The sequence below is a fragment of the Pristis pectinata genome, chromosome 22 (genome assembly GCF_009764475.1).
Source record: "Pristis pectinata isolate sPriPec2 chromosome 22, sPriPec2.1.pri, whole genome shotgun sequence".
NCBI lineage: Eukaryota > Metazoa > Chordata > Chondrichthyes > Rhinopristiformes > Pristidae > Pristis > Pristis pectinata.
In genome coordinates, this window is record NC_067426.1 from 2,117,498 (window position 1) to 2,261,676 (window position 144,179).

A 144,179-nucleotide genomic window follows, 5' to 3' on the forward strand; every position below is an offset into this window, starting at 1 on the left:
GTTGGAAGCAGAGCCTTTGGATATTTTTAAGGCACAGGCAGATAACTTCTTGATAAACAAGGGGGTGAAAGTTTATTCAAGTAGATGGGAATATAGAGTTACAGTCAGATCACCATGATGTTATTAAGTAGCAGAACTGAAGGGCGGAGTGCTCTACCCCTGTCTTAATTTGTATATTCATATGTTCATCTGATCACAGAAGGAAATATCTTTCAACATTTTCTTCTTCAACCTTCACGATCTTTCTTTTATTGATGTCATGAAGGGCATTGTTTCTCAGAGGCTCCACTGTGCCCCCTAAGCTTGAAAGCCAACTAAATTAATTCCTATTTCCTGCATTCTCACAAAGGAAATATTCCTCCACTGTTATTTTTTGCTTTTAATTATCTTTTTAAACAGAATTACAAGATACCATAACTGAGAGGTTAGAATTATTGGGAGGATTGGACAATCAGTGCAGATAAAGGCAGGTGGAGATGTGGAAGATCCTGAATGGGTAGTTATTGAGCAGATGGGTCTTACGTATATAGTAAGGATTCAAATCAGCAATTCAGGAGAAAATTCTTTCAGGGAGAACCCTTTACCACAGTTAATGCTTGAGATGGTATATGGTAAATTATTTCAATGAAGAAGGAAGGAATAAACTGCTTTGGAGCTTAAGTGGTGACATTGACCACTGTTTCTTTGCAGTTTGTTTCATGTAATTGAGAAATCTTAGCAAAATGCTACTGCAGGTCTGCTTGTTAAAAACCTGAGTATTGGAGAAAGGAATAGTTGAGGAATGCAAAGAATTCCACCATTTCGCAATCTTGTAAAAGCATGAGTTGGCACAGGAGTGAAATGAATCCTTTGTGAGAGTACAGGAAATAGTAATTAATGTGGCTTTAGAGCTTAGGGGGAACAGTGGCGCCTTCTGAGAAACAATGTCCGCAGTGATATGAGGAAAAGAAAGATTGTGAAGATTGTGGAAGAAGATGTTGAAAGGTAACTAGCTGCAGACAATGGCATTTAGGAAAGGATGAAGGAAAATTAGTAGCAAAGCATTTACAGTTAAACTCCAATAACCCAGCAGGCTTGGAGTTTGGTGGTGCTGGACTAGCAGATGTTATGGACTATTGGATGTACGGGCCCCGGTGAGTCCAAAGGGAGTGCAGGAACGGGACCCCAGTGAGAAGGAAGGGAGTGTGGGAAATGGGGCCCCAGTGAGTGGGAAGGGACCACTGGAACAAGGGCTCCGACTAGTTTCAAGGGAGTCTGGAACCAAAATCCTGGTGAGTGGGAAGGGAAGCACTGGAAGCAGGGCCTTGGTGAGTGGGAAGGGCCCCAGTGAGCCTGGTACCACACCACTGGGATTTCTGAATCATCTGATAGTGGATTACTGGCTTTTTACTGTCCCCAACAAGAAGTTTGAGGATAGTGCAGGAAATGGCACTGAGGTGGGTCAGCCAGATCTTACTGGATACAGAGCAGGTTAGAAAAGTCAGATGCCTTCCTGTTGCTCCTATTCCTTATGTTCTCCTCTAATACAAGATTGAAGGGTATTTATATATTTGCTTTATTTAACTGGTAGTTATCTGCCTTTGATATCTTTTTTTTGCTTTCAGGTATAAAACGACTGGTAGTTTCTCTTTTACTGATTTTCCCAAAATACAGGTACAAATGTTGGAATAAAAATTAGTAATATTGACCATTAAATGATCAATTTATTGGTAATTTCAAGGCAGGACATCTGCTGTCCTCAACTGGTCAAGTTTATAAGTCCAGACCCATAGCATCAGCCTCTGAAATGGCCAGAAAGTCACTCACTTCAAGGACAGTTCCGATGGACTTAAGCTGGTGGCCTTGCTGAAGATGAATAGGAAAAAAATTGGTGAACTGCAATTGTTGCATTAAGAAGCTTTACTGGAGGGTTGAGCTGTAATTTCTTCCAAAAGTGGAATTCTATGGACTCCCAGGGCAACTGATGTCATCTTTAATACTTTATAAATAACTAATTTGTGTGCAGACACAGGGTTAAGCCCCTTGATGTTGATGTTGCTTTATCACCGTGAGGTCACTCTTTAAATTAGGAAGCATCAGACTGAATGGTGCAAGGTCTAACATTTAAACAAGTGTCTTTTAACTTAGACATAAAGGTGGAATCCCACAGAAGAGTAGGTATCTTGCACTGTGTCTGTTTGCACAAAGCAGTTGAGTAACCTGCACACATACATACACGTACGATGTAGGCCCACACAGGGAAATGATCATTTGGCTAAGAATCTGGGATTTCCTGCAAAATACATCACTTTCAGGAGCACATAAGGTTGCAAAGAACAATATATTTCATATTTTTTAAATATAAGAAACTAAGACCATCACAGTTTCCTGAAAAGACAGATGTTAATGTGAAATACAGTTTGGCAGGTACATGACAGAGGTCAGGAATACATTAAGATTTGCTTGTAGCCTAACTAGCAAATTATCACAATATTTATTTATAGGCACCTTCCAGGGATTCACAGAGAACATCATCCTGTATTTACTTTCACATTGTTTGATGCATGCGCAGTGTTTCACCAGAGAAGTAAGGAGTAGCTTGCTCACAGCTCTCCCTGTGCCAGTATACAAACCGGATTGTGCAACTGGAGGGGAGCAAACATACTGGAAGGTGGGGTTCTCCTCCCACTGCAGCTTGTCTCTCCTCAATGTACAGAACTAATTCCTGAAGCAACATAACAAACTCCCGAGAATTTTAATCCAGAGGTTAGAGGTTTACAACATGGAAATTTTTGATCATTAGCTGGTCTTCATACAGTCCATGAGTAATCTATGATTCAACAAGACTACTTGCAGTGGTTAAGAATCATAAAAAGCTACTCCTTAGTGTCAGCCACCAGTCAGTCTGCAACAGTATTGTTATAACTGTTCAGCCAGGAATTCTAAATGCTTGATTGTTGGGTTCGTGGTTAATATTAACATGGAAGTAGAGATAAAAGCCATCACTGTAAGGTGAATGGGAAAAGCATGCACCTTCAAGAATTTCATGATGATGTGTAAAGACATTTCTGGATTTCATGCCATAGTGAAGTAACTGATGCTGTTTAATCCTAGAGTGATCAACAATGGGATGGTATTTCCTCCATTCTCTGCTAAATGGGGTCAACAAGTATTCCACATCGTTGGGGAAAGTGTGGCTCTCGGTCATTTTCATCTTCCGTGTCCTGGTCTTGGTGGTAGCCGCTGAGACTGTGTGGGGAGATGAGCAGAGTGACTTTGTCTGCAACACACAGCAGCCTGGTTGCAGGAACGTGTGCTACGACCGTTTCTTCCCCATCTCCCACATCAGGCTGTGGGTTTTCCAGCTCCTCCTTGTGTCCGTCCCATCGTTTCTCATTGGGATGCATGTTTCTCAAAGGAAAAAGAGCAAGAAGAACATCAAAATCTTTAATCAGAATGCCGATCGGCGGAAGATGAAAATTGATGCTCCTCTTCTTCGGACTTACGTGGTCAGCCTTGTCTTCAAAATGTTATTTGAAGCCAGCTTTATGTATTTATTCTACTGGATCTATGAAGGATACCAGATGGTCAGGCTTGTGAAGTGCAGCGAATATCCCTGCCCCAATACCGTTGATTGCTTTATTTCCAGGCCAACTGAGAAAACTATTTTTACCGTGTTTATGTTGGTGATTTCAGCGTTGTGCATCTTGTTGAATGTGGCAGAACTCTGCTATCTGATTGTAAGATATTGCATTATTCACTTTAGAACATTTTGTTTGCCTGTAACAGAGAACAATATAAAGGCCTAGAGGTCGAAGAACAGCCATTCCTTCCTGAGGCAACAACTGTTGGTGATTCACTAAGGTAGAACTACCATTTTTCCATAAAATTGAGAATTATCTTCAATAAAGTAGTTACATGAAGCATCCAACTTATTCCTCAAGTTAAGATCCAAAGTCAGGACTTCTATTGCACATTATTTAAGCACAATGTCTTCTCCCTGGGGACAAAATGGTGTCTACACTGCGCAGTCCTCTTCTAAATCCCAGATATCCCAAAGTTGAGTCAAACAACAGCCTGACATTGCTGCACTTGGAGAACCCTACCTTTCAATCTACATTACAGACCCCTTCATCATAATCTCTGGATTATCCTGTCTCATTGGCAGGACACACCCGATGGAGGTGGAGGCACGGGAGGGATGGACTGACCTCGGTAGCCCCATGATGTGATGTTGGGTCAACAACAAGCAAAGAGACTTCCTGCTGATTAACACCTTCTTCAGTTGATGAATCAGTTCTCCTCCATGTTGGAAGAAGCACTGAGAGTAGCAAGGACACTAAGGGTCCTCTGGGTGGGGAACTTCTTATCAGTAAGAGTGGCTTGGTGGCACCGTCACTGACTGAGCTGGCCAAGATCTGAAACTGCTGCATCAAGAAACTGTAGTAGCATCAATAAGGTGTTGTAGGCCAACAGCAGGAGCAGAATAACTCCACCACAGTTGGTAACCTCATGAGTCATGTCCCCCACTGTAACATTACCATCAAATCTGGGGACCTCCCCTGGTTCAGTGAGGAGTGTAGAAGGATATGGTGGGACCAACATCAGACCTGCCTAGAAATGAATTCCTCGCTTGGCTAAGCTTCAATACAGGGCCACAAGCATGATGAACAACATGCAACAAACATGGGTCAAATCATGTTCTGAAGCCTTGTTACAGCCATTGATGAACGTGATTGGAGAATTAATCAATTGACAGGAACAGGAGGCACCAAGATCATCTCCAGTCTCAACGATGGTGTGGCAGAGCATGTGAGTGTCAAAGGCAAAGCATTTGCCACCTCGTTCTGCCAATAGTAGATGATCTGATCCATCTTAACTTCATCCTGAGGTCCTCACCACCTTAGGAATCCAGTCTGCAGCCAATTCAACTCAAACAGTGGATTAGAGCACTGGATACAAAGTGTACTGCTGAAGGTGAAAGCATCCTATCTGGATGCATCACGGCTTGGTACGGCAACTGCTATGCCCGGGACTGCAAGAAACTGCAGAGAGTTGTGGACACAACCCAGTGCGTCACGGAAACCAGCCTCCCCTCCTTGGACTCTGTCTTTACCCTCTCGCTGCATTGGTGAAGCAGCCAGCATAATCAAAGACCCCACCCACCCAGGTCATTCTCTCTCCTCTTCCATCGGGTAGAAGATACAGGAGCCTGAGGGCATGTACCACCAGACTTAAGGGCAGCTTCTACCCACTGTGATAAGACTATTGAACAATTCCCTTATACAATGAGATGGACTATGACCTCACAATCTACCTTGTTATGACCTTGCACCTTATTGCACTGCACTTTCTCTGTAGCTGTGACACTTTACTCTGTACTGTTATTGTTTTTACCTGTACTACATCAATCCACTCTCTACTAGCTCAATGTAACTGCACTGTGTAATGAATTGAACCTGTATGATCGGTATGCAAGACAAGTTTTTCATTGTACCTCGGTCCAAGTGACAATAATAAACCAATACCAATACCAATACAGCAAGCAATGAAGCAGATCCAGCAACATTTGAGGGACGATGATAAACTAAAGGGTAGTCACTGGGCAATGAGGCACTGTCACCATATCCAAGGACTCCTGTATGGACATCAACTTTCATCACTAGAAATGTCAGCATTTATTGTCCTCCTGTACTGGTCCCTGATCTGAAGAGGGGGTTAAGATTCAACCACATAGATAAGTCTGGAGTCATGTATCGGCCTGACAGGATAAGAATAGTAGATTTTCTTCCCTGAAGGATATTAACAAGCCAGATGGATTACTAACAACCATCTGGTAACCTCATAGTTGCCATTACTGATGCAAGCACTTGAATTCCAGATTTATTTATTTTCTTGAACTTCCCTAGATGCCAAAGTAGGACCTTGAACTTAAGCATCTGGATCTAAGGTCTGGACTCTGGCTACCAAATGTCTTTTGAAAACTTGTGACCGGAGCTTTGCCAAGTTGAAGTCCATTTTACAGGACTTTGAAGAAAAACAAAATACTCTTATCCAGGAGAATGCCAAACAAAGGCAACTAATTGCTGAACTCGACCAAGTTGGTAAAGAGAGAGATGCCAAACTTCATTCACTTGAAAAAGCTTTAATTACGACCAAGCAAAACCTGGAGAAGCAACAACAGAGGATCATCGACCTGGAAGGACGCAGCAGGAGGAAAAATTTAAGAATCATCAACTTTCCAGAAGACACCGAGACTGGTACCCCCACGGAATTCTTTTCTAAACTTTTGATCAATGTGTTCGGCTCCGATATGTTCCTTGCTGACCCCATTCTGGACAGAGCTCATAGAGCATTAAGATTCAAACCTGCTCCGGATCAAAAACCTCGGCCAGTAATTTTGAGATTTCATTTTGTCAGCGTCAAAGAACTCTTGATTCGTACTGCTCGTCAACGTGGAATGATTCAATTTAAACAATGGAAGTTTCGAATGGTTGAAAACTTGTAAACTACATTGTCTATTTTCCCCCAACTTCCTTGTTAGTTACATCCTCAAAAAATACCTGTTTTGATTTCCTAACTGCCCAGTTCCCACTTCCTTATGATGTAACTCAGCAGTTTTCTGATGCTGGGTTAACAGGTCCATGGTTCAAAGGACAAGTATCCAGAACTCATCTTCTTCCATTCCCAAGGCCTTTCATCCATCTAGAAGGGACAAGTCAGGAGCATGATGGTATACTCTCCACTAGCCTGAATGAGACTAGCACCAACCAGGACCATCCTGGTTGGAGCAACCTGGTTGGACCATCCTGATGGACCATCCAGGACCAGGCAGCCCACTTGAATGAAGACCAACTACCAATGCAACTGATGTATAGAGAGACCTTTGGATCCAAGTCCATACCTCCCCGAAAATGGCAACACAAATGGATGGAGTGGTACAGAAGGTGTATGGCATGCTTGCCCTCATTGCTAGGGTTATAGAGTGTAAGCATCAGGAAGTCATGATGCAGTTATATACAACTTTGGTTAGGCTGCACTTGGAGTATTGTTCTGGTCGCTCCATTACAGGAAGGATGTGGAGGCTTTGGAGAGGGTGCAGAAGAGGTTTACCAGGATGTTGCCTGGATTAGAGGGCATGTACTATAAGGAGAGGTTGGACAAACTTGGATTGCTTTCTCTGGAGCATCAGAGGCTGAAGGGAGACCCAATAGAATTATAAGAGGCATAGATAGGGTAGACGGTCAGAATCTTTTCCCCAGTGTAGAAATGTCGAATACCAGAGGGCATAGCTTTAAGGTGAGAGGGGGAAAGTTTAAAAGGGATGTGTGGGGTATGTTTTTTACACAGAGAGTGGTGGGTGCCTGGAATGCGCTGCCTGGGGTGGTGGTGGAGGCAGATACGATAAGGGGTGTTTAGGAAGCTTTTATATAGGCACGTGAATGTGCAGGGAATGGAGGGATATGGATCGTGTGCAGGCAGAAGGGATTAGTTTAATTTGGCATCATACTTGGCACAGAAGAGCCTGTTCCTTAGCTGTACTCTTCTATGTTCTATGTATCTGAGACCTTTCCTCTTGTTCTAAGGTTCAGTTATTGTCTGGCTTGTTATCCAGATATGGTTGCCTTATCTCTCCCATTACTGATGTTTTGGGAACTGAAGTATAAGCATGCACACCAAACAGCAGGACTGGTATTCCTTTTATTTCAATACATCACAAGCAACTGCTTCTGTGGTGGTTAAATTCGGTGACTTTTCCTGATCATGGTGGTGGTTCCTGCAGTAAGTTTCTGTAAGAAATGTAGGAGCTTAGTGAGTGGAAGCAATGGAACATGTCATCAATCAAATAGGACAAGGCCTGTGGGTGACAGTGGGAGATGGGTTGGACCATGATGTCATCCGATAATGTAACATGGTGAGGAATGTAGTCTCATTATTACTGCCCTGAGCACCAAAGGACCCACTACCTGAGAGTTTTTGGTATCTTGAGTTCTTACTGCTGTTGACCACTGGGTCCATTTAAAATTCTGACCCCATTGGTGGAGGGAATGGACGCTCAGGGTGGTGGCTGGGTTGTCCATCATGTGAGCTGCTTTATCCTAGATGGTGCTGAGCTTTTTGAATGTTGGAGTGGCCCTTATCCAGGCAAGTGGAAGGTGTTCCATCAACTCCCTGACTTGTGTCTTGTGTCAGGAGGTGAGGATAACCATTCTTTCACCTGCCCTATATATGGCTGTCCAATTAAATTTCTTGTCAGTAGGGACCCCCAGGATGTGGGTGGTGGGGGGACACAACAATAGTGGTGCTATTGAATGTCAAGTGGAAGTGGCGAGTTTCTCTTCTGTTAGAGGTGGCCATTGCCTGGAATGTGTGGTGCAAATGTCACTCACTACATCGTCCCATGCCTGAACGTTGTTTAGTTCCTGAAGCTGAATTGGGAAGTGGGAGGTGGTGGTGACAGGCTCAGACCTGTTATTGGAGTTAGGAGGACTCACATTGCCACAAATAACGTAAAATACCAAGCGTGTTCCAAAGTGCCTCTGCAGACCAGCTGCTGATTCACATCCGGACTCAATCCTGACTTCTGCTGCTACCTCTGTGGAGTCTGCACATTCTCCCTGTGACTGTGTGGATTTCCTCTGGGTGTTCCAGCTTCCTCCCACATCCCAAAGGTGTGCGGTTTGTTGGGTTAACTGGCTGCTGTAAGTTGCCCCCAGTGTGTGAGTGAGTGGTGGAATCTGGAGGGAGTTGATGGAACATGGGAGAATAAAATGGGAATCATACAGGATTAGTGTAGATGGGTGGTTGATGGTCAGCACAGACTTGATGGGCTGAAGGGCCTCTTTCTGTGCTGTATGATTCAATGACAATATCTCATTCCATTGGTCTATATTTGTGAAAAGCGGCACAGTGTACAGAGCACTAAGAGAAACCTTACGATCTGCCGTGGACAGGACGGACTAAATGATCTCCTTCTGTTCCGTGAACTTCTCTGGTTCTACAACTCAGTGAATCTTGAACTCACCTCAATCATTTCAGATCCCTGCACCTCCTGTACATGCAGAAAGTTTTGCAACTTGCATACCAGCTTCCCGTCTTCCATCAGAACTGTGCACTGTGCAAGATAAATCATTGTAAATCTGTGCAACACATCTGGTAACCCTGCCTTCCAATCAGGAACAAGCTGGGAAGTAAATGTGTACTTTGTATTTATAGGGTGATATAAGTCTATGTTCATGGGTGAACATAAAATCGTAAACGACATGGGAAGTAAGTGGAGGAGACAACTGGCCTCTCAAGTCTGTCCCATTGTTGTTCAATTAATTCTGTTTTCCTGCATTATCCCCATATCCTCTGGTACTCTTCAGAGTCCAAATATCTATTCATCCCAGCCGTGAATATACTTAATAATGGAACATTCTGGGCTAGAGAATTCTCAAAGTTCACAACCCTCTCAGCAAAGAAATTTGCCCTCGCTGCCTTAAATAGCTGACCCCTTGTCCTGAACCTGGGACCCTTCATCATGAGACTGGGACCCCTTATTCTAGACCCCCCAGAGTGAGGAAACCATCTCTCAGCATCAACTCCTCTCAGAATATGTTTCATCCACTGAAACACACAAAATCCTTGAGGGTTTTAACCAGGTGGATATGGAATGTCTCCTCTTGTGGGGGATTCTCAGTCTATAGGTCACTGTATAAAAATAAGGGGTTGCATGTTTAAGATGGAAATGAGGCAAAACTCTTCCCTCAGAGGGGCCTGAATCTTTGGAATTTCTTCATCAAAGTGCAACGGGAGCAAACTGTTTGAAGAAGAACCCTTGACTATTTCAAAGTACAGCTTCGATATATATTTAATAACTTTGGGATCTGGGCATCAATTGCAAAGCCATCGTTTATTGCCTGTCCCTAACTACTCCTGAGAAGGTGGTGGTGAGCTGCTTACAATGAACTGGCCACTGTGCCACTGAAGAGACAACCACAGGAGGTGGGTCTGGAGTCACAGAAAGGCCAGCCTGGGTACGATTGACCGATTTCTTCCTCTGAGGAATGGTGGTGAACCAGATGGGTTTACGCCACAGTCCAGTAGTTTTTGTGGCCATCATTGCTAAGACTAGCTGTTGTTTTCAGAATCATTAACTGAATTTAAATTTCACAACTGCCATGTTGGGATTTGAGCTCAGGCCTTTATTAGATTGTTAATCCAGCCTTCTGGATTACTCTTCTGGCAATGCAACCACTCCGGTACCACCGAAACCCAGGGGAGGCTGTGAATGGGGATTTGTGTTTACAATCAGATCATTCATGATCTTATTAAATGGTGGAAGAGGTCTGAGGGCCAAGTGGTCTACTCCTGCTCCCATTTTGTACGTGAGATCACAACTCATTCTTCGAAACTCCGGAGATGAGAAGTGCATTGAATGTGCATTTAGGTACATCCTACTGAACCTCACTGGGCAAGCTCCATTGTTCCAGGAATCAATCCGAATGGAAAGAGCTGTGTTGGTGGGACTGAAGGTGGTCAACTAAATGTTTGCAAAAAATGCAAAAAGAGAGCACCCCAGAAAGTGGAAATCTGAAATAAAAGTAGAATCTACAGGTCAGGCAGCATCTGTGGAGAGATAAAGATCAATGAACTTTCATCAGAATCAGTAACAGTCAGAAGTAAACAGGTTTTGTGATGCGCTGAAGGACGCAGGGAGGAGAGAAAGGGATGTGGAGGGTGGAGGCAGGAGAATTAAATAATGCAAAGTGAAAGGGATGGGAATTGAACTCTCTGGCTTTGAGAGTGGTGCAAGCAAGGGAACCAATGGCTTCAAAAAGAAATTGGATGTGGGGATAGCATGGGAGAATGGACTGACTGGGTTTTGAACAGAGAGATAGCAGAGCCTCAATGGACAGGAAGGCCTCCTTCTGTGCTGTAATGCTGTATGACTTTACAAAGGAAAAAATAGATAGGTCTAGATCAACTAGAGGCGCAGAATCATTGCTTGAAACTGTTGGACTCAGTATTGATTCCAGAAGGCTGCAACATGCCTACTTGGAAGATGAAGAGTTGTTCCCTGAGGTTACATTTGGCTTCATTGGAATGATTGCAGCCATATAAAAGTTTGTCTAGACCACACTTGGAGTATTGTGTGCAATTCTGGTCACCCCGTTACAGGAAGGATGTGGAGGCTTTGGAGAAGGTGCAGAAGAGGTTCACCATGATACTGCCTGGATTTGAGGGTATGAGCTATAAAGAGAGGTTGGATAAACTTGGGTTGTTTTCTCAGGAGGGGAGACCTGATCGGAGTCTATAAGATTATGGGAGGCATAGATAGGGTAGACAGTCAGAATCTTTCTCCAAGGGTAGAAATGTCAAACATCAGAGGACATGCATTTAAGGTGAGAGGGGGAAAGTTTAAAGGAGATGTGTGGGCTAAGTGTTTAACGCAGAAAGCGGTGGGTTTCCGGGGGGCAGTGGTGGAAGTAGATGCGATAGTGGGGTTTAAGAGGCTGTTAGACAGACACATGAATGTGCAGGGAGTGGAGGGATGTGGACCACGTGCAGGCAGAAGAGATTTAGTTTAATTCAGCATTTTGTTCAGCACAGGTATTGTGGGCCGAAGGGCCTGTTCCTATGCTATACTGTTCCATGTTCTATGTTCTAACGTAAATGAGGATGCAGAGGTCAGGGGAAGCAGAGTGAAAGTTACTGGTGACTGGAAGCTTAGGGTCAGCATTGCAGAGGGAAGAAATGTTCCCAAAAGCAGTCGCACAACTTGCTTTTAAACGCGTTCTTGATTACGGGTACCTTGCTTTGTGTCTGACAGCAATAGAACAACTTGGCAATATATGAAAATACCTTCAGCTTTTTGCCATCCATGCTGGTAATATCAGCTTCTTTGCCAATGGTAAACTGATTGGTGACTGACTGGCGGGGACTTTTGGTTGTGATGACAAAGTTGTCTTCAGTTTGTTTGATTTCAATGACAGGCTTGATGTCTTTTCCAAGCTTTATTACGTCTTCTGGAATAGCTGAACAAACGTACAAGTCAAACTACTGTAAGTGGAGTGAAATATCACCCTTACACTTGTAGGTTTAATGTTGATCACAGGTTGGAGGAGGTTGGTAGGGTGGTGCTGAGGGGAGGGACTTTAAATCATTTGAGATCAGGTAAAGCTCATCTATCAGGTGATGCCTGATCTTTGCCCCAACACATCACTTTCTGTTGGGCACCTGCGGGAGGAGTGACAGCTCCCGTGCAATAATTGACCATTAAGACAAGGCACAAAGCAGTGATGACGACAGCACCAGCACACCATCATGGCAGCAATTCTCCACGCCTTCCTCAACAGCACCTCTCATCAAAGGACAAGGGCAGTAGGTGCATAGGAGTACCGCCAGCTGCAGGTTCCCCTCCAAATCACACATCACCTTGACTTAGAAGTATATTACCAGTTCTTCATGGGTTCAAATCTTGGAACTCCCTCCCCAACAGCACTGTGAGAGCACCTTCACCAGAAGGACTGCAGTGGTTCAAGAGGTGGCTGGATACCACCTATCAAGGGCAATTAAGGATGGGTAATAAATGCTGGTCTTCCTCTGTTCAAACTGGGTATCCAACCTGCAGCTGATTCGCGTAATGTCTCAGTGAGCAGTCGATCAGTTTCAGGTACAATTTCTACTTAGTGCTGAGTGAACTAATCTTTGCTTCAATGGGATTGGAGCTGCCAAAGCTCACTCCAGCATTCCTGCATTAGGAAGGAGCAGGATCCAAACCCCTTCCTCTCTCTAGCAAGCAGATTTGCAAGTGTGGATGAGGATCTACCAGGTGGTTGTCAACAGCCCAGCTTAAATGCATGTCCTCTAGTATTTGATATTTCTACCCTGGGAAAAAGATTCTGCCTGTCGACCCTATCTATGCCTCTCATAATTTTATAAACTTCTATCAGGTCTCCCCTCAGCCTCTGGAGAAAACAACCCAAGTTTGTCCAATCTGTCCTTATAGTCCATACCCTCGAATCCAGGCCACATCCTGGTAAAACAAACAAGATGCTGGAGGAACTCAGCAGGTCAGGCAGCGTCTGTGGAGGGAAATGGCTAGTTCAGATGAAGGGTCTCGACCTGAAACATCAACTGTCCATTCCCCTCCATAGATGCTGCCTGACCTGCCGAGTTCCTCCAGCATTTTGTTTGTTGCTCCAGATTCCAGCATCTGTAGTCCATTGTGTCTCTGAAAATGATCTACAATTGTTTACTCAGCCTCGTGTGCCGGGAGCTGATTTTCACCCCAGTCCTTGTGACCATTTGTGTGTCAGGTCATTGACAATATTATCACAATTATAGTGGTGGCCTTGCTGCCGTACTCTTACACTCCACCTGCCTGACAGGGATTGGTTGATGTCCACTGCATTCTGCCACCTCCCTGCCATTGGGCCAGAAAACCAACTTGCAAAATTCAAAAGAATTACGGCCATTAAGATTGAACAGTTCTCGTTAAATCAGTAGGATGCTATCGGAAACAAAGGCTATCCAGAAATTTGGTGATTAGTGGGTCTCTAGTTCTGTGGCCAGGGTCAGTGAGCCAAACACAAGCTTGTGAGGGGGAGCAAGATCTCCAGTGACTGATCTTTGCCAAGACCTCTGAGACCTCAGATGCTCCTTCCACACCTGTCACTGGTAACAACAACACCCAGGTAACTATTTCAGCTTCTGACAACATAAACCATCTTCAGAGTGACAACGTAATCCTGATGCCTGCCAACAATGACCCAAATTCCTTAAAATCAGTGTTTGGAATTCCCTTCCATTTGTGCTGGTAATTTGTTCAGTTACATTGGAGCAGGTCTGCTGTGCGGGGGTTAAAGCACTGTGCTGAACATTGAGCCTGTGTCAGGTCTAACCACAGTGCCAGACCAATGGCTCCAATGTAGTTCAAATTACACCTGCAGCCCTTTCCTTTCGCTGCTGGAACATCAAGAGGAACCTCTTGAAAAGTTGTAGGTATAAATTATTTTATTCACTGAGAAACTTATTAGTGAATAATAAGATAAACCAATGAATAGTTCTGTACATTCTGTCATGAAATTTTCATTAGTTTCACATCAGATTTTGACAAGACACTGACAAGATCTGTGAATTGCTTGGGATAAACCCACGCTGTATTTGTCAAATTTGACCAAGTTTAATATTAAAATTAAATTATGTTGTAAAGTTCCACTTGATTGCAGGAGTTAGTGGAAGAATTTGTTTGATGATATGTAAATGAGTTAGGACAGAAATGAGTGAAAAGGAGCACTCCTGACCGGTCGGAATCTCTGTTCTGCAGAGAGTGACTCACCTCCTGACCCACAAAACCCGTTCCACCATCGATAAAGCAAAAGACAGGAGCGTGATTTTCCACTTGAGTGTGATTCCAACAACATGAAATAGCTCAATAGTGTACAGACAGCCCATTCACCACTCTAAATGTTCATTTCCTCCACCTCCCAGCGCATCATAGTACAGTGTGTGCTGTCTAAAAACTGTACTGCAAGTACTCAGCCAGCTTACTCCCAAACTCCCAGCCCGCACGTTCTCTCTTCTCCCCACTCCCATCGGGCAGAAGATACAAAATCCTGAAAGCACGTACCACCAGGCTCAAGGACAGCTTCTACCCCGCTGTTATCAGACTATTGAACAAACCTCTTGTACGCTAAAAGGTGAACTCTTGAATTCCCAATCTACCTCATCATGGTCCTTGCACCTTATTGTCTACCTGTACTGCACATTCTCTGTAACTGTAACACTGTATTCTGCATTCTGTTATTACCTTTCCCTTGTACAACCTCGACGTACTGATGTGGTGAAATGATCTGTATGGATGGCATGCAGAACAAAGTTTTTCACTGGGCCTCGGTGCATGTGACAATAATAAACCAATTTACTAATTTACCTGTGAGCTCTACTGCCAAGTAGAACAGGATAGCAGGTGACTATCACACACTGTCCTGAAGTGGAAATATTATTATTCCTTCAAGGACACTATCTAGATGCTATTTAACACCACTGTAGAAGTACCACTGACTCAAAGGCCATTAGAGTCATGAACCAATGGCCTTGACCATCCCACACACTGTGAGCAAACAGAAGAAACTGACCAAAAATTACATCCAGCTTGCTGATTGTACCCAGGGAGGGAATCCTTGCTCCATTGAGTGGATACTCATGGTGGTTACTGTCACTTACAGAGAGCTCGCATGAAGTTCTCAACGTTCTCCTGTGAGTAGACCTCCCATGTCCCAGAGAACGCCATCCTCCCTGCTCCAGCTCACTTTGCTGCAGGCTAGTCAGGAAAGTGTTTCACAACGTAGAGCCAGGCATTCAGTGACCAGCATTTATACCTGGCAGTCAGTATAGTATATTCAGATTTGTTAATAATTTGATTACAGAACTGGTTTGAAGGTTCAAGTCTAATCATTAACTGAAAAGTAATCAACATAGGTCTTCTGAACAAACACCAAGTAGTTCTGGATGTAATTCACCTTGCATTCAGTCTCATTGAATTAGAATCAGATTCGGAATCAGGTTTATTATCACTGATATATATCATGAAATTTGTTGCTTTGTGGCAGCATTACAGTGCAAGACATAAAAATTACTATAAGTTACAAAAATAAATAAATTATGCAAAAGAGGAATAATGAGTTGGTGTTCATGGGTTCATGGACTGTTCAGAAATCTGATGGCGGAGGGGAAGAAGCTGTTCCTAAATTGTTCAGTGTGGGTCTTCAGGCTCCTGTACCTCCTCCCCGATGGTAGTAATGAGAAGAGGACATGTCCCGGGTGGTGAGGGTCCTTAATGGTGGCCAGCTAAATTGTTCACTATTCCTTCAAGGTCAATGTCCTAATCCTAGTTGTTGGAGTTATTGGTCACTGCTTAAATGATTTATACTTTACGGTTTAAACCGAAATATAACATTCCTAAAATTCACAAACTCCTTAACAGCTTCTATCCCACTGTTATCAGAATCTTGAATGGACCTCTCAAATGCTAAAAGCTGAACCGTTGAGCTTCCAATCTACCTTGTTGTGGCCCTTGCACTTTATTTGTCTACCTGCACTGCGTTCTCTCTGTGGCTGCAACACCATATTCTGCACTCTGTTTTCCTTTTTGCTACCTCGATGTACTTATGAATGGAATGATCTGACTAGATGGCGTGCAAACAAAGCTGTTCACTGTATCTTGGTACATGTGACAATAATAAACCAATACTAATAATGAACCAATACCAAATCTATATATAAATTTATAACAGAGAGCATTGTACGATTTGGTGTTTGTAGGACTGTGCTGTGAGGTGAGATTACACTGTACCAGGTAAGTGCATGAAAGACCTGCATTTTGTAACAAAAATGACAATAATGCAACAAGTCTGTATCATCCCATATCATTTCCTAGCTTGCTATGTTTTAGAAAGAGTCCATTTGGCTCATGGAATCAGAACTGTCCCATCAGTGCCACCGCCCCACTTATTTTCCACGATCCCATTCTCTCTCTCATGCCCGTCAGCTCCACATCCAGTCATTGACCTACATAGTGGGTAGCTTATAGAAACTAAGTAAACTACCAAAAAACTGATGGTACCCAAGACCAGGATCAAATCAGGTGACTGGAGCTGAGAGGCAGCAGCACTACCTGCAGTGCTACTGTTCCTGCCGTACATTGAGAAAGCAAGAGCAACGCCAGGACTTCGTGGGTGAATAATTTAACCTGAAGATGCCGTCTCCTGCAATGAACTCAAGGCGAAATGCTTGAACTGGCAGGAATTTCAGGTATTTATGAACTAGTCTAAAATAATCTCAGACTTTCCATTCTGTATTCTATGTTGGATATTCATCATTATGCAAGGTGATGATCCCCTCAGTACCAATCAACAAGCTTCAAAACCTGCTTCCCTCGGCAACTGGTTCCTCAACTTCCTTATCGGGAGACCAGTCAGTGCAGATCGATAGAAACATCTCCTCCTCACTGACAATCAACACAGGCGCACCTCAAGGATTCGTGCTTAGCCCACTGCTCTACTCTTTCTACACTCATGACTGTGTGGCTAGACACATCTCAAACGCCATCTATAAATTCGCTGATGACACCACTGTTGTTGGCAGAATCTCAGAGGGCGATAAGGAGGCGTACAGGAGTGAGGTAGATCGGCTGGTTGAGTGGTGTCGCAACAACAACCTCACACTCAACATCCGCAAGACCAAGGAACTGATTGTGGACTTCAGGAAGGGGAAGTTGGGAGAACACACACCAGTCCTCAATGAGGGGTCAGTGGTGGAAAGGGTGAGCAGCTTCAAGTTCCTTGGCGTCAACATTTCAGAGGATCTATCCTGGGCCCAACACATTGATGCAATCATGAAGAAGACACACCAGCAGCTCTACTTCATTAGGAGTTTGCGGAGATTTGGTATGTCTTATCTTATCTTAAGTCACCAAAGACTCTTGCAAATTTCTATAGATGTATGGTGGAGAGCATCAGTGCCTGGTGTGGAGGTTCCAATGTGCAGGATTGAAAGAGGCTGCAGAGGGTTGTAGACTCAGCCAGCTCCATCATGGGTACAACCCTTTCCACCATCGAGGAAACCTTCAGGAGGTGGTGCCTCAAGAAGGCGGCATCAATCACTGAGGACGCTCACCATCCGGGACATGCCCTCTTCTCATTACTACCATCGGGGAGGAGGTACAGGAGCCTGAAGACCCACATTCAACCTTTCAAGAACAGTTTCTTCCCCTCCACCATCAGTTTTCTGAACAGTCCTTGAACCCATGAACACTACCTCGTTATTCCTTTTTTTTGCACTATTTATTTATTTTTGGTTAACTTATAGTAATTTTTATGTCTTGCACTGTGCTGCTGCTGCAAACAACAAATTTCATGACATATGTCAGTGATAATAAACCTGATTCTGATTCTGATCAGCTGAGCAAAGTGTTGGAACCAAATGATTTAATTGGGACAATTGGATTAGCAGGCAGGGGAGGGTCAGGAGCAATGATCCAGTCCAAGATGATGGTGAATACCCAACATCTTTAACAAAATGTCTGCCTGGATCCCACTTCTGGCTGGAGTTGGGCTTTGGACACGTGGTGCATCTCCATCAGAAGCCAAATGTTGGGTTGTCTCTGCAGTTAAAACTGGTGCAGATCCACTGATACTGGATAGCAGGCTGGGGGCTGAGTCATTGGACACATTCAGAGCCACGGCAGAGAGATTTATTCAGCTGTTGAGGAGAGGAGGGCTATGGGGAACAGGCAGGAGAGTGGAGCTGAACTCAGGAACAAATCAGCCAGGAACTTAACATATGTTGATGTGGGTTTAATGGTTACTCCTCCTCCAATTTCTTTGGTATTTTGTTTTATTTTTTGAGTACCTAATACAGAACAAAGTAGCACCTCAACAATTTAAACCATAATTAAATATTTGGAATATACTATGTGAGCAAACTATTGATGGAATATGGGTGCTCTTTTGTAGTTGTAGTATTTGCTGTGCATGTTAGGGATTCTTCCAGGGTATTTTTTCTTGTTAAATAATTATCTTATTAATGGATCGGAGAGAAAGGAAGGTTAAAGAATTAGGTGATAATCTTGTGTTTCCTTGTTAAAGCTAGAGGCTGAGGTGAGAGGTGATTTACCTGGTGCTAGGGCCAGGTTCACTGCCTGCTGCCAGTGTCTGTGCTTGCTTAATCCTATCTGCACTCTAGGTGAATAACTTTAGGAGTCAAAATCCTACTGGTCAGTCACAAAATGTTGAAAGAGACAAGGTCATTTCGGCACAGTGAAAGAGTGCACCAGACAGTGAAATGTGGGTCCTACCGATACAGGGATATGTGGATCTACTGACACAGGGATATGTGTTCCTACTGACACAGGGATATGTGTTCCTAGTGACACATGGATATGTGGTCCTAGTGACACAGGGATATGTGGATCTACTGACACAGGGATATGTGGTCCTACTGACACAGGGATATGTGGTCCTACTGACACAGGGATATGTGGATCTAATGACACAGGGATATGTGGTCCTACTGACACAGGGATTCATGGATCTACTGACACAGGGATATGTGGTCCTAGTGACACAGGGATATGTGGATCTACTGACACAGGGATATGTGGTCCTACTGACACAGGTATATGTGGTCCTAGTGACACAGGGATATGTGGATCTACTGACACAGGGATATTGGGTCCTACTGACACAGGGATATATGGTCCTAGTGACACAGGGATATGTGGTCCTACTGAGACAGGGATATGTGGTCCTACTGACACGGGGATATGTCGTCCTAGTGACACAGGGATATGTGGTCCTACTGACACAGGGATATGTGGTCCTAGTGACACAGGGATATGTGGTCCTAGTGACACAGGGATATGTGGTCCTACTGACACAGGGATATGTGGATCCTACTGACACAGGGATATGTGGTCCTAGTGACACAGGGATATGTGGATCTACTGACACAGGGATATGTGGTCCTACTGACACAGAGATATGTGGTCCTAGTGACACAGGGATATGTGGATCTACTGACACAGGGATATGTGGATCCTACTGACACAGGGATATGTGGTCCTAGTGACACAGGGATATGTGGATCTACTGACACAGGGATATGTGGTCCTACTGACACAGGGATATGTGGATCTACTGACACAGGGATATGTGGTCCTACTGACACAGGGATATGTGGTCCTAGTGACACAGGGATATGTGGATCTACTGACACAGGGATATGTGGTCCTACTGACACAGAGATAACAGAGAAACCTCTGTGAAATTTTTGCCTTTGTATTTTTTATATCTACTCTCATTTTTCCCTGCTGTTTGATATCTTGGTCTTTCATTAGTAGAGAACCAGGAGCAACATTGCAAACAGCTCCAATCGATGGCCTCTTTTCATCTCTCCAACAGCCAGCCCCTGATATTGCCTTTACTGTGGGAAGCTTTCAAAGTGTCTGATGGACAATGCAGTGCAAAAGAGAAACTGATCCTTTGTCTTTTACACGGTAACAAAAATATTAGCCTTCCATTCTGTACAATGGTCCCTTTCTTTTTTCTTTTTACTTCACAAATGGGCTCAAGTTATCATCACCACTAAAACCTTTTCAAAGAATGATATAGCTGGCCTTTCATGACTGAACATAGAACATTCAGCACAGGAACAGGTCCTTCGGCCCACGATGTTGTGCTGAACTAATTAAACTAGTAATTAAACCTAACTAAACTAGTCCCTTCTGCCTACACAAAGTCCATATCCCTCCATTCTCCGCACATCCACGTGCCTATCTAAGAGCCTCTTGAACACCTCCATCGTATCTGCCTGCACCACCACCCCTGGCAGCACATTCCAGGCACCCATCACTCTCTGTGTTAAAAAACTTGCCCCGCACATCTCCTTTGAACTTACCCCCTCTCACATTAAATGCATGGCCTCTGGTATTAGACATTTCAACCCTGGGTTACAGATATTGGTTGTCTACTCAATCGATGCCTCTCAGAATTTTATAAACTTCTATCAGGTCTCCCCTCAGCCTCCACCGATCCAGAGACAACAACCCAAGTTTGTCCAACCCCTCCTTATAGAACGTGCCCTCTAATCTAGGCAGCATCCTGGTGAACCTCTTCTGCACCCTCTCCAAAACCTCCACATCCTCCCTATAATGGGGTGACCACAACTGAATGTAATACTCCAGATGTGGCCTAACCAGAGTTTTTTAAAGCTGCAGATGTTCCAGGCCTGCTTGTAAATTTATCAACAATTTCTCTATTGATGAAACATCTTTTGTCAATCTTAAATCAAATATCTTCAGCTACACAGTCTGCCTTTTAGTGCAAGGTTCTGCTGAAGGGCTCTGGGGGGCATTTGGATGGTTGAAACCTGTCCTGGCCATTAGGTTAAAGGTTTGGTGATGGGCAGGATGCTCAGACTGAAGTTTGTTGGCCTGGACTCTGTAAAGGCTTGGCTGGTTAGGCGGTGCTGACCTCCAGAAATGTTCAACTCATATCGTTGTAGATTTGTGCAACACAAAATATTAAATAACTGGGGAAGAAACTAAATCTTACAGCAGGATTTTTGTAGTTTGCCCAATCATGGATTAAAATAAACCTTTACGGTGGATAATGAACAAACATTCTTAGAGTCAGGGAAATAAACAAAAGGTGCTCAATTCAATCCGAATAAACCTCTGCATCACCTGAGCTAAGTTTGAATCCTACAATTGTCTGGGCAGAGAAAGAGGCCATTCAGCCCACCCAGCCCGTGCTGAATCTTTGTCCAGCAATCAAATCAGTGCCAGGCCCCTGCTTTTCCTCAGTGACTGTGTGAGTGTGTGGATGTGAGAGAACGTGAGAGAATGTAAGAGTGTGGCATAGTGAGAGAGTAAGAACAATTGTCAGAATGTGAGTGGTTAGCGTGTAGATTAGAATGTGTGTGTGTATGAGTGTGTGTACTTGTGGTGTGTGTGTGAGCAAGTATGAGTGCATGTGTGAGCAAGTATGAGTGTGTGTGAGTAAGTGTGAGTGTGTGTGTGAGCAAGTGTGAGTGTGTGGGTGCGTGAGTGTGAGAGAATGTGATTAAGCAAGAGTGAAATAGAGAGAGAATGTGAGAGTATGTGTGAATGATTGTGAGGAAGGGAGATCGTAAAAAGGTGTGAGAAAATGGGATTGTGCGCGAGTGTGGGAAAGAAGGTGTGAGAAAGAGAGAGTGGACAAGACTTTGGGATCGTAAGTGAGTGTGAGAGAGAGTGGGAGGGAGTGTGGGAGCGAGTGTGGGAGTAAGGGGGTGTGAGAAAGTGTGAGAGTGTGAATGTGTTAGTGTTTTTGTTAGAATGTGATCGCTGACACTGAATGAGAGAATAAGTGGGTGTGAAAATCTGTGTGAATAAGCGTGAGAGAGTGGGTGAGTGTGTGTGATACTGGGAGAGTGTGAGAGAGTGAGAGAGTGTGAGGTATTCAGGAAATGTGAGGGAGTTAGCAAGAGAGTGAGAGAGTGTGAATGTGGGATAGAGTGGGTGAGAGTGTGAGATACAACCGCAAGCGGAGCAGTGTGGGAAAGTGTGGACTTGTGAGCGAGCACGTCAGAGACAGGGAAAGTGTGAGAAAGTGAGTGTGCATGGGAGCACTGGATAGTGGGACGGAGGCTGAGAGCTGGTGGCTCAGATTATGAGAGACTGTGTGTAAAAGAATGTGGGAGAGTGTGAAAGCCAATGAGTGCAAGAGAGAGGGAGAGAGTGTAAGATATGGTGAAAGAGTGTGAGTGCGAGTCTGTGTCTGAGAGTGAGAGAGATTGTGGCTGTGTGTCTGGGTTAGTGTGAGAGAACGTGAGAGTCTGAGAGTGTAAGAGGGAGTGAGAGAACTCTCTGCAGACAGAGAGGTGACCTGACAAACAGTGAGGGGGTCTTTGGGTCTTCCCCAGCCTGGTCTGTCTCCTCTTGTCCCACCACCACCCCTGCTCCCAGTGCCCACTCCTGCCTTTTCCCACAATAACCACCGAACCGCCCCCCCCAGGGTTCGCTCCCACTATTGCCTCTGCTGTTCGATTCCTCTCCTGTCCCTCAGCCGGACTAGGACCTCAGCCGGACTAGGACCTCAGCCGGACTAGGACCTCAGCCAGGGTCAGTGGGGTGTGGTGGGAGGTGGGGAGGGAATGCAGAAAAACTCCCTAAATGTGCCCCAGCTTTCCTGTTCCCCATCCGCAAATCCACAGAACCACAGAGCACAGGAACAGGTCCTTCGACTCTGCTGACCATGATGCCTGTCTCACTAATTCCATCTGGCCTTGTTAGGGCCGTATCCCGCTAAGCCTTTCGTATCCAAGTACCTGTTCAAACATCCTTTAACTATAGTAATTGTACCTGCCTCTCTCACCTCCGCTGGCAGCTTGTTCCAGATATTCACCACCCTCTGTGTGACAAAACCTACCCCTCAAATCTTTAAGTTTCTACACTTGCACCTTAAACCCATGCCCTTTAGTCCTAGACTCCAATGCTCTGGGAAAAAGACCCTGTCTACCCTATCCCTGCCCCTCATAATTTTATAAACCTCTATGAGGTCACCCCTCAGCCTCCAGTGAGAATAGGCCCAGCCTGTCCAATCTCTCTTTATAACTCCAGCCCTCCGTTCCAGGCAACGTCCTGCTGAATCTCCTTGGCACTCTTCCTGTAGTGTGCTGACCAGAACTGGACACAATACTCCAAGTGCAGCCTGACCAGTGTTTTGTACAGTTGCAACATGTTCTGGTCCCGTTGGGACACTGCTGACCCTTCCCTCTGCTCCTGAGGTCAACAATGAAAGGAATTCTATTCCAAACTTTCTCCTCAGTTCCAGGACAATTTTTCCTTTCATGGAGAACTGTGAAGTAGATGGATGCAACGTTGGTTAGTGGGCAGCAGCAGCATCAAAGTCTGACACGAATCAACAATCCATGGTGTGCATCCCAACACTGTAGTGGTGACGGGTATCAGATTATATCTGAGAAAGACAAATGAATGATGTCAGGACCTGTCCACTCAGCAACCTGATTGAATTTCTGGAGGTGCAGCCTCCAACCCCACGAATGTTTTGCAAGGTTTGCCCACTTCCAGCTGCTGGAGTTTGGACATCAGTCTGGAATTGGTGTTGATGCAATTCTCTGCTATGTCTCATCTGCGCAAGGGTAGCCAAGCTGCCTCTAGCTCTGCCAGCCTAGAACCTGGGTCTGTTTGGTGTTTAACATTTTGAAGTCACATTTTGCTGTGAGCTCACACACCACTGTGGATTGAGACTGTTAAAATTGTCATAGAGTAAAGGATCTTTCATCTCATCAATCTCGGCTGGATTCAAATCCCAGTGTAGAGTAGTCTGTGGCTAACCCACCAATCTTAGTAATAAACACAGCATATCATAAATTTTCATTCTGAATGACAAATTTATTTGGTAAAAGTTAATGATTGTAAAAGCAGCATATAGAGCAGTTAATGTAAGTCCAGGGAGTGAATCTTGGCAGGTTTTCAAGTCTCGGCAGAGTATTTTGTACACTCATACACAGCTTTCCAAGCAGAGCGGGAACTGTGGCCCATCCTCAGGACTGGAGCTCTGCTGCAGGCTGGTGTTGTCATCCCTTCCTTGCTTGCAACATCGTCCTTCCAGCATCACTTCATTTTCCCAACTTCCAACAAAATAGAGGTGGGATGGGTGAATGGAAAGAAGATCAGGGGCTCATGATTTTCCGCCCTCCGTTTTCAGCAGGAAATTACTGGTTGTAAAGGGGCAAGGCAGATAACACCACCTGAACCATTAACAGGAATTTGCCAACAGATGTAACAACATCAATTAGCTACAATTCTCTCAGCATCGTCCCTCTTCAGAAAGGTACGCAATTATTGCTTAAACTCAGTTAGATTACTTCCTTCAGTAACAAATTCCAGATGTCTCATTTTGTGTGTGAGAAGCTCCATCTGTACCCCTGTGCTCACTACTAGTTCTACTTTTTCAGAAAGCTGACTCCTGTCATCTTAACACATTCTGATCTGCACGATTTCTTCAAATTAGTTGCTATTCCACTCAAAGCCCTAAGCTGTCATTTCTAACATTGACTTTACAATTAAAACGTTAACAGCACCACAAACTAAAATGTTATCTCCTGGAATTCAAAACATTTCACAAAACCAGATTTGAGCTGGTGATTCCTTTTCATTTCACTCTGCTGCTGTTACTAATCCTGAAACTGTGGGCTATTTTTATAACAGATGCTGACTGTTATTCCTTCTTTGCCTCTTCACCACATTTGTACACACCGACTGTGATAGCAGCTGTTTCAGAACCATATTTATTCCTAACCAACAGACTGTATCTTCCAGAGTCTTGTGAGGTGACCTGCTGGATAATGAAAGTCACAGTGGTCTTTTCAACGGTGATCTGACAGTGTTCACTGGCCACCACTTCTTTGTCGTTTTTCAGCCAGAATACCTCTGGAATGGGATCTCCAGAAATGGTACAAGACAAGTACAGGGTCTGTGGAATGCAAGAAAATATTAATTTTACTATTGGCTAGTCTGGAGCACCATGATGCTGCCATCAAATTGATTAGCTGCACGCTGTTGTATCAATGCAAAAGAACTTCAGATTATTTTAGTTATTTTTGGCATGAACATTGAATTCTCCCACTTTAAGCAATCCCCACACCCCCACAACCGTGCCTCTTCTTGTCTTCCCTTTCCTAGCCTCTCTCTCTTTCCTCTACACCCCTTTTTTCCTCCTTACCTTTGACCCGTCCCCCGGTGGATCTGCTCTCCCCTCCTCCCCCACACCTGCCTATCACTATCTCTTACCTGCATCTACCTATCACCACCCTGTGCCCACCCCGCCTCCCCTCTTTTGTCCACCTATCACTGCTTTGCTTTTCCCTCCTATATATTGGGCTTCCCCTTTTCCTATCTTCAGTCCTGAAGAAGGGTCCTGACCCAAAAAGGTGACCGCCTGCTTTTCTCCACGGATACCGCCTGGCCTGCTGACTTCCTCCAGCATCTTTGTGTTTTTCATCCATTTTTGATACCAACCTGGTGAAGAATTTGTCATACTCAGTTGCTACTTGTGTTTAAATTACAATCAAAATTAAACACCCATGGTATTGGAGGAAGTGTATTAAAATGGATTGGGAACCGGCAGTCTCATGGAAAACAGACAGGTGGAAGGAGATAACTGGTGGAGTACCCCAGGGATCAGTTTTTGTCCTGTAATTACTCACTATTTACATTAACAACCCGGAGGAAGCGACAGTGTGTCAGCTTTCCAGATTTGCCAGTGATATGAAAATAGGTGGAAGAGCAAGTTGTGATAGGATACTGTGGTTCTGTAATCGGACACCCATAGGTTGAGTGAGTGGACAAAAGACTGGCAAATGGAGTTTAATGTGGGGGTGAGGTCATGCACTTTGGTAAGAGAAATCAAAAGGCAGATTATTTTCTAAATGGAGAGAGACTGAAAATGAGTGTGGTACAGAGAGATCTAGGTGCTCTAGTGCATGAATCACAAAAAGCTAGCAGGCAGGTCCAATAAGTGGTTAAGAAGGTAAATGGCATGTTGGCCTTTATTGCAAAGGGGTGGAGTTTAAAAGTAGGGAGGTTTTGTTGCAATTGTAGGGAGGTTTTGTTGCATCTTAATTGAAGCCTCACCTGGAATAATGCACACAGTTTTGAACCCCTTACCCAAAAAAGAATGTAGTAACATTGGAGACAGTCCACAGGAGATTCACCAGGTTAGTTCCTAGGATGAGAGGGTTGTCCTACCAATAGAGACTAAATAGCTTGGGCGTGTAGTCCTTGGAGTTTAGAAGAATAAGGGGTGGCCCTGTTCAAACATACAAGATCCTAAGGGCACTTGACAGGGGAGATGTTGGGATGTTTTCAATGGTGGGAGTGACTGTACTGGAAGATCAGCCTAGCTTTCGTGCTGTCAGCTCTAGAGTGACACAATAACCAATAACCTTCTGACTCATAAATCTCACACATTTTATACAGGACATACATTCTTCTAAAATGTTGGAAACAATCTGTTTCTATTTTCTCTACAGCAGCATTCTCAAAACCTTCTGCCCTGCACCCCATTTCAGAGAGACGTTTCTTTAGTCCCTCCCACATTTTCTGCTCTAAACATGAAGAATGCTACTCAGCATCCCCTTCTAGTTTGGATCGATTGTGATCACAACAGGTCCAAACTGGCTGTGATGGGTTGGGTGGTAACTTGCCAAATCCTTTCTGAAAGGAACCTTTTTCAAACATATTCTTTTTTTCTGAAGCTTGAGTTTGTTGTTTTTTGATAATTTTGTCTCCATCCACATGGTTAATAACTTTATATTTGATTTAACAATTTTAATTTATCCTGACTATAGACGTTAAACAGATTCTCTTGTAGTTGCCCAAGGTTTTCTATCAGAATGATGAGGGAGTTGCAATGCATCTGCCAAGATACAGGGAAACAGATTGGAATGCCTCCTTCATTAACAGTGGGAGCCAGAACCACTCTGTTCTCAAGGCAGCCAGGATGACGTGAGATTTCAGGTGGGGAGATTAGCCCTGTGCTGTTGCAGCTGCATTATTTTTTAGTTTAGATCCTAATAAAAAAAACACACCGGCATGTTTTGGGGATGATCATGGGGCGGGTATTACTGCTGGGTCATAGTTCACAGAGATCACACTTTCCACAGCCCATGTAAACCTGTAAAACAAATGGAGCTCACAAAGTCACACTTAGCTCCTGCCATGATCTGTCCAGATTCTGCTAATCCTGCATCACACTACAGGCAAATCCAAAAATTACACCAGGCGATCTATGTCAACTGGGGCATGGGTTGGAGGGTGCTCAGTATAGCTCAGAACTGGCCATTGCTAATAAACACAAACCCAGGAACTCCTTCACTACAGCCAATCAGATTGGGAGAGCAAGGAAGTTAGAACAAGACTGAGTTGCAATTTAATTTATATTCAAGGTATTACTGAATAATAAGGTGTTGAAATTATATTTTAATTTATAATTAACAGATTAGTATTCACAGTCACAAAGTAGGTTTGTTACAGAAAATTAAATCATCTATATAACAGACAAGAGAAAGAAAATATTACTTTGTGATAATGATGTGTTATAGCAGGGAATATACATTTACTCTCGTTGGAGGCTTAGCTTAAAGAATAATAATTGTAATGAATTTTATGAAATGTTAGCTTTAACTGAAGTGGCCGTGATAATGTTGATGTTCTCATGTTAATACTTCCATCATATTTGCTTTTCTTACCTTGTTCTCCATAACATTAACAACATCAGGTAGACCCTTGGACACTTTAGCTCTGTCTAAGGGAAAAGGAACAACACTTTATGTTGGAAGTCCAATGGAGCAGTTGAAATAGCATTCCAGTGAAAACAAATTCTGGGAAATTCCAACCTATTCATCGCCAGTATTATATACTGGGGAGGTGGAGAAGAACTTGGTTGATGATGTGATATCTGCCCATGTTCAAACCTTGTGACGACTTGAAAGCCTCACACTCTCGGCAGTGACAATGCTGTAAAAAGCAGGACAGATGGTGTGTGTTCCCCTCCAACCATCCAATCATGTGTGTGCTGTGTTGTGTGGCTGATGTTCTTTCAATGCCTTACCCCAAAAGTCCCAAACCTGACCAGAAGTTCACTTTAGCAGTGACAATCTGCTCGTCCAGCTCATGGAAGAGCACATTGTGACTGCAAAAGGCCTGGAAGCCCCAGGAACAGAAAATTACCTCATGCACACACCACTTATGGATATTTACAGTTGGTTGAACTAACTTACTTTTCTCTGCAAATGCTGCTTGTCTGAAAGGCAAATACAACAAAATCAGGAAATTCACAGTGATTCAGTGATTCTACATCTTAAACATGCATGTAGTTGGCTTTTTCAGAGAATGTATCATTGATAGTAGGCCACAAAAAATAACAAAGATGTTAACTGTGGCTCAGTGGATAACACTCCTTCCTATGAGTCAGGTTGTAGATTCAAGTCCTACTCCTGAGACTCTTGCGCAACAAGCTGGGCTGATGCAGTGCTGAGAGATCTCGGACACCTATTTCAGAGGACATGCTGAACTGGGCTCCTCAGTTGTACTTCACCCTTTGCTTTTCTAGTTTTACATTGGATGGGAGCATTACCAACAAGGTCAGCATTTTTGGCCAGTCCAAGGCACACTTGGGAGGTAGCAGTGATCCAACTTCTTGAACCTTGTGTTGAAGGAACCTCACAGAGTTGTTAACTGGGAAGTTCCAGGATTTTGATTCAGTGATGATCAAGGATTGCCAATTTATTTCCAGGTATGTGGCTTGGAGACAATCTATGAGATGGTGCAGTTCCCACACACCATCTGCCCTGGTCTTTCTAGGCAGAAGGTTTTGCAGGTTTGGGAGGTACTGCTGGAGATATATTGGTCAGTTGTTCCTGTGCATCTTGACTCCAGTGATGGTTGAGAGTGTGAGTGTTAAACGCCCTGGGTGAAGTGTTAATCAAGCGGGCTGCTCTGTTGGAACTGCACTTGTGCTCACTGTTGTAAGAAGTGACAGCCTAGATTTTTGAGTCCAAGTCCCTGAAACCCACAGAACTAGAACTCAGAGGCACATGTTCCCCTGGAGTCAGAATTGACCCCTGCATTGTTTTGTTCAGGAGGGTCAGTGATAGTGTTGAGACTGCTCATTGGTACAATGCAAAGATAGCTTTCACTCTGTAAGCAAGTCTTTCAAATGCACTTTTTTTTCTTTTTTGCTGTAGTTATAAGGAGAAATTGGAGAGGCTGGGTTTATTCTCGCTGGAATGTTGGAGGCTGAGGGGTGACCTTATAGAGGTTTATAAAATTATGAGGGCATGGATGGGCAGGTGGTCAGACTCTTCTCCAAGGCAAGGGAATCAAGAACTAGAGGACATAGGTGTAAGGTGAGAGGGGATAAATTTAAAGGATACCTGAGGGGTAAGTTTTTCACGCCGAGGATGGTGGTTTATGGATCAAGCTGCCAGCGGAGGTGATGAAGGAAGATACAGTTACAACATTTAAAAGGCGGTTGGACAAGTACTCAGACAGGAAAAGTGTAGAGGGATAGGGGGCTAATGCAGGCAATGGGATTAGCTTAGTTAGGCATCACAGTCAGCATGGACAAGGTCGGCAAAAAGGCCGGTTCCTCTGATGTATGATTCTATGATTTCTACAACAAGCTATATTCCATTAGATCTCTTCTATATTTTTATTGCAAAAATAAACAAATTAGAATTGACTTTGGGTACATCTGCAGCTTATATTGGGTGAGATCTGAATTTTTGGGCGTTGTAAACCTCTGCAATGTTAAGGGCATCAGGGAGACATTCACTCAGCTGCTCTTAGGGTAGTTCAAATGCATAAACTAAACCAGTGAATAGAAACTTACTTCAGTCTTTGGTATTCAGTAATAGCTTCATCAAAAGCTGAAAAAAACAACAAATGTAACGTTAAGACTCACATTGAATAATAATGGGAGCATTTGAACATTTGACCCAGCTCCTGAAACCTGCTCTGGCACTGATCACATCCGACCTGTTATCTAACTCCATTGGCTACTTTTTCCTCAAATCCCTCAACAGGTTCGGTAATGAAAAATCCAACAACCTCAGATGTAAAATTACAGAAAAGCAGAGTATTTGCTAAGTGATGAGAGATTGGGCAAGCAAATTCTTCCTTAGGTGAGGAGACTAACACTGTACACAACACACCGGGGTGGTCTCATCATGTTGATCATCATAGGGACCTGGGTGTGCTTGTACACAGGTCACGGAAGACCAACATTAGGATGCAACAGGTGATTGGAAAGGCTGAAATACACACAAAATGCTGGAGGAACTAAACCTCCTTGGAAAGGCTAATGGCACCTGAGGAGGTGGTCTGATTTACAGGCAGAAAAGAAGTTAAGGGACTCAGGAGTCGAGGGGCTGAGTGATAGAAAGATGGTGGGCAGGCTAGGACTTTATTCACTGGAGTGTAGGAGACTGAAGAGTGACCTTATAGAGGTGTACTAAATCATGAGGGGCATAGATAGACTGAATGTACACCATCTTTTTCCCAGGGAAAGGGAACCAAAAACTAGGGGGCACAGGTTTAAGGTGAGAGAGGAAAGATTTAAAAGGGACTTGAGGGGCAACTTCTTCGTGCAGAGGGTGGTCGCTATATGAACCATAGAACCACAGAACCATAGAACCATACAGCACAAAACAGGCCCTTCGGCCCACCATGTTGTGCCGTCCATCAAACCACCCTCACACTACCTAACCCCTTCCTCCCTCATATCCCCCCATCCCACACTCCTCCATATGCCTAACCAACAAGCTCTTGAACCTGTTCAATGTATCTGCCTCCACCACCACCCCAGACAGTGCATTCCATGCACCAACCACTCTCTGGATGAAAAACCTCCCCCTGACATCTCCTCTGAACCTCCCACCCATAACTTTAAAGCCATGCCCTCTCGTCTTGAGCATTGGTGCCCTGGGAAGGAGGCGCTGACTGTCTACTCTATCTATTCCTCTCAGTATTTTATATACCTCTATCATGTCCCCTCTCCTCCTCCTCCTTTCCAGTGAATAAAGCCCTAGCACCTTAAGCCTCTCCTCATATTCCATACGCTCTAATCCAGGCAGCATCCTGGTAAATCTCCTCTGCACCCTCTCCAACGCCTCCACATCCTTCCTATAATGAGGCGACCAGAACTGAACACAGTACTCTAAACGTGGCCTACCTAGAGTTTTGTAAAGCTGCATCATCACCTCACGGCTCTTAAACTCAATCCCTCGATTTATGAAAGCCAACATCCCATTGGCCTTCTTAACTGCTCTATCCACCTGTGAGGCAACTTTCAATGAACTGTGAATATGAACCCCCAGATCCCTCTGCTCCTCCACACTGCCAAGTACCTTGCCGTTTACCCTGTACTCTGCCCTGGAGTTTGTCCTTCCAAAGTGTACCACCTCACACTGCTCCGGATTGAACTCCATCTGCCACTTGTCAGCCCAGCTCTGCATCCTATCAATATCCCTCTGTAAGCTCCAACAGCCCTCCACACTATCCACAACACCGCCGATCTTAGTGTCGTCCGCAAACTTACTAACCCAGCCCTCCACCCCCTCATCTAAGTCACCTATAAATATCACAAAAAGTAGAGGTCCCAGAACTGATCCCTGCGGGACACCACTAGTCACTGCCCTCCAATCCGAGGGCACTCCTTCCACCACAACCCTCTGCTTTCTACAGACAAGCCAATTCCTAATCCACACAGCCAAGCTTCCTTGGATCCTTTGACCTCTGACCTTCTGAAGAAGCCTACCATGAAGAACTTTATCAAACGCCTTACTAAAATCCATGTAAACCACATCCACCTCACTGCCCTCATCAATCTTCCTGGTCACCTCCTCAAAGAACTCTATCAGGCTTGTGAGGCAAGATCTTCCCTTCACAAAGCCATGCTGGCTGTCCCTAATCAGTCCATGATTCTCTAGGTGTTCATAAATCCTATCCCTTAGAATCCTTTCTAACAGCTTACCCGCCACAGACGTGAGACTCACCGGTCTATAATTCCCTGGCCTATCCCTATTACCTTTTTTGAACAAGGGGACAACATTCGCAACCCTCCAATCCTCTGGCACCATCCCCGTGGACAACGAGGACTCAAAGATCCTTACCAGTGGTTCAACAATCTCCTCCCTAGCCTCTCGAAGCAGCCTGGGGAAAATCCCGTCAGGCCCCGGAGATTTATCTGTCTTAATATTATTTAACAACTTCAACACATCCTCTCTCTTGACATCTACAACCTCGAGAACATTACCCCTACCAGCACTCCCTTCCGCCTCATCAAGACACCAGCACTCCCTTCTGCATCATCATATGGAACAAGGTGCCAGAGAAAGTAGGTGAGGCAGGTACAATAACAACATTTAAAAGACATTTGGATATGTACATAGATAGGAAAGGTTTAGAGGGATCTGGGCCAAATGCGGGCAAATGGGACTGGCTTAGGTGGGCACCTTGGTCAGCGTGGACAACTTGGGTCAAAGAACCTTCTTCCATGCTGTATGACTCTATATGTTTTTTGCATTTGCAGGGGTCTGGTGAGACCACCTTGGAGTACTGTGTACGGTTTTGGTCTCCTACTGAAGAAATAATTTACTTACCATGGATGGAGTGCAGTGAAGATTCACCAGACTGGTTCAAGGAACAGGAGAGAGACTGAGTCAATTGGGACTTTATTCTCTGGTATTTAGAAGAATGAGAGAAGATCTCACGAAGATTTACAAAATTCTTAAAGGGCTACACAGGCTGGATGCAGGGACGATGCTTTATCTGCCTGATGAGCCTAGAACCTGGGTCACAGTCTCAGAATAAGGTGTTGGACATTTGCCACTGAGATGAGGAGATGGTGGTGAATCTTTGAATTCCTCTACCAGCAGGGCTGTGGAGACACAGTCACTGAGGTCATTCATAGCAGAGGTCAAAGGATTTCTGGCCATTGAGAGAATTGGGGTGAGTGCAGGAATTTGGTATTGAGGTAGGTCAGCCAGGATCCTGAGCAGCCTCAAAGGCTGTATGATCTACTCCTGTTTGTGTTTTTATATTCTTTAAATTAACAAAATGGCAAACATTAATTAGTTCAGGGGTGACGGTTCCACATTTCTGCCATCTTCACCATGTCTTCTAACTTCATTCTTCAAAAGACTGCCTCAAATTTTCAGACTGATCTTCCAAATTAGAATCAGTTTCCCTCTCTCAACCCAAATAGTTTCTCGAACATTTCAATCAATGACTCTAAATTTCAGTAAAAAATACCTCACTCCGTGTGATTGTTCCTTGTAACTTAACCTTTTGCAGCCCCAGGCATCAATTTGAGAAATCTATACAGCATTCCCTCCAAAGTCAATATTTTCTTTAATTTGCCAAATCCGAAACCATTTGCAGAAGTAGAATAATTTGTCCAAATATAGGAAAATACTTAAAAACATAGTTACCTTTCTGGGATAAATTGATCTCTCGGCTGTGTTTCTGTTTCCCATCAAACAACTCCAGGGTGTATTTACCCTTGTCTATTTCAGTTGGATTGAAGATCTCCAGCCAAACCTGATGATTATCAGATCCAATCCTTCTCCTGTCTTGCGACTCCAGGCTTTTATTGCTAAATAAATAACCGCATTTTAATTATTGCTACAGAACTTTATTATCATTTACAGATCTGAAAAGTTCCAAAGGCGCCATATTTTAGTGCAGGGCAATCTGATGTATATCCATGTTTTATCAATGTACCATAGAAAGCATCCTATCCGGATGCATCACGGCTTGGTATGGTAACTGTTCTGCCTGAGACCACATGACACTGCAGAAAGTTGTGGACACAGCTCAGCACATCACAGAAACCAGCCTCCCCTCCATGGACTCTGTCTGCACTTCTTGCTGCCTCGGTAAAGAAGCCAAGATAATCAAAGACCCCACCCACCCCGGACATTCTCTCTTCTCCCCCCTCCCATTGGGCAGAAGATTCAAAAGCCTGAAATCACATACTACCAGGCTCAAGGACACCTTCTATCCTGCTGTTATAAGACAATTGAACAGTACTTTAGTACAATAAAATGGACTCTTGACTTCATAATCTACCTCGTTATTGAGTTCAAGAGCTGCGAGGTAATGTTGCAGCTCTATAGAACTCTGGTCAGACCACACTTGGAGTATTGTGTTCAGTTCTGGTCACGTCATTATAGAAAGGATGTGGAACCCTTACAGAGGGTGCAGAGGAGATTTACCAGGATGTTGCCTGGATTGGAGAGCATGTTTTATGAGGATAGGTTGAGTGAGCTGGGGCTTTTCTCTTTGGAGAGAAGGAGGATGAGAGGTGATTTGATAGAGGTGTACAAGATAATAAGAGGCATAGATCGAGTGGACAGTCAGAGACTTTTTCCCAGGGTGACAATGGTTAACACAAGGGGGCATAATTTAAAGGTGATTGGAGGAAGGTATAAGGGGGATGTCAGGGGTAAGTTTTTTTTACACAGAGTGGTGGGTGCGTGGAACGCACTGCCTGCAGAGGTTGTGGGGGCAGATACATTAGGGACATTTAAGAGACTCTTAGATAGACACATGAATGATAGAAAAATAGGGGGCTATGTGGGAGGGAAGGGTTAGATAGATCTTAAAGCAGGATAAAATGTCGGCACAATGTTGTGGGCCGAAGGGCCTGTACTGTGCTATAGTGTTCTATGTTCTATGACCTTGCACCTTATTGTCTGCCTGCACTGCACTTTCTCTGTAACTGTAACACTTTATTCTGCATTCTGTTATTGTTTTCCCTTGTACTACCTCAATGCACTGTTGTAATGAAATGATCTATATGGATGGCAGGCAAAACAAAGTTTTTCACTGTACCTCAGTATGTGTGACAATAATAAACCAATTTACCAATTTGTTTGGAACTGGATACAGAAACCAAGGGAGAGATGTTGACCATAGAATCAGGGTCATTTATGGTAAACAAGGAGTCTGCTCAGTTCATTGTGTCCACATCAGCCAAAAATGGGACAGCTTCCTCCTATTTCCCAGATCTCGGTCTGTGGCCTTGCAGATCTCTGAGTCTGCCTCCCTGTGATAAGATTTGCCCTCCACCACTCTCCTGGGCTGTGAGTTCCAGATTCCCACATCTACCCCAGCAGGCTGTAGAAACTCAACCACTGAGTATATTCACGACAGAGGTTGACAGATTTTTATATAATAAGGGAATCAAGGGATATGGGGTTCATGCAGGAAAGTGGAGCTGAGGTAAAAGTTCAGCCATGATCTTATAGAATCATGGAGCAGGCAGGAGGGCTGAATGGCCTCATTCTGCTTCCATTTCTCACATTCTATGGTTGCCCTGGCAACAACCTTGTAAACCTCCTTGGCACTGTCTCCAGTGCTACAACCTTGCTGCAGTTTGGGGCCTGTACTAATTCAGTACTCGGCCTGTGCCCTACCTAGTGTTTTATAACGTTTGAGCACAACTTCCCTGCTCTTGCATTCTGTGCTTCACCTATTCAGCCACCTTATCTATTTGTCCTGTTACCTTCAAGAAACTAGACACTGTGCACTGACTGTCTCATTCCATACACGTGCACTTGCACACAAAGGAGAAAATTACATCCAATGTTCCACTGAAATCCTGGACAACTAGATATTGCTAATGACAGGATCTTTAACTCAATCATTTGAGGTCAACATTAACCACCTACCAAATTCAGCAAAAGTTTTGTTTTTAAATTTTCACTGGAAGCTCTATTTATGGAGTTTGTTCAGAGGAACAACACACAAGATGCTGGAGGAACTCGGTGGGTCAGGCAGCATCTGTGGAGGAAGATGGACAGTCGATGTTGGATGCACTTCAGAGGATGTCACTTACTTTAAGTACCACGATTTTTTCATGTAGTCCATGTTGTACTTCAGTGAGGAATAAAGCTTTATTCCCTCAGCAGTTGGTTGTACTTTCAATTCCGAAGCTGAAGTACCTGCGGGAGAGAAGGTACTGGTGATAGGAAGTATTTTTATCTAAAATCATTCACATTCCTCCTCAAAGTGATGCACAGTGAGGGAACACCAGTCTCTCAACTGCATTAAAGGCCTAACAGGTACCTCACTGGTAATTAGCTAAAGCTGCAAATCCTGGAACTGGTGGAGCGGCTGCCTCACAGCTCCAGTCACCCAGGTTCAACTCTGACCTCCGGTGCTGTCTGTGTGGAGTTTGCACGTTCTCCCTGTGGCTGTGTGGCTTTCCCCTCCCCCTCCACCCTCCCCACCCCCCACCCAGTGCTCTGGTTTCCTTCCACATCCCAAAGTCATACGGGTTGGAGGGTTAATTGGCCGCTGTAAATTACCTGTAGCGTAGGTGGTGGTGGAATCTGGGGGAGCTGAGGGGAATGTGGAAAGAATAGAATGAAGATTGTATAAATGGGTGCTTGATGGTTGGCATGGACTCAATGGGCCGAAGGGCCTGTTTCCCTGCTGTATGACTCTATATATGAAAAACCAACCCGTTCTCTGGGGATCGGGGTTGTAACTGACCAGAGATACCAATCAGCAGTAAGCTGATATTTCATCAACATCCTTTGACACTTATTGGCACTTAGCTGTGAGAACAACTGATATGTTGTGTGACGGACACTCGTGTTACTAGAAGTTGTTACTGCTTCAAGTAATACTGTGTCAGTAAACTCAAGTTAAACCTTAGCTCTTTGCCCAAGTTTTTGGTCACTTGCCCGAATATCTCTTCATCTAACAAAACAAAAAGTGCCTGAAATACCTGCAGGTTCAGCAGCATTTGTAGAGACAGAAACAGAGTTAATGTGTCAGGTCTGACCTGCTTCCAGCTTTTGCTTCAGATTTCCAGCATCTGCAATTTTGTTGGTCTTCATTCTCTATTTATATAGTTCAGTGTCAAGTTTATTTTGACAACTGTTCACTGAAGTGACTTGGGACAAGTTAAAGGCACCAAATAAATACAAATAATTGTTGTCTTCCTGCCAGCTCAATTTTGCTCCCAAGACAGGCAACAGAACAATTTCACACGTCAACATTCGGATGGACAAAATCAAAGCTCCAGTTGAATTATTAACGTTAGTGGAGAGAAGACCAACCTCTTTGTCCAACTTCAAGCATTTTTAAAACTGTGTTGAAAGAAATTAAAACTGCCAACAAAACGACTGAGATTTTTCTGATGAGCATCCCCAGGTAGTGCCAACTTCTTTAAGGTCAAAGTCAAAGTCAGAGTTGAGTTTATTGTCAGATGCACAAGTCCATGTGTGCACAGGTGCAATGAAAAACTTACTTGCAGCAGCATCACAGGCACACGGCATCAGATAAGCAGCATTCACAAGAAAAACATAAACATAAATGAAACAAGAAAGAACACAATTAGAACAATAAAAGACAAAGTCCATCTTGATCAGGGTTGTAACTGACCAGAGATACCAATCAGCAGTAAGCTGATATTTCATTAATATCCTTTGAAACATATTGGCATTTAGCTGTGAGAACAACTGATATGTTGTGTGACGGACACTTGTGTTACTAGAAGTCATTGTGTTGCTGAACTGTAGTGATTAGGCTTTTGTCGATTGGTTCAAGAACTGAATGGTCGAAGGGAAGTGGCTGTTCTTGAACCTGGTGATGTGGGACTTCAGGCTTCTGTACCTCCTACTGCTCAACTGTATGTGTTCAAAGTGAGAACCTTCTGCCATGTCCAGTGAATTAAGGGTCTCAGACCTGAAGCATTAACTGTGTTTTTCTCTTTCCACAGATGCTGTCTGACTAGCTGACTATTCCCAGCATCTGTTTTTATGTCCAGTGATCCTGATCTACATGAGCCACACACCCAAGGTAGTTATGAGTGAGAACCTGCTTCAAAGGCTATAAATAAGGTCAAAAGACAAAGTGATGTGTAGACTTAAACATATGAATCACTAAAGTATTACTGTGGGTTAAGGAACAAAAAGATAATGGAAATTGAATTTGAAAGTAAGTTACATTGAACTTTGGTCAGCCCACACTTGGGGCATTGTTCACGGTTCTGGCCTCGCTATCAGAAAATGAATGCCAAGGTATTGGAGACAGCGCAGAACGGACTCAGAGGAAAGGATAGATTCATCAGGAGCTGCTTAGAGAAGAGAATGGAATGGAGTTCCTTGATTAAACATAGAACAAAGAAGGCAGAACAGTGCAGCACAGGAACAGGCCCTTCAGCCCACGATGTTGTGCTGAACTAATTAAACTAATGATGCCTAATTACACTAATCCCTTCTCCCTGCACATGGTCCATATCCATCCATTCTCTGCATATTCATGTGCCTATCCAAGAGCCTCTTAATTGAGTTTTAAAGGATTTGGTAGGGTTAACAGAGAGAAGATGACTTTAAATGATCCAAGACTACAATTCATAAATAGAAGATAGTAATAAATCAAAATATAAATGGTAAGGATCAGAGGAAGGAAGGTAGGCCTTGGGTGCTCTGAGGATGACTACTGTGGGATTGAGAGGAGACCCACTGGAGAAATGTGCTCACCGTGGTGAGTGGGACCAACTTGGGCAGCGTCATTGAAGGGGGCAGAGTGGAGGGACGACGGGGCAGGCTGATCGGTTGGGTCAAGAACAGTGACACACCACCAGAGACACTGCCACGCAGCATCATTCAATGTACCCGAGGGACCTTTCATTGACCTGCGTCATTAACTCTGTTTCTTGCTCCACAACACTGCGCTGGGTGTTTCTGGCATTTTGTGATTTTATTTCAGATTTCCATCGTTTGCATTTTTTTGTATTTCAGTACATCCAGTGGGAGCCAAGGAGAAACCTCCTGACCCAGGGCCTGGTCGATGGTGTTAATCACTACCACAGTTAGGTGAACAGCACAGAACATTAGGATGAAGATAAAATATTTCACTGATTGTAAACAGAGACATCATGAGACGATGAAAGGCTCTAAATAAATGCAAGCTTATCTTTTGTTTCAGATTACTCACCACCAATTCTGCAGATTTCCTGGAGAATGTCGTCAAACACTGCAATAAATTAGAGGCACAGTGAAAGCAGAAATTGGCTTCTGATGTTACCATCATGGCACATTAGAAAACAGTAAATCGATCAAACTTAGAGCTTTCTAGGTTACTAGTTTTGATATGCAAATAATATTAGCATTTAAAAATGTGGCTAGCTCCAGAACTTGTTTCCAAAAGTAAATAAAGTTGTGACCTCAGGCCCAGCTCGAAACCCAACTTCATTTCTAAGGTTCCAGAACCTGCTGTAACCACCGTTTACGTTCTTATTTTTAGATCCCGCACTGTAACCTCTGCCAGCCTTATACCCTCTCAGATCTTTGCAATTCTCCAAACTGATCATCCGTAAGTTTAATGGCTCTGCCACGACCACCCTTACATCTGCCTGGGCACCGAGCTCTGAAATTCCCTCCCTCAACCCCCCTCCATTATATCTCTCTGTCCTCAGAGATGCCTCTGGAAACCATGCTCTTTGACCAAGCTTTCAGTCCCCTGCCCTACATCTGTTCATGTGGCATGGCCTTAGTGTGAAACATTTCTATGAAGCACCCGGGATGTTTTGCACAGTAAGAAGTGCATGATAAAGACAAGGTGTTAGTGTCTGGGATTCCATTATTAACAGAGAGACCTGCATCCACTCATACTCAAGAAGTTCCCAGACTGACTTTAAGTGGATAATTGTAAACTGACAGCATATTAATATTAATGTACTGAAACATTAATATCATTTCCCTCTCCAGAGATGCTGCCCGAACTGTTGAGCAGTTCCACCATTCTCTTTTCTTTCAGATTTCCTTCTGTTTTTCGCTTTCTTCTGCTGGGTGGGAATGAGGCCTTTCCACGAGCCTTCTCTCCCCACCCCACCACCCTACATGTGAGCAAGCCTCAACAACCGGCGGCTGGGTGGGGCAGAGCAGAGCTGGGAGTGCTGAGCAGATCACTCACGGAGTTAGTGAGGCCAGCTGGCAGCCACCCTTCCCGCGCCTTCTTACTCTCCCCCTCTACTGTTTCTGTGATCCTCTCCCTCAAACTGTTTCTGTTCATTTCCGACTTACAGACAGTTCGGGTCACGAACAGTTCTCAGGAACAGAACCCTGCCGTAACTCGGGACTGCCTGTAATTTACACTGAGAGGGAGGCTTCCCTTAGCTGCACCCCCTCAGCACTAAAGGACCCACAGCATCAGTCTCTACCGCCCTTCCTTCAATGAGATATATGCCTCCAAGAACATCAAGGCTTTAATTAAAAATATACCTTGATTACGCATCTCCAGAACACTTGAATCCTCTCCTCTGTCATCAGCTACTGTCACTTTGTAAACTCCTTTGTCTTTTTCGGTGGTCTAGAAAAGAAATGATTTTGTAAACTCAAAAAGAAAATGCAATGGAAGACAAGGGTTGGGATTTTCCTTATCATAATCTCCCAGTCCAAGGAAGGCTGTACTTGTAATTGGGATGTGCATTGAAGATTCAAGATTTCAGCATCTGCAGAATCCCTTGTGTCTCAGATTTGTGAGGCAGGATTTCCCATGCACAAACCCTTCCCTTTTGGTACCTGAGGGCACCCACTCTTTCCCTGGCTACCCTCTTGCTTCTAATGTATTTATAAAAGGCTTTGGGATTTTCTTTAAATTTTAAGTCCCCTTTTTGCTCTCCTAAATGCTTTTTATGATTTCTCCTGTATCCTCTATAAACCTCAAAGGCCTCACTTGATAACAATTTCCTGTACCTGACATACTCTTCTTTCTTTTTCCTGGTCAAGCCCTCAATTTCCTCTGTGAACCAAGGTTGCCTAATCTGACCGTCTTTGTCTCTTATCCTCGCAGGGACATGCTGACTCTAAACCCTCCATATTTCGCTCTGAAATGGCCCCCACTCATCGGATGTGTTTTCTCCAGCAGCTGCTACCAATCTACTTTCACCAGATCCTGTCTTATATGATTGAAATCAGCCCTCCCCCAATTTAAGATCCTAACTTTAAGTCCAAACTTATCCTTTCCCATGACTACCTCAAAGCTTACTGAATTGCGGTCACTGTTTGCAAAGTCCTCTTTGGAGGGCAGTGGAAGCCCTCTTTGGATATCTTGAAGGCAGGTGTAGATAGATTCTCGATAACAGAAGGAGTGAAAGGTTACTGGGAATGTGGGATTGAGCTGACAGCTCAGTCACACTCAAGGGAGGAGCAGGAGGGTTAAGAGTAACCAACTCCTGTTTCTAACACAGGATGATTATATGTGGTGAAACTAATAAAAAACATTCAAAGATTAATTTTTTAAAAAGTTTAAACATTAACAACATAAGGCATAGATGCTGCCTGACCCACTGGGTTCCTCCAGCATTTTGGGTGTTGGTCAACATTTAAAAGACACTTGGACAGGTACATGGATAGCAAAGGTTTAGCAGGACATGGGCCAAATGCAGGCAAATGGGACAAGCTTAGATGGGCATCTTGGTCAGCATGGACCAGTTGGGCTGAAGAGCCTGTTTCTGTGCTGTATGACTCTCTCCCTGACTCTTTAAGAACATCTCAAAACACTTAAAACCACTCAAAACACTTCAAAATATACAAACTTTAAAAGAATATAAATAAATAAACCCATTCTTGCCGACGTCCCTCAAAGCTGCTCCCCCTGTTGATGTGAATCGAGGAGCAGCCTCTGCACTGGGACCAAATTGGCCCAGAACATCCATGCAGATTGCCCATGGGCTGAGGTGACTTCCTTTGATGGACTCGGCGAGGGTCTGGTGTTGGAGCACAGGTGGCAGAAGGCGTATGACCAGAACTTCACGTGGAAATTCGCAGACTGCCCTCAGTTCCTCAGGGAATGGAGAGCAGTGATGGGGTAAGTCCCAAAGCTTCCTCAATAACAGAAAGGTCATTGACCTGAAACGTTCAGTCCATCCCACCTCTGCCGATGCTGGCTGACCTGCTGAGAGTCAACAGCATTTATTTACTCTTCCTTTTCCACTGCATTAGAACTGTTTCCATATTCTTTACATCACAGAAGGAGGCCATTTGGCCTATCAAGTCCATGCCAGCTCAAAGACCCATCCCATCCCATCCCATTGCCCATCAACTCCCCCTAGATCCTACCACTCATCTACACACTAGGGACAATTTGCAGTGGCCAGTTATCCAACCCGCATGTGTTTGGGATGTGGGAGGAGGCCAGAGCAACTGGAGAAAACCCAACAGTCACAGTGAGAACATACAAACTCCGCACAGACAGCAGCAAAGGTCAGGATTGAATCTGTGTCCCTGGAGCTGTGAGGCAGTGGCTCCACCAGCTGTGCCACTATGGAGGACTAAGGAGAGGAGAATATTTTGAATAAAACACTTGCAATTTTATTGATAAAGATCCTTCTACATCAGCAACCTTTGAACTAACTGGTCGGGTGAGACAAGTGTTTTTTTGTGATTTCACATTATTCAGAATAAACGTTCTTGTCGTACTTTAGAACAATAGAATATAGAACATAGAACAATGCAGCACAGGAACAGGTTCCTCCACCCGTGATGTTGTGCTGAACTAATTAAGCTAATGGCACCCAATCCCTTCTGCCTGCACATGATCCATATCCCTCCATCTCCGCACATCCATGTGTCTGTCTGAGAGCCTCTTAAACACCTCTATCATATCTGCCTCCATTACCACCCTTGGCAGCACATTCCAGGCAACCACCACTCTCTGGGTAAAAAATTTGCCCCGCACATCTCCTTTGAACTTACCCCCCCACCACCTTCAATGCACGCCCTCTGGTATTAGACATTTCAACCCTGGGAACTGTCTGCTCTATTTATGCCTCTCATAACTTTATAAACTTCTTTCTTTCTTTTTCAATCTTTTTATTAATTTTCAAATTAATGCAGAATAATACATATAACATCGGTAATTCTACACGTAATACAAAGAGATTGGGAGGGCAATCATGACATATATAGTCATAAAGAACAAAAAAAGGTATATTCTAAGCCCCACGGTTTCTTAGTAAATGAATATATTGTAAAAAACAATCAAAACGAAAAAGAAAAAAGTTTTATTATATAAAAAAAACCCAAATTGAAAAAAAATGTAAGTAATAAAACGAAACAAACTAGAAATAAATTTCAGAAGAAATAAAATCTGGACTGACATTTCTCGATGAACAAAGAGCATTATTGTGTCGTCAACTCTGCTCCTCTAAGTTCAAAGATTATTGAAAAGGGATCTATATCATATGAAAATATTGAATGAATGGACTCCAAACTTCCTCAAATTTAAGCGAAGGATCAACAGTGCCACTCCTAATTTTTTCTAAGTTTAAACATGATATAGTTTGAGAGAACTATTGAAAAGCGGTGAGAGGTATTGGATCCTTCCATTTAAACAAAATGGATCGCTTGGCCATTAATGTAGCAAAGGCAATCATACGACAAGCAGCAGCAGATAAGTGGCCAGATTCCATCATTGGTAGCCCAAAAATTGCAGTGATTGGGTAAGGTTGTAAATCAATATTCAGTACAGTTGAAATAATATTAAAAACGTCTTTCCAATATTTTTCCAAAAGAGGACAGGACCAAAACATTTGTGTCAGGGAAGCAACCGCCAAATTACATCTGTCACATATTGGATTTATATGGTGATAAAAATGGGCTAACTTATCCTTCAACATATGGATCCCGTGAACTATGGTATCAAAGAGTGTCTGGCACATATTGAAGATGTATTAATTAATTGAAGAATTTTCTTCCATGTCTCTGTGGGTAAAAGTATCTGAAGTTCTCTTTCCCATTCATTCTTAATTTTATCAAGTGTCTCTGGACATATTTTCATAATTAGATCATAAATTATTGCTATCAAGCCCTTCTGATAGGGATTAAAACCTAAAATTTTTTCTGTAATTTCAATTTTATACGGAGTCGGAAAAGAAGACATAGTAACTTTTACAAAATTTCTTATCTAAGTATCGAAAAATGTGTGATCTAGGCAAATTGTATTTATTAGACAACTGTTCGAAAGATAAAAATCAGTTATCAATGAATAAATCACAGAAACATGTTATTCCCTTCATTTTCCATAAAGAAAAAGCTGAGTCGATTCTGGATGGTTGAAAGAAAAAATTAGATTGAATGGAGCTTGATAAGTTAAATTTATTCAATCCAAAGAATTTACGGAATTGAAACCATATTCGGATTGTATGTTTAACTATTGCGTTAGTCATATGTTTACTCAATTTAGTAAGTGCAAAAGGGAGTGGGTATAAACTTCTCCTCTCAGCCTCTGCTGCTCCAGAGAAAACAACCCAAGTTTGTCCAACCTCTCCTTATAGCACATGCCCTCTAATCCAGGTAGCATCCTGATAAACGTCTTCTGCACCCTCTCCAAAGCCTCCACATCCTTCCTGTAATGGGGCGACCAGAACTGAATGCAAAACTCCAGATGTGGCCTAACTAGAGTTTTATAAAGCTGCAACATTATGATTCCTCTTCAGATACGAGTCATCAGCGCATGAGGACCAGACATTGAGCTATAAACATCAAGCAACACAAATTTGGAGACATCAAAGGAACATTTCAACACTGCCGTGTGGTCTTTGTTGCCCATCCTTCGGGGAAGTTAAAAACATGAGAAAATTAAAACAAGTCTCGACACTGGAGACACAAGAGACTGCCAATGCTGGAGTCTGGAGGAGAAGATGCAGAAGAGGTTCACCAAGATACTGCCTGGATTAGAGGGCATGAGCTATAAGGAGAGGTTGGACAAACTTGGGTTGTTTTCTCTGGAGCGACGGAGGCTGAGGGGAAACCTGATAGAAGTTTATAAGTCTAGACACTTCCTGTACTGTGCTGCTGGGCAGCAACTACATTGTAAATAGTTTAAGCAAGTGTGTCGACCACAATCAGGAGCAAGGACCAGCAAAGTAATGTCATTGTTTCATCACCTGTGAAATTGAGAGGGAACTGATGCCCGTCCTTGGATCGTACGTGCCATCTGTGATTTGCTTCCCATCTTTGCTCCATGTAATGTTGGTCTGGGTCTTTGTGTTTGTCACCTGTTTAACGTGCAGACCAAACAGAAATTAAGTCTGAACATCACACCAGCTCTTCTACTTGATGATTATATTTAAGCTTCAAGAAATGATCTTTTCCAAAACTCTTTAATACCTTGCAGGTGAGGATGACGTTACAGTCTTCTGTCACCTCCCACTCCAAGTATTTCTCAAAGTAAGGCCCTGGAATTTTGGATGAATAAGTTTGAAATTTAAATACAATAAAAACAGAACGTTGAAACAATTGAAGTGTTGAAGTTTTTCTGCAGACGGAGAAAAAGGCAGTGGTGGGAGGCAGGGGAATGGGAGTGGTGTTGAGAGGCAGGGGGTTGATGTAGGAGTAAAGGGTGGGTAGAGGTGGGGATGGGGTAGGAGGTGGGGGTGGTGTGGGAGGTGTGGGTGGGGGCGGGGTGAGGGGTGAGTGCTGAGGGGTGAGGTAGCAGTGCTGACCTGAGACACCGGCCAGATTTTCGGAACCCAGGTTCCCATGGGCTCTTTGTAGACCTGATCTTCAGCCAGTGTCAGTCACCATGGGAACATAACAATTTGCAGTGGGGGAGGTTGGAATTTGCAGGGAACCCAATGGCCGTTTCAGAGACTCATTACCCATGTGACAGGTACCATTCTCCCGGACGGCTGGAAGCTGGTTAGTGCCCAAAGTACAGGCAGTGAGTGGCTGCAAAACTTGAGGCATTAGTGTAACCAGGAGACCGTAGCAAGACCTGATGAACACAGTCTGCCATTTTTACAATAATTGATAATTGGTTTATTATTGTCACCTGTACCGAGATATACTGAAAAACTCAGTTTGTCTCCATCCAGACAGATCATTCCATATACAAGTACATCAAGGTAGTACACAAGAAAAGAAAACAACAGAATGCAGAATATAGTGTTACAGTTACAGAGATAGTGCAGGAGACTGTAGGTGCAACAGCCGCAACGAGGTAGATTGAGAGATCAATAATCAAGACATTGCTCACAACCCATTAAACTGGTTCCTCTGAACTCTGCTCATCTGGCCCCTTAGGTCAACTTGAAAGATCCCCTTCCCTTATTTGAAGCAGGGTGGGGAGTCTCCCTGGTGCCCTGGCTGATGGCTATCTCTCGTTCAATTTCATAACAACACATTATCTGGCCATTATTACATTCTGTTTATGGGAGCTTGCTGTGCATAAAATGGCCCTGGCATTTACATTACAGCAGCAGCTACAGTTCAATAGTACTACCTCATTGGCTGAAACACACTTTGAGATATTTCAGGATATTTTTGTACAATTATCTGGGACAAGGTATTTGCGCACCTGTTTTTAGAATTGTGCTTGGACAAACACACCAAAGGCCTGGGTTAAAGATCTGTCAGTGTGAGTTTAAGTCCTATCATGACTACAAGGGAATGTAAAATTTCGCTAATTAAATAATCTAGAATTTTACAAAGCCAGTATCAGTAATGAAGACCATGAAGCTGCCAAATTATCATCAAACAAACTGCAAGTGCTAGAAATCTAAAGTGAAATCAGAAAGTGGGGGAAGGGGGGTGTCTCGGATAGTTCTCCTACCTCTCCCCACTCCCTGTAGCTTAATGAGCTTCTTTTACCTCCTTCCCAGTTCCGAGGAAGGGTCTTTAACCTGAAACATTGGCTCTGTTTCTCTTCCCACAGTTATGGCCTGACCAGCTGAGTGTTTTCAGCATTTTCTGATTTTATCTCACAACCCATCAGGTCTGTAGGGAGGAAACCAGCTGTTGCCCTCTTTATGTGAGTCCAGACCCACCATGAATGTGGTTGGCTCTTAACTGGCCTTTGACTGGCATGAGTCCAACCCCCCCACCCCCACACCACCCTCCCCTTCACCACCCCATACAGTTCACTGTCTGCAGAGGCCCAAGTCACCCACCACCAAATTCTCAAGGGACTTTGGGAGGGATATCTACAACATGATATAGATCAGTTGTAGATGTGGGCAGAGAAATGGCAGATGGAGTTTCCTGAGGGGAGACCTGAGGGAAGTTGATGCAGAAGGGCTTGTCTCCTAAAGTAAATATCAAGAGTTTGTAACTAATAAGGTTCTGAGAATAAAAAGCGATTTTGTAAATCTCTGTTTGTATCTCTTGAGGTTCATTGCCAAACTAAGCTGGACTGGAAACTTTCTATGAGTAACATCCTTCCTTCAATCATTTCACTTGGTTAAAATAGATACAAAATCTTTCTCTGCAGAACAATCACTTCCACATTGTGAGCACCTCCCACCGGTGCCAACATGGAGTGAGTTGTAACATAACGGTATAAATCAGTGACCACATGTCTGCTGACCTTGAGGAGGCTCTTCACCCGCAATGTAACAACACACAGATAAAGTTGCTGACATTCTGGACTCTGTTACCTTGTTTTCTCTTCCACTCATACCTTTGGAAATCACACTGTGATAAAATGCCTCGGAACTCTGAAAAGAACAAAGCAAGACATTCCAATGGATTAAAAAAAATATTTTGCTTGGGTTCAGTTGGTTGAGTAGTCAATAGAACTCCCTCAACTCCTCTATCCCCGTACAACATGAGGGAGAATGAGGCAGAAATACTGGCTTACTGAGAATTCAAAGGGTGTTATTCTGGCTGGAGGTCTATGACCAGTGGTGTTCCGCAGGGATCAGTGCTGGGACCTCTGCTGTTTGTGATGTATATAAATGACCTGGATGAAATCGTAGATGGGTTGGTTAGTAAGTTTGCAGATGACACAAAGATTGGTGAAATTGTGGATAATGTGGAAGATTGTTAAAGGACACGGCAGGATACGGATCAGTTGCAGATATCTGGATGAAAGAAATTTGGATAGGTACAAGGACAGCAGGGGTTTAGAGGGACAAACGTGGGCAAGTGGGACTAGCTTGGTGGGCACCATGGTCAGCATGGATGAGTTGGGCTGAAGGGCCTGTTTCCGTGCTGTATTACTCTATAACTCTATATGGACAGAGAAATGGCAGGTCAAGTATAATCTGGGCAAGTGTGAGGTGTTGCATTTTGGGAGGTTAAATATTAGGTGAAAGTATAGAGTTAATGGCAGGACATTTAGTAGTACTCATGGGGTCCAAGTCCAACAGCAACAGCAACAGAAGTAGATAGGGTGGTAAAGAAAGCATACGCCCTGCTTGCCTTCATTGGTCAGGGCACTGAGTACAAGAGTCAGGAAGTCATGTTGCAGCTGTATAAAAATTTCATTTGGCCATACTTGGAGTATTGTGTGCAGTTCTTGACATCCTATTACAGGAAGGATGTGGAAGCTTTGGAGAGGGCGCAGAAGAGGTTCACCAGGATGCTGCCTGGATTAGAGTGTAGTAGCTATAAGGAGAGGTTGTACAAACTTGGGTTGTTTGCTCTGGACCGGCAGAGGCTGAGGGGAGACCTGACAGAAGTTTATAAAATTATCAGAGCCATAGGTAGGTAGACAGAATCTTTTTTCCCCAGGGTAGAAATGTCAAATACTAGATAGCATAGCTTTAAGGTCAGAGGCGGAAAGTTTAAAGGAGATGTGCAGGGCATGTTTTTTACACAGAGAGTGGTGGCTGCCTAAAATGTGCTGCTGGGCTGGTGGTGGAGGCAGATACGATAGAGCTGTTTAAGAGGCTTTTAGGTAGACACATGAAGGGATATGGATCAAGCAGAAGCTGTTAGTTTAATTTGGCATCATGTTTAGCATGGATTTCGTGGGTGGAAGGGCCTGTTCCTGTGCTGTACTGTTCTGTGTCCTGTAACCCCAGCACCGAGGGGGTTTCTTGTTGAAATGAACATGTGGGACCCAAGGGAAGGCAAGATTATTCCTTTGATATAGGGTTACACCATATAAATTCAGCACACTGTTGACTGAGTTTGGTGAATGTGAAGGGACTCTACAGGAAAATGGATGCATCCAATACATGACTGGTAACTTACTGTCATCAATCAGCACCAACGTGAACTGGCCTTTGGCTTTCCCATCCTGTAGCTGGGCAGTGTAGGAGCCTTGGTCTTCTTCAGTGAAGTTTTGAATGATCATTTCTACAAGTCCTTTGGCTTTATCAAAGTTGATTTTGTGAGTCTGTGTGGAAAATAACTTATTTCTTGTCATTTTCAAACACTTTTTTATGTTTATTTCCATCAGACAATCTTTTCCCCTCATGTTATCCTATTGTCTTACAATGTGTCCTTGACTGAATTTTCCCGGAGGACACACATCTCTCAGCCAACATTTCTAAGATGAATTTGGTCACATTGCTGGGAACTGCTGTGTACAGATTAGCTGCTGCCTTTCCCAGAGGGCACACGTCTAAGGTCCTTCACTGGCTGCACATGGCTGTGGAGCCTCCAAAGATCGCATGAATGCCGATATAGAGACAGAGCTTTATTACTTTCTTGAATAATTGCCATTCGAGACAGATTTAGAACCCATCCCCAGGGCCCTACGTACAACATGATGATCATGTTCAAAATGGTTAGTAATTGGGATGTCCTTGTGGAGGCCCTAAGGAAATGGTGCTGGGTAGGATCAGAGTCAGAAGAGGGTGTGGATTCAGGGACCACAAAGTGGACAGAAATAGTTCACAGCATCATAGCATTACAAAGCTCTTTATAATTTATTCTATGTGTGGGTGGAGGTTTCCAATCACCTTCCCACTTCTTGTCTTCAGTACAGAATGATTAAATCACACATGGAGGCCATTGGCCCCATCAAACTGATCCTGGCCCCTTCTGTCCCATTCCCTGCTCCTGCAAATTATTTTTCCTCAGCAGCCTGCGCACTTCCCTTCCACAGATCCCGGGCAGTTTTCCCACCCACTATAGGCAGTGAGTCCCAGATCACCACTGCCCTCTGCATCAAAGGGTTCTTTGTCACATCCCTCCTTTAAATCGTGACCGCGATCCCTGAACCTTCTGCTAATGTGAACAATTAAATGTATTTGATTACATTTTTAAAATTCACGCAATTTTGTTCAATGCCTGGATTAATTTTCTGCAGGGTTTTGTTCTCCCAGAAAGCCCAGTGATTTTCAGGAATGCCCTTTCTTTGAAAACATTCATGGGATGGACCCAATAGGAATGCAACGAACATGGACCAGAGGTGAGGTGAGAGTGCCTGCCCCTAACATCAAGGCAGAATTTGATCAAGTGTGGCATCAAGGAGCCCTGGTAAAGCTAAAGTCAGTGGGCATCAGAGGGAAAATGCTCCCAGTAGTTGGAGTCATCACTTGCACAAAGGAAGATGCTTGTGGTTGTTGCAGCTCAATCACCGCAGTCCAGGAGAGTGTCCTACACACAACCATCCTCAGCTGCTTCATCTGCTGACCTTCCTTGCATCATAAGGTCAGATGTGGGGATGTTTGCTGATGATCGCAGAGTGGTCAATTCCATTGACGCAGTCCATGCCTGCATGTAGCAAGGCCGAGACAACGTTCATGCGTGGGCTGATAAATGGTAAAATAACATTCCTGTCACAAAAGTGCCAGGCAATGATCACCTCCAACAAGGCAGAGTCTAACCACCAGTCCTTGACATTATCAATGCCAAGTCCTTCACCATCCACATTCTGGGAGTCACCATTGACCAGAAACTCACCTGGACCAGCCACATAAATAGCATGGCTGTAAGAATAGGCCAAGGGCTAGGGATCCTGCAATGAATACCTTGCCTCTTGATATCCCAAAGCTTTTTTAAAATCTATAAGGCATTAATTCCCTCCAGCAATGGATTACAGTGACTACAGTGTGTACTAACTACAAAACACACCGCAGTTACCTGCCCTGGTTTTTCTGACAGCATCTCCCAAACCGGCATCCACAATCACCAAAAAGAACAGGGGTGGAGATGCATGGGAACACCACCACTGACAGATTCCCCTCCGTGCCTCACACCACACTGATTTGGAAATATATTACTGTTCTTTCATTGTCACTGGGTCTAAATCCTAGAAGAAGCAGGATATAGATCAGTTGGAAATTTGGGCAGAGAAATGGCAGATAGAGTTTAGTCTGGACACGTTCTAGGTGATGCATTTAGGGAGAAAAATATACAGGAGCATTGATATACAGAGGGATCTTGGGATGCAAGTCCATAGGTCATTGAAAATGGCTAAACATGTGGATAGGGTGGTAAAGAAGGTGTATGGCATGAACATAGAACACCACAGCACAGTACAGGCCCTTTGGCCCACAATGTTGTGCCGACATTTTATCCTGCTCTAAGATCTATCTAACCCTTCCCTCCCACATAGCCCTCCATTTTTCTATCATTCATGTGTCTATCTAAGAGTCTCTTAAATGTCCCTAATGTATCTGCCCCCCAACCTCCCTCGACAGTGTGTTCCACACACCCACCACTCTCTGTGTAAAAAAAAACTTACCGCTGACATCCCCCTTATACCTTCCTCCAATCACCTTAAAATTATGCCCCCTCATGTGAGCCATTTTCACCCTGGGAGAAAGAGCTTACCTTCATTGGTCGGGGCATTGAGTATGAAGGTTGGAAAGTCATGTTGTAGCTGTATAAAACTTTAGTTAGGCCATATTTGTGCGTAATTCTCGTAATCTCACTGTAGGAAGGATGCGGGCGTGTTGGAGAGGTTGCAGAAGGGGTTCACCAGGATGTTGCCTGTTTTGGAGTGTGTTAGCTATAAGAAAAGGTTGGATAAACTTGGGTTGTTTTCTCTGAAGCATCGGTGGCTGAGGGAAGACCTGATAGAAGTTTATTAAATTATGAGGGACGCAGAGAGGGCAGACAGAGTCTTTTTCCCCAGGGTGGAAATGTCAAATACTGCAGGGCATGGGTTTATGGTGAGAGGGAGAAAGTTTAAAGGAGAAGTGTGGGGCTAGTTTTTGATACCCAGAGTGGGAGGCACCTGGAACAGGCTGCCATGGGAGGTGGAGCAGCAGATATAATCGCAACATTTAAGAAGCATTTGGCAGACGTAACCTGGCAGGGAACAGACCATGTTCAGGCGGATTGGATTAGTTAGATTGGCATCAGGGTCAGCTCAGGCATCGAGACTGTTCTTTATTCTAACTCTCTGCCCAACAACCCTCTGGGAGGAAGTTCACTGAAGAACTGCAGCAGTTCAAGGAAGCAGCAATCTATCTCCTTCCCAGAGGAGTTAGAGAAGGGCAGTAAACGTGGGTCTTGCCAGTGATGCCACAAACCCCCCCCAAAGTATAAAATCTGCAAATATGCTGCTTCAGAAGTTGGCTTTGCAAAAGTAACAACTCACAGCCTCTCATCCCACAGAGGTAAGTTGAACAGCATGAAGCTGTTAGGCTGCTGTGATGGATAAATGAGATAAGATAAGATTTTTTTATCAGTCACATGTACATTGAAACACACAGTGAGATGCATCTTTTGCGTAGAGTGTTCTGGGGGCAGCCCGCGAGTGTCGCCACACTTCCGGCACCGACATAAGATACCCACAACTTCCTAACCCGTACGTCTTTGGAATGTGGGAGGAAACCGGAGCACCCGGAGGAAACACACACAGACACGAGGAGAACGTACAAACTCCTTACCGACAGCGGCCGGAATTGAACCCAGGTCACTGGCGCTGTAATAGCGTTATGTTAACCGCTACGCTACCGTGTTGTGCCTGAAAGCATTGCTGATTTCAGTCTAAGTATCCTGTTGGTCAACTTATCCAGGTGAGAACTCATGAAGTTTAAGTCTGGGACATTTAGGCTCCTGTTATTGGAAAGTTTAAAAGGTAATATTTTTACTTCCACATTCTATCCTCTCTTTCTTTCCCTTTATTCTCTTTTTGTGCCTGAAGTCACCTGGTCAATTTTAAAGATACGTGTCAATCTGTGTGGAGTTAGTTTCACAATCCATTGAACTGATTGGTTAAGGAAGTACCCCACTGCTTGTCTGTACCAGTCAGTCTCTGTTCCCTTCCCTGAACTACTTTAGCTCCTACTGCCCAACAAAATACTTAAAAACCTCAATGTGCAAAAAAATTAACTGATGGAGGATATCGTTGAGCTCAGAACTCATCTCACTATTGACCTGACAAGACAGTAGTGAAAACAGTTGTTCTCAAAATTCAATGTAGATGAACAAGGGATCATCCACTGGAGTTCAGAAGGATGAGGGGAGATCTCATTGAAACCCACCCGATACTGAGAGGCCTGGATAGAGTGGATGTGGAGAGAATGTTTCCATCAGTGGGAGAGTCTAGGATCTGAGGGCACAGCCTCAGAATAAAGGGATGTTCCTTTAAAACTGAGATGAGGAGGAATTTCTTCAGCTAGAGGGCGGTGAATCTGTGGAATTCGTTGCCACAGAGGGCTGTGGAGGCCAAGTCATTGGGTGTATTTAAGGCAGAAGTTGATAGGTTCTTGATTGGTGAGGGGGTTAAGGGTTATGGGGAGAAGGCGAGAGAATGGGATTAAAAAAATCAGCCATGATTGAATGGCAGAGTAGACATGATGGGCTGAATGGCCTAATTCTGCTCCTATATTATATGGTCTTATTAACAGTGACGTTACTGTTCCAGTGGACACAACTATTACCAGCCTCAAGATGGTATTTGATTCATATGTATGGAAGGAACCCTAGGAACTTTTTTATTCATCCAAGGGATGTGGACTTCACAGGCTGAGCCAGCATTTAATTGCCCATCCCTAGCTGCCCTTGAGGAGGTGGTGAGCTGCCTTCTTGAACCAGTGTAGTCCTTGAGGGAGTTCCAGGACAGTGAAGGGACTTGAGTAATTTTCACTTTCCCCAGAAGTTTATCAATTTCCTCAGTGAAGTCAAATTGATGCCGTTTCTATGTTCTGCCACGTCCTCATCTTTCAATGTTTTTCTGCGTGAATAATCACAGTGGCATATCACACAACCTCTTGATTGAAGGCTTGGCTGTACCTGTGGGTCTGTTCTACTTACAACTCTCCCTCAAACTCTCAGGCTACTTCAGTTTGTAATTCCTGCAGTTTTCTCCTGCTGATTTCCTCCCCATCTCCCCTGTAGCTGCCAGCTGCTGCCAGCATGCCATTTAATCATGTTACCCTCTACCGTGGCATCTGGCGAGCCCTTGTATATATGAGTCTAATCAGTGCGTGTTGTGTGCCACCCCATGGCTCAGGCCAGTCACATGCACACTACTTGCACCGGATCATGCTGGCTAGTAATTAGGATTGGGAAACAGCTCTGGCTGGTTACCCCTCATCACCCAAGACTATTGTCCCACTGACACTGCTGTCTGTCCACTGGTCAGCACACAGTAGGAGTTGAACACATATGTGCTTGGTTGTACCCCGCCTTGATAAACTGAACTGGACAGATTCGTCACACTCGGTAACTGGCCTGTGGTGTGAAGTGAATCCACCTGCAGTGTGTGAGAGGAAACTGAGTGAAGGGCTGATTGGGTATAAACCAGGGGACCAGACTGGGCCTCCTCACACACACAAATGTCCCAGGCATGCATGCACACACACATGCACACACACGCACAGACACCCACATACACACACATGCACACATGCACATGTACACACACGTGTATGCATGCACATATGCATACACACACACGTGCACACACACACACACACACACACACACACACACACACACACACACACACACACACACACACACACACACACACACACACACACACACACACACACAGTGGCTCTCCCTCTCTCTGGCTACCGGTACCTTGCTTTATCTCAATCCCTGTTTGTGCTCCTTATTCATTGCCTGCATAACATGGATTATCTGATCTGATCCCAAGAACATGTCCCAACCCAACCTGAACCAAATGCAGTAATCTGAATGAACTTCAGTTAGGCCTTTGACAAGGTTCCACGTGGGAATGTTGTCCAAAAAGTTAGAGCCCATGGGAGCCAGGGCAAGTTAGCAAATTGAATCCAAAGTTAACTTAAGGATAAGATGCAGAGGGTTTTAGTGGAGAGTTGTTTATGTGAAAGGAAGCCTGTGACCAGTGGTGTATCACAGGGATCAGTGCTGGGACCCTTACTGTTTGTTACATAGATTAACAATTTGGACAAAGATCAAGAGAAAGAAAGAGAAACAGGAAGAGAAAGAAAGAGAAACTAATAAGTTAGAGAACATGGAACCAGGGTCATTTCAACAGCTGTGGTGAAATCAGATCATAAAGTATCCACGGAGATTTTAGCTTTGCATTGGAATGAATTCAGAGATATATATAGTGAGATTGCTAGCTGCAAGTATTGAATCAGTTCATGATATCTTCTGCATATTAAAGGCACCTTGTAATGGTGTTCACTGATCATTGGATTATAAATCATGTTACCAGTTGCCTTCTTGTGTAAACCACAACATTAATGCTACTAACCAACATTTTGAAGAAACTGATGGTGTGTGCAGAACTTTGTGAGATCCATCTCACCAATTACCGCCATGTAATTAGCGTGAGCGACACATCTTTGTGAGGGCAGGGTGAAGATTCCACCAAAACTCCTAGGACCCGTTGACAGAGAAGAGCTATTGCTAGCAAGGGTAAAGGGGAGACTTAGGAGGATGTTTTCAGGGGGGGAGTTTTGCCAGGTGTAACGGTTGGCCGGGCTGTGTTGTTTCCTCTTGGAACAACAGAGGCTGAAGGAAGATCTAACTGAGGTTATAACATTGTGGGAGACCCCTGACGGGGTGAATACGAAGGATTATTTCCCTAAGCCGGAGGGGTTGGTAACTCGGCCATACAGATTTAAGGTAATTTATAGAAGCAAAGTTTCTGAATGAGGGAATGATGAGGTCTAGAGCTCACTGGATAGAAACTCTCTCCACGTTTATAAGGAACTGGAATGAGCCGTAATCTACAGGTTACAGACTAAGAGGTGGGACTAGGCAGATAATCTTGTATCAGCTCTCTTAGAAATAATTCACTAAATTACTGTCTTCTGTATCATCATAAATTCCTAACCAGATGGTTCAACGATGTTAACTCATTCCATCATCCGATGAAATCAAAGATGGTAGTTTAAAAGATTTCAGGATGTATTTAAGAACTTCTTTGTGAAATGTTTAAGTAAACAACAATGTGCTTCGAGAAACAAAGAAATAAAAGCTTTGGAAAGTTTCAAACAAAATATCACAGCAAGGTATTTCCAGAAGTGGTGGGATGGTGATCAAGGGACATGAGTTCAAATCTGGGGAGCTTCAATTCAGTGGAGTAATTAGTCTGGGAAACAAAGTCTGTATCAATAATGGTGTCTGGTTTCGAATGTGACTGTGTGTGATTCCAGTCCAGCAATGTGGCTGACTCCTAATCACTCTCTGAAAAGGGTAAAGGACAATCCAGGATGTGAAATAAATGCCAGCCCTCGACGGACTCCCATAGTCTCTGAAGGAATTAAGAAAAAAGTTTAAACAATAAAGGTTACCGGAGTGCTTGAAACTTCCTTCTCATTGAAGATGAATCGTAACTGTGCGGCTGGAGACAAACTCTCAACCTGCAGCCAAAGCCGAACGGTTCCCTTCTCAAGAGGTTCAACGGCCCAGTCAGACTTCACTTTAATTACTGAAAATAACACAGTGTGTTATGACAACAGTGCTCTGTGTGTAATCAAGCAAATGGCTATTCTAAGATGGCAAGAACCCTTCAGAGTCACCATTCAACACCAGATCAAGTACATTACCACTATTTCCATCAGCTGATCTCTTGTAATGTAACTCACAACACATGTTTGCAGATATGTTGGGTTTGTATTCAGCAGTGTGTCATTTTAAGATCACAAGGAATAATTTCTGTACACGCAGGGACTTGAGGGAAAGCAGACATTGTTAGCTATTTCTGAAAGTTTGCTGCTGTGAAGTTACTTGTAAATTTCCAGCTCCAGGTCAGAGAAAAAGCATCAGTTCTGAACTTTCTTCCTCTTCTATAACACATTTGATTTTTTGAAGTGTGGTATTTGAAGTGTGAAGGTCTTAATATTTATGCATAGTTAATATCTCCTCAAAGTGAATGGCAAAAGGGTAACAAAAGTGGTCTCAGTTACTAACCCACATTATTTATGGAGAATTGCAATGTTACACTGGGGCATTCTGGCTAATGTTGAGAATAAGAATCAGTAAAATTCAGTAGGTGTATTTTGGTTTGTAAGAGTATCACACAGATGGCAGAGGATAGAGTAAATAGCTAATCCATACATCTCCATATGGAGATTTACTATTCACACACATTCAAGGCTGACTAAAATTTAATAGTAATAGACCAAGGTAACCTATTAAATGTATCTTAATGGCTTTTACAAAAACTCCCGGGTTAGGAATTATACTACTGTTCTCTAATCTCATATTACACTCTATTGCATAAAACTGTAATCATTTAAATTTGGCCAGTTTTTAGAAGGCAGGTGTAATGGGTAGGATGCAGCTGTGTAATAAACGTCACATGCTCTGATTGTGGCCTTCACCGGGGTCTGTGGTGTTTTAAAACATACATGAAGACTCAATTAGAAATATCAAGGAAGTGGTGGTTTATTTACATAGACTGAGCACAATACTGCGTACATGTCGAGCTCTCCATCTCTGGGGAGAGATTGCACAGGCTACTCACATACTCTACAGAGTATGTACATCACATGACTATCATCCAATTAAATACTGTCTGTCCAAGTTTGGAAATACTCTGCTCTCTGCTACTGTCATCCAATCAGGTACAGTATGTCCAACCATGGAAATGCAGTCTGGGGTCTTAATTCAGGTAAAGAGTGTTTTACTGGCTTGTTGCTTGCAGATGTGGACCTTTCTTACCTGAGCGTGAGAGACACTATACGTCACTGCCTCAAGAGAATCAATCCTGCATCAGGGCTCTATCCTTTGTCTACAAATGCAAATGGTGCATTTCAGGTGCTGGCACTGCAGAACACTGTTTCAATAAGCCAGTAAGGAAATTCCCAGCAAGTAGAAGCTTAGAAGTTTGGTGAGTGAACCACCATTGCTTCTTGGCCAAAATTGCAGGCCATGATATTTAGAAATGTTTCATTTGTTTCATTGTTAAAGGACAAAATAGAGTCATCTGACTGAACTGAGCCCTCTGCTCTTGGAGGTTACCCTGTCTGTAAAACAACCACAAGGGTGGCACATGGCCAGTGCTGGCAATGTTCCACTGTGTTTGGGTTACAAATGATCTGTTTACATTGAGGTAAAACTCAATAGGCAAGTCAGGTTTGGGATCCCTGGGATTTAGTATTTCAATTGGTCTAATGCTGTACTTTATAGATCCTTCGCGTTCCTTTTCAACACTTTAGGAGTTGCCCCTCAGGACATTCCAAGAGGTGCCAATAGGCCAACAATTTTAGATTTGGTTTTCATTCCTGCAGGTACCTCACACCCTGAGTGTCACTCTTTGCAACCAAGGTTTAGAACCTCTGTTCCCGAGGCCTTGTTTTTTGGGATGTGACCTTTTTGACTTCTTGTCAGTTAGGCTGGACTGAGAAGGCAACTATGGGATTGGATCAAGGGTGCTCATCTCAATACACCTACTGAATTTTGCTGATTCCTCTTCTGAACATTAGCCAGAATGCCCCTGTGTAACATTGCAATTCTCCATAAACTATGTGGGTTAGCAACTGAGACCACTTTTGTTAACTTTTTGCAGTTCACTTTGAAGAGATATTAATTATGTATAAATATTAAGACCTTCACATTTCAAATGTCACACCTCAAAAAATCAAATGAGTTATAGAAGAGGAAGAAAGTTCAGAACTGATGCTTTTTCTCTGACCTGGAGCTGGAAACTTACAAACAATTACACAGCAGCAAATTTTCATGAATAGAAAATGATGTCTACTTTCCTCAAGTCCCGTGCATGTACAGAAATTATTCCTTGTGACCTTAAAACGAGACAATCCTGAGTACAAATCCAACGTATTTACAAACATGACCTTCCTCCCACTGAGTTGTGGTTGAAAAGGTCTTTGAAATGTTCCTCCCATTAGGTGCTGACTACTCTGTCTTCCTCCACCTCAGGCTCTCATTGGTCTGGGGCCATGGATGACCTTGACAGCGAGGCAGAGTGTGTTCACGCCGTGTAGTCAGTGAGGTGCTGACTCTCCTGTGTTCTTTCTCTGCACTCTCTGTTCCTTCAATTACAGGTTTCCTGCTGGACTTCCACCCGTAGGTCCTACAGTCAGTTCCCTTCTAACCTGCCCCACTGAACAAAACTGCCCTCCAAAAACAAAGATTCAAGGAGAGATCCTGGAAAATGCAGACCACCTCCCCATCTCAGGAGCCACCTCTTGGCAAAGGCAGACAATTCATCAAAAATTCACCACTGCCTTCAATGAGCCACCACAGATAAAAGGCGTTTGATGATCAAGACCTCAGATCTTGAACAAAACTCTTGGCACAGTGACGTAGCTGGTTGAGCCACTGCCTCATCGCACCAGAGACCCAGGTTCAATCCTGACCTCAGGTGCTGTCTGCATAGAGTTTGCAAGTTCTCCCTATCACCTGTTGGGTTTCCTCTGGGTGCTTCCGTTTCCTCCCACGTCTCAAAGATATGTGGGTTGATTTATTAATTGGCCTCTGTAAATTGTCCCTAGAGTGTGGCAGATGATAGAATCTGGGGGTAGCTGAGGAGAATGTGGGGAGAATAAAATATGGGGTTAATGTAGGATTCATGTACGATGGGTGGTTGATGGTCAGCAAGAACTCGGTGGAACGAAGGGCCTGTTTCTGTGCTGCATCTCTCTGTGACTGTGATTCTATGATCCCTGCCCTCCTGAATGGTTCTAAGTCCTGAACTACAAATGGCAGGCATCTTAACAGACTGGAAAGGTACCATCAATACTGTCTCCACTAAATTTATTGCAAGGATAACCAAAATAACCTCCGCATCCTCTCCCAGGCCGACGCATCAGCACTGAGGCCCTAATTGCTCTCTGTCCATTCCACCGGACATGCCACATCGTTCACTTCTATGACACCTTACTCCTGAAACAGACGGTAGGTTCTCAATTCTGTCATGGGAATTTCAGAGGAAAATTATCAAGGAAGTGCTCAAAGCATCCTTGAAGAATCTGCATCATCCCCGCCTAGTCCCGCGTGTTCCTGGCCCATGACTGCTTAAATTGGAGAAGGAATGTTTGGGAAGGTGGCGAGAGAACATTGAGGCCGTGCATAGGATGCACACAGTCGTGAGTATTGGCGGGAAGAGCACAGCGACGCACAAACTACCCACTGCCTGGTCAACTTGGCCCAGCTGTGGAAGAGTCTGCAGTTCCCAAACTGGCCTCATCACCTCGGGACCCACAGAAATGAAATGGAAACAAGTCTTCTTCCATCTGAGAAACTGCCTAACAAGGAGCAGATCACCACATTGCATTAGAATGGAAACATCTTAACAATGAAGACTCACATGGGTATCTTTTTTGGTGGCTTAGTTCCTTCAGCTTTTGCAGCTCTGAAAAAAAAACGTTTAGTCTTTAGACTCCATTCAAAAAGGTTCAATTTGTTTTTTGACAGGATTGGAGATACATTTACCTTCAGCAGTTAAAGTATAACTGGAGGAAACCCCATCAGTACCAGTTACCACCACAGAGTATGTTCCCAAGTCCTGTTCTGCCGGGTCGAGCAGGATGAGTTTAGATCTGGAGAGTGAGAGAGAGATAGAGAGAGATAGAGAGAGACAGCGAGAGAGAGAGAGAGAGAGAGAGAGAGAGAGAGAGAGAGAGAGCGAGAGAGAGAGAGAGAGAAGGAGAGAGAGAGAGAGAGAGAGAGAGAGAGAGAGAGAGAGAGAGAGAGAGTGATTCCATGGTCAGTGTAAGCAGCTCTTGAAATTTGCACAGCTGCACCAGAATTATTGCATCCATAAGCATCGTCAGTCTGCTGGAGGAACTCAGCGGGTCGAGCAGCATCTGTGGGGGAAAAGGAATTGTTGATGTTTCAGGTTGAAACCCTGCTCGACCCACTGAGTTCCTCCAGAAGATTGTTTGCTGCTCCACATTTCAGCGTCTGCAGCCTCGTGTCTTCGTATCGCATCTCCTGGTGGGTACACTGTCCAAGAGGTGCAGAACAAGTTTTTAAATGTGTCTGTGTGCAACTAGCTGGACCAAAGCAAAGATTTGATTTTGAGGACACTAATTAAACAGTCTTGGGCTTTGGAGATAAAATCTACAAGGAGATTGGTTGATACGTTTATACGGTTCACTGTTTGTCACTGTGATTAGAAGCAAAATAAAGATTTTCTGTATTGACATTTTCCAGTTAAAATATGTCTTTTAAAAGAACATGCTTATAATTTGCAGAATTAATAATTAAAACAAATCCATTTTTTGCGCTTAGAAAGCCAATAACATGAAAAAAACTCAAAAAATATCTTTTTGGTTTAAAGTACAGGACATTAATATATTGTTGTCCAACCATGTGTTTTGAACTACATCACTTCCAATCTCAAAGCTCTCACTGTTAATACACTCACTGAAATCCCCAAAACTGACTACACCTTGTAATGAGTTGTTTATTATTAAGCAACATTTGCAATTTGGTGCCTCAATTATAATTCCACAGACAATTCAATCAATGGCCAATTACATTAACAGAATGCAGGGCTTATTAACCAGAACATGACCTCAAATAACTGCAGCAACTACGTTCAGGCAAGTTACATTTCTCACATTTGCGGGAACTTCACTTGTCAGAGCATTAAAGACAGAAGATGCTGGAAATCCTCAGCAGGACAGGCAGGAGTTGTGGAAAGGAATAGACTTAGCACTTAAGATTGACAATCTTTCTTATGAAGATCACTGTCCTGACATTGACTTTGCCTTTCTTTCCACAGCATGTTACTGGCCCTGTTTTTATTTCAGATTTTAAACACTTACAGTTTTTGCTTTCTTATGGTAAGAGGGTTAACTGCTTCTGAAATGGAAATTTAAACCACCTTCACCTGGGCTTCTCTTCCCTTTGTGAGTGCCTTACTGCAGCCATTTCCCTTTAGCTGAAGGGTGAGTGCTTTAACATTGGACACTTTCATTACAGTTGGGGATGGAAGCTCTTGGATTTAAGGATCTTTGTCTTGCAATCCTGACTGTGTTGGAAAATAATTTCAAAAAATTTCTGTCCACTCAGCAACTAGGAGCCTCTTTAAATTTCTCTTTTTTTTTCATTTCTTGTGCTAAAAATATTTAAAGCCAACAAGGATCACATGGTTAGATCAACACTGAGATGTAGACAGAAGGAAGCTGGAGGTATTCATTGCAAATGGAAGATGAAAACAGACTGGTTGCAAGTTCAACACTGCTGACCTCCGCAGTAGAACAATGAACATTGGACAATCCAGCACAGGAACAGGCCCTTCAGCCCACCATGCCTATGCTGACCATGGTGCCAATCAATACTTTGTTTTTCTTTGTTTTTCAGCCTGATGTTCAGGATTAATTCTGGTCATAACTAGTAGAGGTATTTCACACAAAGACCCAGTCCATATGTGAATGAAAACAACATGATCAGTTTAATCACCATTATTTATCTTGTTCCACCTCATTATTTAATGCTGACAGTTGTAGAATTCCCAAGATCCTTACCTGTCTTCTGTCGTTTCGATCCGGACTCTCTCAGGAGTGTCAATTTCCTGGTAATCTTTGGACCAAATGAACTTTGATGCATCAGCAACTTCAGGGCTCTGGAAAACCAGAAACACATTCCCATCTTCATCCACACCGGTCTCCAGCTCTGTGGTACCTGTGGAAAACAGCAGATGTCTCTCAGGCTGCATTTGGCATCGCTTCTTGGCTTGGCGGCAGCAACAAATAATCCAGTGGAATTTTGAAATCCGGGTAAACATTGCTGGAAGTCAGGTAGTGAGAGAAATCAGCAAACCTGGTCTGGTTTCTGCACAGACAGGGTCAGATGGCAATGAAGGTGCACCAGCTCCCGCAGAGTTCAGTGCAGACACACGGAAAATGTAGGTTTTCCCTTCTTTCAGGTCAGAAACCTTAATGGGATTAAACAAAAACATTTCATTTTAACCTCTTCTCACATGGGGACCTTTTGCATCTTCTCCTGCCTCTTCACCTGGTAATTATTAACAGTGTCAGCACCACTGAAACCCTTACTTCACCCGGTGATATTCTCCAAGGAACTAAACTGCAGAATTTTCTTTTTATTCACTTTTTGAGCCATCAGTGTCACCGGCCAGTCCAGAATTTATTGTCTAATTTGTGCCTAATTTGCTCACCATGATGTTCCATGTAACCAACAAAAAAGTAAATGTGATAATATCTGGGTTTCCAAAAGGCATTTGATAAAGTTCTCCATAATCAGTTTGTCACCATGACTGAAGCCCCTAGAATACGAGAGGCTGTGACAGCACAAGTAAAAATACGCTAAGTAACAGGAAACAGAAATGGGAAAAGTTCTAGAAACAATAAGCAAAAAGTTACTTTTCAGACTGCCGAGCTGGAGAAATCCAGGCACCCTGCTCTTTTAAATATATATTAAAGACTTCACAATTACATACATATACATTTCACCAAATTCAGTGAAGGGTAAAATGCCTTTGCATTAGAACTTAAAACATAACCCTTTGGCCCAATCTGTCTGCGCCAACCATGATGCCAATATAAACTCATCCCATCTATCTGTATATTGTCTGTATCCCTCCATTGCCTGTCTAAATGCCTTTTAACTGTTGTTATTGTATCTGCCTCCACCACCTCCCCTGGTAGCCCGTTCCAGACACCCACCACTCTCACACATCTCCTTTAAACTCTCCCCCTCTCACCTTAAACCTCTGCCCTCTAGTATTTAACATTTCCACCCTGGGTAGAAGACACTGACTGTCTACTCTATCTATGCCTCTCACAATTTTATAAACTTCTTTCAGATCACTCGTCAGCCTCGAACACTCCAGATTTGGCCAACCTCCTCCTTATAGCTAATACACTCCAATCTAGGCAACATCCTGATGAACCTCTCCTGCACCCTCTCCAAAGTCTCCACATCCTTCCTATTGTGGGGTGACCAGAACTGCACACAGTACTCCAAATGCGGCCAAACTAAAGTTTTCTACAGCTGCAGCATGATTTCTTGACTTTTATACTCAACGCCATGACCAAAGAAGGAAGTATGCCATACGCCTTCTTCACCAGCCTATCTTTTTGTGTTGCCACTTTCAGGGAGCTATGGACTTGTACCCCAAGATCCCTCTGTACATCAGTACTCCTGAGGATCCTGTCCTTTACTGTACACCTTCCTCTTACATTTGACCTCCCAAAGTGCAACACCTCACACTTGCTCAGATGAAACTCCATCTGCCATTTCTCTGTCGACATTTTCACCTGATCTGTATCCTGCTGAATCCTTTGACAACCTTCCTCACTATCCACAATTCCACCAATTTTTGTGTCATCTGCAAACTAATCAGACCACCTACATTTTCATCCAGATCATTTAGTGAGGTAACAAACAACAGAGGTCCCAGCACTGATCCTTGTGGAACCACCTCTGGATTTGCCACCTCTGCCACCTCTGCCCAGCTGCACAAGAGTAACTGGAGGAGACCTTGCAAAATTATTGTGAACCGGGGCTTATTGACAACAGCTGCCCTTGAAGTGAGGAAGGGGCTAAGGTGTGTGGTTATTACAAAAGGGAACAGAAAGTAAAATCATAAGCCAGAAATGCAGCTGAGAGCCACAGAAGGAAGTCACTGTTCAACTGTCAGTGCAGTGTAGGGGGTGAGCACCTGGTCGAGAGAGCTGACTGGGTTCCACTGTCCTCACTGGGGAGTTGTGGTGTTTGAATTACTCTCCTCCCCCATGAGAAAACACCTGATCTTAGCCTCCTCTCTCTCCATTGTGGTGGGTTCTGGGGGAGTGAATTTATATCCTAACGATCCAAGGAACTCTAGTAGAGTTCACTAGTAAACTTCAAAATCATACCATGCTCAGACTAAAAATTCATTGCTTGGCATTTTTAGTTGAATTTGAAGAACATTTGCAAACCCGCATGTGTGTGCTAGGTGTTGGCTTTTCACTTAGGGCTGTCCACTCTCCTCCATCTGTCTCACACATCTCAAGGAGATAGCCCGTGACGCAGTCCTTCCCCATGTAGAGTGGAGGCTGCCACTGAAGTAAGAGAGAGGTGCTGCGAACCTCAGTGAACGCCACGTCGAACGGTGGCCCTGCCGGAGGTAATGAAAAATTCACTGTCAGCCTTTAGAGCAAGTTAACATCTAAAGTAAATCAGCAGGGCAGAAGTGGATAAGTTATAAACCAAGTCATCAGAAGGTCTGCTTATTAACAACACCAACTTCCAATCACACAACAGTTTTAACATACCAAGCATCCTAAACTACTTCACAAGAATGTTTATAACAAAAATTGGCATCAAGATATGGAGCTGGTGGGCTGAAGGTTGATGGCAAAGGACTGGCCCCAGGGGTAGACTTTAAGTGATGTCTTAAATTAGGAAGGAGAGGAAGAAAGATTTCGGGAGGGACTTCCGGAACTTAGAGCTTTGGTAGCCAGAGGCAAGGCCGCCAGTGTCAGAGTGATTAAATTTGAGGATAAAGGAGAGTCCAGAATTAGCACAGATACTTGTTACATCCCAAGAACGAGCACCTCAGCTCATTTGGTTCTTCTAAGCTAGAGGTCAGTGATAGTGTCATATTCAGTAGAGTTCGAAATAAATCCACACATTATGAGTGAAATTTGAGCACAGGCTTAATCACAAATAGAACAAGTTTCTTATCCTTTTCATAAGAAAAGAAACACAAACTTCTTTTCATAAAGAGGATGAAGTAGTGAGAGGATTTGGCAATTAAAATAATCCCCCAAACTGGAACACTTCTTCCACGGGCAGTGGAAAGGGGGTTGTGTTAGCCAATGAGAGGTTGAAATTGAGTCTAGGAAAGAGAGGCAGGAGACTTACCAGGCTGTGGCATGGTCCACTGCTCACATTTAAATTGATCGCTGACTGCCGATGGTCGTCCAACACCAGCCCAGTTCATGGCAAAGGCACGGAACTCATAGTAACAACCTTCTGTTAAGTTCTCGATCTACAGAGGAAAGAAACATCAAATGTGAGCTTTGCCCCCATTCAGGAGGGAATGTGGTTGTGGTTGTGAGCATGACCCACAATCCGCTGCACTGAGGACAGAAAATAACAGAAATATGGGCACCATGGTGGAGCAATGATCAGATATTGGATGAGGAATCCAACAGCCTGGACTAAAATCCCAGAGACCTGAGTTCAAGTCCCACAATGGCAGTTATGGAATTTAAGTTCTGTTAATCCAAAAAAAATCTCTAACCGATATGACTACAAAACCACTGGATTGTAGTAAACTCCCTTCTCGGTCTGGGCTCAAGTCAGGAGTGTGATGGAAGATTCTCCACTTGTCTGGGTGAGTGCAGCTTCAACAACACTCAAGAAGTTTGACATCACACTTGATAGTCACCCATCCACAGCCCTTCACTCACTCCACCACCAGCACACCGTAGCAGCAGTTTGTACCATCTACAGGGTGACTCCTTAGACTCCTTCCAAACCCACCACCTCTACCAGCTAGAAGAACAAGCATATGGGAACACCATCACTTGGAAGTTGTCCTCCAAGCCACACACCATCCTGACTTGGAACTATATCGCCGTTCCTTCACCATCACTGGGTCAAGATCCTGGAACTCCCTCCCTGACAGCACTGTGGGTGTAACCACACTTCAAGGATTGTAGTGGTTCAAGAAGGCAGCTCACCACCACCTTCTCAAAGACATTAAATTAAACACTGGCTCAGCTTGCGAAGCCCACATTCCTTGAATGAATAAACAAAAGGTCCTTCAGGAGAGGAAATCTGTTGCCCTCATGGCCTGGCCTAGTTGTGACTCCAGACCCAAGGTGATTGACTCTGAAAGGGCTACTCAATTTGAAGGCAACTAGGAACAGGCAATACTTTGAAAATGATACCCAGATCTGAAAAAAACGTATGTTCTGTTTTACTGACAGATTACAGGAATCTGAAATCCTGTGGTTTTGGGCTCCTTCAGATCTTCCTTTTCTTTTCAATCTGTTGAAACAATGTGACAGAGTTTTGCACCGAGTTTGGAAGTGATGTTGTTCAATCCTAAACCAGCTCTTAAAACACTAGCGCCTCTACTTCCTCAGGAGGCTAAAGATACTTGCATGTCCCCTTTGACCCTCACCAACTTTTATCGATGTATTGTAGAAAGCATTCTATCTGGATGGCAACTGCTCTGCCCGAGACGGCAAGAAACTACAGAGAGTTGTGGACACAGCTCAGCGCATTACAGAAACCAGCCTCCCCTCCATGGACTCTGTCTACACTTCTCTCTGCCTTGGTAAAACAGCCAACATAATCAAAGACCCCACCCACCCCAGATATTCTCTCTTCTCCCCCCCTCCCATTGGGCAGAAGATACAAAAGCCTGCAAGCACGTACCACCAGGCTCAAGGGCAGCTTCTATCCTGCTGTTATAAGACGATTGAATGGTTCCCTTGTACAATAAGATGGATTCTTGACCTCACAATCTACCTTGTTATGACCTTGCACCTTATTGTCTGCCTGCACTGCACTTTCTCTGTAGCTGTAACACTTTATTCTGCATTCTGTTATTGTTTTTCTTTGTACTACCTCAATGCACTGATGTGGTGAAATGATCTGTATGGATGGCATGCAAAACAAAGTTTTTCACTGCACCTCAGTACTTGTGACAATAATAAACCAATTTACCAATTTACCAAATCAAAACAAAGGAGTAATGAAGGAATGAGCGGCCAGTTGTCTGTGGCTGGGTGGAAGACTGTTTCACAAGGTACGATTTTGAACAGGCAATGGCTGGCGTTTAAAGAAACAATACATGATTTACAAAAAGATAAACTCCTTTAAGGCAAAAGCCCAACAGATAAAGTGGTCCCTCTGTGGCTGACAGGCAAAATTAAACATAGTAATAAGTCAAAGGAAGAGGCTTATAACATTGACAGAAATGGCACGATCTGGGGATTGGGAGCACTTTAGACTTCAGCAAAGGAGGACTGATAAAGAGTGGGAAGTTAGGAGGTAAGAGTGAACAGACTGTAGCATTTTTTATAGGTATATACAAAGGAAAAGACCAGAGAGGGCATTCTGGTCTTTTACAGACAGGGATGGGAGAGTTTGTAATGGGGATAAAAAAGATGGCAGAAAAGTTAAACAAATGCATAATGTTTTCTTCATGGAAGAAGAAACTACTGGAAATAGCAGAGAACTGAGGGTGTAACCAGAATGGAGGAACTAGTGATGGTAAAAACACTACTGGTGTAGTTGGTGCTGATGCTTTTCCTCCTGAGTTTGGGAAGAGGAGGCGATGGAGACAACGGATGAACTGGTTCTTATCTTCAATATTCTAAGGCTTCTGGATGGGTTCCTGCGGACTGGAAGGGAGCAAACACGACCCCTCTGGGAGAAAGAACAGGGAACTATTGGCGTGTTAACCTAACAAGTGGTGGGAAAAGTGCTGGAATCTGTAATGAAGGATGAAATTATGGAAAACTTAGAAAAGAATCATAGGATTGAACAGAGTCAGATATGTGAAAAGAACATCATGTTTGACGTCTCTGGGAGGTTCTTGAGGATGTGAGTGTATTTGGATGTTCAGAAGGCTAGAGCAACAGGATAATACACAGACGTTGACAATGTGACAGAAAGCCATGGATGGGAATAAATGGGTCTTTCTCTTGAAAATCAAACAAAACTTCATAAAGAGTCGTAGAGCTGTACAGCACGGTCAAAGGCCCTTTAGCCCACACGCGTCCATGCCAACCAAGATGTATTTTCAAGCTAATCCCCTTTCCCAACACTTGGCCCGTATCCTTCTAAACACTTGTCATCCATATACCTGTCCACATACTTCTTAAATGTATCTAATGTACCTGCCTCACCCACTCCCTCTGGCAGCTGGTTCTATACATCTACCACCCACTGCGTAAAAAAGTTGTCCCATAGGTTCTTATTAAACCTCTCACCTCTAACTATGTCCTCTAGTTTTCCATTCCCCAACTCTGGAAAAAAGACTGCTCACCATATCTCTGCCCCTCATGATTTTATACACCTCTATGAGATCACCCCTCAGTCTCCTACGCTCCAAGGAATAAAGTCCCAGCCTGTCCAACCTCTCCCCATAACTCAGTCCCTTGAGTCCTGGCGACATCCTTGTAAATCTCTTTTGCACTCTTTCCAGGTTAATTACATCCTTCAAACTTCAAACAACTTGGCTAAGAAGACCAAATGTCATTACTAAAGATATAAAACCAAGTAGGATTGTGCATAGAAGGAGGATGTAAGAGGTTTCAAGGTCTAGAGACAACCTAAATAAGAAGATGGTCGATGGAATATAATGTGGGGAAATGTGAGATCATCTACTTTGGCGCACAAGTTAGAAAAGCAGCCTATTTTTTAAGTGGTGGTAGACTGGTAAATGTTACTGTTCAAATGGACCTGCTTAACCTTGTACACAAGTCACTGAAAACGAACGAACAGGTCCAGCGAGCAATTAAAAGAGGAACACAGCAGTAAAAATGGACGCAAGAGACTGCAGACGCTGGAATCTGGAGCAACACACAATCTGCTGGAGGGACGCAGCAGTCGAGCAGCATCTGTGGGGAAAGGAAATGTCTACGTTTTGGGACAAGACCTATTTGGGGTTTTGACCTGAAATGTTAACATTTCCTCTGCCCCTACAGATGCTGCTCGATCTACTGAGTTCCACCAGCAGATTGTTCATTGCTGCAGGTGTAAAAATGTTTTACATGGCTTTGATGAAGTCACACCTGGAGTGTGGTCCACAGTTTTGGTCTCCTTACCTCCAGATGGATGTACTTGTCATAGACAGAGTGCAGCAGAGATTCACCAGACTGGGTTCTGGGATGGCAGGATTGCCTTCTGGGGAGAGTGACTAGACTGGGACTGCTTCCTCTAGAGTTTATAGAAAGGGAAGAGATCTCATCAACATTTTCAGAACTCCTGCAGGCTCTACAGACTGGAAGCAGGGAGGATGTTTGCTACTGATGTTTGGGGCCAGGAGCCACAGTCTCCAAATCAGGGGAAGTCTCTCTAGGACTGAGATGAGGGGGAATTTCTTCACTTAGAGGGTAGTGAAATTTCGCAATTCTCTACCCCAAAGCAGGTAGTGCTGCTGCCTCACAGTGCCAGAGAGCCAAGTTCAATCCTGACCTCCGGCACTGTCTGTGTGGTGTTACGGACTCAGTGAAAGTCCCTTTAAGATAGAGAGTGTGTGTGTATGTGTGTGTGGGGCGTGCTTACGTCAATAGAAGATAAAGGACGTAATGACGTTGTTGAAGAAGTCAGAAGAAGAAGGAGAGAGAGAGAGAAGGGAGAGAGACACCAGCCTGCTTGTTTTCTCTATCGATGGATGAGAAACAATAACTGTGTTTGCCATAGAAATCCATGTATGGAAGTTGGAAGTAATCCGGTGGAGTTCACTTTGTTGCTGACCTGTAGAAGGAAGCAGGTATTTGTGTGTGGACGACCACGGTTCGGATGCTTTTCGGGGTGAGGAAGTCACTACTGAGTAAACACTGAAGTGTCGTTTGGGTTCCATCGTGGAACATTTGGATTTCGTATTTACTCTCTCTATGTTCTCTACATCTACGTCTTATCTTCAGACAACGGTGGTTGTTGAAGAAGCCCTTGCTCATGTTTCACCTTATGGCTTGCGGAACTGAACTTTAAGAACCATTCCGGAACTGGGAGTTTTGGACTTTGTCACACACACACACGAAGAGTTTAGTTTTTGGGTTAACGTTCGAGGTTTAACATTTTTGGATTCTAACATACTAACATTTTTATTTTTATTTTACGTATTATCATAAGTAGTGATTAATAAAATAGTTTTTAACACTGAATTATGCTCAGTGTGTTTCTTTTGTTGCTGGTTCGTGACAAAATTGGGGGCTCATCCGGGATAGTTCCCAAGGTAAACGAGATTCGTCCGGGATCCAATCCAAAGATATTTTAGGGAGGTCTGATAAATTCTTTTTAATTGGCTTGTGTGTGTGGAAACCAGCAGCAATGGATATTAAGGCATTTTTGGAGTGACCAACCCAAAAGGGATTGGAGGTGGCGAAAAAGGATGATCTGATAAAGATTGCTACAAGGTTAAACCTTACAGAAGTAAAGCAGTCTATGAGAAAGGCAGATATTCAGAGACTGATAGCTGGCCATTATGTGGAAAAGAAGGTGTTTGAGAAGGAAGTGTTAAAACAGTTTCCTGGCAGTGAAATAGCAATTTCTGAGGCACAGGTGCAGCTGGCAAAGATAGAGGCTGAACGAGAGCAAACCCAGTTAAAGATAGAGGCTGAACGAGAGCAAACCCAGTTAAAGATAGAGGCTGAACGAGAGGAAAAGAGATTAGAGGCCGAACAAAAGAAATTAGAGACTGAACAAAAGATAACTCAGATGAAGATAGAGGCTGATCTAGCAGTGAAGCAGATGGAATTGAAGAGGATGGAGCTGGATAGTGAGGAGAAGGAGAAACAGAGACAGCATGAGTTACAAATGAAGCGAAAGAGTTTGGAATTTGATTCTGATGATGGTTTTTCAGCCAGCAGGGAGGTTCAATTAGTCCCTCTGTTTGAGGAAGATCTGGTTGATCAGTATTTCCAACATTTTGAAAAGGTTGCTGTGAGTTCAAACTGGCCAAGGAAAGGATGGGCTCTTATGGTACAGAGTGTGATTAAAGGTAAAGCTCAAAAAGCTTATTCTGCTTTGTCTGCTGAGGATGCAGCTGATTATACCAAGGTAAAACAAGCTATATTGAAGGCCTATGAATTGGTACCTGAAGCTTAAAGACAAAAATTTAGAGACTTGAGGAAATCTGCAGATCAGACTTATATGGAATTTGCCAACGGAAAGAGAATACGTTTTGAACGATGGTACATGGCTAAAAATGTAGATGGGGATTTTGATAAATTGAAAGAATTGATACTGGTGGAGGACTTTAAAAGATGTGTTCCAGCTGAATTAACAACATATTTAAATGAAAAGGCAGTGGAAACTTTACAAGAAACTGCTAGGTTGGCAGATGATTATGCTTTAGCCCATAAATCCAAATGGGGACAACCTAAAACCTTTCAAAAGAGTTACAAGGACAATCTAGGTAAACTGGAGATTAAATTGGGAGGTAATCAAAAAGGAAAGGATGAAAAGAAGCCAGGGTTGGAGAAACCTGTTGAGCGTACTTGTTATCACTGTAAGAAACCTGGCCATGTGATATCTAATTGTGCCCTTTTGAAGAAAAGGAAGGAAGCTGTGCCCAATGCTGGCTTTCAGGCAATTAAAAATCAAAAAGGTTTAGGAGATGCTGTTAAAGATCAGTCCTTGCAAGAGGGAAAAGCGGAAAAGTTGGAGGAGGTGAGAAGGGAATTCCATTCTTATGTATCAGAGGGTTTTGTTTCACTGAATGATGAGTCACCCCAGGTGCCAGTGAAAATTCTTAGAGATACTGGGGCTAGTCAATCTCTCTTGCTGGACAGTGTTTTAAATTTGCGTGAAGAAAGTGACACTGGTGAGGTAAATCTAATACGAGGCGTTACAGATGACACCATATCTGTCCCTTTACACAGGGTGATTTTAAAGTCAAAGTTCGTAGAAGGACCAGTCGAGATAGGGATAAGACCTAGGTTACCAGTGGAAGGAGTTTCTTTGTTATTGGGAAATGACCTTGCAGATGGAGAAATTGTTCCTGTGGTATGGTTAACGACCAAACCAAGGATTGATGAGTATGAGAATGATCCAGATGTTTACCCATCATGTGCGGTGACTCGAGCTAGAGCTAAAGAATTAGCCAAGACAAACAGTCCGATGCAGTCTGATGTGGTTCCTTGTGACAGTCCTAAACAGGAAGAAAATTATGATGCCTTATCTGAGACTTTTCTGTCTTCACTGGAGGATCAACATCCTTATAGTGAGCCTGAATTTAAAGATTGGTCTTTGTCGAGGAAGGATTTTATGGTGGAACAGACAAAGGACCCTGAGTTGACAGAATTGAAGGAAAAAGCACTCTCATGTGAGGAGATTGAAAAAGTGCCAATTGGATATTATGTCAAAAATGGAGTGTTAATGAGGAAATGGAGACCTCCTCATGTTCCTGTTACTGAGGAATGGGAAGTTAGTCATCAAGTTGTTGTTCCAAAAGTTTATAGGGATGAAATTTTAAACCTGGCCCACAGTATGCCGTTGGGTGGTCATTTTGGTGTGAATAAAACTGTAGGGAAGATCTTGAAACAATTCTATTGGCCTGGTTTGAGAAAAGATGTGGTGATGTTTTGTCGAACCTGCCACACATGTCAGATGGTAGGTAAACCAAATCAAAAACCCCCTGTGGCTCCATTGAAACCAATTCCTGCTTTTGGTGAGCCCTTTTCGAAGGTGATTGTGGACTGTGTTGGCCCATTACCAAAGTCTAAGACTGGAAATCAGTATTTGTTAACCATTATGTGTGCCACTTCTAGATTTCCAGAGGCAATACCCCTTAGAAATATTAAGGCCAAGACGGTGTCAAAGGCTCTTTTAAAATTTTTTACCTTGTTTGGTTTGCCAAAAGAAATCCAATCTGATCAAGGTAGTAATTTTATGTCAAATTTTTTTCAACAAATAGTCTATGAGCTGGGAACAAAGCAAATTGTATCATCTGCATATCACCCAGAATCTCAAGGAGCTCTGGAGAGATTTCATTCTACTGTTCAGGCAAAAGTTCAAGCAATATCTGAGTTCCCTATTCCCACAGGTACGAGGACTGTTAGAAGATTTTTGGGAATGGTTGGATATTACCGAAAGTTTTGTAAAAATTTTGCTGATATTGCTCTTCCCCTAACTAATCTTCTGAAGAAGGGAGTAAAGTTTGTTTGGACAGATTCTTGTCAAGAAGCATTTGAGAAGCTGAAAGCCATTTTATGCTACCATCCTGTGCTCAAAACACCTGACTTTGAAAAGCCATTTTCATTAGCAGTAGATGCCAGTGATGAAGCTGCAGGAGCTGTGTTGTTGCAGAAGGGTGACCTTGATGATATTGACCATCCTGTAGCTTACTTTTCAAAGAAATTTAATGGGCATCAAAAGAATTATTCCACCATAGAGAAAGAATTACTGTCGCTTGTTTTAGCCTTGCAACATTTCAGTGTATATGTTAGCACCGCTCAGAAACCATTGACTGTATATACAGATCATAACCCATTGGTGTTTCTGAGCCGAGTCAAAAACAAGAACAGAAGGCTGTTAAACTGGAGTTTAATTTTGCAAGAGTTTGATCTCATGATAACTCACATTAAAGGCAAAGATAATGTGATTGCTGATTGTCTTTCCCGATGTTAAATGGGAAACATGTATCTGTACTAATCTGATAGTCTGTAGTTGTGTAGCATGATAATTATTAACATTACTAACTGTATGCGCGGTTAAAATTTTCTTGGGAAAATTTTTTTTTAGGTGGGAGGTGTTACGGACTCAGTGAAAGTCCCTTTAAGATAGAGAGTGTGTGTGTATGTGTGTGTGGGGCATGCTTACGTCAATAGAAGATAAAGGACGTAATGACGTTGTTGAAGAAGTCAGAAGAAGAAGGAGAGAGAGAGAGAAGGGAGAGAGACACCAGCCTGCTAGTTTTCTCTATCGATGGATGAGAAACAATAACTGTGTTTGCCATAGAAATCCATGTATGGAAGTTGGAAGTAATCCGGTGGAGTTCACTTTGTTGCTGACCTGTAGAAGGAAACAGGTATTTGTGTGTGGACGACCACGGTTCGGATGCTTTTCGGGGTGAGGAAGTCACTACTGAGTAAACACTGAAGTGTCGTTTGGGTTCCATCGTGGAACATTTGGATTTCGTATTTACTCTCTCTGTTTCTCTACATCTACGTCTTATCTTCAGACAACGGTGGTTGTTGAGGAAGCCCTTGCTCATGTTTCACCTTATGGCTTGCGGAACTGAACTTTAAGAACCATTCCGGAACTGGGAGTTTTGGACTTTGCCACACACACACGAAGAGTTTAGTTTTTGGGTTAACGTTCGAGGTTTAACATTTTTGAATTCTAACATACTAACATTTTTATTTTTATTTTACGTATTATCATAAGTAGTGATTAATAAAATAGTTTTTAACACTGAATTATGCTCAGTGTGTTTCTTTTGTTGCTGGTCTGTGACAGTGGAGTTTGCATGTTCTCCCTGTGAGGGCGTGCGTTTCCCCTGGATGCTCCGGTTTCGTCCCACATCCTAAATCCTATGGGTTGGTAAGTTAATTTGCTGCTGTAAATTGTCCCTAATGTGCAGGCGATGGTAGAATCTGGGTGGAGCTGACGGGAATGTGGGGAGAATAAAAAATGGGATTAATGTAGGATTAATATAAAAGGGTGGTTGATGGTGAGTGTGGCCTGGTTCTGCGCTGTATCTTCCTACGACTCTATGGCTGTGGACGCTCACTCACTGAATTCATTCAAAACAGAGCTACATTTCAGGATATTAAGGAAATCAAGGGATATGTGGATGGTGCTGGAAAATCCCGGTGTAGTAGAAGATCAGCCATGAACTTGATGAATGGTGGAGCAGGTTTGAAGGTCCAGAGTGATTATTCCTACTCTTCATCCTTATCTTCTCTTCTGTGTGGAATCATCTATGCAAAGGTTTGAAGGGCCCATTTCCTGAGTTAGTTCTTGAATACCTGCATTGTTCCACAAAGTATTTCTCGTGCTCCTGTTAACAAGAATGAACGATTCCCCCTGCATTTCCCACTCCCGTTCTGTTAGCTCACCTTCTGTCCCTGAGTTTGGAATAGCAAGCAGACCTTAACCTTGTGCAGTTTCTGATGACCTAGCTTTCAAAGCACTTTGTGTAAATCCACATTCCGCAGTCACATGGCATGGACTATTGGTGTATCACATCCAACACAAGCATGTAATCATGTCTAAGAAAGGATTTCTATTCTTTAATGAAATGCGAATTGAGTTGAATTGGAACTTAACATGGAATTTTACAGGTAGATTTCTGTTAACATGTAACTAATGTTCATAAATCTCCTTCATATCCACCTATTTTATTAAAGTTGTCATTCAGGGATGAGTAGAGAAACCTGTCTGAAATATCAACTTAATAACTTTTCCATAACGAACTTAGTCTGCAAAGACTGCAAATTACGTGTAAACCCTCAGTCTTACCTTGTAGACCCTGGTCTTTATGGGTTTGATATTAACTTCATGCCACTCAGCAACCGCTGCATTACAGCAATCCAGGAAATATCCCAAAACATCGGCTTCAATCGGGAACTTGGGTTTCTTCCAGGAAATAACCATTTCAGTCTTTCCAGAGCTCAGCTGTGTCAGGCCATAAGGAGCAGATGGAAGAACTGGGAAGGAAAATATTAAAAAAACAAATTCATCCAGACTGTTTTCCCAGAACTTAAAGTTTGACCTCGCAGTGATCCTGTCCTTACAACCTCCATGGATGGCCAAAGTCTCTTCACCCTCTTGGTAACATTTTACATTCTTCAATACCTCCTGAAATTAGGAGCAACAAACAATCTGCTGGAGGATCTCAGTGGGTCGAGCAGCATCTGTATGCAGGAAGGAATTGTCGGCATTTTGGGTCAAAACCCTGCATCAGGACCCAAAATATGGACAATTCCGTTCCCCCCACAGACGCTGCTCGACCCGCTGAGTTCCTCCAGCAGATTGTGTGTTGCTCCAGGTTCCAGCATCTGCAGTCTCTGCCTGAAATTAACTTTTTTGACCCTGTATTCATTGAAAGCAGAGAGAAGGGTTGCCTGTTATGCCTGTATGCCTGTAAGCATACTGTAAGCAGTTATGCCTGTATATCTGAGCCCTCGTGAAGTAGGTGGTGTTGGACAACCCTCACTGAGCCCGTGGCCAGTGACAAAGCTGTATTACAAGAGAATGAGAAAAAGCTACTCATTTTTACCCATTGAATAGAAATCTTGGATCAATGGAGATTTGTTTTGGAGCTACATTTATTCACATCAGCTTTTTTGTCCATCTCCAATCATCTTTGAGAAGGTGAGGGTGAATGTCCTCCCACAGTGCTGGTGGGGAGGGAGTTCCAGAGATTTAACAACAAAGAAGGAATGGCTGTGTTTCCAGGTCAGGGCGGAGTGTTACCTCACTGCTTCCATTTGCCTCCTGTTGAGGAATTAAGGTTATGGCTGTGGGAGGCAATCCCAGAACAGCCCTGATGGGGAACTGCTGTGGAATTGTAGGTGACACACAGTGCAGCCTCAGTGCTCAGGGTGGATGGGTGCTAACTAAACATCTACTTTACAGACACCAAGGACTGCAGGTGCTGGAATCTGGAGCAAAAACAACCTGCTGGAGGAACTCAATGGGTCGAGCAGCATCTGTGGAGGCAGAGGATGTTTCAGGTCGTGACCCTGCATTCTGATTTTAACCGCATCGAAACGTTGACTATCCCTTTGCCTCCACAGATGCTGATCAGCAGCCTACATTATCCTGGTTAGTGCTGAGCTTCTTGAGTGCTGGAGCTTCCTCATCAAGGCAAATGGAGAGATTCGAAGGCAGTGGATCTCAGCTGTGGAGGTTGGCCCTTCTTTCCTGTAGTGGAAGAATTTACAATCTGAACACTGCGTAAGCAGCCAGCGTCATCACAGTCTGGTCCATCATATACAGGAGCAGAGCTTCATTGTTGTCCACCTCAGATAAAGGTCCCCTTTTGGATATCAACGCAGAGTTCACAAGTAAAGTTCTGATGTCCACTCATCTCCTTTGATCTCAGAGAAAGTAATGCTACCAGTAAGCCAAAGGTTCATCCCACCAGTGGGGCTTGTCAGAATGGACAGTGTATTAAAATTACTAGCAGCGATTACTAGTATTTGTTAGTTTCTACATCTAACCCAAACCAAGTTAGTCTGATGTTGGCCCATCCCAGTTCTGACCATGTCAATACCTGCTCTGCTCCAGTAACAGGTGAATCCTGGCCAGGAAAGAATTTCATTCTCAATCACCCAAGGGGAAGGCTAAAGGAGAGATATGTTTCCCTGGTTTCCATAATCAAATCATCCACTGCCTGGAGTAGCTAATGGAAAGGACGAACTGAGTTTTAAGTCACAATTTTTTAAACCAGTAGGTGGCAATCTTCCTTAACTTTTAGTGCTTGGTTACTTGTCTTTCTCCTGCATTGATCCAGTCCTTCAGTTTTCATCCTCTGACTTGTACTGTAACATCCCATCTGTGTTTGCTACTAAACATTTGGCTTTTATAACAGGATTCCAAGGTTCTTAAACCACTGACGGCTTCCAGTGTTTAGGTGAAAACAACATTCCCAAGTGCAATAAAATTCACGGATAAAATTCCACAGTGGAAAATTCAAAAAAATGTGGGTTCTTCTGTAGGTAAACATTGTTCCATATCGGTAAACTCAAACTCAAGGCAACAATCACCAAAATTGACAACAAAGTTTTACTGTATACTCACAGATGGAATTGTTGACAATGATTGGTGTTGATTCAACAGAATAGTCACTGAGTCCCGCTGGGTTAACAGATTTCACACGGAAAACATATTCCTTCCCAGGGGTGAGACCATGTACTTTAAAACTGCCAGAGAGAAAAAGACACATTTGTCATAATTCTTTCTAGTTTCGTGTGGTATCAGACAGATAAGAATGTGTCCCACATTAAGTAATAGATAAATTTTAAAGCTCACATCATTATTTTCAAATCTGTGCATGGTCTCGCCTCTTCCTATCATTCCCTGAGTCCCCTCCAAGCCTAAAGCACTCGTGGAAACATCTCAAAATCAACCTTGTCATGCACCCTTAAGATCTTGTAGTCATAAGAGTCAGAGAGTCATATAGCACGGAAACAGGCCCTTTAGCCCAACTGGTCCATGCCAACCAAGATGCCCCATCCAAACTAGTCCCATTTGCCAGCATTTGGCCCACATCCCTCTAAGCCTTTCCTATCCATGTACCTGTCCAAGTGTCTTTTTGATGCTGTTATTGTACCTGCTTCAACCACTTCCTCTGGCAGCTTGTTCCTTATACATACCACCCTCTGTGTAAAAAAGTTGCCCCTCAAGTTCCTATTAAATCTCTCCCCTCTCACCTTAAGCCTATGCCCTCTAGTTCTTGATTCCCCAATCCTGGGAAAAAGACTGAGTGCATTCACCTTATCTATGCCCCTCATGATTTTATACACATCTATAAGATCACCTCTCAGTCTCCCACGCTCCAAGGAAAAATGTCCTAGCCTGTCCAACCTCTCCCCATAACCCAGTCTCTCATGTCTTGGCAACATCCTTGTAAAATGGTGTATGTTTCTACAAGATCGCCCAGCATTCTTCTAAACTCCAAAGAATACAGATCCAACTTTTTTATCCATTCATGATGACAGAATCCTCTCATCCCTTTTACTCTTATACTTTCATAGAGCAGTACATGGAATTATGATGTTGTGGCCATTACAGGGACTTGGCTGTAGCAAGGGCAGGATTGTCTGCTTGATGTTTCAAAAGGGATAGGGAGGGAGGTAAAAGGGGAGGGGGGGGAAGTGGCATTGCTAATCAGGGATAGTATCACAGCTGCAGAAAGGGAGGACATCGTGGAGTGATCGTCCACTGAGTCAGTGTGGGTGGAAGTCAGAAACAAGAAGGGAGCAATCACTCTAATGGGAGTATTCTACAGACCCCTCCCCCCCAATAGCAGCAGAGAAACTGAGGAGCAGGTCGGGAGGCAGATTTTGGAAAGGTGCAAAAATAACAGGGTTGTCATGGGTGACTTCAACTTCCCTAATATTGATTGGCACCTCCTTTGCGCAAAAGGGTTAGATGGGGCAGAATTTGTTAGGTGTGTCTAGGAAGGACTAGAGGAGAGGCTATACTGGATCTAGTACTAGTCAATGAACCTGTTCAAGTGACATACCTCTTGGTGGGAGAGCATTTTGGGGATAGTGACCACAACTCCCTGACCTTTGGCATAGCCATGGACAGGGATAGGAGCAGATGATAAGGAGCCATTTAATTGGGGGAGGGCAGGAACTTGGGAGCGTAAATTGGGAACTGATGTTCTCAGGGAAATGCACAGCAGAAATGTGGAAGTTGTTTAGGGAACACTTGCATGGGGTTCTGGACAGGTTTATCCCACTGAGACAGGGAAAGGATGGTAGGGTGAAGGAACCATGGTTGACAACAGAGGCGGAACATTTCGTCAAGGGGAAGAATGAAGCATACTTAAGCTTTAGGAAGCAAAAGTAGTATATAAGGTAGCCAGGAAGGAGCTTAAGAATCGACTTAGGAGAGCTAGAAGGGGACATGACAAAGCCTTGGTGAGCAGGATTAAGGTAAACCCCAAGGTATTCTATACATACGTGAGGAACAGGAGGATGTCCAGAGTGAGGGTAGGACTGATCAGGGATAAAGGGGGAAACATATGCCTGGAGGCAGAGGAGGTAGGGGAAGTCCTTAATGAATACCTTGCTTCAGTGTTCACCAGGGAGAGAGACTTTGACGAATGTGAGGTCAGTGTAGAACAGGCTGATGTGCTGGAGCGTGTTGAGGTTAAGAAAGAGGTAGTGTTGGAGCTTCTGAAAAACATGAGAATAGATAAGTCCCCAGGGCTGGACGGGATATACCCCAGTACGGGAAGTGAGGGAAGAGATTGCTGGGGTGTTGACAATGATCCTTGCATCCTCCCTGGCCACAGGAATGGTACCAGAGGATTGGAGGATGGCAAATGTTGTTCTGTTGTTCAAGAAAGGTAATAGGGATAACCCTGGGAATTATAGACCAGTGAATCTTATGTCAGTGGTGGGCAAACTATTGGAGAGGATTCTTAGGGACAGGATTTATGAGCATTTGGAGAAGCATAGTATTATTCCAGAGCCACGAGGTGATGTTGCAGCTCTATAGAACTCTGGTTAGACCACACTTAGAGTATTGTGTTCAGTTCTGGTTGCCTCACTATAGGAAGGATGTGGAAGCTTTAGAGAGAGTACAGAGGAGATTTACCAGGATGCTGCCTGGATTAGAGAACCTGTCTTATGAGGAAAGGTTGAGCGAGCTAGGGCTTTGCTATCTGGAGTGACATAGGATGAGAGGTGATTTGATAGAGGTGTTAGAGGATTATGAGAGGCATAGAGAGAATGGACAACCAGCACCTTTTCCCCAGGGTGGCAATGGACAATACCAGGAGACATCCATTGAAGGTGAGTGGAGGAAAGTTTAAGGGAGATGTCAGAGGTAGGTTTTTTACACAGAGAGTGGTGGGTGCCTGGAACGCACTGCCAGGGCGGGGTGGTAGAGGCTGATATAATACGGACGTTTAAAAGACTCTTAGATAGGCACATGGATGTAAGAAAAATGGAGGGTTATGGGCTGTGTAGGAGGGAAGGGTTAGATTGATCATGGAGTAGGTTTATATAGGTCGGCACAACATGGTGGGCCGAAGGGCCTGGACTGTGCTGCACTGTTCTATATTCTGTGTTCTATGTCCTACCACACTGGTCTGGTTTTATTGGACTGAAATGAATTTCTCCGAACCTCTTTGAATTCACAGGCTTGTTATTACAGATCTCCCAGTTGTTTGTCCCAACTTGACAAGCATAAACATAGAAACCAACGAGTTCATTTTCATCTTCCGGCCCTTTCCACAGGACCATCACCGATGTCCTCGTGTCTCGGACAGGTACGATGTCGTGTGGTGGAGCTGGGGGAGCTGAACAACAAAACAAAGACTCAGTTAGTGATCACCCAAAGTAGGGCTCCCAATGGTTACCTGCTGGATCAGGAGAGACCTGGAGGGACGAAGAGAGGTTGAACCCAAGTAAAACTGTGCATATTCCTGGCAGTGTGGAAGTTCTCACCTCAGCGGGTTTGCTGAGTGCCATTCCAGACTCCAGTCCCATTCTGTCACCCAGAGGTTGGGCCACATACTTCCCACAAGACAGGAACGAGACCGAAGATTTTAAGGAAACTTGGGTTGCCTTTAAAAGCCTCCAGGCGCTCATCAGCTGGCTTTACAAGATTCCCTGAAGTTAACCATATATAGCCATGCATGGCAAGATCCCAGCACCTTTTCAAATGCGTTCATTATTTGGGACACAGACATTGCTGGCATTTATTGCCCCCATGCTGATTGTACTTAAGAAGGTGGTGGTGAACTGCCACTATCCAACCACTCAGGAGGGAGAAGATGCAAGCCATCATGGACAGGAGGTAAAGGGTCACACAGAGGGGCAATTGCTGCCAAGACTACTAAACCATTTAATTCCACTCAGCTCCACAAAAAACAGTCCCAGTGAAGTCACGGGACAGACGGTAAGGTGATGCGTGGAAATGGCAACCAGCTTATGCTGGTTTCTAGAGGTGACCTCCTCCACATTGTCCCTATGACCACCTTCCCTCAGGTCCCTCCACATCATTCAAATAAATACAGTATAGTTCTGTCCTAACTGATTAGGAACTGGTGTTGAGTTTAACTTAAATGCACTGTAATATTTAGGGTGTGTCTAAATAGCTTGAAGGAAGGAATAATGTGGTGAGAAGAAGTTCTGGCAATAACAATGCTTCCTTCAGACGACTATAATTGATTCATCAGAACCTCAATAGCACCGGCACCAAACCTGTGCTCAGCTGACTCAGACATCTATAAAAGCAGTCAACATACATTCACTCCAGACATTCTCTCTTCTCCCCCTCCCATCAGGCAGAAGATACAAAAGCCTGAAAGCACGTACCACCAGGCTCAAGGACAGCTTCTATCCCGCTGTTATAAGACTATTGAACAGTTCCCTTGTACAATAAGATGGATTCTTGACCTCACAACCTACCTCATTATGACCTTGCACTTTATTGTCTGCCTGCACTGCACTTTCTTTGTAACTGTAACACTTTATTCTGCATTCTGTTATTGTTTTCCCTTGTACTACCTCAATGTACTGATGTAATGAAGTGATCTGTATGGATGGCATACAAGACAAAGTTTATCACTGTACCTCGGTACATGTGACAATAATAAACCAATTTACCAATTTACATTTATACCTTGGCATCACATTGACACAATACTGGACTCAACAACTGATGGTCTCTGCAGCTGTAAGATTTTACCTGGTGTTTGTCCAAACTGAATGGCTTCAGAAGGTTGGGACGGCTCACTGATCCCATATTTATTGACAGCACGCACTCTGAAGCAGTATAACTTCCTTCTGTCCAAGCCAGTGACTGCAAATCTTGGGCAGTTCACAGTAATGTCCAGGTTTGCTCGTTGCCAACTATTACTTCCAGCCACAGACTGAAGGGGAAGAAAAATTAAAAGCTGAACGTGAATTGTAGTCCATTATCTATGAATTATCTATGAATTGTAGAACATAGAATATAGAACAATTACAGCATAATTCAGGCCCTTTGGCCCACAAAGCTGTGCCAAACATGTCCCTACCCTAGAAATTACTAGGCTTACCCATAGCCCTCTATTTTACTCAGCTCCATGTACCCATCTAACAGTATCTTGAAAGACCCTATTGTATCCGCCTCCACCACCATTTCCGGCAGCCCATTCCATGTACTCACCACTTTCTGAGTAAAAAACTTACCCCTGACATGTCCTCTATATCTACTCCCCAGCACCTTAAACCTATGTCCTCTTGTGGCCACCAATTCAGCCCTGGGGAAAAGCCTCTGACTACCTACCCTATCAATACGTCTCATCATCTTATACACCTCAATCAGGTCCCTCCTCATCCTCCGTCTCTCCAAGGAGAAAGGGCCAAATTCCCTCAACCTGCTTTGATAAGGCATGCTCTGCATTCCAGGCAGCATCCTTGTAAATCTCCTCTGTACCCTCTTTATGGTTTCCACACCTTTCCTGTAGTGAGGTGACCAGAACTGAGCACAATACTCCAAGTGGGGTCTGACCAGGGACGTATATAGCTGCAACAATACCTCACGGCTCCTAAATTCAATTTCCTGATTGATGAAGGACAATACACCATATGCCTTCTTAAGCACAGAGTCAACCTGCACAGCCGCTTTGACATGAATTGTAGTCCATTATCTACGTACAGATCAAATATTTTAACATTTTTCTGACCTGACCTCTCTTGTTTCCAGTTGGGGTGAAGATCACCAACCAGATAGAGTCACAGGCTCTGACCTTGAACCTTAGCTCTCACCCTCCCCGAATTAAGGAAGTTCACCTTGTACACTGCAGTCTGGAGGTAGCACGACTCATAACATCATATAGAAACAGAAGATGCAGATCAGGTTGATGACCTTTCATTGGAACTGGGAGAAATCTGAGGTTTTGCACACTTTAAGCAAGTGCAGCATGAGGAGGGAGAGTGTGGGGTGAGAATCAAGGGAGTGGGTGGAGGAGAGGGGGGATAATGTACAAGAGGATGACAGTACAAGGCAAAAGTGAATGTCAATGGAGGTATAATGCACAGGAGAAGGTGGGATCAGCTAAAGGTGTCTGGTTGATATTACTTGTTGTTTGTGGCAGCTTGCTGTGCGTAAACTACACAGTTGTAAGTGCTTCATTGGCTTTAGGAAACCTGTGGCTGTGAAAGGCGCTGTAGAAATCCAAGTACACAACACTCCCACCTTCTGCTGTCTGAGTGAGTGGGAGCAAAGGTTGTAGGAAGGAAGCAAAGCTTGCATTTCTGTAGCACCTTTCAGGAGCTGTGGTAATCCCAAGGCAATTTGTGGCACGTGAAGAAGTTTATGAGGTGCAGCCTAGATTGTAACGTAGGAAATGTGGCACTCGAGTTACTGCACAGCAAGATCACAAAAAGAACAAAGTGGTAGTAAATCAGAAACTCTCCTCTGGTGATGTTGACTGAGGGATGTAACTACCTCTCCTGCTTTGCAACGTTGCTAAGGGATCTTTTACATTGTTTGTCAATGGAACAGTGGAGGAGGCAGCAGAGAGAAGGAGATCAGAGGGACTCGAGTGCTTGGTGCAGGAGAGCAGAGTCGAGGAACATGGGAACCAGGTGAGCTTCATGACCGGTTGGAGGAGAGACACAACATGGACTGTGGACACACAGGAGACTGCAGACGCTGGAATCTGGACCGACAAACAATCTGCTGGAGGAACTCAGCGGGTCGAGCAGCGTCTGTGGGGGGAAGGAAATTGTCGACATTTCGGGTCGAACTTCGGGACCAGTCCTGATGCAGGGTTTTGACCTGAAACGTCGACAATTCCTTTCCTCCCACAGATGCTGCTCGAGCCGCTGAGTTCCTCCAGCAGATTGTCTGTTGCACCAACCTGGATCGGTTGGACGAGTGGAAAGTTTCAGTCTTGTAGTTTAAATGGAGTATAGTGTAACTAGATAGAGCTTCTGTTTAAGATCCTCCTGAAAACTTTCCTCTGATTTGTTTCAAGCATACACTTGGGTAATCGGCAGCTGCAAGTCAGATGTGGCCAAATGTTTTATTTTGTGCAGGAAGTCAGCGACTTTCTTTTTTTGGGTCAGTTTCGAATCCCATTCCCTGCTGCCCAGACAATAGAGAATGTAATGATCAAAGTTTACCGGTCGCCGTGATAAGCTCAGCACTAGTCAGGTCAAAGGCTTTGAGTGATATGTGAACAGGTGTGAAAGCAGTGCCTGGTCCCTGGGCCGCGAGCTTTAGGCTTCACCTTTTCCACGTAGTAGGTCAGAAGTTCTCTGCCTCGAGGGACTGGTTCATTCCAGCAAAGCGCTGCATACGTTTGTCCGATTTCGGTAACCCGGAGATTAGTTGGAGGCAGTGGGATGAAGATATCTCCTAGAGAAGACAAGGGTTCAGTTCTCAACACTCATTGAAGTGGATAGCATTCTCCTGGGGCTTGACGGGCTGGAGATGGCGTCTCCCCAGATAGGCAGTTTGGAGCCAGGGGTTCACAGTCTCAAAGTAACTGGTCAGCCACTCAGGGCATCAGTGAGAAGAAATGTCATCACACAGAGGGTGGTCAGTCATTGAGTCATAGACTCATACAGCATGGAGACAGGCCCTTCAGCCCAACTGGTCCATTCTGGCCAAAATTCCCATCTAAGATAGTCCCATTTACCTGTGTTTGACCCATATCCCTCTAAACCTTTCCCATCCACGTACCTGTCCAAGTATCTTTTAAATGTTGTTAATGTACCTGCCTCAACCACTTCTTCTGGCAGCTCATTCCATATACTGACCACCCTCTGGGTGAAAAAGTTGCCCCTCAGGTTCCTATTAAATCTCTCCCCTCACCTTAAACCTGTGCCCTCTAGTTCTTGATTCCCCAACCCTGGGAAAAAGGCTGAGTGCATTCACCCTATCTCTGCCCCTCATGATTTTATATACATGTCTATAGAATCTCCATAGATGGAGATGGAGAGGTGGAGATGGCAGAGATGGATACGTTGTTAGATATTAAGGGAATTAATGTGGGCTGGTGCAGGAAAGTGGTGCTGAGGTAAAAGATCAACCATGTTCTTATTGAATGGTAGAACAGCTGTGGAGGGTTGAACGGCCCATTCCTGCTCCAAGATTTCTTGTGTCTTTCCTTCAAGGATATTTGAAGTCTGACTTTCAAAGCTGCAAAGCACCCACAAATGATCATTCACCCTTCACTCACTCTTGACTATTTTCTCTGCTCTTTAGAAAGCCACTCCAAAAGCCAGACTTGAACAGAGCTGCCACAGATTTTGCTGCCAATGCATCCTACACTAATGGCAGGATTAAATTATTTGTTTCTAACAGACAAAGAGAAGTCATTGAGTATTTCTTCACCCAATAAACAGAGGAAATATTCACCTAGTTTGAGGAACCAATGACACCGGTCATACCCTACCATTCTCTGAACTCATCTTAGGTAATGAAACAGGACAGGTGGTGAAAGTGTCAGTGGGGGAACATTTTGGGAACTGTGACCATAATTCTGTAAGTTTCAAGTTCGTTATGGAAAGGGATAGGTTGGTCCTCAAGGTGAGGTCCTCAACTGGGGGAAGGCTGATTTCAATAACAAGAGAGGACCTGGTGAAAGTAGATTGGGAGCAGATGCTTGCTGGTAAACTGATTTCTGACAAATCGGAATTGTTTGAAAGAGAGCAAAAGTTCAGCAACAGAATGTTCTGGTAGGGATGAAGGGTGAAGATGGTATGATTAGAAAACCTTGGATGACAAAGGATATTGAAGGTTTGATCAGGAAACAAAGGAAGCAGATGGCAGGAACAGGTAACTGGAATGTTTGTCCTCCTAGTTTCTTTCTTAAGTTCTATCCTATATGAAATGTGCAGGAGAGAACTTAAGAAATTAGAAGGGCAAAGAGGGGCCATGAGGTATCCTTGGCAGGAAAGATTAAAGAAAATCCCAAGACGTTCTCTTAGCATATCAGGAGCAAGAGGGTAGCTGGGAAAAAGTGGGTCCCCTTAGGGACCAAAGGGGCCATCTATGTGTGGAGCCAAGAAAGGCGTGAAGGACAGTGAGTTCAGGGAGGGCTACATTCATAGTCTGGACCATGTCAATATTAAGAAGGGGGAGGTGTTAGATGTCTTGTAATGCATAATGGTGGATAAATCCCCAGGGCCGGAAGAGAACTATCCCAGGATGCTGGGAAGAAAGGGAGAAAATAACTGGGACTATGATGGAGATTTTTGATTCTTCCCTAGCCACAGGTGAGGTACCAGAAGTCTAGAGGATGGCTAATGTGGTTCCTTTATTTAAGAAGGGCAGCAGGGATAAGCAAGGTAACTATACCCTGTCAAGACTGACGTCAGTGGTAGGGATATTATTGGAGAAAATTCTAAGAGATAGGATTTATCTCTTGAAAGGCAAGGGCTGATCAGGGCTAGTCAGCCTGGCTGTGTGTGGGGGATATCCTGTCTCACTAATTTGACTGAGTTTTTTGAGGAGGTAAATAAGGAGGTTGATGAAGGCATGGCAATAGATGTTGTCTATATGGACTTGACTAGGTCCTGCATGGTAGGCTGGTCCAGAAGGTTAAGGCACAGGGAGCAAGTTGGCTAATTAGAGCCATAATTGGCTTGGTGATATTAGGCAGAGGGTAGTGGTGCTTTTCTGATTGGAAGACCGTGGTTTATCACAGGGATTGGTACTGAGACCCTTGTTGTTTGTGATATATATTAGCGACTTGGATGTGAACACAGGAGAAATGATGAGAAAGTTTGTGGATGACATAAAGGTTGGTGTTGTGGATAGTGAGGAAGGTTGTCTAAAGCTGCAGCAGGATGTAGATCAGATGGAAAGCTGGACGGAGTATTGGCAGATGGAATTTCATCCCAACAAGTGTTGAGGTGATGCAATTTGGGTAGTCAAGTAGGGGTAGGACACATACGGTCAATGGAAAGGAATAGCAAGGAATGTTGATGAACAGAGGGACCTTGGGATCCAAGTCCATAGTTCCCTGAAAATGGCAACACAGGTCGATAGGGTGGTGAAGAAGGTATATGGCATGTTTGTCTTCACAGGTAGGGACATAGATTCTAAGGGTTGAGATGTTATGTTGCAACACTGGTTAGAACACACCTGGAGCACTGTGTGCAGTTCTGGTCACCACACTATAGGAAGGAGGTGGTTGTGCTGGAGAGAGTGCAGAGAAGATTCACCAGGGTGTTGCCTAGTTTGGAGGACTTTCATTATGGGGTGAGATTGGACAGGCTGGGCTTGTTTTCCCTGGAGCGAAGGAGGCTGAGGGGAGACCTGATAGAGGTGTGTGAGATTATGAGAGACATTGGTAGGGTAGATAATTAGAATCATTTTCCCATGGTAGGAATATCAAATACAAGAGGAGAGAGGTTTGAGGCAAGAGGGAGGAGTTTTAAAGGGGACCTGAGCGGAAAGTTTTTTTACACAGAGAGAGGTTGGTAACTAGAACTCACTGCCAGTGGAGGGGGTGGAATCAGACACAGTCACTACGTTTAAGAGACATTTAGACAAGCATTTCAACAGGTAAGGCAGAGAAGGTTATGGTCCGAATGTAGGCAAAAAGGTCAGCATGGATGTGGTGGGCCGAAGGGCCTGTTTCTGTGCTGTACAACTCTAAGTTTCAGCTCAGCAATATACTATAGGAGTGTTAACCTTTCTCTAAAGCAAATTCTAAACTATCCTGTTATACTGATAAATACCCAGATGGAAGACTTCAGGACTGTGGGAAAAGAGCAAAGAGTAGAAACAGAAAGTTAACTTTGTCAAAGAGGTCACAGGCAGACGGGGCTGATCTGTAATGAGATCAGACAGTGAGGGTGAGAAGTTATGCCTGTAACTCCACCGAGTCATTCAGACTTACCTTCAAGCTCATCCTTCGTGATCACTATCTCACCTCTGTCTGTCTGGATATCTGCAGGGATGAAATGAGGAACATTGTAGTACTGGTAAGAAATCATCTTTATGAGGCTACAATGACAGAATATAGAAGCATTGCAATGAACAGAGTGTCGGTCTCACCCAGCCGATAATTTATGCATATTCCAGGATCTGGGTCAACATTTATTGTCCACACCCAACCGTCCACCAATGGATGCCAGTCAGTCACATGTCAAGGCTGCTTCACCAGTACCTTCCGAACCCATGACCACCCTCACCTGGATGGAGAAGAGCAGCAGGTGCACGGAACCACCTCAAACTCTGAACTTCCCTGGAGGGCACACATGGTCCTGACTTGATGTATTGCCACTGGGTCTAAATCTTGGTACTCCTTCCCCCGGAGCACGAGTGGGACAGCCCACGTCACAGGGACTGCAGCAGGCCAAGAAGGTGACTCATAGGGATGGACAATATATCCCGGCCTTGACAGCAACACCCACATCCCATAGATAAAGAAAGGAGCAGACGGTACAGACATGCCCGTGAAGAATCGCTCAATTCACAAAACAAGGCTGATGAAAGGGAACGATTGCCTCTGTTGAAGATACATACACATTATCCTGTTTGCAGCCAGAGCATCGACTGTGGTCACTGGTTCAGACACACGTGACGACCTGCCAATCCCTGCACTGTTGATGGCCCTGACACGGAATTGGTATGTTCGGTTTTCAGTGAGACCCAGGACTGGAAACTTGCACATTTTCTCGGGGGTGTCATTGCAATGGACCCATTCGTCACTCCCAATCTCCTTCCTAAAATCATAAATCAAAATACACTTGTTAAAAGAAACCATCTGTTAATCTCCACGGCCTAGAAATTCATTTGCATGACTCTCAAAGGTAAAGTGTTGCACAGATAAATATCACATTGACACGGCCATTATGAATTTTTCTTGGCTGATTAATGCCAGTGATTATTAAGGATGGACTTCTTGTTGTCAACTGCGACCTGCATCTCCCCGTTGCCAGTCACTTCAACTCCCCCTCCCACGCCGAGATATGTCAGTCCTCGGCCTCCTCCACTGCCAGGAGAGGTCCAAGTGCAAACTGAAGGAACAGCCCCCCATTTTCTGTCTTGGAACGTTGCAGCCTAACAGCATGAACATTTAATTCTCCACTTTAAGTAATCCCCTCAAACCCATCCCACACCCGCCCCAAACGATGTCTTTTCTTCCCTTTCCTAGTCTATCTCTCTTTTCTCTACCCCCCTTTTTTTTCCCTCTGACCCATCCCCCGGTGGATCTGCTCTCCCCTCCTCCCCCACACCTGTCTATCACTATCTCTTACCTGCATCTACCTATCACCACCCTGTGCCCACCCCGCCTCCCCTCTTCTGTCCACCTATCACTGCTCTGCTTTTCCTTCCTATATATTGGGCTTCCCCTTTGCCTATCTTCAGTCCTGAAGAAGAGTCCTGACCCAAAATGCTGATCGCCTGCTTTTCTCCACGGATGCTGCCTGGCCTGCTGAGTTCCTCCAGCATCATCGTGTTTTTCGTCTAGATTCCAGCATCTGCAGTCCTTTGTTTCTCAGGAAGTACTGTTTACCCATTAACCTGAATCTCTTCAATGAACAATTACTTTAATTATAGATTTTGACCCATAGGATGACACCAAGATTGGGGGCGAGTGGACAGTGAGGAAGGCTATCAAAGTTTGCAGCGTGATCTTGACCAGCTGGGAAATGGGCTGAAAAATGGCAGATGGAATTTAATGCAGACAAGTGTGAGGTGTTGCATTTTGGGAGGACAAACCAGGACAAGACTTGTACAGTGAATGGTAGGGCACTGAGGTGTGCGGTAGAACAAAGGGACCTGGGAATACAGGTCCATAGTTCTTTGAAAGTGGCGTCACAGTAGATAAGGTTGTAAAGAGAGCTTTTGGCACTTTGGCCTTCATAAATCAAGGCATTGAGTACAGGAGTTGGGATGTTACGCTGAAGTTGTACAAGACATTGGTGAGGCCAAATTTAGAGTATTGTGTGCAGTTCTGGTCACCTACCTACAGGAAGGATATCAATAAGCCTGAAAGAGTGCAGAGAAAATTTACAAGGATGTTGCCAGGACTTGAGAACCTGAGTTATAGGGAAAGGTTGAATAGGTTAGGACTTTATTCCATGGAGCGCAGGAGAATGAGGGGAGATTTTATAGAGGTATACAAAATTATGAAGGGTATAGATAGGGTGAGTGCATGCAGGCTTTTTCCCCTCAGGTTGGGTGAGACTAGAGCTAGAGGTCATAGGTTTAGGGTGAAAGGTGAAACATTTAAGGGGAATCTGAGGGGAAACTTCTTCACTCAGAGGGTGGTACGAGTGTGGAATGAGCTGCCAGCGGAAGTGGTGGATGTGGGTTCAATTGTGATACTTAAGAGAAGTTTGGATAGGTACATGGATGGGAGGGGTTTGGAGGGATATGGTCCAGATGCAGGTAGATGAGACTAGGCAGAAAATCAGGTGTCATGGACTAGATGGGCCGAAGGGCCTGTTTCTATGCTGTAGAGGTCTATGACTCTATGATTCTATGTCTTATGGTCTTATATCTGCCCACCACAGCACTTTCTAGAAGCAGAGTTTCTGAGACTGAACTTGAGATTGAGAGCAGTGCACTGAGGTTTGTCCAGCTCACATGCACAGGAACTAACCTCACTGAAAATACCCTGAACACCTTATACTGCCTTGTGAGGTCTTGCTCTTTAATGGAGTACTCAGCCACAATTACTGGTAAGTCTCTGGCCATACAAAATATGTGCATTATAATTCTCTCAGATAAATAATACAAAATATGATAGATTTCAAAATAATGAATTATTTTGTTTATTTATGAAATGTTGGTTTGTTGCCTCAGGGATGTGTTCCTAACTGCAAACGCACTCACAGCACTAGGGTGCCCCATCAAGTTCCAGCCTCCAGCCAGTGAGTGCCCCTCTCTGCTGCTGACTAGGAAGCACTGGCACTCCAAATGACCAATACAGCTGGCTTGTGTCGTGTCAATGGTGATTGGCAGCAGAGGACTTGAATTCTCCATTTGTCACGGAGATTCTTCATACATCTGCCTCCCGCCAGATTTTACACAATCTGCCAAAGACTTGAAATAAGTAGATCCTATGGGAACAGATGGGACCTCCCGGAAAAAGCAGGACTTCCTGGAATAAATGGGGCCATTCACTGTTGCTTGTGGGAACTGGACAGACAAAAATTCCCATCACTAACCTGTCGATGACATAACCAATCACCGGACTCCCTCCGTCCGCACTCGGTGGCTTCCAGGTAATAAGCACATAATCCTTGTTAACATCCTGACATTCCACATCCAGTGGAGATCCAGCTGCTCCTGGTTCTGCAGCTGGAGCATCTGTGGGAGGAAGATTTTGTCATTGTCTGCTAATTAACCATAAACACACACATTGCTAAAGAACAGGAGGATTTTCTGCTCACTGAAAGCATCACCTGTTATTTAGAGAATCCCATCTGGATAACGTTAATGACCGCATTTCTGCACAAGAAGTGTTGTTAGATCCCAACCATGCAAAGACAGAAGAAAAGACATTTGATCCTGTAGATAATCCTTCTGAGAAGTTTACAGCCCTTTCCCTACCCCTCATCACAGTGTTCACCTCTGGGAAGCCGGAGGCTCTGCCTTCATTAAATGGCAAACCATCCTTCGGTAACAATCAACCAGATATCATTATCAGAATAACCTGCAATTTCTTTCTGTCATAATAGGTCACTGAGCAGAAACATCAACTCTTTTGCAAGAAACAACCTGTTGTAGGAACTCAGTGGGTCAAGCAGCATCTGCAGAGGGAAAGAAATGGTCGATTTTTCAGGTCGGGACCCTGTACCTGGACTAATGCAGGGTCTCAACTTGAAATGTCAACCTTTTTTTGCCTCCACAGATGCTGCCTGACCTGTTGAGTTCCTTCAGCAGTTTATAGTTGCTCCAGATTCCAGTATCTGCAGTCTCTTGTGTCTCTATATTATTTCTGTTCCTCTTTCCACAGATGCTGCCTGACATTCTGAGGATTTTCTGTTTTTAGTTCAGATTTACTTCATCTTTAGTGTTTTATCTTTGTATTAACCTTTCCTTGTCTTGTTTCTGGATATACCTTTGCACACAATTCCCTTTTAAGGCAGGTTCAAACAATAGCAACCCATCTCGATCACTTGGGCTGGAAGGACGGAGCAATCTCAGCTCTGTTATATTCACCCACCGATATTTGGCTCCATTGACTTCATCAGATCAGGACTATGTTACAATGGTGCCAACTGATAGACTGTGAGTTGCTAACCTCTCCTTGACTCATTCCACTGGCATCAGAAATCCCAGTCACCACCCTCCCACCATTGCTTCCAACGTTTAGGTCTTCCTCTCTTGTTTGGTGAACAACAAACGCAACATTCAAGGTACGTCCTGATGGGGGAGCTCAATACAAACAGCACTGGGATGGCAGACCCAGTTTGCTTTATGATTTGCTGAACTGTAGTGATTCATTGTGGTCATTATACTGTGGTCACTGCTGGATCTAAATCACCATAGGTCACTTACCTGAGCAGAGTCGTGAGTCCCAATCCTAGGTCACTTCACTAAGTATATCCCCCAGCCTGACATTGCTCTGTTATCCAGTGGCTACTTCCTAATCTTTCAGTACCATTTAGGATATAACGTTGATAGTGCATTCACAAAATTGCAAATTGAATTTAACCAAATTAACTTTGAAGACAGTGTACAACTTATTGGGATGGATGTATTGATCATTATGTGCAGTGGGGGATGATGTTTTAGGCAACACTCTTCCCTTGTTTTTAGAGGTTCATAAAACATTTATTGAAAATCTAAGTATACCTTAACCTGAAGACTGGAGTTTTCAGTAAATTTAAATAAGAAGCTGGTATCACAACCCAAAAAACTGATTAGTCAATCATCAGAACAACTGATAGAAGGGTGAGATCAGGCAAATCTGCCCGAAGAACAGGCGGCCAACATTGACTGCATAGGCGATTGAATCTGCAAAGTACAGTGGAAATCTTTATACCACAGTCAAGGAGCACAAAACAAACTCCACAACGTGAACCCACGTAAGAACAGTTCACAGCCAGAAATATAGCAGTGTAACAGTGGATCAAGTGACTAGGTCATTGCTGAAGTCGAAGTCGAGTCTATTGTCATATGCACAAGTACATGTGTGCACAGGTGTAAGGCAGTGTCATGTAAAAGTTTGGTAAACTAGACACATACTGTGTTAAAACAGGGCATGTTCCTTATTTTTGAAGAGAAGAACGAAAGCTTTCATACCTCTAACAAGCACATATCCACTATGTTCCTTATAACCTGTCTGTGTGAGGAGGCTCATGGTATAGAGACCCTCATCCTCCTTATGGATGTGAGTGAGGGTTAGTTTGGTGGAGTTGTCAGAGCTCTTAATCTTCACTGAATTGGACTCCTTCAGCGGAATACCTGCAAGTACAATAATGGATCAAGTCAGCAATTGCCACATTGTCACACCTAACAGTTTAGCATTGACTTTAGAGTTCACATTTTAATGTAATTGTGTTTCTGTTCACCCTCTCCTGTAGGGCGTGACATTCACATCACATAAAGATTGGCACAGGGGGTCCTGCTTCAGAAGGACAGGTGTACAAATCAACCCAAGTAGTATGTTGGTCTGGTAACGAACACCAATGCCATGTGCTGAGCCTTTCATTGTCCCCCCCTCACTGAGGTGGTTTGTCTAGTTTGCAGACTGACATGACGCAGGACATCCCAGCACGTGGACTGCATCCTTCATCTGTCCCAGATGGGGAAGTTCCTGAAGAGAAAACCCTTCAACTCCAAGGCTGTGGGGCAGTGAACAGCATAGAATGCGCCTTGTGTCCTGAGAGGAACAACGAGGAGAACCCACTCAACCATTTCCCCAACTCAATGGTCAACACCAATCAGCAGACGTTGGAGCTGGCTGGAGTGGGGATGGGGAGGGCCCTCTACACCCTGGACCATGCGAGCATTCATTCAGGAGGAGTTTGAATCCCTCCTTGGTGGAAGGTCTGGAATACACAGCTACTATCAGTAATCCTTCCTCATCTCAGGCAATCCCTCAGGATCAAGGGTGACTTACTTCCACTCTGGTTTGGTGGGCTCTGAGGTGTTTGATGAAGTCAATGTGGGAACTGCCCTGACCAGAAGGTGGTTGATGAGACTGGCAGTGGAAAATTTGTGAGGTGGGGCGCTTCTTCTGTTGTTTGTACAGAACCTCTGTGTGCTCCTGATGCACGCCCTCAAGATCATCAATGCCATCCTCAAAGCTCCTTCTCATCGCTGAGTGGTCATGGCACAGGTAATGGTGATCATAAAACTGCAGCGTTATTGTAAAACCCATCTGGTTCACTCATATCCTTCAGGGAGTGGAACCTACTGCCCTTACCGGATCAGGCTATATGCTACTCCTTACATATCAATGTGCTCGACTTTTAACTGCCTCTATACAATCGATTCATGACTTTTAAGGAGGGTGTAAGTTGAATGAGGAAGGAATGGGAATGTATTTGTGAAGGTGAATGGTGTATGTAGCCCAGTCGAATGGAGTGACCTGTTATGGTGCATCCTGTTACTTAACTTATGAGCAATTATACTTAACATTAAGCTATTTTACATCAGAGTATCAGTCCTACCACATCTGCTTCTCACATCAAAACCAAAAGTGGTCACCCATTCATTAAGCATTTACTGACTCACTGTGTAAACTGCAGATGACGTGAAATAAAAAAAGATAACCTTATAAGATAACCTTATAAAATGGCCAAGGTCATTCACCACATTAAGCATTTTATTCTACACAGTGTACACTTTGAATGTAAACTTGGAGGCATTCAATGTGACTAAATCTCCAGGAGTAGCAGTGTAAAATATCTTGATAGGAGTGTGTAATGGAGAAGAAATTTAGCATAGAAAGTGACATGTCATAAACACTGACCATCCCGAAGCCAGCAGATCTCTCCCAGGCGTCCTGTCAAGGCTGATGAAAAGATGCAGCTCAGGGTTAGAGATCCACCCTCTTTACCGAAAGAAGCTTCAAACCCATCAATGATGTCAATATCCGGCACAATCGGACGGGCTGAAGAAAACAGTAAGCAAGTGTGGTGTTGGCTTCAGTTGGCATTACACATACATCATAGCTGCCAAAACATACAGGACAGTGACAGAATCGTAGACCGACACAATATAAAGAAATTCAACTCTGACTGTAGCACTGAAGGCATTATGTAATAGTGGTCATACACTCACACCAGCACTAAAATTTGGTTCCTTTGAAGTCAGTGGTATGGTTAATGCAACAGACAATCTGCTGGAGGACCTCAGAAGGTTGAGCAGCATCTGCAGGCAGAAAAGAATTGTTGACATTGTGGGCGAAACCCTTCGACTCGGAACGTTGACAGTTCCTTTCCTTCCACAGATGCTGCTCGACCCACTGAGTTCTTCCAGCAGATTGTTTGTTGCTCTAGATTCCAGCTTCTGCAGTCTCCTGTGTCTTCTCTGTATGGTTAATGCTACTGGCTAGGGTGAATTAGACAGAGCCCATTCAATTCACCAAGTGTATCAAAAATCATTGGGTTATAGAATCATTACAGCACAGAAAGGGAGCTATTTGGCACAATGAGTCAATGCCAGTTTTTGTAGACCCAGAGCTCCTGCTGGTCTCATTCCTTTGCTGTTTTGCCCATTGCACTGCAAATTATTTTCTCTCATGTGCCTCCTGTTCCCCTGTGAAAACCCCAGTTAACCCTGAACCCACCAGACTTACAGACGATGAGTTCCAGATCATAACATTTTCTGATTTACTCATTTGTTGGAACCTAGATTTTATCACCCATCCCCAACTGCCCTTGAGACAGAGGTGAGCCACCTTCTTGAAGTGCTTCTGGGGAGGAGGTTTTAGGATTTAGACGCAGCCACAAAGAAGAAACAACGATGTATTTTCAAATCAGCTTGGTGTGTGACTTGGAACCCGCCAATGGTGGTGTTTCAATGCAGTTGATGCCCTGCCCTTCCTGGTGGTCGAAATCAGGGGCTTGGAGGGTGCTGTTGCAGTGGTCTAGTCAAGTAATTGAAGTGTATTTTGCAGAGGGTGCACGCTGCAGCCATTGTGTGTCAGGAAGTGAATCAATCGTCACAAGACCTGACCTGCTCTGCATCCAGTAGTGATGTATTGGTATTGGTATTGGTTTATTATTGTCACTTGGACCGAGGTAGAGTGAAAAACTTGTCTTGCATACTGATCGTACAGGTCAATTCATTACACAGTGCAGTTACATTGAGTTAGTACAGAGTGCATTGATGTAGTACAGGTAAAAACAATAACAGTACAGAGTAAAGTGTCACAGCTACAGAGAAAGTGCAGTTCAATAAGGTGCAAGGTCACAACAAGGTAGATTGTGAGGTCAGAGTCCATCTCATTGTACAAGGGAACAGTTCAATAGTCTTATCACAGTGGGGTAGAAGCTGTCCTTAAGTCTGGTGGTACGTGCCCTCAGGCTCCTGTATCTTCTACCCGATGGAAGAGGAGAGAAGAGAGAATGTCCCAGGTGTGTGCGGTCTTCAGCGGGTGGGTGGCTGGTTCAGCTGAGTTTCTGACCACTAGGATGGTTATGTTGGGAGAGTCAGTGATGGTCATACGATTGAACGTCAGGGGTGGTGGTTGGTTCTCTCCTGGTGGAGATGGTCATTGCCTGATACTTTTGTGCTGTGAGTGTTACTGGCCACAAGCCTGTATGGTGTCTGGGTCTTACTGAGTTACAACTGGGGAAAGACTGTTTGAGGACTCAGAGATGAGAGGGGGTATTAATTCAAGCTGCCACTAAAAGTATCAGGAGAGGGAGAAGGAGAACACTTTAGGCAGTAACATGGAATATTTTGCCAGGGGGTAGAGTGGGACTGAAGTGGAAGTTTGATGAATAATCGAAGCACAAGGAGAGGTGCTGAGGTTAGTTTGAAATGACTCATGGGCCAGAGTGCTCTCTACATTCCCTTTATGCAATAATTTTGTATCTAGTTGTATCAACTTGTGCAAAGTGCTTCGTGATTTGGAGCCATAAACAATCAGAAAGTAAAGAGTTATTGCTCCAAGTTCTCAATATCAAATAGTAAAGTAGTTTGTGATTCTTCGTTCTCTGAAAGACCCAGTGCAGGTACAAACTATTGTTGTAACTATTCTCAACTTTGAAAGTCTCAATAATCAAAGGACTTAAAAACTTTACATGAGGAAGATATACATAGAGACCAGGTACAAAAAATTGCTTTGCCTATGACCAGCGTTTTACATTAGGGATTGGTTCTGGGACCCTTGCTGTTTGTTACACATATAAACATTCTGCATGTGAACGTATGATTCCTAAGTCTGCAAATGACATGAAAATTGGTGGTGGTGTTGACAGTGAGGAGGGTAACCTGGCTCTAGGATGATGATGATAACTTGGTAAGATAAGGGAGACCCATATCAGGTACAATTTAATCCTCAAAAATGTGAGGTGATTCTTTTTGGGAGGACTAGTAAGGCTAGGATAATCCCAGTTAATGGTAGGATCCTAGGAAGTACTGAGGAACAAATGGACTCTGATGTACAGGTCCAAGGATCCCTAAAGGCAGCAGCACACATAGATAAGGTGGTTAAGAAGGCATATGAATATACAAGCAGAGAGGTTATAGTACAACTGTATATTTAGTTAGGCCACAGGTGTAGTACTGTGTGCAGTTCTGGTCCAACATTATAGGAAGGACATGATTCTACTGGAGAGGGTACAGAGGAGATTCACCAGGACGTTGCTTGGGATGGAACACTTCAATTATAAGGAGACACTGGTTTCTTTTCCTTGGAGCAGTGGAGGATGAGAAGGGACCCGATTCAGGTGTACAAAGTCATGGGGGACATTGATAGGGTAGGTAGTGAGAAACGTTTCCCTTTGGTCAGGGCATCTATAACCGGATGGCAGAGGTTTAACAATACAGGTTAAGAGATTTAGAGGGAATTGGAAGAAGATTTTTTTTCCCGAGGCTGGATGGAATCTGGAACACCTGAGGGGGTAGAGGCCAGGTAGTCACAGCATTGAAGAAGTTTTCAGATGAGAAGAGAACTTCAATCACCAACACATAGATTGCGATTGACCAGGTGTTGGGAATAGGATTAATATAGGATGGTATTTGATGGCTGCACAGACATGCTGGGCTGAAGCGCCTGTTACTGTGAGTCTATGACAAACAACACAGAGAAGATGTGTGCTTAAGATCCTCTCTCATCACTGGACATTCATCTTGCTTCTATCTGGTGCAAACCTGATGAAGAACCAACCCCTTGGCAGCTGTTGGTAAATGTTCGGTCCTGATAGGGTTGTCATGGATGGAATAAAATTACTATTTCACTGTGGCTTCTTAAACCCACAGCGTGGAACTGACATGGTAACAGAGGTGAGAATGTGAGAACTTGCGGTTATAACAACACAAAAACCACTGGAGGAACCCAGCAGGTCTTGCAGCATCTATGGAAGGAAATAGACAGTTGACATTTCAGGTCAAGACCCTTCATCTGGACCCAAAATGTCGACTGTAGATGCTGCCTGACCCGCTGAGTTCCTCCTGCAGATTGTATATTGCGGATATAATATGCCTTTTATAATGTCCAATGAAGCCACTTATGTGCTGTCATAGTATCACCCCTGTTTTAACGAAGGCAAACGGTGTAGTCAGAATCTGCATAGCAAGATTCCACAAACATTTAAATCACCAGATAACTTACTTAATGGGAGTTAGATGAAGAATAAACTTTTGCCAGCACACTGAGAGGGATCTCTGATAACACATCCCCTAATGGGACAGACAGTGTCTCAGTTTAATGTCTGATAAGCTCCCCCTGACACTGCAGCACTTCCTCAGTACTGTAGTGTCAGCCTGACTCATATGCTTGTGGGGGGCTTGGACCTCAGAACCTCCTCACTGCCCCAGCTCCCTTTTGCCCGTTAACCCCAAAAATGATTCTGAATGCAAACCAATTTGGAGCATAAACTGAACAATTATATAAATATTATTTTTAAAAAGAACAGTCACCGTGGTAAACTGGGAGCAAAAGGTTTTCGTCACTGGGGTTGTTCAACTTTAGATTAGCCCATATGAAATAATATCTTGATTTGTCATTTACTTTTGCATTATTATATTAACTGACATAATACTGTGAGTAAATCAAAGGCAAAACAGAGATCATTTCAGGGTGAGTCATGATTCTGCAGCACCATTGCTGAAAGGGATAACAACTTGACTGGAGGCACACATCACTTACGTTCCAGCCCGACAGAGTCACCGCCTGCGTCTGAGCCTTGATGTTCTATAAATCAGCACAAGCAAAAAGTTTGGTGAATCTGGAGACACAGCTCAGAACTTCATTGTTATATGCGCACAAAATGCAGAGCAGTTACAGATGGTCAAATGCAAGGCCGCAGAAAGTTGCTGCCCAGTTCTGTACTCCCCAATGTCTTGCAACTAATTCCCCAGGCAAATGGATTTACACTGTAAATGTGAAGTAAACTCACTGCGGAGGGCTAAGTAACATCATTTCCTGGGTACTACTTTGATATTGTGAGAACTGCCAGTTAATTTGTGATACTATCAATTAACCCAGACAAGCTTGGAATCTTATTTCACCAAAATTTTCTTAACCGTAGATTTTTAAAAAATTAAATAGAAAGTTTTCTTTTTCACTCTCTTTTCCTCTCTTTTAATTCAATTTCAGGCTTTGTAGTGCAACGGTTAGCGTAACACTATTACAGCACCAGCGACCCAGGTTCAATTCCAGCCGCTGTGTGTAAGGAGTTTGTACGTTCTCCCTGTGTCTGCGTAGGTTTCCTCTGGGTGCTCCGGTTTCCTCCCACATTTCAAAGACGTACGGGTTAGGAAGTTGTGGGCGTGCTATGTTGGCGCTGGAAGCGTGGCGACACTTGCGGGCTGCCCCCAGAACACTCTACGCAAAAGATGCATTTCACTGTGTGTTTCGATGTACATGTGACTGATAAAGATCTTATCTTATAGTTTCCTTTCTCTATGTTCCTCTTCCTTTAGCTGATTTGGTTCGAACACACCTTATCTACACTTCCTGCTCAATCTAAATTCATCGGCCTTTAGTCTAACTGGTCAGGAGCAAGAAACAATCTGCTGGAGAAACTCAGCGAAGAGCATCTGTGGGGGAAAAGGAACTGGGTCGAAACCCTGCCTCAAGGTATCAGGACTTTGGGTTTCAAGCTGAAGCATCGACAATTCCTCTCACCCCACAGATGCTGCTCGACCTGCTGACTTCCTTCAGCAGTTTGTTTTTTTGCTCCAGATTCCAGCATCTGCTGTCTCTTGTGTCTGTAATTGGTCAGGATGTGCTGGTAATTTTCCTGGTAGTTGGTGTGATCACCAGCAGACCAGAATATCATGGAGATTACACACAATCCTCATAACAATTCAGCGGGATCTGAACCACCATGCACATTGGTGTAATTGGAAATGTGTTGCCCAGGGGTGAGGCTGAGGTCAGGGTCAGGTTGGGATTCCGGTTGGATCATATTTGAATCTTTTGCCGATCACGTCTTCCCAGTTCTTGAGCCTTCACCGACTGGAAAAGGTTCTCTCAGACCCTTCATGTTTTTAAATATCTCCATCAGATCCCCTCTCAGCTGCCTCTGATCTAACCCCAGAGAACAACTCTAGTTTCTCCAGTCTAGCAACAATGCTCCATGGATTTTAGTTATTGGTATTGGTTTATTATTGCCACTTGTACTGAGTTATTCCCCTCCAAAACCTTCAAACTGGGCATGGAGAATGGGGGGAGATTGGGGATCGAGCCCTCAGGACGTTGGAAGGATCGGAGGGTTCAGAGATCAGGGAGTGGTGATTGGAGGGATCTGCCCTTGGCCTTCGAGGGATCAGGAGCAATGTCAGGGGTTGGTGAGGATGGATGGGGCAATGTGTAGATAGGAGGTGGGCAGAAGGTTGAGAGGTCTAGTGGTGCTTTGGAAAAACCTAGTTGTCCTGGGAGTGCCCAATGAAGATTGCTCCCCGGACAATCCACAATGCCCGGGTAGGTGCTGGGCGTGGGAAACTACATCACCCTGGGCACCACTACTTCAGAGATCACAATGGTGGCTCACTCCAGGAAGCATCTGTCCAATGAATGCAGTGACAGAAACCTAACCACAAGTGGGTATTATTGCACTTCACTCTGCAGAAAAACCTGTTTAATTCCTTGAAGCTAAAAATAGCAACCTAACGTGATTGGATTGCTGGGCCCAAGTGAATGTTGGAATAAGACTTTGAACGTCTGCCACCCTGCTTCCCCTCCTCCCACATCACTGGAAAGCAAATGGGAGCACCTTAACATCAGCCACCCCCACAAGTCCGCAAAGAGGTCAATGTCTGGGCCAGAAGATGGGGACCAGGAAAGGTATGTTTCTAAAGGCCACGTGAAGCTACGTGAAACAATGGCAAGAAATCCGATGACAGGCTGTGGTACACATAAGTTATGAGTACCGATACGTTGTTGGACCTGACACTGCTATCAGCTGATATTGACCTCCTTCAATCAAAGATGTTTTGTTGGGAGCTCTATCCTTATCATCTGGCTCAGTGAAGAACTATGCAAAGGAGTTCGCAGACTCTGAACTGGCCAATAATTAATGAGCATTGATCAATTGATCAGATGAATTTCAACTTCTTCATAGTACATGAAACTCCTTTGATGTGTCAATTACCCAAAGTTGCCACACAGCTAATTGACGAGTGGGAAACTTACTGTTCACAAGAACTGTAGCATATGACGATGCCTCTCCATGGGCATTTGTGGCTAATACGGAATACTCGCCTGAATCCTTTGGGCTGCATCTAGTGAGCAGAGACATCTGGTTATTTTGAATTCACAGTAAGTGTTCAAAAAATTTGAGAATGATTACCAGCAAACCTTCTGATATTTGGTCTTAGCAACTGGTTAAAAAGTTATCTTCTTTTATTGCAATCTATCTACCTTTGTAAATAGGAATCCAAAATATGGTCTAGTCGGCATTTATTTTGCAAGCTGTGACCAAATCATCCTGGAAATGGTTGTAAAGATGCTCACAGAGGGGTGGGAAATGTTTCCCGATCCATTTGCCCTGATTCTGATCTTGTCCCAATAGCCCGGACACCCGAATGAAACAGACTCAGGTTCTACCAGGGCAGGTACATGATTTCAGAGCTATCCATTGCTTCGCTGGTCTAACTCGAAGTCACTGTCTCATCCAAGGCATGTAGTCTCACTTGCCCATGTCTTGAATTATCAGCTCCCACTTACAGTCATTTTGTGGACCCAATCCATCTGAACCAAGGACCCATTCCCGCAAATTCCGCACAAAGCTGAGATCAATTATTGGCTGGGTCAACAGCCTTCATTCTTACAACTGGACAGTGGCTATTCTTAGATTAAGTCTGCCTGCATATTTTAGTTAGACCATTTGACACAGCCAGTATCGTAACCCATTCCACATTAAACAACAGTGAATACTTCAGAAGAGAATACCCTCCAGGTCCATTTTCAACACTTGAGAAATACATAATTATGCAAATTCTGTCTTTGCTATTGCAAAAAAAACCTTTTCTACCCCTTGGTGATTCTGAGAAAATCTATAGAGATAAAGCACAGTCATTCTGAAGGAATATATTGTTCCAACATTCTGTAAAAGACATTTAGGAAGTTGCACGATGTTTCTCCACTGTGCTTCATATTTTTATCTTCAATGATGTGTAAAATAAGTGATACTCAAAAATCTTACCTACTGATCTCAAGTGTTTGTAAACCAATTTTGTTCTCAATTGTGTACTTTCCAGGAACATCTTCTGGTTTAATCAGAATTCCATCCTTGTACCTGACAGAAACAATGTTAGACACCAGGAACACTGCAACACTCGGAATATCATACAACACATCGTTAAAGTTGCATCATTTGCCAAGTACATTTCAAACTAAACTTCATCTGTAAGAGGAAATGACCAAATGAAAGGTTTGTATTAGATGGAAAAATAACTGGTTTATCACCTCTGAAATTATCTTCTTGTGAAACCTAACTTAGGGCTAGAGAGTAAATTAATTTTGGGTGGATAGTGTAAAGAATGTGCGATAAGTGGCTCTACATTGTCCATTAGAACATTACCAAAAGATAACCCTATTGCTGAAGCTTTCACACAAAGTTTACGTGTTTGAAGGCCTGAATCACATCCGTTGGAAAGATTTTGAACATTCCACTGTCTAAGGCTAACATTGTTGCTGCAGTAATAGACGGGATGGTTTGGTCTAGCCTTTGAACCTATCTCCACTCTGGCAAAGTGAAGTTGTGACAATAACATTTACAATATTGGTTTGTTAGTTTGGGCCATATTCCAACTGCTTGAGGAACTGTGCCAACCTGCAGCCCTGAGGAAGGGGCAACAATGATCGTTTAATATTAATCAAACTACACCCTGCATTGAAAATCTGAAAAATCTGCAGATGCTGGAAAGTTGACACAAAAACAAAATGTTGGAAACACTCAGCAGGTCAGGCAGCGTCTGTGGAGAGAGAAACAGAGTTAACGTTTCAAATCGGAGAACCAAGGAGAGCCAAGGATCTCCGAGTGGAAACGTTAACTCTGTTTGCCTTTCCATGGATACTGCCTGGCTGAGTATGTCCAACATTTTCTGTATTTAATTTATACTCTGCCTTTCCTAGATTATGGGGAGGGTAACCTTGTCTGAATTAAATTTCCGTTTTTCTTACCATTGGACCTGAGGAGAAGGAGCTCCTTGGATGATGCAGGAAAGTGTGACATTCATCTTCTCCCACACCGTGTGTGGTCTCAGTCCGACCACGAACTCAGGAGGGTGAATAGAAAGCTCTTCGGAATATTTTCTCTCCTCTGCCACTCTTTTCTCAACCTAAAACAAAATGCCTCAGGTGTTAGCAACAATATTCAATCAGGTGACACCAGGTGTTGGAATCTGGAGCAAAAAGCAAACTGCAGGAGGAACTCAGTGGGTCAGACACCATCAGTGGGGGGAAGTGGACAGCTGATGTTTCGGGTCCTGATGCAGGGTTTCAACCCAAAATGTTGACAATTCCTTTCCCTCCCACAGATGCTGCTCAACCCACTGAGTTCCTCCAGCTGATTGTTTTTTCATTCATTCAGGCCTCGCCTCAGACCGTGTGAGATTTCTGCAGGAATAAAGAACACCATTTATTGTCACAAGATCACAAGACAAAGGAGCAGATTATGGTCATTCGGCCCATCGAGTCTGTTCCGCCACTCCACCATTGTCAGCATTAAACCAGTTCAAATAAAATGTCTAGGCCTCCAGCTGAAGGAATATAAGGTGCTCATTTGATAACATATATTTTTTGAAACTTCCAGGGAGCTTGAAATGTAAGAATCTGGAAATTCTTGGATTTCACCAAAAAGTAAAACTACAGGGAAGTGAATTTCCTGGGTAACAGGGAGGAGGTTTGGAGTGGACAGACACTGAGTGAGGCAGAGGCATTCTCATTGGTTCAATAACGTTCCCCACAGGAGTTTAGCAAGCAGGGACAAAAATCTGGCATTTCCGCCAATTTGCTGCTCATATATAGTGAGCGGATATAGTGAGCGGTTGGGTTTGATCTTCCAGCATCCCCCAGATAGATTTATAGAGTCACACGGCATGGAAACAGGCCCTTCGGCCCAACTGGTCCATGCTGACAAAGATTCTCATCTAAGCTAGTCCCATTTGCCTGTGTTTGACCCATATCCCACGAACCTTTCCTATCCGTGTACTTGTCCAAGTGTCCTTTAAATGTTGTTACTGCATCCTGCCTCACCCACTTCCTCTGGCAGCTCGTTCATACTGACCACCTGGGTGAAAAAGTTGCCTCTCAGGTTCCTGTTAAATCTCTCTCCTCTCACCTTAAACCTTGCCCTCTAGTTTTTGATTCCCCAACCCTGGGAAAAAGACTGTATGCATTCACCCTCCCTACACCTGTCATAATTTTATACACCTCTATAAGATCACCTCTCATTCTCTTACACTCCAATGAATAGAGTTCTAACCTGCTCAGCCTCTCCCCATAACTCAGTCCCTCAAGTCCTGGCAACATCTCATAAATCTCCTCTGCACTCTTTCAAGCTTAATGGCATCTTTCCTACAGCAGGGCGACCAAAACTGAACACAATATTCCAAATGCGGCCACACCAATGCCTTGTACAACTGCAACATAACATCCCAACCTCTATATTCAGTGCCCTGACTGATAAAGGCCAGCGTGCCAAACACCTTCTTCACCAACCTGTCTACCTGTGATGCCACTTTCAGGGAACCCTTTACAATGGGGGTAAATCTAACCTCTCCCAATCAGGAGAGAGGACAAAGAGAACAGGAAACCGCAGTTAGCTTGGAATCAGAGGCAAAACAGGCAGTGAGCAACTGACAAAGGGATTGTCAGCTGAAGGGCTGTTTCTCTGGCTCGAGACTCTAAACCAGGGGCTGAAAACTAAGGAGAAAAGGTTGGCTATCTCTTCTCTCAAAGGGTTGAGAATCTGTTGAGTTCTCCACCCCAGGGATCTGTGCAGGCAAAGTTAATGAAAGTACTCATGGCTTCAGGCAATCAAGTGAAATGGAGTCAGGTGGGAAAGTTGAGCAAGAGCCATGATTCTGTGGAATGATGCAGCAGTAACAAAGGGCTGACTAACCTTCCTCTGGTTTCTGCTACTGCTTTACCTGAACCTGCTGTAATGATGACTGATATCAGATGACAATAGACTAAGTTCTCACCTGATGCAGCCCTGATGCCCCCCCCCCCACTCTCCCATTGCCCCTCCCCAAGCATATTCTGTGCTTTTTACTATTCATTCACTGGGTCTGGGTGTCACGGGCAAGGCCAGCGTTTATTGCCTATCCCTAACTGCCCTTAAGAAGGTGGGAGTAAGCCATCTTCTGGAACCACTGCAGTCCCTCTGGTGAAGGTGATCCTACGGCACTACTGGGGAAGGAGTTGAAGGATTTTGATACTGATTAAGGTGAAGTATTTCTAAGGAAGGTCAGGGAGGGGAACCTGCGAGGGGTGGAGCTCTGTGCACTTACTGCTCTTTTCCTTCTTGGTGGTAAAGGATGCAGGGTTTGGGAGGTGCTGCTGAAGAAGCTTTGGCCCTGGCCCACACTGAGCACTGTTTGTGGGGGAATGAGTGTTTGGTGTTGTGAATGAGGTGCCAATCAAATCCTAGATGGCATAGACTTTCTCAAGTGTTCATCACATAACTTCCTGCTGTATCAGCATGTTGGCCTTCAGTGATTTGTGTACCAGGGCACCAACCTCTAATCATTTGAGAAATACTCTGCTAATCTGTTGTATGGTTTGCCATGTGCTCCAACCTTGTTGATCAAGCTCCTCCGTGGGGCCTTATTAATGCCTTCTGAAAATCCACATACATCATGCCCATGGTCTTTCTTTATCTAATTCTACTCAACACATCCTCAAAGAACTCCAACTGATTAGTCAAGCACATAATTTTCTTTCATAAATCCATGTCAACTCTGCTCTTTCCGATTATTTTTTTTGCAAGTCGTTCTCTTACTCCGTGCCTCATTTTAGATTCCAACATTTTTCAGACTAGTTGGTAATTTTTAAAAAAGTGGAGTCACATTTGCTACTCTCCAATCCGCAGAGTAAATTCCAAAATCTCCAAAACTTTGCAAACCAATAACCAGAGCATCCACTACTTCTAAAGCCACTTCCTTCAAATTTCTGGATTCAACCTATTCGATCCCTGGGATTTATCAGCCTGCAAGCTCATCAACCTCTCAGCTACCATGACCTGTAGGTAGTTCCATGAGTTCCTTATTCCCACTGGATCCTCAATTCTCTATCCAGCAGGTTTTGTGTTTAATCCTTCTCGCATTTCCTTATTTCCATTACAAATTCTCCTGTCTTGTGAAGGACCTACCTTTGCCCTCACTCATTTTTTATTCCTTTTTATGTACCAGATAAGGTCTTACTGTCCATATTTACATCTCACCCCTGTTCTTCTCTCATATTCTAACTCTTTTCTTTATCAAATTTGTGACTATCCTTGACCGTCCTTTGCTGAGTTCTAAAATGGTCCCAATCCTCAAAATTACTTCTATTTCTGAGAACATTGTATTTAACACCACCTTGAATTTTTCTTTTCATGAACCAGTGGACCACTATCTGTCGGGTGTTTGTGCCTTAAATGAATATTTTATTTGCAACCAATGCTTTGTTTTGTGAGAAAGAGCTCATCTTTCTGCTCTTGGGCTGTTCCTAGCTCCAAATGACTTGTTCTAAACGCAAGCAATTGATCTTTTCCACATAATGCTGCCAATCCCTCCTCAATCACTGAGCATCTACCTGTGTTGACAATGGTGTGTGTACCCATTAGTTCAATGCCTGACCCAAGGCATTTTGATGTGACTGAGTACATCTCAGGTGTTTTAGAGATCTCACTGTAAGAGTCTTGACAATGAATCTATGCAATGATTAAACTTGCAATATATATTGTACATTGCATAATACATCTTTGTTATTTCCTTACTCAATCTTCTTAAAAGATTTCTTATCTTGTAGTTACCAAAGTCTGATTCACAGAACATAAAATTAAAGAATTATAGAACTGTTACAGAATACTCAGACCTTTGAGCTTGTACGGACGTTTTGTAGGAACAACCTAATAAGTTTAATTTTCCAGGTCCTTTCCCCAGGCCCTGCAAATTGGTTTTCACCTCACACTCATCTGGTTCTTACCAGAAAATCATAAATGAGTTTACTTTCACTACCCTTTCATGATGTGTTTGTGGCAGCTTGCTGTGCACAAAGTGTCCTCTGCGTTTTGTACAGAAGCTACACTTCAGGAATATTTCTTTGACTGTAAAGTGCTTTAGATCTTGAAGGGAGCTACATAAATACAGGAACACATTTATCTACAATGCTGCATTGATTATCCAATTTTAAAGGGGGTGCAGGAGAGAGGTACCTGGATGTCCATGTGTATTGGGTCCTTGAAAGTACCAGGGGATATCGAGGGAGTGGTTTGGAAATATTTGTGAAGCTGGACTACAAGAGCAGGGAATTTATATTGGGCCTGTACAAAACTCTGGGCTGGGCATCCAAACTCCATCCTGGAGTACTCTATCCATTTCTGGCCACCTCACTTCAGAAAGGATGTGAAGGTCCTCGCAAGGATGCAGAAGAGACTTACTATCATGGTTCCAGTGATGAGGGATTTCAGTGCCAAGGTTAGATTGGAGAGGTTGTGGTTGTTGCCCTTAGAGCAAAGAAGTTTGAGGGGAAATTGTGGTGGACAAGACCATGATGGTTTTAGAGAAAGTAATGAGTATAAAGCCAATTCCATTAGTGTAAACTTCAAGGACAAGGCACCTAGATTTAATGTTTTGGGAAAAAGACACAAGGGGAACGTATGGTAAAGCTTTCTCATTACACAATCTGGAATTCACTGTCAGTAAAAGGGAAGGAAACAGAATCAATCCAGGCTTTCAAGAGGGACTGGATGGACACATGGTGGAGAATGAATTGCAGGGCTTTGGAGAAAAATCGGGGAAATGTGACTGATGGGATTGTCCTTGGTGCCAGTGTAGACACAACGGGCCAAACAGTCTCCTTCTGTCCCATACGATTCTATGAATCTATGACAACAATGTGAGGAATTCCAACAAGAAATAATTGAGGCTACAATTGTGTTCAAGGCTTCTTGGAATGGTTTATGTTACCTTGTCACGTATTGTTTTGTGATCAGCCTTTGTTAACAGAAGTTTCTGGGCCTTATAGTAGCCTTCATCCACTTTCTTCATCTCATTTCCAAACAACACTCGCTTTCCGGGCTCCCTCTCTCCTCTTGTTCCACGCCGACTTTGTTCAGGTCTGCATAAAGGAAATCCCTGAATTAAGTTTTGCATTTAAAAACAATATAAACAAATTAATTAAAAACTAAATCATTGCATTGTCAGAGGTGGTGGTATATTTGGAATCAAAATATCTGTACGAGCATCAAGTACAATAAGTTGTATTTATAGTGCATTAATATGGTAAAACATTCCAAGAGCCTTCATAGAGAATTTCAAGAAAATATTGGAAGGGAAACCTTGAAATACCGGCCTTTCACAGTGATGTCTTTGATTTGTCATCTTTCCTCCAATCTCATTGCAGGATTTGTTGTATTTCCATTGATGTTAATGAGTCTTATACATGTTTTGTTTAACACATCTACTTTTCTCAAGGCAGACACATCATAAGTCCAAAGAAAAGGACCCTGGGTCTGAAAGGGTATGGCTTAGAGTGACCTGGAGTTACTCACTTCCAAATGTTTCTCCTTTGTGAGGAAGTGTTGAATTTCTGCTCAGCAGTAACCATTGATACAAATTTCTATAGATGTACGCTGGAGAGCATTCTGACTGGTTGCATCACTGCCTGGTATGGAGGCTCCAATGCACAGGATCACAAGAGGCTGCAGAGGGTTGCAGACTCAGCCAGCTCCATCACGGGCACAACCCTCTCCGCCATCGAGGACATCTTCCAGAGTCGGTGCCTCAAGAAGTCGGTATCTATCACTAAGGACCCTCACCACCCGGGACATGCCCTCTTCTCGTTACTACCATTGGGGAGGAGGTACAGGAGCCTGAAGACCCACATTCAACGATTCAGGAACAGCTTCTTCCCCTCCACCATCAGATTTCTGAACGGTCCATGAAACCATGAACACTACCTCGTTATTCCTTTTTTTCCACTATTTATTTACTTTTGTAATTTATAGTGACTTTTATGTCTTTGTACTGTACTGCTGCCACAAAACAAGATATTTCATGTCACAGTGATAATAAACCTGATTCTGACTGGATAATTGGATGAGGATGGGCTTTGAAAATTCCCCAACCTCAACCACCTAAATGTCTTTGAAGAGTTCTAGGATTCCCCACCACTGGTGCCTGGGGATTTATTCCACGTTGTTCACCGTGAAGGAGCGGTGCTTGACATCACTCTTATAGCCTTTTGTAATTTCAACTTGCATTCCTCAGTTCTACAGCCAGGAGGTTCAGGAATAACCTCTGCTCTTCCCATATATTCCTCGATAATGCCATCTTTATATATATTAATGACTTGCACTTAGCTGTGTAAGGTGAAAGTTTCAAAATTTCAGATGACCACAAGCTTGGAGGTATGGTCCAAGATGAGGATAACAACAGATTGCGGGAAGACATTGATGGGATGGCATGGCATGGCAAGTGGCAAGTGAAGTTCAAGCCAGATGATACATTTTGGCAGAAATAATGAGGGGAAACAGTTGTGGGGGGGGGGGGGGGAGTTGACGGAAATGTGGAGAGGATAAAATGAGATTAGCATAGGATTGGTGTAAATGGGTAGTTGATGGTTAGCACAGACTCGGTGGGCCAAAGGTCCTGTTTCCATGTATCTCTCTGTGACTCTATTTGATGGTGTATAAGATCTCGATGAGTTGAGAGAGGATGGGTAGGCGCAAGTTGTTCTGTTTGATGGTGGTTCAGAGACCGGGAACACAAAGTCCAAGTGATACACAAAAGATGCAAATGAGATTGATGGGCAGTTTTTTGTGATGATCGGAGATTATCTGGAACTCGCTGCCTCCAGAATTTTTCAGGATTTCAAAAGGGAATTGGACTGACTCAAGGGATGAAAACATGCTGAGCTGCAGAGAGAATGTGGAGAAAGGAGGCTGACTAGATTGCCTTGCAGAGAATTGCCAGCATTTCTGGCTCTTAGGTCACATTTTCACACTGATGTTTGCAATGGAATTCATGCCAAAGAGAAAAAGTGTTTGAGCTACCAACAGTAGTTCACATTTCACAAAGTGAGATGAAAATCCATATTTGGTATGATAACAATCACAGTGATAACATCAAATTATCTTGGCTTATTAATGACAGAAGCTGAACTTTTCCGTGAGTGTGACATGAATGAGGGAGATGGACTGTCATTGCAAGAGCAGAGAACCACGTAACGAGGAGACATGCCGTTACTTTCCTAGAATAATCAATGCCATTGGTGGTAAACATGTCACTGTGGCTCCAATGTTAGCCTGGCCTTTGTCCTTGCAGCTGGTCTGAACACTCATGGCTGGCTATATTTACCTTCTCCCTCTGACAAGAACTGAAATTCATGATCATATTCACTGTCTGAGTGTCCAGTTGTTTTGGCTGCTTCTGTCTCCTCCCATTGCCTGCCTGCTCACAGAAGCCTCCATTATGCCCCTGCTCATCTCTCCATTGTTCAACCAGCCAGACTGACCATCTCCATAAACTCCAACTCATCCAGATGGTGTTGCTCACATCCAAGCTGTGTCCACACCTCCAACCCTTCCTGTCACTGGCTTCCTGGGTCCCAACACCTAAGCTTTCAGGATCCTGCCTTTATGCTTGAACTGTAAAGTGTTGAGTCTCTCCAAAACTCTCTGTTCCTCTGACGTCCCATTTTGTGCAATTTGAACTCAGTCTACCTGCCATGAGTGACTCTCAGTGATGGACCTCCTTCTCCACTTAGACCCCTCGACCACCCTCTCCTGATTAAGATCCCTCTAAAATCCATCTCTTTGACCAAGAATTTGAAGGTTTCTCCTAATCAAGTCACTTTTGGTTCAGTTCTCTGTCGATGTTTCTCCAGTGTTAAAGGCATTAAAAATGAAGGTATGGTTTGCTGTTGATAATAGAACAATGATTTCATGCCGACAAAGTGCCTGCCTGAGCTCGTTTCATTTGCCTGCATTTGGCCAATATCCCCCTAAACCATGTATTTGTCCAAATGTCTTTCCAGTGCTACCTAACTGGAACAACTGAGCAATATCAGGTTCCATCATCGTGCTTACTGAAGACACCATCCAGTCTTTTCTTACCCTGATCCAGGGGAAAATAAGGATATTAAGGAATATTGGGTTACAGCAGGAAATTGGCATTGAGGTAAAGGATTGACTGTGATCTTATGGAAACAGTGGAGCAGGCGCAAATGCCAAACAGTCTCCACCTGCTTCTATTTCTTATGTCCTTATGCGAAATAGCACATCCAACAGAACTGACACCTCAGATCTCCATGAATCAGGGACACTGGGGTCAAGGATGGAAAGGGATTTTTGCAAAGCTGCTCACTCAGTGCTGAAGTTTCACTTTTTTAACTGGGATTTGACCTCAGCCAAGAAAAAAAATATTTCAATGAGTTACAAAGTCCATCAGAAAAGGTGATAAATCTCACATAAACCTGTTGCAAGAGTATCAATGACATCAAATATGTTCCTGATTACTGGTTAGGCCAGGAATTCAGACATAAAAGTAAGCACTTTCAAACTTTTATTGGGCACAAGGGAATAATAGGTGATCAGAACAAAATAACTGGTGTCCAGACCTGAAACGTTGACCGTCCATTTCCCTCCACAGATGCTGCCTGACCCACTGAGTTCCTCCAGCAGTTTGTTTTTTAGAACAACTGTTCAGTCTGTCTGAGGATTCCTTTCCTTTACTGCATTTTGGTTTTAGTGGGAACACTGGTATCTTATATTCTAGTGTCCTCTTCACTTGTGAACTGGATCTTCGAATGCTGCACCCAACATAACCTTTCCCCGACTCCGTCCCCTTCAATAAACAAGGCTGCAGTGAATGTCATTGCTAGAGTCCAGGCCACCGGCAGTGGCATGGACTGGTGCAGCAACAGAAGGCCCCGAGAGAGATAGAGATCACAACTACAATGTGCACAGAATAGGGCCGACAACTGATGGAGCCTTGGGCATGAGACATCAACGTGTACATGTTAATCCAGAAGTCACTCCACACTCACTCTGCATCAAAAGGCCAGTGTCTGGTCCACTGAAACTGTGACAAGATAAATCATGGGGCAAATGATGTCTGAATCAATCTGAAACACGTTATTCTGCTGCTAATCATGGACCCAGGCTTTGGATATAAGAAATGATTTGTCTAGTAGATATAAGAGTATAATCTTATCTCAATTATTAGCTTACTGTTTATCAAGAATGGAACTGGGCCAAAAACCTATCATAATTGTAACATTTGTTGTAAGACTGTTGAACGGACCTCTTATATGATAAAGATGAATTCTTGATCTCCCAGTCTACCTTGTCATGGCCCTTGCACTTTATTTGTCTGCCTGCGCTAAACTTTCTCTGTAACTGTAACACGATACTCTGCATTCTGTTATTGTTTTCCTTCTGTACCACCTCGATGTAATTATGTACGGAATGATCTGTCTGGATGGCGCGCAAACAAAAGCTTTTCACTGTACCTCAGTACATGTGACAATAATAAATTAATTACCAATTACATTCTGTGGATTAAAATTGCATAGAGTTAGGATACTTTTAGTAGAATATAGAAGATGTTTATTCATTAACTCCTAATATCAATTTGCTAAGGCACTTAAAAGATGACAACTAAATCTCCTATCGTGGTCCTACCTTAACATGTGAGCCACATACCTCTTCTCAGCCGGTCTTGCTTTCATACCTGACTTTGTACCTCGAGGTGAACGGTCAAAGTGCTCTGGTCTGGTGTGGTGAAGCTGCAGGAATCTGGTCGCCATGTCTCAACGCAATAGCACACGTCTGACGTTTTCTAGAACAGGAACAGCGGGATGTTTACTGCACCATCCTCAGTCACAACTGCTCTAGAACCTTAAGAACGTTGTGACGGGCAATTCAAGAACGATTGGGGGCTGATCTATTCTCTCCAGTAGAAAATTATGCCAGCTACTGGGAAGAATTCTAAATAAATGAAGGAATGAGAAGTGGGTGGATTGTTACAGTAATAACATCACTTATTAAGAATTCGTGCTCAGGTGAAAATTGGCCTCAGGATCTTAAGTGCCAAGGAAGCCAAAATTATTGACAATTACTTTTTGAAATGATTTATGAAATGTGAGCATTGCTGGCAGGGCCATATTTATTGTCCCTCACCCACTGCCCGTTTGAAGGTGGTGAGCCACCTTCTCGAACCACTGCTGCCTGCGAAGGTTCTCCCGCAGTGTTATGGCGAGAGTTCCAGAAGTTAGACCCAGCTGCATCGGGATGATGAGTATTTTGGGAGCAGGGCATTTCCAGGCACCTGCTGCCCTTGTCTTCCAGCTTGATGGAGGTCACGGGTCTGTGAGATACAGTGAGAAATGGTAGTGCAGTTGTTAAACCATTTCAGAGGGCAGCTGAGAGCCACACACACAGAGACCAGACAGGGTAAGGACCGCAGATCTACTTCCCGAGAGGACATTGCTGAAGAAGATGAGTTTTAACAACAATCCATAGTTTTGCGCTCACTACTGACACAAGTTTTTCTTCATATTTCTTTCTATTTATTCAATTGCCTATGTTTAATGGCCCCAGATGCCAAGGAGGAATTTGAAAAACACATATCCTGGTATGTGTACTCCTTGTTTAGTAACTAAACAGATCCATTTGTTCACATTCGGTATGATGACAGCAGCAGGGTAGGCTTTGTCACAGACCTGAATATTCCTTGTGATGAGGGTCAAATGTAACAACCAGAAGACAAAGCTCATGAACTTGTTGCTCTGGGATCACAGTATCATAGAAACGGATAATACAGCAACAGGTCCTTACAGCCCATCTCCTCCATGCCAACCATACCGTCTGTCTACGCTAATCCCATATAGAACGCAGAACATTACAGCACAGTACAGGTCCTTCGGCCCACAATGTTGTGCTGACATTTTATCCCGCTCTAAGATCTACCTAACCCTTCCCTCCCACATAGCCTCCCATCAGGCCCGTATCCCTCTACACCTTTCCTATCCAAGTACCTGTCCAAGTGCCTTTTAGACGTTGTATTCTACGGTTAGAACACAATGCTCTATTAAACTTAACTGCAAATGTAAAGACAATTTCAGTGTGCCCCAAAAACTCTCTTGTTATTTCCATTGGAGACGTGGAGATCTTTTGACTTTTATCCTTGTAGACAACAGTTTTGGAGTTCAGCATTTTGAAGCAGGCTAGGGGTGGCATGGTAGCATAGCGGTTAGCGCGACGCTATTACAGTGCCAGCGATCGGGGTTCGATTCCTGTCACTGTCTGTAAGGAGTTTGTACATTCTCCCGTGTCTGCGTGGGTTTCCGCCAGGTGCTCCGGTTTTCTCCCACGTTCTAAAGACGTATGGGGGTAGGTTAACTTGGGGTTTAAAATGGGCGGTGCAGACTCATTGGGCCGGAAGGGCCTGTTACCACGCTGTAAATAAAAAAAAGATTCTGCCTTTGAACTCCACCCAATTTGAATTTCCATTAATCCCAATGATTTGGAAAACGGAAGAGAGTTTAAATTGTGAGAGAATCATTGACCATTCAATATCTCATCAACCACATCCTGTTGTAGCTCATAGCAGCTCCAATCCCAGCCACTGAGAAGGGGAAGTGGAAGAACTGATAGCTGTCTGCTCATGGACTGGTAGTGGCTTCTAGACAAGCTATGCCTCGATTTTAAATTCTGCACGTTTATTGCAAATCCCCACAGGATCTGTTCCTTCCTTAATTCTGTAACCTCCTTCACACCAAAAACTCGCCAAAGTTTCTGAACTCCTCCAGTTCTGGCCCCTTGCTTCTCACTGAATTCCATCATTCTACCATTGGCTGTGCCTTCAGTTGCCGAGACTCCAAGCTCTGGAATTTCCAGCCTAAACCTCTCCACCTCCTTCTCCTCCTTTAAGATGCTCCTCAAGATTTATCTTTTCTTACAAAGTTTTTGCTCACCCACCCCAATCTTCCTGCGTGTGAGTGGGTATCATTTGGCATTTGATGACACTGTTTTTTTGATGACAGCACATCACGGAAACCAGCCTCCCATCCATGGACTCTGTCTACACTTCCCGCTGCCTCGGTAAAGCAGCCTCGGTAAAGCAGCCAACATAATCAAAGACCCCACCCACCCTGGACATTCTCTCTTCTCCCCCCTCCCAGAAGATATAAAACCCTGAAAGCACATACCACCAGGCTCAAGGACAGCTTCTGTCCCACTGTTATAAGGATATTGGACAGTCCCCTAGTACAATGAGATGGACTCTTGACCTCACAATCTACCTTGTTATGACCTTGCACCTTATTGTATACCTGCACTGCACTTTCTCTGTAGCTGTTACACTTTACTCTGTATTCTATTGTTTTACACTGAACTACCTCAATGCGCTGTGTAATGAAATGATCTGTATGGACGGTATGCAAGACGAGTTTTTCACTGTTCCCCGATGCATGTGACAATAATAAACTAATTCCTAATTCCTGACACTTTCATGAGGAACCTCAGCATGTTTTACTTTGTTAAAGCTGCTTTATACATTCAAGTTTTTGTTACTTATAGAGTGATGCAACATGGAAAAAAGGCCACTCGGCCCACTGAGTCCATGCCAACCATCAATCACCCATTCACACATCCTATGTTAATCCCATTTTATTCTCCCCACATTCCCTTCAACTCCTCCCAGATTCTTTGACTCACTGACAAACTAGGAGCGATCTACAGTATCTAATTAACTTACCAAACCGCACGTCTTTGAGATGTTGGAGGAAACTGGAGCACCGGGGGGAAACCTGCACACAGACAGCGCCAGAGGTCAGGATTGAACCCGGGTCTCTGGAACTGTGAGGCAGCGGCTCCACCAGCCGCACCTCTCTGCTACCCACAAATGTTGATTTGTTCAGGTTAAAATTGGCCTCTTTTTACGCTGGGCCAAATATTAGCAGCTGTAGAATCTTCCCCCCCACCCCCACCCCACACTCGCCACCTCCCACTAGTATTTTACACTTGCAGGATTTTCCTTTTGAAAGTTAAGTTTCTGTTCATGATCGTTGCAACAATCTCACTTCAAATGCAGTAAAACACTGAATGTCAGCTCTGATTAAACTGCACGCAGTGCTGAACATTTCAACGCAGCCTTCAGCCAAATTTATTGCTACATTTGGGAAGCCACCTCTGCCTGGCACCATCCTGAGGATTACATGTACTGTCCCTGAGGCATTATCCAATTAGATCTCCATCCAGGTTTACTGAGTAGCCACTCTCTCTATCAGAGTTCCATCTCAAAAAGCAAAGTACTCACCAAAGTGAGAGGTGGTGGTTAAATCGGGTACTCAGAGGCAGAGGTTATGATGATTGCTGAGAGTGTTCAGTCTGGGAGAGAGCTGAAGGACAAATGTGAGCAGGCGCTTCTCAGCTGCCAACAAAAGGAGTGACCAGTAGTGAAAGGAAACGTTGCTGCTGTTCATTGTGACCTTCCCAGTGCGTTATATTTAGTAGCTTTATTAATCACCTGAATAAATATAGAAAATAAGTCCTTTGTTCTCTTTTCTTGGTCGTTAACTAACTTGGACAATTGTACCAATTCCATGTAGCCTACCACTCTGAGTGTTAATTCATTGTGTGCAATGCCTGCAGTAAATCCAATGATTATTTTTCCATGTAATGTACATTTGCTGAATCCAGATTAAGCCTGCTACAGTCAGTATAAAAGCAGATGGGATTATATGCCTAGTCTCTGTGATAAACCATCCCAGCCAAGTCACTTATAAACATTTGCAGAGTTCAAACTCCAAACACGTATTCAGCTTCTTAAACTGAATGTTGTCTTTTAACTTCATTCCCAAGGTTCTGTATGGGCCAACATACGGCACGCCTTTCATCCATTCTGCCTGTTTCACACTTACTTTAAAATACTTGCTCGCAGAGTCTTGGTGCAAGTGGACAGCACTGTGTCAAATCTTTCATAATACTCAAGTGTAACATCTTTCAATGTTCAACTATGTTTTCTCTGCTGTTTAACTACATGTCATTATTTAAGTGATAGCTTGTGTTAATTGGTTTGAACTGAGATTCAGGCTGCCTTTCCAACACATTGAATGTTGTCTCTGATTAAACAACAGAAGTGGAACTTTTTATCACAGTTTTGGCTAAAATTTGCACAGTGTTTGGGGAGCAATGCTTCCAGCCACCACTATCTGCACTGCCCTGGGGATTACATGTACTGTTCCTGAGAGTGGTGAATCTCTGGAACTCTCTACTCTGGAGGGATGTGGAGGTGCTTTGTCCATTCAAGTCTTTCCTCCAGCTCCGTGAGCACAAGTCCTCTTCTGACTTTTTGTCAGCAAGTTGCAGCCTCTGAAGTCTGCACTTGTTAATATTGTTTGTAGAACTTATAAATAGAGCCATGGAAAAGTATTGAACTATGCATTTATGTAGTGTTTATGGATTTAGATTTGGTGTGATGTGTGGTGATTTAATAACTTTATTTGAGATATTAATGGTTTGCAGAAAGGAACAAGACAGATTGCAGCTGGTGAGGCAGTGGTGGGAGGGAGGACACGTGACGACACAGAGAGGTGCTGATCAATTACACTAGGGGCAAAAAGGTGGCAAACCGAGTCTAAGGTGGGGAAATGTGAAGTGGTTCAGGAAGAATGATAAAGGAGGTTATTTAAATGAGGGATGACTGCAGAAGCTGCAGCACAAAGGTGTATCTCTTTTCCCCCTCCCCTCCCCTCCTCCCCTTCCCCGTCCTGCCCTTCCCCCTCCTCCTTCCTTCTTCCTTTCCTCCCCCTTCCCCCCCCCCCCCGTTATTTAGCTATGTTCGGTGTATTTTACAGTAGAATAGTTAATAACTACGTGAATTTCTCAGTGGTTCACCCACTCCCTGAGTCTGCTTCAAGGCAGCACGTCCTGTGCAGGAGCAGGGACTGAGGTAGCAGCGAAGTTTGTTCTATCTGTGTCCGTGCTCCAGAATTTGCCGCTGGTTTCCTCTGCACTGACGGTGATTTGTGAAACTGTCTCTGTAACTCACGTTGCAGGTTCCAAGCCATTTCTGTCAGTGTGGGAAAGTGTAATGAATACATCCAGCTGAACATGGGTAGAGGAAGAAACGTAAGAACGAGAGGAGAAAGAGAATTCGGAAAGGTTTATTGCAATGTTCTTGTCATTTCTGTGACAGAGGAGTTTTACACTTTAGCCTGCTGCATTCCAAGCCGGCTTCTGCTCGACTGTTAATCATCGGCATGTTGGGGTCAAGGATTTGCTGGGGAAATAAAAGCAAGTTCACTGAACATGTGTGTAAGAAGATCCCTCTACCCGTGGGGAGTGGGCTTCTCTGTGAGCTGTGGGTCACTGGGTGACGTCTGTTGCTGCCCAGGTAGTCAGCAGGTTCTCTGGAAGTGTCACAGAACACTCAGCGAGAGTGACATAAATGGCCCAAGGATGGTTGTTCTGACACCACATGTCCTAATCAGCACCATTTCCTTCACTCATCTCCAGCAGATCCCAGTTACCTAATACCTCAGTGTAAAATTATCCTGGAAATTTCAGATCTCCTACTTAACACCCTGGTGCAGACACCCTGTCACCAGCTCTCTCAGCTGACACTTGGTCTCTCCTGATTCTCACACCGCCCCCACTTCCTCTGCACATCTCAACGTGTGTGTTCTCTGTCTTGTTCCAGTGCTGATGGAAAGGACGTCACCTGAGACTTGTTTCTCTCTCCACAGGAGCTGCCTGACCGGCTGAGTGTTTCTGCCACTTTCTGTTTTATTTCAGGTCTCCAGCAGCTGCAGGAATTCTATTTGGAGCAAAATTCTCAAACGTGCTTTCAAATCTGCAGAGTGCAAGGGGCTGGGACGTACACTGCCTCCTTGCATAATTTTCCCTTTCAGTAGCTGGGAAAGTTAAAGTCCTACACCTATCCCTGTGCCAAAGTCCACAGTGGGTCACCCCTCCCTATCACTGTAATTTCCCCAGCAATATGACCCTCTCAGATCCCTGCTCTCCCCCCATCTACTTGGATGATCACCAGCGAGTTTGTTTGATCTACCATTGGCAGCTGTACACGGAGTTGGCTAGACACTGAGCTCGGGAGTTCTCTCCCTTAACCTCTTTGCCTTTCTACCTTCATCTCTTGCTGTAACACTCCAGAGTGTGTTACCAAAATACTATCAGCACATCTCCTGCTCCAGCAGGGGCACCAACACCCTTGACCACTGCTATACAACCATCAAAGATACCTTCCGAGCCACCCCTCATCCTCACTTTGGGAAATCAGACCACCAGGCTGTGTCTTGGTGAAGCAGCCGGCATAATCAAAGACCCCACCCACCTGGGACATTCCCTCTTCTCTCCTCTTCCATCAGGATGAAGATACAGGAGCCTGAGGGCACGTACCACCGGGCTTAAGGACATCTTCTACCCCACTGTAATAAGACTATTGAACAGTTCCCTTATATAATGAGATGGACTATGACCTCACAATCTACCTTGTTGTGACCTTGCATCTTATTGCACTGCATTTTTTCTGTAGCTGTGACACTTTACTCTGTACTGTTACTGTTTTTACCTGTACTACATCAATGCACTTTGTACTACCTCAATGTAACTGCACTGTGTAATGAATTGACCTGTACGATCGGTTTGTAAGACAAGTTTTTTACTGTACCTCGGTACAAGTGACAATAATGAACCAATACTAATACCAATACCAATAGGAACTACCTCTAGTCAGATCTTTGGTCACATACCTGTGGCTTGGCACCAGAAGCTCTTTACTAACAAGCTTGCGATGCACTTTGTGCACCTTGACATACTTATTCACATTGTGGCTATGCGAATATGAATTGTTGCTGGAATTTCCCAGCAGATGTCTGGGTTCAGTGAGTGAATTCTGAGATTGCTGCACCTGATTCTCAGAACTCAGAGGCAGACAATGGAAATCCCTTGGGCTCTCCGGGTAGCGAGGGCCGTGACTTGGTGTGAGAAGTGGGAGCCATGTAAAGAGGTTCTTCCTCTCTCTCTCCGTCTCTCTCTCTCTCTCCCTTTCTCTCTCTTTCTCTCTCTCTCTCCCAGTCCCTCCCTCCCTTCCTTCCTTTCTCTCTTCCATTAGTGCCTAGCTAAGTAGTGACAATGGATCCAGGGTCAGTGGTGTGTTCCTCCTGCCAGATGTGGGAAATCTGGGAGATCTGGAGACTCCCTGACAGCTACATCTGCGGGAGGTGCGTCCAGCTGCAGCTCCTTACAGACCGTGTTAGGGAACTGCGGCTGCAGCTGGATGACCTTCGGCTCAGACAGGAGAATGAGGAGGTGATGGATAAAAGCTACAGGGAGGGAGCCACACCTCAGCTGCAGGTGACGGGTAGCTGGGTGACTGTCAGGAGAAGAGAAGGGAATAGGCAGATAGTGCAGGGTACCCCTGTGGCTGTTCCCCACAATAACAGGCACACCCCTTTGGATACTGTTGGGGGGTCGACCTACCAGGGGCAAGCCGCAGTTGTCAGTTCGCTGGCACTGAGTCTGGCTCTGTGGCTCAGAAGAGAAGGGGGGAGAAGAGGAGAGCAATAGTGAGAGGGGACTCTATAGTTAGGGGGCAGACAGGAGATTCTGTGGACGTGAAAGAGACTCCCAGATGGTATGTTGCCTCCCTGGTACCAGGGTCAGGGACGTCTCAGATCGGGCCCACAGCATTCTAAAGGGGGAGGGTGAGCAGCCAGAAGTCATAGTACACATCGCTACCAATGACATAGGTGGGAAAAAGGATGAGGTCCTGAAAAGTGAATATGGGGAAATAGGTAGGAAGCTGAAAAGCAGGACCTCAAGGGTAGTAATGTCTGGATTGCTGCCTGTGCCATGTGCCAGTAAGTGAAAGAATAAGTTGATGTGGCAGATGAATGTGTGGCTGAGAAATTGGTGCAGGGGGCAGGGTTTCAGATTTGTGGATCATTGGGATCTCTTCTGGGGAAGGTACGACCTGTACAAAAGGGATGGGTTACACCTGAACTGGAGAGGGACCAATATTCTTGCGGGCAGGTTTGCTGGAGCTGTTGTGGAGGGTCTAAATTAGTTTGGAAGGGGGATGGGAACCCAAGTGATAGGTCAGAGGGTGGGGCAGTTGGTGTACAGGTTGATGCAGTATGTAGAGAGACTGTGAGGAAGGATAGGCAGTTGATAGGGCAAAATTGCAGTCAGTTGAATGGGTTGGTCTAACTTAATGCAAGAAGTATCAGGAACAAGTCTGATGAACTTAGAGCATGGGTCAGTGCACAGAATTACAATGTTGTGGCCATTACAGACACTTGGCTGTCACAAGGGCAGGAACGGCTGCTGGATGTTCCAGGATTTAGATGTTTCAAAAGGGACGGGGTGGAGGTAAAAGAGGTGGGGGAGTGGCTTTGCTGATCAGGGTCAGTATTGCAGCTGTAAAAAGGGAGGATGTCCTGGAGAGATCGTCCACTGAGTCAGTGTGGGTAGAAGTTAGAAACAGGAAGGGAGCGATCACCCTATTGGGAGTATTCTATGGACCTCCCCCCCCCCCCACCCCAAATAGCAACAGAGATACTGAGGAACAGATCAGGAGGCAGATTTAGGAAAAGTACAAAAATAACAGGGTTATTGTAATGTGTGATTTCAACTTCCCTAATATTGACTGGCACCTCCTTAGTACAAAAGGTTTGGATGGGGCGGAATTTGTTAGGTGTGTCCAGGAAGGATTCCTGACACAATATGTAGACAGGCCAATGAGAGGAGAGGCCATTCTGGATCTGGTACTGGGCAATGAACCTGGTCAGGTGTCAGAACTCGTGGTGGGTGAGCATTTCGGAGACAGTGACCACAACTCCCCGACGTTTACCCTTGCCTTGGAGAGGGATAGGAGCAGACAGTGTGGGAAAGTATTTAATTGGGGGAGGGGGAATTATGATGCTGTTAGACAGGAACTTGGGAGTGTAAATTGGGAGCAGATGTACTCAGGGAAATGCACAATGGAAATGTGGAAGTTGTTTAGAGATCACTTGCAGGGGTTCTGGATAGGTTTGTCCCATTGAGGCAGGAAAAGGATGGTAGAGTGAAGGAACCGTGGTTAACAAGAGATGTGGAATATCTATGAAGAGGAAGAAAGAAGCTTACTTAAGGTGTAGGAAGCAAGGATCAGAGCTCTAGAGAGTTACAAGGTAGCCAGGAAGGAGCTTAAGAATGGACTTAGGAGAGCTAGAAGGGGGCATGAGAAGGCCTTGGTGAGTAGGGTTAAGGAACACTCCAAGGCATTCTACTCGTATGTGAAGAACAGGAGGATGACTAGGGTGAAGGCAGGACCGATTAGGGATAGAGGAGGAAACATGTGCCTGGAGTTGGAGGAGGTAGGGGAGGTCTTTAATGAATACTTTGCTTCAGTATTCACCAGTGAGAGAGACCTTGACGTTTGTGAGGATGGCGTACGACAGGCTGATAAGCTAGAACATGTTGATGTTAAGAAGGAGGATGTGCTGGAACTTCTGTAAAACATTAGGATAGATAAGTCACTGGGGCCAGACGGGATATATCCCAGGATACTACTGGAAGCAAGGGAAGAGATTTCTGAGTCCTTGGCGATGATTTTTGCCTCCTCACTGGCCACAGGAGTAGTACCAGATGATTGGAGGGTGGCAAATGTTATTCCTTTGTTCAAGAAAGGGAGTAGGGATAACCCTGGGAATTGTAGACAAGTGAGTCTTATGTCAGTGGTGGGTAAATTATTGGAAAAGATTCTTAGGGACAAGATTTATGGGCATTTAGAGAAGCATAGTCTGATTAGGGATAGTCAGCAAGGCTTTGTGAGGAGCAGGTTGTGCCTCATGAGCCTGATTGAATTCTTAGAGGATGTGACAAAACACATTGATGAAGGTAGAGCAGTGGATGTGGTGTACATGGACTTTAGTAAGGCGTTTGATAAGGTTTCCCATGATAGGCTCATTCAAAAGGTCAGGAGGCATGAGATCCCAGGAAACTTGGCTGTGTGGATTTGGAATTGGCTCGCCCACAGAAGGCAGAGGGTGGTTGTAGATGGAGCGTATTCTGCCTGGATGTAGGTGACCAGTGGTGTTCCGCAGGGATCTGTTCTGGGACCCCTGCTCTTTGTGATTTTTATAAATAACTTGGATGAGGAAGTGGAGGGTGGGTTAGTAGGTTTGCAGATGACACGAAGGTTGGTGGTGCTGTGGATAGTGCAGAAGGTTGTCGAGGGTTTACAACAGGTCATTGATAGGATGCAAAGCTGGGTTGAGAAGTTGCACACTGGAGAAGTGTGAAGTGATTCACTTTGGAAGGTCGAATGTCAAGGCAGAATGCAGGGTTAATGGCAGGATTCTTAGGAGTGTGGAGGAACAGAGGGATCTTGGGGTCCAAGTCCATAGATCACTCAAAGTTGCCGCGCAAGTTGATAGGGTTGTTAAGAAGGCGTATGGAGTGTTGGCCTTCATTAGTTGGGGGATTGAGTTCAAGAGCCATGAGGTAATGTTGCAACTCTATAGAACTCAGGTTCGACCACACTTGGAGTATTGTGTTCAGTTCTGGTCACCTCATTATGGGAAGGATGTGGAAGCTTTAGAGAGGGTGCAGAGGAGATTTACCAGGATGTTGCCTGCATTGGAGAACATATCTTACGAGAATATGTTGAGTGAGCTAGGGCTTTTCTCTTTGGAGAGAAGGAGGATGAGAGGTGACTTGATAGAGGTGCACAAGATGATAAGAGGCATAGATCGAGTGGACAGTCAGAGACATTTTCTCCAGGGCAGAAATGGCTAACATGAGGGGGCATAATTTTAAGGTGATTGGAGGAAGGTATAAGGGGGATGTCAGGGGTGTTTTTTACACAGAGAGTGGTGGGTGCGTGGAACGCACTGCCTGCAGAGGTTGTGGGGGCAGATACATTAGGGACATTTAAGAGATTCTTAGATAGACACATGAATGGTAGAGAAATGGAGGGCTATGTGGGAGGGAAGGGTTAGATAGATCTTAGAGCAGGATAAAATGTCAGCACAACATTGTGGGCTGAAGGGCCTGTACTGCGCTGTAGTGTTCTATGGTCATGTTTGTGTACATGTTGATTGCAATACTTCAACAATCCATGCTTGTTAATTCCATCTCCACAGCGAGGAAACTAGAGGACATGAACTGATACAGTCACTGATTTCATTCCAAGAATTTCAACCAAAAAAATTCCAAAGACAAGTTAACTAAACATGTTTGAACCAGTCATCTCTTGAAAGTTTACATGTTATGTAAGGAAACATCTTTTGCAATGTATTGAGCACAACATAATTTGGCCATCTCCGCCCATTTTGACTCATCCTATCATGGCAGCTGTGGGCACGTGAAATAAATGGTGTTAGACAGGCAGACTCGGTGTGTTCTCCTTGGGCAGATAAGTAGTAGGTGGGCTTCTGTCATCAAGGATCAACATCAGCATTTGTTCATTGCCCATCATTTTAAATTGTTTGCTGATCTTGTTGAGTTAAGAGGGTGGGGGAGGTGTGGCGGAGGACAGGAAATGTTATGCTGCAGGATTCCAAGAGTTTGAGTTACAGAGTCATAGTCATGGAGCACAGAAACAGGCCCTTCGGCCCACCACATCCATGCTGACCTTTTTGCTCACCTACACTAATCCCATTGGCCCGCTTTAGGACCATATCCTTCATCCCTTGCCGATTTCAGTGTCTAAATGTCTCTGAAAGGTAACTTGTTCTGGGTTAAAGAGCTGTTCCATCACGGGATCTAGAATACACTCCCAAAGAGCAACAAGGGGAACCAATCAGGAAATAAATTTCCCAAATACATAGGGATGGTCAGGCAGCGAGAACTGGCCTGTTGAGTCTCCTTAACATCGACTGCAATGTGTTGGGGTGTGGGAGCTGGGTAAGGGGCAGGGGAAGGTGACAATTCTGAAATGTGAACAGGAGAACTTCCTTAATCTGTGATTTTTCAGCCAAGTGCAGAAAGAAGCAGAACCACGCTGCAGTGGGGAATGAAGTCTGCCTGGGTTCAGTACAGACCACCACAGGTACAGGCAGAACAAGGAAGAATCAAATGTGAAAACATCCAGCCAGAAGGTGGCCAATTTCAGTGGGTTGTGAAAAGAATCCCAGTGAACTCCAATCAAAGAATGGCAGTAAAGAGTGAATGAGCAGGGGGTTCCTGCCAGGATGAGGTGGATGTTGACTCAACATATCCCCATTGAGGAGATGCCGGGAGGGTGGCGGAATACCGACTCAGGATGTAGTTCCCTAAATGACTAAAGAAACTGAGAGAGAAATACATTTCACCCTTCTCTGTTACATTTCATCAGCCAGATATCTGATCACTTCATCAGTACTTTCACCTGAAGTCTATGATCTCATTTCATCATCGCTCACATTTCCAAGTCTTTGGGCGCCTATGGTCTGTACATCCAGGACCTGTGCAGTAATGCACATCAAAAATATGCTGCAAGATTTAATCTTTTAAAAAGATCACAGATTACCCAAAGGATTGAGAAATGATGGATGGTCTATTGTTTTATTCAGGAATGCCAATTAGAATTTAGTAAGTAAAATTACCAGACATAAATACACACATACACATATGTGTACACATACATACTGTACATATGCACACATGTGCACATGTACATGAACACACATGCATGTACATACCAACACACGCACTCTCTCTCTCTCAACCTTTGTTCCGTGACTGGTCTCTCTGGATTGTTGTTCTCTGATTACATTTTTCTTTGGGTGGGACAGAACTTTATACCAATCATTAACTGTCTAATGACAGGTCCAAAAGACAGACTTCTTCCAAATTCCTAATTGGAGGTGCCACACCTGGGAAACCCTTTCTGCTCTTTTGTCTGGACAGAATCTAGCAGATTACTTTCCTGAACTGCTTCTGTGGCCCATTCATTGCTTAATTTCTCCTGCATGTTTTAGGACTAAATTGTTATGACATACCTTGTCATGTACTGACAACCCTGTTAAACTGCAGGGAGGGTGGGGGAGACGGGGTTACCCTATTGGAGACATCCACCCTCCCTGCAGCTTAACCCGTTTCTTTTGTCTCCTTTCCAGATCTGATGAAGGGTCTATCACCTAAATGTTGACTCTGTTTCTCTCTCCACAGATGCTGCCTGACCTGCTGAGTATCTGCAGCATTTTCTGTTTTTATTCATTGGTGACATCCTCTACAAGCAGGTAAATGATTAAAGTTATGCCACTTTTCTAGCTGACAGAAGCAAATAAAATGCCTTTCAGCTATTTACTGTAAGTGAAAAAAATAACTCCTTGAAACTTCCTTACCAGAAAGGTAGACGTGGTTGCTGGAAGGAAATGTGACAATGTTCTGACATTGAGATTTGGAAACACCTACATTTTAAAATTCCCATCCTGTTTTAACTCCATGTTAATGGCCTTCTCTATCTCTGTAACTTCCTCCAGTCCTTCAGAGGCAGATTCCATATTTCCTCACCACATAGACAGAGGGCATTTGACCCATCATCTCTATGCTGGCTCACAGAGCAATTCCTTTACCCACTGATTTTCCCTGTATCCTTTTCTCCCCACTTTCCCAGGAGAGGTTGCATAGGCTAGGACTTTATTCCCTGGAACATAGGAGATTGAGGGGTGACCTGACAGAGCTGTATAAGATCATGAGGGGCATAGACAGGGGGAGAGCACACAGTCTTTTTCCCAGGGAGTGGATGCTAAAAACAAGAGGGCAGAGGTTTAAGATCAGAGGTGAGAGATTTAAACAGACATCAGGGGGCAGCTTCTTTACACAAAGGGTGGTGTGTATTTGGAATGAGCTGCCAGAAACAGTGGTTGAGGCGGGCACATTGGCAACGTTTAAAAGCCATCTAAATAAGTACATGGATAGGAGAGGTTTAGAGGGCTATGGGCCAAATGCAAGCAGATGGGACTAGCTCACTGGGCAACACAGTCGGCATGGACAAGTTGGGCCAAAGGGCCTGTTTCCGTGCTGCATCACTCTATGACTCTAACTTCTCCCAGCTTTGACCACCCCGCCACACACAAGGGGCAATTTACAGTGGCCATTGAACCCACCAAACTGCACGTCTTTGGGATGTGGGAGGAGACTGGAGCATCCAGGAGAAACCCACCCACTCACAGGGAGAACGTGCAAACTCCACACAGACAACAGATAACCTTTCAGCTTCTGGGTGGTAACCGTTAACCCAAGGTAAAAGAGAAACAGGGTTAATGGTAATGATCTGTAATGGTAGGTTGATCAACAGACACCAAAGTCCATAATTCCCTGAAAGTAGCAGCACATGTGGATAGGGTGTTGATGAAGTCATATGACATGTTTGCCTTCATTGGATGGGGCATAGAATATGAAGGTTGGGGCGTTATGTTGCAACTTTACAAAAAACTGGTTGGACTGCACTTGTGCATTTCTGGTCACCACACTATAGAGGGACGCAGTTGTGCTGCAGAGATTGCAGAGGAGATTCACCAGGATGTTGCCAGGATTGGAGGACTTTAGCGATGGGGACAGATTGGACAGCCTGGGCTTGTTTCCCCTGGAGTGAAGGAGGCTGAGTGGTGACCTGATAGAGGTGTGTGAGATTACAAGTGTAAGTCAGAATCTTTTTCCCATGGTAGGGGATTTTAAAAAACAAGGCGTAGATAAGAAATTTAAAGGTGATCTTCAGGCTAAGTTCTTTGCATAGAAAGTGTTTGATATCTGGAACTCGCTGACAAAAGGTGTTGGTGGAATCAGATACAGTCACTACATCCAAGAGTTGTATAGATAGACACTTGCATAGGCAAGGCATAGAAGGATACGGTCCTAATGTGGGCAGATGGGCAAGAAGGTCAGCATGGATGTGGTGGGCCGAAGGGCCTGTTTCTGTGCTGTACAACTCCTTGACTTTATGTTTCAATATTTAAGGCAAGAGAAAACAAATTATACCTTTAGGATCCAATTCGGAAGCAGCATGGAAGAAAAAAATAGTTCCATCTACAGGACTCGGACATAGATTCATGGGAACTTCACTTAGTGAAGTTCAAAGAGAAAGGAATATTCTGATGGGTTCTTCAAACAGTCAAGTTATTCAAACATTTGCAGCTTCTGATCTACTTACCTTTAAGTTAATGTTACCCATTTCACAGTTTGCAAAATTCAGAAAAACTGGGTAAAAAATGAAAATCCAACTTTCTACGATCATTTATTATTTAGAGTTAGATGATAAACAAAGGTCTTTTTTTAATTTTACATATTATGGAAAATCAGGACAAGTGGTTTGAGGACCAGAAATATTGTTGCAGACTTATCAGACTGATTGCATTAGGAGCTCAGTGCTCATATCAATGATATTTTCTTTGACATGAAATAGTTCAGATTATTGATGCTCTAGCACTTACTTTAACTGGATATTTGTGGGTTCTACATTTGTGTTACCTGGACTCTGCATTGGCACATGAAAGTAGCCACCATTACACAAATCGTGCTATGGAGTCAATAAGACTGAACATCTGGATCTGTGTTTAATGGGAGGCTTTTCTCTTGCTGTCTGAGTAGAATTTGTACCCCTGAGTCTGTAGGCACTGAATTTACTGCATTCAATATCCAAAGTAGAAGCCACCACAGACTTGCAACGACAACTTTGTGTAATCACCGGATCAGAACAAAACTATCTTAAAACCAGTTAAACTTCAATTTATGAAGTAGAAGACATATCCTGATTTAATTCACCACAGGATTGGTCTGGGACTGGGGCGGGGAGAGGTGATGGATTTATATCAAGACTGGGAGGGATTCCAGCTTCAGAGTGGGAATGTGTTCCTGGATACAGGAGGGAGTGTGAATTAGCCTAAAGAGGCTGCTTATAAGGGCCAAAGGAATTGATGGCATCACGGTGAGATATGGTGGTGCAGTGGTTAGGTTCCAAGCAGCCAGTGTTCTGGACTGTTGATCCAAGGATGTGAGTTCAACTCCCACCACAGCAGCTGGGGAGTTTTAAAAGCAAATCATTCAATAATTCTGGAATTAATGAATGAACAGGTTTCAGCAGTTGTAATCATGAACCTACCAGGTCAATACGAAAATACATCTGGTTCATTAGTGTTGTCAGGGAAGACAATCTGACACCCTCATCAGCCTAGTCTGAAGGAGAGTCCAGACAATGTGGCTGACTCTTCCCCACATCCTCAGTTCGGGGTAATACGTTCCCTCAATGCCAGCAACATCCACATCCCCTGAACACATTAAAAAAAAAGCAAAGTAATTTGATTAGAGAGCTCAAGGAACATAATTCCCCCTGGGCTGGTGGGGATAGGGAGTGAAGAAGAGGCCCACTGGCTTAGGGTTTGTGTCTTTGCCACCAGAACTTTAAGCTCAGAGTTTCTCTACTCAGGGTGGGCAAGGAGTTGGTAAACCCCTCTCCCACCTTACCAGTTCCACACCTGGTTTACAGGTGAGGAGGGGGGGGGGGGTGTATTAAATCCTGTGCTCCATCTCTATCAGACTTGTACCTTCATTAATTTCAGCACATCTTAATACCCAGTGCAAAATGCAGTTATACCACACTACAGATCTTAATAGTTCAGCTTCAACATCAGAATGCAGATTCTCCATTAACCAAATAAGATATCTTTATAAGTCACATATACATCGAAACACACAGTGAAATACATCTTTTTGCGTAGTGTTCTGGGGGCAGCCCATATGAAGATATGAAATATCTTCAGAAGTTGTCTTTCTACTATTCAAATATATTCCAATCACAAGGGTCAGGTTTGGACATCATTGGAACCATGTACATCCAGGACAAGCACTACCTGTTTAGTGATCTATTCGTCGATGTGAATGTGTATTTCCCAATCTGCAAGAAGGTTGCTGGGTTGAACTGTAGTATTTGCACGTAAAGTCTGTCGCTGCCCTTCCTTTATTGATGAATGCAAGGTTAGCACCTGACTTTTATATTCACGTTCCCTCATAGGTTTTACCTGGGCCAGGACAGTGAATTCATCCAACAAGGGCCTAGGTAGATGTCCATCAGTTTGTAAAACATCAGTTAAGGATACTTCTTTTGATGGTTGGTCATCCATTCCTTCACACTGCATAAATGAAGCATCATCCTTGTCCTTTGACAATGACGGAAATGTTTCTGTCTTCACTTGTGGCCTGTATTGACACAACAATGGGTTGATTTGGATTTCTTCTTTCAATGAAGACACCAATGACGTTTCCATTGGCTGGTTCTCCTTCCAATCAGTTGGATGTGTTCGTTGCTTGTCATCTTGTAATGATAGAAATGGTATTGGCTCTCCTTCCAGCAGCTTTGATATCTGCATCCCCATTCCAGGACCAGTCCACAATATTTGGCCTCCTTTGTTGTAAAAAAGGTCTTTTCTCAGCATTTGCAAGGCATTTAATGGTTTATTTTGTGTGGTGGTTAAACTGTCTCTGATTGCATCAATTTCCGGAGATATCATTTGAAGAACTGCACCATAATTTTCAGCCAGTGACCGTGAACCATTTTGACTTGATGCTTGGGCATTCGACAGACCCTCACTGCTTTGGGGACGATAAGGTGAAGAACATCCACTATCCACCAGCCCAGAGGAGATATCACCCTGAGTTTCACAATCACTGCAACTTGGAAAGTTTGTCTGAAGTTTCCTGGTGTGATGTTGGGGTGCATAGGTGCCCCACTGTGTGACTAAGCCAAGTTCTCTTGGTTTCAATATTTCTTCTGTGTCACGAGAATGATACTTTAAAAGACATATGTCCTCCATATGAACAATCTTTTCAAACTGAAAAATATCCTTATGGCTGGAGATCAGGTGGCGTGTGGGTGTTGACTGTAGTGAAGAATGCTTCTTCAAAAGGATTTTGTCCAGAACCTGAAATTAAGAGGGAAATGAATTAACATTACTCTTGAGAACAGTTCAGAAGTATTTCACTCAGTATTGAAGCATTGTTAATGGTGATCTTTATGTTGTAAACATGTGCTCTGCCCTCCCTGCACATTTATTTCTGCAGGAAGCAACATTTCCCCTCTGGTGTGAATCCACAGACGCTGGGAGCAGCAGCTGAGCTGTCACACTGAGGCTGTCCTTTTGTTACAGCGGGTTAATGTCCTTCACCAATCCAAAGCTGATCTTGCAACAAATTTAAGTCAATGCTGAATGAGTAATTCTGCCTAATGTTGTGATGATAAGGGGATAATATTTTATGGTTTAATGCATTAGAGTGGCAATTTATGCTAAATGAACCCCTTTAATAGCTAGCTATTAAGATAGTCAACAGCTGCTGTCATAGTTAAGCTAGGCTGCAAAAATAACTGCTTGTGAATGTTGGGTGCAGCTGCCAGAAGTCAGGCAGATATTATTTGTGGAATAGTCTTGAATCAAAGCTGGAACCAATGCTGGTGGGTTCAACCCCTTGCAATTCTCCCCCATTCTGTAAAAAGGCAACGATTGAGCCCCATCCTAAGAAGATGAACACTAGTGAGCTCCTGAGCAAGGCCGAATTCATGGCCAAGTCATGACAAACAGATCATTTTCTTAAAATAGCAAGTCTAGCCGACAGCTCTCTCTGTTGTAACGGTTACATAGAGTTATCACCCTTTTGATTATATAATTCATATTTCATCTGACCTGACTTTGTAATTGCATTAATTACAAAAATATTGCTCCTATTGGTGATAATTAAAACAAATCTTCAACTATCATTCATCCAGGAGATTGACAGGTGATCTAATTGAGGGGTTTAAACGAGAGAAAGGGTTTGAAGGGGTGATACAGGAAACTGTCTTTTTTGGTTGGTGAAGTTACAACAAGGGAGCAGGCAAGAATGAAATCAGAGAGTGATTTTTCACAGAGTGGTGGAAACTTGTAATCATTTGCCCCAAAAGTTTGTGAAGGTGAAGACGACTGGAGGATTACAGACTGAGGTGAGAGGTACTGGGGATATGAGACAGACGTACAGAACAGGTGGCGGTCCACCTGCAATTCAAATGGTTCCTGCTACTAATGTTACTGAGAGACCTCTTCTCGGCATACAGGAGCATTGTTTATCCCTGAATAAACCATAAGCCGAACATACCAAAGCTTGGGGCAGAGTCCTGTGGTGTCTTGTGTAACTGTGTGCCATCCAGATAAATGTTCCAATGATGAGTACTCCAAACAAAATAAACCCAGTAGTTGGCAGAATAACCATCAATGTCCATTCTACAAAAGATAAAGCACAATTAATTACTGTAAATGGCTTTTGTATTTTGTGTTACATTTGTACAGTCTTTGCTCCATTGCCAATGGTTTAACTACACATTGAGGTCTGGAACGGATATGTAAGTGTACCCCGACTTCTGAACAGCCTCGCTGCATCTTTACTAACACTGGACAATTGATTCCTCCTTCATGCTTTATCACTATATTTAATTTTTACAACCGTTTTACTCGTCCCGAGTTGAGTGTGATTCCTTGCAGAAATTGTGCACAGACCTCATCCCATCTCCTCCAATCCTTCAAACTGGGAAGGTCAGAGAGTCATACAGCACACGTACAGGCCCTTCGGCCCAACTGGTCCATGCCAACCAAGGTGCCCAACTAAGCTAGTCCCATTAGCCCGCTTTGGCCCATATCCCTCGGAATCTTTCCTATCCATTTATGTATCCAAATTATTTTAAACGTTATTGTACCCCTCTCGACCACTTCCTCTGGCAGCTCATTCCATATACGCACCACCCTCTCCTGCGTGAAGAAGATGCCTCTCAGGTCCCTTTTAAATCTTTCCCCTCTCACATTAAACCTATTTCCCCCTGTTTTGGTTCCCTTTTCCCAGGAAAAAGACTGTGCATTCACCCTATCGATGCCTCTCATGGTTTTCTACACTTCTAAGGTCACCTCTCAGTCTCCTACACTCCAAGAAATCAAGCCCTACCCTGCCCAACCTCTCCCTATAACTCAGGCCTTCGAGAGCTGGCAACATTCCCATATATCTTCTTTGCAATCTTTCCGGCTTAATGACTTGAATGAACAACAAACACAGATTCACTCCCACTTAGATAAGATCTCTTTATTAGCCACATGTACATCGAAACACACAGTGAAATGCATCTTTTGCGTAGAGTGTTCTGGGGGCAGCCCGCGAGTGTCGCCACATTTCCGGCGCCAACATAGCACGCCCACAACTTCCTAACCCGTATGTTTTTGGAATGTGGGAGGAAACCGGAGCACCCGGAGGAAACCCACACAGACACGGGGAGAACGTACAAACTCCTTACAGACAGTGGCTGGAATTGAACTTGGGTCTCTGGCGCTGTAATAGTGTTACGCTAACCGCTGCACTACCGTGCCTGCATTACATTGAAAGGCCTGGTTTAATTCTCCAAAAGGTCGTGTGGAATCCAAAAATCACCGGGGAAATTGAAAGTGTGAGAATATCACGGCATAATCCACCCATTTGTCATTTTCTCATGGGTAGACAGAGAGGCTGACAATTGTGGACAAATTTGATACCCACCCTCTCAGAAATAACCCTTTTCTGAAATTTCTGAAATCTGAAATAAAAACTGAAAATGCTCAGCTGGTCAGCTAGCATCTGTGGAGAGAGAAACAGAGGTAACATTTCAGGCTGGACCCTTCAGATGCTCTGATGAAAGATCCCAGACCTGAAATGTTAACAGTCTCTCTTTTAACAGACGCTGCCTGACGTGCTGAGTGTTTCCAGCAGTTTCTGTTAACCACAGGTTTCTCCTGAATGTAGAGCAAGGGCAAACCTTCTATGTAAAGGTCCAGAAGCAGTCTCTGTCCTGCAAATGTACTCACCTTGCTCAGTCTTGATGCAGAAATCTACAGTCTGACTCTCTTTTGAAAAGATTCCTCTCTTCAAGACAAGTTTCACAGTCCCACAGTATTCTGTATTGGGCTCCAAAGGTTCAACTGTGAACTTTCCATTCTCATTTTCGGCAAGAAATACCTGCAAGTAAAAATATAATGCGTAGTCTCTCAACTTTCTCCTTTTACTGGAAGTAATGTTGAAATTTATTGGAAGTGACAGTGTTCCTCACCACTTTATTTGTCGCAGGTTTACTGAGCTGCACGTTATATTCAACAACAGAGAAAATGTTCTTAATAGAACGCTGAAGTCCCCCAATGGGTGGGACAGTCGGTGGTTCCACCCGGACCTTGATGGATCGAGTGCTCACTGTGTACTTCACTTCAGGGGCTCCAACAACAGCTGGAAGAGATGCAGAAGTGGAGAATGTTTAATGTCTGCAGGGAAGATTGGGTCCAATATTGGAAGGACCCAATACATGGTCACGATTCATTCTCCTTTAACATGGCTCTGGGAGGCCAGCCTGCCCATCCAGTAACCTGCCTCCTGAGGTGGCAGCTAGGGAAATGAGGCTTCCTCCAGCACCAGCTGTCACTGGATAGGGTGATATCACGGGGCCATGATCTGGGACTTAGGTCCACCCTCGCTCTTTGGGGTCACAGGGCCTCTCCCAGTTGTGGAGCCATCCGCAGCCTGTGTGGAATCTGCTGAGGGTGTCCCACAGACTCTGGGGAGCTGAGTTAGGAACCTCCACAATGTGGTCAGTGTGGGTGGCACTCATTCCCAAAGAACAGACACATCGGGCAGTGTCTTCCACCTGGGAAGCGGGCTGCACACAAGGACAGATATTACCTGCTGTTTTCCAGAACAGACGGCATGACTTGAGACACCTCTGTAGTGGTTCTGCTGAGCTTTTGCGAACAAGAAGGGTGGTACAACTCATGATTATTTCCACCCCATCGAGTACGTTGGAATCAGAGTAGGGTGTTTTGGATGGGGTGTTGTGGGCGGGGTGTCATGGGGAGGGTGTTGTGGGCAGGTACCAGGGACCTTCCAAGTGCAGCTGATGCAAGGCTCCTTTTGGTGGCATTCAGCTGCATGTGCCCTCAGCCTGGAGGCTGCCTGTGTGGTGGAGCAGTGGTCTGCAGTGGACAGTCGCAGGGTCAGTGCTGCGCTGCGGCTACCCACCCTGTGACTTCCCAGCACATTTCTCCCCCAGCTTCACCCCTGCTTCCACCTTTTGGCCGTCTTTAGTTGGATGGGGCGGACATTTAGTCGACAGCAGATTCTGGAGGTGAGGCCACCTGACACCCTCCCCACATCCTCGTCGGTGGAGTGGAAGGTTGACGCTCCTGTCTTCACTGGTTGGGTAAGAGGCACGGTGGTCCTGTGGGTTGTGGGCATCCTACCTGCTTCCCCTGGCAGTTACGGACATTTAACGTGACGCAGAAACCAATGAACTAAGAAACATTAAGCTGACCGAGATCTAGGCAGATGCTCCAATGCATAATGACGGGGTGCTGCTCTATCAGAAGTGCTGTCCTTTGGCTGAGAATTTAAATTGCGAGGCTGCCAATGCTCACAGAAGGATGTAAAGGACTCCAGGGCAGTCCTTTGAAGATCAGGAGAGTTGTATTTCATCCCTTACAACATCACTAAAACACATCACCTGCTCATTCTCCCAATGCTGCTTGTGAGATTTTTCTGCCAAATTCCCGATGTTACATTAGTCGCCGCATTTTAAACACTTCACTGACTGCAGAGTGTTGTGAAATATTCTGAATAGGACATGGAAGGTGCTATGTAAATGCAAATTGCTTGGTTACTCATAAGGGTGCTTTTGGAAGGTGAGGTAATGGACACCCCAGCTCCAGACGCCCCTTCTTTTGGCTTGCAGAGGAGAGCAGAAAATGGAATTAGAACAGCAGGCTTTAGATTTTGGGAGGAAACTTGCAGATTTAACACTTTTTTTTACACTGTTCAACAGAAAGTAAGCTGGTAAATTATAGAGCAACAACCAAGATGCTGAAGAGACTCAGCAGGTCAGGCAGCACCTGTGGAGGGAAATGGATAGTCAACATTTCAGGTCAAGACCCTTCATGTGGATTGAAAGATAGAGGGGGATAGCCAGGATAAAGAGGTGGGGGGAAGGGGTGGAGCGAGAGCTGGCAGGGGATAGGTGGATCCAGGTTGGGGGGGGGGGGGGCGGGGGTGATAGGCAGATGGGCGGGGGGAGAGTGGGATAGCTCCAGAATCTGGGAGGTGATAGGCGGAGGTGACACAGGGTTGAAGGTGACAGAGAGAGAGGTGGAGAATGGTAAATTATGGAGGTTTTTAAGAGGAGAGGCACTAAATTAACCTCTGCTGAGAATAATGTAGATTTAACATTTACAAGAGATTAGATTGGAATCAGTTCAGAGGTAATGTGGAACTGATTGAATCACATCGGTTCAACTTTCTCAAAAAAATGTATCAGACAGAGCTCAGTTTGGAAAGTCATTGACTGCACTAATTAAATATTTTATCGAGAACTTAGCTAAGGATGTTAATTAAGGTAGAGGAATACATTGCATTCTCAAGGCAGTTTACCAAGGCCAGATGTGCTTCTGAGGCACTGCTGCTCAGTGGGAGTCACAGCACTCTGTTCTAGAGGTACGAGCCAGATCTCCAGTCTGAGGGACAGCTGGTCAGATGACCGACTATAGGAGCCTGCTGTGTGCACACTGGCCACTGTGGCTACACAGTACAAAGAAAGTACTGGGCTTTAAAGTACTTGAACATTCTGAAAGGAATGGGCAGGTTGTAAACTCAAACAATTTAGTTGAATAGGAATCAGAAACCAAAACACTTTCTGGGGACATCATCTGGATGGGTCAAAGTCCATAATAAAGGTAATTGTTCATTGCAGAGATACAGGTTAATGAGTAAACAGGACTTCCTGGTTGGCTCTTCTGCATCGTATGCTCTCATTGTATTTGTTCTAGTGGTGACTCAAAGAAAATATTGAAACCTATTCATTAAGACAACTATAGGAGCAGAATCAGGCCATTTGGCCCATCGAGTCTGGTCCGCCATTCAATCATGGCTGACTTCTTTTAACCCCATTTTCCCACCTTCTCCCTGTAACCAGTGGTAGGAAAGGATACTCACTCTTGTCCAATGGGCAGAAGCGTTTGGACATGGACCAGGATGAACTGGTGTTCTTCCACACTGCCATCACCCTGGCGTAGTACCAGTTATCCTCCTGTGCAATCTCATTGGTTAAATCGCAGTAGTGAGCAGAGGTGTGGTAACACTCAGACTTACTCTTCCACACATCTCCATAACTGGAAAAGGAATTGAGGATTGCTGAAACAAAGACATAGCCTCCAGCACTTGCAAGGTGCTTAATTCTCTGAAGGTCATCACTGTGTATGCCATCTGGGACAGAAGTCATGTGCACTTAGAGCAAGTATGAAGTGCCAATATCACCCAGTCACCATAACTATACTGCAGAGGGTGATAAATTCTCTAACATTTTGCTACTTTGCATAACAAGGAATTCTAGGAAAGCCACATACCCATGGTTCAAGACCCAACAATATCGCACTGAGCCACTCCCATGGTGCAACTGACAGCCAGCCTCTCCTGAGGACCAGCCCATAACCCAGCTGAACATGTTGGATTGGAGTGCAGCCTCTTTCCCAACCACCCCTCAACTTCACAACATTTAGTCGCTCCCCTCCTAGTCCCACCACTTCCCCAACCCTCACACCCACTCCCCACAACCCCCTCCCATCTGCACAGCCACTCCACCCTGTCCCCCACCCTCTCCCCTCACCTCCATCCCACTCACCCCACCCACACCTCCATCCTTCTGCAATCTGACCATAGGCTCGGAAACTATATTGCTGACCTAAATCCTACTTGGAGAGCAATTTAGAGGAACTGAGCTGGACTCATTCACATCCTGCTGAATCTTATGCCCCACTATAGAACACACACACACACACACACACACACACACACACACACACACACACACACACACACACACACACACTGGACAGGGTAGTTAAAATTAGGTATTCACAAGAGATTCTGCAGATGCTGGAAATCTGGAGCAACACACATGAAATGCTGGAGGAACTCAGCAGGTCAGGCAGCATCTATGGGGAGAAACAAACAGTCGACGTTTCGGGCTGAGGCCCTTCATCAGGACTGGAAGGGAAGAGGGCAGAAGCCTGGACCAGTCAGGATGATATACGTATGTTATAGAAGGTACCATACAATTTATCTAAAATCCTGCTGGGATTTTCCAAGGTGGGGAGTTCTGGGAATTTACAGCATCCACCAACAGAGATAAAACATCTACCTTCTGATTAAGCCCAAGATAGACCTGAGGAAAAGCAACCTTCCAACTAATTCAACAGTGTAATGATTTATATTCTGCAGGGGCAGATTTCCACCTTACAACATAGCTGCACTTATCTAACAATACAGGAGACATATAATACTGTAAATCAAGGCTAGATATCTACTGGCATTGATCCAGTTTTAAGGTTCAATTAATGAATAAACTATTTAATCAGAGCTTTTACAGTTTATGATATAAACTACTTGGACTTTTTACTAAGGCCAACTTTCAGTCATCGGTCAATTGCTGTGTCATTCACGAGTGAAGTTAAGTGCTGGTGTTTTGCAAACCATATTTGGCATTTTTCTGTAGATGTTTTCTGTTGAGAAAAACCTTCTAAAAAAAATCTTGAATATTTCTGTTGAAAAGTAAACAATTGACGGTTTTGTTTTGACTTGAGGAAATGAGATGAGAATCACAGATAAACACAGAGAAGGTAGTTAAAATTAGATATTCACAAGAGTTCCTCTCAAGACAGTGGTTTAGGGTTAATTGGGAATGGTGATTTAAGCAGAGAGTAAGACTGGAATGCTGCCGGTCTAGGGAGTGAAGTGGCTTCACTGCCATAACTTAGATCTAAACAAAGCCCTAAAGCACAGTGTTTAGAGGAATTGAATTTAAAGCAATCTTTGTCAGTGGCATAGCTTTGTGGGGAAGTGTGTGTATGTGCATATTTCCATAAGCTACCAGCACCACAGGGCGAAGTGTGCACTCTGTTTTGAATGGTGAGGTATTGTGGTGTGTTTGATTCAGTCACCTTATTTAACCACAGCCACTAGCCAACCTTGCCATCTCTTTTCTACTTTCACTCTTTCTGCCATAGGATCTTAGTATTCAGTATTAGATAGCAGGGATTTCCTTCAAGTAAGTACTGGGAAAACCCGCCACTTCCCTCAGCCCTAGTCTCCATTCCCCGGTTACCAGCTCCATCACCCTCCTCAGCCATTGTCAGGGCCTGAACCAGACTGTCTGCAATAAACAATGTGCTGGAGGAGCTCAGCGGGTCGAGCAGCACCTGTGGGGGGAAAGGAATTGTCAACATTTTGGGTGGAAACCCTGCATCGAAATTCCTCTCCCCCCACGGACACTGCCCGACCTGATGAGTTCCTCCAGCAGACTGTGTGTTGCTCCAGATTCCAGCATCTGCAGGCTTTTGTGTCTCCAAACTGTTTGCAACCCTGGTGAATAGAATAGAACAGTACAGCACAGGAACAGGCACTTCGGCCCATGATGTTGTGGCAAACTAATTACACTCGTAATTAAATGCCAAACTACACTAATCCCTTCTGCCTACACAAGGTCCATCTCCCTCCATTCTCTGCACATTCATTTGCCTATCTAAGAGCCTCTAAATACCTCTGTCATATTTGCCTCCACCACCACCCCGGGCAGCGCATGCCAGGCACCCACTATTCTCCTTTGAACTTACCTCCTCTCACATTAAATGCGTGCCCTCTCGTATTAGACATTTCGACCCTTTCATAATTTTATAAACTTCTATCAGGTGTCCCCTCAGCCTCTGCTGCTCCAAAGAAAACAACCTAACTTTGTCCAACCTCTCCTTATAGCTCATGCCTTCTAAACCAGGCAGCATCCTGGTGAACTTCTTCTGCACCCTCTCCAAAGCCTCCACATCCTTCCTGTAACGGGGCGGCCAGAATTTAATGCAATCCTCCAGACGCAGCCTAAACTAGAGTTTTATAAAGCTGCAACATAACCTCCCGACTCTTGAACTCAGTGCCTTGACTAATAAAGACAAGCATGCCAAATGCCTTCTTCACCACCCTATCAACCTGTGCAGCCACATTCGGGGAGCTATGGATGCTTTATGAATTTCAGACCATGTACCTATGCTGTCACTAAGACCAATTAGTTCCACCTCCATAACATTCCCTGACCCAAGCCCTCAGCTATTGTGCATCTGAAGCCCTCATCTACATCTTTACCACCTCTAGACTTGACTGTTCCAATGCTCTCCTGACCGTGTTCATCTCTCCACAAACATGAGCTTATTCAAAGCCCCAACTCACACCAGGTCCTGTTGCATTTCACTCTCTGCTCACCAACCTACACCGGCTCTCTACCAAGCAATGTCTTCACTTTAAAATTAGCTTTTCAGACCCATCATTGCCCCTTGCCAAGTCCTTAACCTCCTCCAACCCAACCACCCTCTGAGGTCTAGACGCCAATTCTAACCTCTTGACCAACTCCAAATTTTGCTCCTCCATTAGCGGCCTTTCCTTCAGCAGCCAAGGCCCTAAGCTGAGACATTCCCTCCCTAGCCCTCTCTACCTCACTCTCCTCTCAAGGCACTTCTTAACACCTCTCTCTTTGATCAAGCCTTCATTCACCCATCCTTACGACTTCCTATCGCCAACATTCAGTGAAACATTTTAGGACGTTCCTATTACTTAAGGTGTAAAGGTACATACATCTGGTACTCAACATCATACACGGAATCTTCAGGTCCTTGAGGTGTCCAGTGGAGTATATACATGAAGTTACTGGAATTGAACTGCACCTGAATGGGTTTGGGCAACTCTGTCAGTGCAAAGGAGCCTAAAAATGGAAAACAGTTTAAATTAGGTGCACTTTTACAAACTTCAATTATTGAGTGCTTAAGGGTTTCAGATTTATTCTCTTTTGAGCTCAGTGTTGAAATCCAAGCAGAATACATATTTCAGAGTTGCAGTAGTCTCAGATCCACTACCCCATTATTTATACCCCTCCCCAATCCCCAGTCGACCCCCGTGCAAGTTGGAACCCAGGCAGGATAGAAAAGGAAGATGCTGGAGAACAGGTAGTAGAAGCAAGAGGTGTTTTGGTCTCAGTATCCCAGGGGTTCATATCCGAGCCTCCAAGCCATGGAGGGCGAATTCCAAAGAACAGTCATTCCTAGATTGTCGCCAGTTATAGGAAGGCCCTTTATCCCCCTTATCTCCTACCTCTTCGACGTTAATTATTAACATGGAAGAGCTGGGAGATAAAGGGGATAAAGGGCCTTATTGAAAATTAAATTTATATCACGAAGGAGACAATTTCAACAGGTGATAGCAGGAACTAAGAACTATACTTCAATGGTAAATTAATAAATTGATTCCACATCGATGTTCTACTTGGCAGAGGAACAAGGAGCAGACTGTCGCATATGTTCATTCGTCGAAAGACTGCTCCCTCATGCTGATCTTTCCTTCGTTAAAGGCCAGCAGGAGCCTTGTAAACCTGGCATTTTAGATTCCTTTTTCCAGTTATACCTATTCACATTGTTGATTTATCAAAAGATTAATGAAACATGCAAATAAATGAATGAATTAAATTAAAAATAAATTAAGGTCTAAAATTAAGTAAGCAATTTAAAACTCAGCTTGTTCTGAAATATGTTTAAATAAATACTCACCAGCAAAAGCAGAGATTAGTACCGGGATCTGGTACAGCCACATTGTGCAAATTTACTCACTCTCTCACTTAAGCATATCCGAGACTAGAATTTCCTTTAAAGCAGCAAGTTGAAGGTCATTCCTTGGTGTCAGGAAGCTCCTGGCTTTAGCAACCGAGCAAGACTTCAATATTTGTAAAGGTCTTCCCATTTATATTGAGCCACATACGTTTTAAATGTGAAGGAATGTTCCTCTTAGGACTCGGTGGGTACTGATCAATCACTTTGAAAGCTGAGGCTGGTAGACTTCCTGGTTAAT

General features: G+C 44.1%; 4 protein-coding genes across 4 annotated transcripts in view; 1 reads left to right on the top strand and 3 right to left on the bottom strand.

Moving 5' to 3' along the window:
* Nucleotides 1-3,104: 3,104 nt before the first annotated feature.
* Nucleotides 3,105-4,076, top strand: LOC127581866 (gap junction beta-2 protein-like). The gene has a single exon (XM_052036684.1). The coding sequence runs from the start codon at nt 3,105-3,107 to the stop codon at nt 3,786-3,788; it is 684 nt and encodes a 227-aa protein (XP_051892644.1). The 3' UTR covers nt 3,789-4,076.
* Nucleotides 4,077-7,666: 3,590 nt separating this feature from the next.
* On the bottom strand, nt 7,667-15,346 carry fabp10a (fatty acid binding protein 10a, liver basic). Its single transcript, XM_052036685.1, has 4 exons — nt 15,193-15,346; nt 11,827-11,999; nt 9,005-9,094; nt 7,667-7,769 (listed from the first exon to the last, which is right to left on the bottom strand). Exons 1-4 carry the CDS (start codon nt 15,257-15,259, stop codon nt 7,719-7,721), a joined length of 381 nt encoding a protein of 126 aa, XP_051892645.1. The 5' UTR covers nt 15,260-15,346; the 3' UTR covers nt 7,667-7,718.
* A 9,406-nt stretch (nt 15,347-24,752) lies between these two features.
* myom3 (myomesin 3) lies at nt 24,753-115,531 on the bottom strand. Its single transcript, XM_052036708.1, has 34 exons — nt 115,425-115,531; nt 110,209-110,359; nt 105,215-105,372; nt 104,235-104,327; nt 103,223-103,311; nt 96,383-96,523; nt 94,708-94,869; nt 92,625-92,766; nt 89,971-90,170; nt 89,342-89,392; nt 85,718-85,845; nt 83,185-83,368; nt 81,616-81,790; nt 78,553-78,674; nt 76,267-76,454; nt 65,977-66,103; nt 65,049-65,227; nt 62,926-63,040; nt 62,631-62,787; nt 60,589-60,695; nt 60,464-60,508; nt 56,484-56,620; nt 49,039-49,183; nt 47,496-47,555; nt 45,229-45,296; nt 45,006-45,116; nt 40,339-40,426; nt 39,053-39,091; nt 35,940-36,045; nt 33,529-33,692; nt 29,928-29,964; nt 28,315-28,337; nt 27,784-27,839; nt 24,753-25,007 (listed from the first exon to the last, which is right to left on the bottom strand). Exons 1-34 carry the CDS (start codon nt 115,529-115,531, stop codon nt 24,753-24,755), a joined length of 4,110 nt encoding a protein of 1,369 aa, XP_051892668.1.
* Nucleotides 115,532-131,878: 16,347 nt separating this feature from the next.
* Nucleotides 131,879-144,179, bottom strand: part of LOC127581717 (uncharacterized) — a 12,380-nt gene continuing 79 nt past the window's right edge. The window contains exons 1-7 of the mRNA XM_052036371.1: nt 143,882-144,179; nt 142,917-143,043; nt 139,239-139,414; nt 136,321-136,490; nt 136,079-136,229; nt 134,355-134,479; nt 131,879-133,150 (exon numbers count right to left, since the gene is read on the bottom strand). The exon at nt 143,882-144,179 is cut by the window's right edge and continues 79 nt beyond it. Coding sequence (XP_051892331.1) covers nt 132,095-133,150; nt 134,355-134,479; nt 136,079-136,229; nt 136,321-136,490; nt 139,239-139,414; nt 142,917-143,043; nt 143,882-143,924 — 1,848 coding nt within the window. The 5' untranslated portion in view covers nt 143,925-144,179 and the 3' untranslated portion in view covers nt 131,879-132,094. The remainder of the gene's footprint in view (nt 133,151-134,354; nt 134,480-136,078; nt 136,230-136,320; nt 136,491-139,238; nt 139,415-142,916; nt 143,044-143,881) is intronic.

Bases quoted from the DNA above. Each gene is read 5' to 3' on its own strand.
- LOC127581866 (XM_052036684.1), top strand. From the start codon at position 3,105: ATGGGATGGTATTTCCTCCATTCTCTGCTAAATGGGGTCAACAAGTAT.
- fabp10a (XM_052036685.1), bottom strand. From the start codon at position 15,259: ATGGCGTTCTCTGGGACATGGGAGGTCTACTCACAGGAGAACGTTGAG. The intron at 9,095-11,826 runs GTATTTTCATAT...TATCTTGCACAG, and splicing joins TGGATGGCAAAAAGCTGAAG to TGCACAGTTCTGATGGAAGA. The intron at 7,770-9,004 runs GTGAGTTCAAGA...CATTTCTTACAG, and splicing joins AGGGATCTGAAATGATTGAG to AAACTTACTGCAGGAACCAC.
- myom3 (XM_052036708.1), bottom strand. From the start codon at position 115,531: ATGCAGCTGGGTCTAACTTCTGGAACTCTCGCCATAACACTGCGGGAG. The intron at 83,369-85,717 runs GTGAAGCCTAAA...CTTCCCCTTCAG, and splicing joins TGACCTACTACGTGGAAAAG to TCTGTGGCTGGAAGTAATAG. The intron at 56,621-60,463 runs GTGAGTCTTCAT...TGTTATTTTCAG, and splicing joins CCACCAAAAAAGATACCCAT to TAATTAAAGTGAAGTCTGAC.